A 141,577-nucleotide genomic window follows, 5' to 3' on the forward strand; every position below is an offset into this window, starting at 1 on the left:
TCCCTGAGTCATTGTTTGACGTTACACAATGAGGGAGCTGAGGGGGGCGGGTTACGTGCTTACGCAATGTTTGGTCCACTAGCCCAGCCTACATAACAGTGTTATCCAACACATGGCTCTGTGGCAGAGGCAGCTACTCACACACACTGTGTAACACACTTATAAAACAGTCATTTTATAACAGAGATGTTATGTCTCAATGGTGTGTCAACTGACATGCTACATGTAGCAAAACAACGTGTAATACTGAAGAGTAAAAGTAAAAACATGAAGTTAGAGGCAAAGATATTTTTGCATAGTGACATACGCAGTAGCAAAATGTAGGCTACTCTTAGGGAAACAGTTAAAAACCAGGTTAAAGTAGCTTATTTAGCCAAGGCACATACGCAGCAGAAAATGTTCTGTTAATTAACGTCACTTTGTAACACTTTCTTCAAAAATACAAGTCAATGGTTGTCCTACCTATCATTATGGCTTGGTTGTATTTCTCCAGCGCTGCCTCCAGCCTCCTCTCGGCGTACAGCGCGTTGCCCTCCCGCCGCAGCCGGCCGGCCTGGTGCGGGGTCGGGAACCACTTGGCCAGCAGGTTGCTAAGCACCACGTTGACCCGGTAACTCTGGACCTCCTCTTCCCCGGTGCTGGACCGGCACTCTCTGCAGACCCCCGGCCGCTCCTTCTCCTTCCTCTCCCTCTCCAGACACTTCTTGCAGAAGCAGTGTCCGCACGGCAGAGTCACCGGTTCGAACAGAAAGCTCAGACATATCCGGCAGGAGAACTGTTCGAAACCTGTAGCACCGACTCCCGGGCATCCCGCCTCCGCCCCTGCCTCACCTGCCCTGCTCGGGGTCCTGTGCCCCCCGGCTTGCCTTCTGATATTACTCGCCAGGTAGTCTATGAGGTTGCTCAGGTGAACCGGTCCCAGTCTGTCTGTCTCCGAGGCTTGTCGGTACATATCTAGAGCTTCGGAGAATTTGCCCCCGAAAGCGAGCGCGTCAGCCCGCTTCACCATCAGCTCCTGCCGCCAGCTCCCTGAATCTCTCAGACCCGCTAGTTGGCACTCGTAGATATCTGCAGCTAGGTCGAAGTTTTTCGACTGGAAAGCCTCCGCTGCAAGCTGAAGCATACTCACTCTGTCCTCATGACCAACAGTTTCAGAAGTCCCTAACCAATGTCTGGTCACTCATGTCTGCTGCTGGGAAGTACTAGCTGACTACAGTGCTGGCTCATGATGTAGTCCTGGAAGGTCCATATTATTCTCAATGGAGCGTCACAGGAGGAAAAAAACGGTTACGTAAAATGTGTGTCATGTGACGCCGACCAGCTGTTCTGATTGGACGTTTTGGAAACCGGTTACAAAACAATCTGCAATTAACAGTTTCAGTGTCGGCGGCCGGAGCCTTTCTGACCTGCATGCGGGAATGTATTGAACAGTTGGCGGGTCAGTGTGGGAGTCCGAGGGGGGGGGCATCCATTCCTAGGGCACTGAGCTGGGGGGTTTTCTACTCAATAATTAAGTGTATTGGTGTCACATTTCAGGAAGTTATTCAGTGTAATGCATGTTTAATAATAATATGATATTATTTGTTTCACAAGTTTTGTCTCTGCTGTGCAATGGAATGACCCTTATCTGCACAGGGGACACAGGCCTACTGTAAAAAAGTAAAATTAAATGAGTATAGCAGCCAGCCAGTAATAACTATATTAAATTGTACAATATATATACAGTATATATATATATATTTCACAACATTGTTGTTACAGTCTTAGTTAGTGAGGTACCAGGCAATAATAAAAGTACCCAACTTTACAAAATGTAGATATTTCACATAAGTATTGTTAATGCACAACCGTGTTGGTGTGTGTGTGGTTTTCTACCAGGGACTGAGGTGGTTAATTTAACTGATTAGGAACAAAATGTTTAACCCATGGAATTTTGTCTTTGAGAGGCATTCTCTCTGTTTGTTGCTGGAGTTATGCCTGTTATGTCACCGGCTTCACCCGTCATATAACAGGAACATCAGTTATGTGACAAAGAAATTAAAAGGTGTGACATAAATGCTTAACATAGGTATTTTTCGTTTCATGAAAACCTCGAAATAAAATCATTACTTTTTTTTTTCATAGATCAAGTAGTCAAGTTGTGCTTTTGGACCAATCTGCTGCATTCACCTAGCAACATTTGTTTAGGGTTGCTGGTATTCCTGTTAAGCTATTACACACTCTGTACTGTGACAGGATCATTTTTATCAGAAGAACATGTCCCTTCTTGTCACTGCCCCTCACATCAGTTCCTTGGGTGTCAGACGACATAAGGCGATTATCAAACAGTGACACAACCTATGTTTGATAACTGTGAGGCACTTCCCAGAACTTTAGCCAGTCATTGTTGCATAAAAGTGTTGACCAATGACAAAACGTTAGTGCAAATCTCTACCAGGTGTGTCTTCCTCTGCCTTTCAAAACAAAAAAGAGACTCCCGGCTCCCTTAAAGACACAATGGCAGCAGAGATAACAACAACTGGATGTATTTATCTTGTATTGGCTTTACTTTAGTTGATCATAACATTTTTGGTATATAATTAAACTGCACATGCTTCAGTTCAAAATAAGTCAGAACCTTTCTATGGATTTGAGATTTTAGGCCTGACTTTTTGGCCTGAGGGAATGCTAGAAGTGTCATTATGCAGAAGCAGCTGTTGATCACTTGAGTCTTTTACCGGCCCTTTAGAGTAGTGAGGAGTCATCAATCAATAACGGTATAAAACAATCAAAAACAAAGCTTGACTAAAAAATGTATATAACCACAACAACAAGAGGTCCTTGAGAATACAGTCATACATTTGCACAAAAACTATAAGCTTAGTAGTTTGCAAGATTTGCTGCAGACAGATACTCTACAACTTATGAGTATAATACGTTTGTAAGGGTTTTTTAGTGACTGCATAGAAGTGGCCTAGTGCTTGTAGCATTATTAAGGTCAGAGTTCTTAAGTCCACACTGCATTTGGACACAGTGGCTGCTGATAGAAGTAGGTTCATCTCCAAGTTTAATGACTCTGGTTACAGGATTGTCCTCCAAATTGTTCCGATAATAGCCAACGTTGTATTTTAAGCCAAGCCTGAAGTAGTATATCCTGCAGCCTCAAAATACAACCTGCATGTCTGAGTGGGGATTACAGGCCGGTCAGTCTATCAGTGGCCATGTCCTTAGTGTAGTGTGGTGCAGGAGATGTAGGTCGGCCGGTCTGTGAACTCAATCCTGCACAGACACAAACCGCTGACTGATAATATTCACAGCAGCAGACGAACTGACAAACATGCAAAAACAGACGGACTGACATAACTGAGCTGCAGGCACTGTATAAAACAAAGGTGGAACAGCATCAGAACAGTATTTTCTTTTAAGCATTTTATCTGAATTTTATGCAATTTACAGGAAAGATTAGCCTGTCAGTTTAATTTAGGAATGCAATAGCGACATTATTAAACAAAAATATATGAACACTTTTAACAAAATCTCTAAATAAATGCATTTACTTTTTATTATAAACACTAAAGATTACTGACAGCTTGTTAGGCATGTAAGGGAATGTTTTAATTTTTAAGGGAAATCATGGTTGCACATAACATTTTTAAGAACACATCTGACTTATTTGGATGAAAAAACACTTATATCACCAATATATATCTCCTTATATGTCTTTGACCCATATCTGAAAATCAGGGCATTATGAAACACACACCCATAAGGCATGATCACACATATGAGTGTCCCTTCGCACCTTGTGAACATAAATAGGCCATCAAAGCCACCTCCCACACTTTTATCAAGTGCTGTAAAAAATACTCGTATATACATGTATTATTCTCATCCATTACATACAACATGTCACTTGTTAGATGCTTTTATCCAAAGCGACTTACATACTCAATACTGTGGGCAATCCCCACAGGAGCAATTTGGGGTGAAGTGTCTTGCCCAGGGACACAACGACATGCTGACTGCAGTGGGGTTTGAACCTGTGACCCCCTGATCTGAACACCAACGCACAACACACTGCACCACACGCCTCCCCATACGTCTTACATCACTGTATGACGAAAGGCGTTGTTGATTAGTAGCTTTTGGAACAGTTTCATCATATGATTTGTCAGCTATTCATCTCTTTAACAAGCATTCAGAATCAGAATCCCTTTATTAGTCCCAGAGGGGAAATGTACATTGTTACAGCAGAGCCAAAGACAGCTTAATGTTACTTAGAAGCATGCATACAAAAGTATTAAAGTAAAAAAAATAAAGAAATAGAAAAAAGTTATAATATAATTTTAAAAAAATGAAGTGGGTTTCTTTTAGTGGTTTATGTGTTCTCTAATATCCTCAGTGAGTATGTAGTGTTTTTGTACAGGTGAAAAGTGTTTATCATTCACAAAATGCCATTTTAATTGTTCCCTCTCTGTGACATCATGTTAAAAATGAAGAAATCAGTCTTTGTAGATACAGGAATGGACATATTTTATTAGAGAAAAGTGATTCAAGAGGTAAAAAGTCTTTATGTTATTATGGCAAACAAAAAACAAACATTCAATCTTGCTTTATATATTACAGTTCATTTTGTTCAGTCACGGCATGGTTTGAGTTACACGCATACAAGAAAATGAGTAGAAAAATGCACTGGATGAATCTTTAATTTGCACACCCTCATGTTTCATTAGCATGTGGACAAAATGTTCAGACTCGGATCACATGACTGCGGTTAAAGTGGATACCCAGTAAGAGAGGGTCTCACTTGACTGCATTTGTATTTTGGCACAATGGAGGCTCTGTATCTGTCTCAAATCTCTAGACAACCACTGGATACAACAATGCTAATATGTACAGTTAACAAGAATGCAAGAAAATGATTGATCCAGTCTGATTTGACAGATTTATTTTTAAATCTGTCAGTCTTTTTGTCATGGTTATAAGGTATTCCTGTGGTGCAGTCAGCTGGATAACTATTCCTATCGTTTTACACTCTGGCAGCAGTCAAGCATGTTGGATGCCAACGCGATCAGATCGTAGCGCCATGACAGGCGGATTATTATTATCTTTCATGATATCATAGTAGGTATGATTTAATATGAGTGGTGCTATTTACAGAACTCCACTAAATCTAAAGTAGAAAAGAGAGGTGTATTAAATATCGGGATATCAATCCTGGATTTTGAGGATGTTCCTCTTCTCCAGATCGTTCATCTCCTTGAGAATCAGAGCCACGTTGTAACGGAGCTCCTGGAATTTGGACAATGGCACCTGGACGAGAAAAAAACAAGATGAATCACTGATGAGGTAACAGAGGAACAAAGTGTCCCATTTGAAAACTGCATAGCCAAGGTGGGGGGGATCAGAATCAGAATTTTGTATGACAGTATTTCCATTTTAGAATATAATAAAAAAGGATTAAAATAAATAAATAAACAAAACAATTATATTTTTTATAATTATAAATACTTAGTTAATAAAAATAAAACTGAATTCAAATATTTAAATAAAGGCAAGAAGTGTGAGGATAACATTTGAAATACAAATATAAAATTAAATAAAGATATTTATTCAAAGACAGGAAGGTCAAGTCAAAAGTTCAATAAAATACAAAAATAAAATGGAATAATAATATTTATGTAAACATAAGAAGTAAAATGGTGCACATTGAACGACAACATATAACATGTATACTACGATATATACAGTGGTATCATAGTATAAATAAGAATAAGTAATGTTGCTTTTAATTCAATGTTATTCTTGTTTTATTCAGTTCTGTGTATATTATATGTTGTGGATAATAAGAAGTTTTAATAATTAAAACATTATATTTATCTATTTTTTCATAAACATTTTGTAATCACTAAAGCCTGCTGTGTTACCTTTTGTGTATTCAATGTGTTGTATGAATAACGTTTGATTAATTGATTGATTGAGAATGGAGTGTGGCGTCCCCTGCTGATTCAGCTTTGTACTAACTTGTTGATTATTTTTAGTTTCTCACTTTGTATTATTAGCCTTACGAATCATTTATCGCTGACTGCATTTATTTCAATGAGCACTATTGTATGATTTAAAGTTATTCATGTTATTATTTTATTATTGTTTTTGGGTGACTGCTGTTACAGTTAAACTACAATCCTTTGTTTATTTAAAAAGTCACATTGTTATGACTTTTATTTCTTTCTTTAACTGATAATTGGGTCTTTTCTACTGTAAATTAAACCTAATTTAACTAAAGAAATACTGTCAGAGGTTCTGCTGTAATTCCTCTAGAATTGTTTTAGTTTTTCTCAGAGACAGAACCATTCTAAAGTATCTATCTGTTCTGCTTTGAAGTATATATATTGTGGTATACTAAGTGTACAAACAAACAAACACAACTGTCACAGACTGTATCAGCAACACTTGGCCAAGAATAGGTTCTAGGCCAGGCTCTAGTTATAATAAATGTTACCTCAATTATTCCACTTGGATCCTATTATGTAAAACCGACCTACATTAGCTCGCTGGCTAACAACCAACTCTTTCAAGCCACAGGCTAAAGGTCAATTATAAATACACAGTAGACCTTTATAATGCGTTCTAAAATACATTTAGGTTTGCAAAAAGGGGAATTTGATGTAACTGATGTTTATATTGTACAATGTTTGAGTATAACCAAACATATAGCAACGACATCAACAATTATACACAGGTACTAATCGATTGTTTGTACCTGGCTGTGTTCTTATAGTGATTTATTTTTGGCCTTGTAAATTTAAAGCGCCTGCCAGGTGATCCTAAAAACAATGCAAACCCCACGCCAATCTCCTTAACCCTCCTATTGTCTTCGTTTCCCCCCCCTTACTTTGGTGTTCGCGGTCAAATTTGACCGGTCCTGTTTTAACTGCTATTACATTAACACAAAAACCATTAATCATCACCAAATTTCATTTAACACCCTTTCAAACTGTAAATATTGTATCAGACTACTGGTATACATGAAAAACTGCAGTAAATATACAAAGAATAGACAGTGAACATGTATTGCGTGTGCCAGGTGTGATCCATGTGGGGGGATGGGCACATAAGAGCGGGACATGTGTCAAATTGTTCTGTGTGTTTGTGTGTGCCAGGTGTGATTCACATGGGGGGATGGGCATATAAGGGGGGGGGGACACATCGAGAGTATGTGTGTGTGTGTGGGTGGATGTTTGTGTGTGTGTTTTATCTGATCCGGATGGTTACTAATTCCTTTTCTTTATGGCGGTCATTTTTGACCGGGAACACCATGGGTGTTACAAAGTTGACTAAATCATCCAAAATGCAATGAAAGTTGTGATCAGCAATTTGATATGTTCAAATGTCTACTGTGAAGGATATCATAAAGCCTTAATGCAATCGAATGTAAAACAAAAAAGTTATGATTGATGAAAGTAGTAAATCGGTCAGATTTGACCCGAAGACAAGAGGAGGGTTAAAAGGGCATGAGGTTCCAGGGCTGTGTGCACAATACAAGGAACAAAAATGGAACAAAAATGGGAAAATTAAGTCAAGAACACCCGACTAAAGTCTGAACAGGTTGGACCACCCAATTGTAAACGTAAAGAAATAAAAGTCATTTTAAGTAGCTTCAGTAGTGGATATAAAAGAAACAAAAAAATGATGCATGGGACGCTATAACTCATTGAGTGAGACACCTGATGAATTAAGAATATAAGTGGTATGATTTCTAAAATGGAATGGTTTACAATCAACAACATTTATTATTTATTTTCAACAAGACACTTCGCTTTAAGAAGAAGTGAGAATGCAGAGAATTATTATGCTCACCACGTTTCTTTTGTCGGTTTTAAGGGGGCCTTATTATAAACATTTTCAGGTTCATATTTGTATTCTGTTCATCTACTGTTACATGTACATTCATGTTCAATACTTTCCCCATACTGCCTGTGCTGCAGCATCTCTTTTCACCCTCTGTCTGAAACCAGAGGGTGAAAAGAGATGCTGCTCTGCTCTGTTGTGATTGGTCAACCGCTTAGAGCTGCACCGCCCCTTAGACCCCGTTTACACGAGGACGAAACGGGTTGTATCCGCATACATAGTTTCTCTTGCGTATAGCCCTTTCGTTTACACGAGGCCGTAACAAAACGATAGAAACGGACCCCGCAAACGATAACGGGTCCCAAGGTGGATAGATCTGCAAACGAAACGCTCTGGGGGGTCAAATGGATCCGTCTGTACGCCTCTATATGATCATTTTCTGATAACGATGAAATAGCCCCGCCTCCCTCTCCCCACGTCTCCCTCTCCCCACGTCTCCTGCTCAGAGGTCAGTTGCTGGGCCGTCAGAAGAGGGGGAGGAAAAGAGAGACTCCGTTTTTTATTCTTATATTATTATATGGAGTCGTTATTCATTTGTTTTAAAGCTCAATAAATAACAAAGAAGACCTCTGACCGGCACTTTTCTAATTTTGTACGGAAGATTTCAACTTTAACGGACATGTTGACCGGCGAAAAAAAATGTTAACGGAAACTCTGCCGCATGGTCCCCTCGTCCCTTGGAAGAGGCGGAGAGGTGGGTGTTTTTCATCTGCTGGTGGACTACCGGAGAGATTTACAGGAGGAGCACACGCCGTCTACCGCGGAGAATAAACAGAAGGGCAACCATGGCAACCATGCTCCGGGGTCTTCTTCGCTGCTTTTGGTGTATTTTGTGGCGGCAGCAGCGCCAATTACAGGCCCGGCATATGTACTACAGCGTTTCCAGCGTTTCCAGCGGTCTCGTGTGAACGGACACGTTAAATGAATCGAATGCGTGTGAACGGAAGACTTTTTTGAAAACGCATACGCTGCGTAAACGCAAACGTTCCCGTGTACAATGTGTTGGAGCGTTAGCCAATAAAAGCAAGAGTGTCTATATAACACACTACAGATAACAGTAAACAACCAAAAAAGGATTAAATAATTTAAATTTAAATTCTTTAGTAAATAATGAAGGCCCATTGGTAAGTATATGTATTAATAATCTGGGCACATATTTAAAATGAAAACAGGTTACTTTGTGGTGAATGTAAAACTGCCTGTACTATCAGGGAGAAATCATTAGTTTCAGTACCTCAAAGCGCTGACAGCTCCCGTCTGATAGCTTCATCTGCATCAGAACAGATGGCTGCAGGGCTCGGGCTAAAGAGCTGGGGAGATACAGAAACACACTCAGTTACAATAAAAACAACAAAAACATTAAAAAAGCTTCAGTATTCTGGTTGTATGTTGAAAAGCAAAAACATGTCTTGCCCCTCTGTACTCGATACATTACCTTGTAGAAATGGTAACATCTACTCTCCATTTAAAGTCTTCCATTGTGGGGAGGTGCGGATCATTCTGAGAGGTTGCTGCATCGAGAGCTGCACGTCTGCAAACATAAAACAATGTACATGATGCAACAATAATGTAACCATGAATGGCATTCATAGCCAACCACAATACTGATGAAAACAAGTTTAAGTTAGACTTTGAAAAAGGCATGCTTTCTTCACTATGGCCCAACTCCAGACCCACCCATCCACACTCTCACTCCTTGACAGAGTGAACTCTGACACTCTCAGCTGAATAAGGCTTCTTCATTAAGGTGGAGACTGAAAATAAAGTGGCAATTTTTGGACAAACTCCCATGTTTCTGGCAGGACCGGGAACTGTCGTAATTCTTCTCTTGGACGAAAAATAACAAATAATAAAACTGCAAAAATATATTCTCTTGGTTTTTTAATTACTGTATTAAAATGTCATCTTTCTGTTGCACTTTATGTTAATGCTTTTAATGTTTTTATTTGCACATTTTGCAGTAAAGCACTTTGAATTGCCTTGTGTTGTAATGTGCAATAAAAAAAATAATATATATAAATAAATATATGAAAATGTACCTTTGAAGTTGTTAACATCTGAATGAAAATATTAAAAAGGTCCATCTAATTTTGGGCCGTTTACTAATAAATGTTTGCACGGACATTCTACACAGCATGTTCAAGTGACGGATAGAAACAGCGATGCACCTGGTCAGGTAGGGCAGCTGGTTAAGTCAAGTCCAGCACACTTCCTGTTGGAGGCTTTAATACCTTCCACTCTCCACTAGTGTTTAGGAACAACACCAAATGTGTTGGAAGAACCTCACAAACATGCAAAAAGGGTGGAATTCAGTAAGGGGGAGGATGTAGGGGTTGGTTGGAATTGGGCCTGAGTTTAGACTGTTTCTATGCCTTTATGAGAACACACAAACACAGGTCTAAAAGTTCTAAATGTAGAGACTTTAAATCCAACATACCTGCTTCCAAAGACCACACTGGAGAAATCTGTGATAAAGTCTTCAGGTATCCTAGGTAACAAAACATAATCATTTATCATCTCAGGTTGAGAGTGTGTTGTGTATAAGCCAGCAGAGTGCATGAAAAGATGTGTTAAAATGATGACGAGCCTTGCCTCAGTTCTCTAAGATCTTCTTTGAAGGCCTAAACAGGGACACAAATCAAGTGTTCAATATTCAATTATTAAGATCTTACAATGTGTAAGATGCTTTTGAAGTGGTGGGCAGGGACGTGGGAAGGGGGGGTGCTGAGGGCAGAGTCCTGCACGGGTCTGATTTTCAAGACCCACTCCCGCCCCGCACCTGCGACGTGCAAAACCGAACCCGCCCCGCTACCCGCACATATTGCCAATTAGTTCCGCAACCCGACCCGACCCGTCGGCACAAGATCCGCAACCCGACCCGAACCCGCATATATATGAGCAGTGAAAACGTGCAAATATTAACACACGCAGTTGCATATTTGTCTCAAAAAGCGTGGGATGTTGGTTATTTTCTCCATCTAGGATGACACCAAAAGCCTCCCAGACGTTGGATTTCGCTCTTGAGGAAGTGTTATTGAAAATGCTGTATTCTCCGCTAGAGAGCTTCACCTCAGCCATTTCGAATGTGGCGCGCTCAGCAGCAGATTGATGCGCTGCAGAGGTTATGATTATGCGCGGTCCCGCGGGGGAGAGGTCTGAGGATTTAAACATTAAATCATTAAAAAAACATCTTTGTTTTACCCAGAACCGAACCCGGAAAAAAGCGTTTGAAAAAATACCACCCACGATTCACTCTTTTTGCGGGTACCCGACCCGATGCAGGACTCTGGCTGAGGGGGCTGCAGCATCTGTTGGCGGAGAGTTGTAACTGCAACGCCAACAAGTTCACTAAACAAATCAATAAAAAAGTTTTATTTTGAGTTAGCATTTTAGTGTAAGCAGTCTATAAAACATGGTTGTTTTTTAAATGGTTGATATATAGAAAATATCATTAATAAGTTGCTACTAGTATTGCTACTACTATGTCTCAAAAACGAATATTAGATTTCTTTAATGGCCCCAAAGCCAAACAACCCTATCGACTCGGAGTCCCTGCAGGTGGACACAGACAACTGTCACTCCAGCAACCCGGAGGAGAGAACACCCGCGGCCGCGGCTCTTGTTAACGACGTTGCCCCCCGTCCAGCAGCTAACAACAAGTTGCCCTCGGTGAAGAGCCTTGCCAGCCCAAGGACTTTACATTCCCTGCCATGCGGTTTGGAAAGGAAACATTCACCCGATCCTTCAATTCAGGCTGGTTTAAACAGTGGACATGGCTTCACTATATAAAAGAAAATGATCATGCGGTGTGCTTCTTCTGTTGCTCTGCAATAGAAAATAAGCTTGTCAGTGCAGACAAGAACAGGGATGGGAGTTTTGTTAAAGGAGGGTTTAACAACTGGCGAAAGGCAGGGGAAAAATGTAGGGAGCATGAGAAGTCCCATCAACGGAGGCCGTCAACAAACATTAAAACGAACACCACTTTCTCACAAGTCACAAGCTGTTGCTAAGGAACAAATGACTGCACAGACTGTGACTTATTTCCACCACCCCTGAGCGCAAGACCACCTTCGGTGTTCTGTAGCCTATGCTGTGTGCGCGCGAAGAGAGTCAGAGAGAAGTTCAGAGTTACTCGTTATTAATATTTTCGGATGGTTGCTCTGTGTTCACTTAAATAAAATAAAGAAATACGTTCATTTAGCGCTTTTCTAGCATATCGCACAGCCGAATTCACAAAAATGTGCAATTGTGTAAAATGTGTAAATTGTCACTGTTAGAAACCTATGATTATTCATGTAGGCCTATTCCGTTTTAATCTGTTTAATCTCTGTTAACTCTGCATCTGTTATTGTTATACAATCCGGTGCGCGCTATAAAGTTCAAGTGCGTTGTTATTGCTACCCGGCTGCGTCTCAATCAACAATAAATCGTCTTCTGATTAGAAAAAAACCTGCTGCATTTCATGTGTGAAATCCCCCCGCCCCCCCGCCCCCGCCCCCAGCTCTGACTAACTTCCCGCGTCCCTGGTGGCGGGAACAAGGAAGTGTGTCCTTGGATAACCACAAGAGGTGGAATTCAGCACTAGTACATTTTTAGTATTACAAATATATATTTTTGTACTGTGGCCTGTTAAAATGTCTTCTGTCAGAACAATTTAGGATGTCCATAATCTCTGAAAGTCAATGTATGCAAATGAGAGGAAAAAGGTACTATAAATCATTATAATGAGAAACTGACTTGAAATATTGAATTGGATCTCAAAATAATGTCTTAGTATCCCAAAATAAGGAAATACTATTGAATAAAAATGACAGTTTCTCATAAAACGATACAAAATATTTAAATAACATTTCTCATTATAATGATTTTTTCTTCATCTCATCACGAGATAATTATGTTTTTTTTTGTTTTTTTAAATGTAATTGGCGCTGGCAGTAATGGGCTCCCATAATAGACAGCATACTCAAAGATTTTTGGTGGGAATAATAATAGAGTTTTTGAGTATACAGTCCAATGTCAACAGCATGGAATAAAGACCAATCTCATGTCTTGTAATAGCAAAAAAAGAGCATGTGAATATAACAGTAATGATTGTTTTGTTGGATTTAGGCACATTGGGAAATCATGACCATAAACTGGTTATTATTAATGCTGCTGTAACATGTCAAAATGTGTACTGTGGGAAAGAGCCATCTCTAAAGTGCACACAGACTGAGACTGTGTCAGCATGTTCATAATGTAATTTCCAGTGTTTTACAGCAGCTCACCTCCTGCTTTAGCGACGATGTGGGGATGCGGATGGCCTCAGACAGCACTCTGTACATCCCAGCCACGATGTAACTGAGCCTCTCCTGGGGGATGACGCTGCTCTCTGCTATCGACTTCATCACCTCTCTGTTGTCCTTCCCCTCCAGGGCGCTGACCACAGCTGGACAGAAAAGAGTTCACAGGCATATTTACCTCTGCTATGGATTTACTTCATTTGGACTTGTTCGGGGATATTGGGCACTGTCACGGGTCCCCTGCAGATACCATTCTTTGGGCTGTTTTCATGAACTAAAGCATATTTGAACACTTTTTAAATGTTCCATAAAATACACCTAGCTATTTGTCTTATCGCCAAGTTTGGGCGAAAGATATTTATATTTGTTGTGCAAGTTTAAAAAAATAATATTGACACAATTTATCATCTTTTGTATTTGTGAAATATTCCACATATTTTGGACAGATCTTGATTCTGTCTGTATTATTAGGTTCATGTTAGAACTTTTCATGATTTTTTGGGATTAATAGGCTTTTAGAAATGTGTGGAACTTTTTTCTGGGACACTGACTGATTATGATTATAACATAACTTTTTCGTTTAACGTTATAATGTATGCCCTTCACGGTGATGGTATTAGGTATATTTGTTCTGGTTGTGTTGCTATGGTTTATTTATTTTTGTAAATGATCCTTTTCTCAAAAAAGCAGTTTTTGCTCTACCTATTTATTAAAATCTCACAGTAAAAGTTGTTGGAACCCCGATATCATTACTCAATGTCAATGAACACCTTATAAACCTTTTAAAACGTCCCCATTGTTAGTGGCTTTTACAATGCATTAACAAAATACATATTATACAGACGGCTGACCAGGTCTGTAATGAGTCATAAACTATAGACATTAAAAACAACATTATCTTGCAAACAGCTATTTTACCTTTTAGTATTTTTCTGAACAACTCTTGGTCCACATCCTTCAGGTTTTTCGACATTGACTCGATTTCTGCGGGTATCCTGCCCCCCAAAAAGCTGGAGTCCTTTGTGTGGCTTAAAGACATGACTACCATGCAATCATATGTTGTATTTTGCGATAACAAATAGCAAAATTGTGAAATTTTAAGCACAGAATGCTCTTTTTTAAGCTAGTTTTCTGTTTGTGTGACCACTTCCGCCTCACGTCACATGACAACAGTGTTGGCTCGCGGGAGTCTCGCGGTGACAGCTTAGCTCATCGCTGGAAAAGAAAGGATTTGCAAATGGAGGTGGCAGAAATGATCATTATTTGAACGACAAAAGGTTAGTGTTTTAATGTTTATAGCTTCTTTATAATAACTTTACCAGGTTTATGAAACCTTCAGGTGTGTTATTAATGAAAAATGATTATTTAGAGCTCGTTTTGTGGCTAGGTAAACGCTACCTGCACATTTGAAGGATTAGCAACTAGCTAATGACGTTAGCTTGTGTTGTTTTCCAAACACAGAATGTGCGCCTTGGTGAAAAATAATAGTACCGTATATGGTAATGTTTGAGTTATTAAAGCTAATGTAGCTTCCTTCTTTAATGGTGTATTCTCATTTTGTCTTGGTGTGCTTTGCGTGACTGTCAAGCATCTTATTGTGTTGTTAAGAAAAACAACAATTATGGGAGTTAGAGGCTTAACGTGGATGACATCTAGTATCAAAGATGAACATGAGAAGTGTCTTTAACATGCTTAAAAGCTCATTATTAGTACTTATAATAATGCTAGCTTTGGCCACTAACGTCACTTGTGTTACCAACAAAAGACCCAAATGTAAAGGAGCTCGTATTCCTGAGGTAAGTGCTTGTATTTGGACGAAGTTTTGCTTTCTTGAGTGACTTTGTGCCACATTTTTGTTGTTTCATTTTTTAACTACATTTATTAACAACAATGATTTACACACATGGAACATTTTTACAAGCAACAATGTTGAAGTCCATCAGATCAAGTTAAAACTGAACTAAATACCTTAAATATCACATTTGGTTTTGTTCATTGTGTCTGTATATCAAGGGTTGTCTATTAGATATTCACTTCCACCCCACATAACAGAATGTTTAATATAATTTAAAATACATTAATTTGCATATTAGGACACATATTCTAAAATTACAATTGCACACACTTTCATTTAACTTGATAAATAGTTCATATCTTAATTGTCCTTTTTCTTATTTTTTCCTTTTTGTTACTTGATTTTTGCAATACCTGTTTGTAATTTTAATACAATTGTCAGTCACTGTGTTATGATTTGCACAAGTACAGCAAATAAATTCCTTGAGGGTAAAACTACTTGGCAATACACCATATTGTGGTTCAGCTGTTACTACCCTTTGACAGAAACACTCTCCAAAAGCTTTCTAAGATGTGTCTATATAATTTGGTGTTAATAATTGACACTGTAGCTCTATTGATATGCACCCTATTATGTTTAGTTTGTCTTATCTTTGCCTCTGTTTTTGTAGATCCATCTGGCCATGTCTGAGTCTCTGTATGAGAAGTTTTTGGCACCAGAGGAGCCTTTCCCACTCCTCTCTCAAAGAGCCAACCTCAGTGATGTGGGAACTCTGGACGTCAGTGACTTTGGCTGTCAACTCTCATCTTGTCACAGAACAGACCCTCTGCACCGCTTCAACAGCAACAGGCAAGTAGACCAGTGGTGTGTGCTTGTCTTCACGTGTGTGTCATCACTTTGAGAGGTCAACTGACTTTCAGGATGTTTTTTCAAAAGATTTTATCAAGGAAAAATCCTCATTATTGTTTTGGGAATTAATAAAAAAAGACCAACCTTAATGGTACAGTACTCAAAAGATGGACCCACCATAAGCTGCTGCAACATGTGGCAATGCAGCTATTGGTGGCATAACAAACAAAAAGATTATTTTGTTCAAACTACAAACACATTCTCTACATACAGTTTAAATAAAACAAGACCTTAAACCACAAAGGAGGTTTATTGCAATTTATTCACCTCAAAACACATACTTTTGAGTTCGTACCACTGTAGTAAACAAGATTGATTCAGCCGACTTGTGACTGGTTAGAGACAGTGAAAACACCTCTTACTGAGCTGTGTGTGTCCCCGATGATGTTATAAACAGCAAAAGTTGTGATTTCGGCCATGGCTAATAAAAACATTGTTGGTATCTACAAGGAAATTAGCCCCGCCTCCTTGATGGGACGTCTAGTTTTACTGACGAGCGTTGTTACAAATGATGGCACGGTACACAATAAGCTTCATGTCCTGTGTGACATGTAAGGTCAGGTAGTGTAAGGTGTAACGCACCTTAACACTACCTGACCTTTTTTACTTTGTTTTAAAGGAAGGAGGTTCTATACACTCATTTATAAGCTAAAGTCCATTCTGTTGGCTTTAATAAGGACAATAATAAAGTTCTCCAGACAAAAATGTAAAGATGTCATATAAAATTCACATAAAATGTATAGTTTATTCAGTATTATTCGCATTTCTTAGGTGGCAAGTCTCAGAAAAAAGGTTAATAGTGAAAAAGGTGCCACTGGAAAATAGCTGTGAACAGTATACTCTGTGACTCCTGCATCCATGTTTTTGTTGACATTTTAAAATAATTGACATAGCTGAAATGTACTTCCTTATCTTGCCTGCACCCTCCCCCAGTCTTGAAAAACCATCAGATCAATTTCCATAACTTACTCCTAGAAAGTGCTCTGACGTGCTGTCATTGTTGTCCGCAGGTGGAACCTCACTTCCTGTGGGACGAGCGTGGCCAGCTCAGAGTGCAGCGAGGAGCTCTTCTCCTCCGTGTCTGTGGGGGATCAGGACGACTGCTACTCCCTGCTGGACGACCAGGAACTGACGTCTCTGGACCTGTTTCCAGAGGGCAGTGTCTGCAGCGATGTCTCCTCCTCCATCAGCACATATTGGGACTGGTCCGACAGCAGCGAGTTTGAGTGGCAGGTCGGTGGCATTATCTAACTCGGATGGCATTATTTATTTTTTGCACTCAGCCCATGTAGCTTTTGCAGTGAACAAGCACATTGATGTAATTGGTATGTTAGCTTTGGCAAATTGATAAAAGAGGACACAAGAGATGCTATTAAACCAGGAGACAAATATTATCCCAAAAGAAAGTTACTTAAAGGGGCCCTATAATGTTCTTTTGGGTTTTCTTTTTCCTGTAGAATGTTATATAGGTTTTGGTCTGCAAAGACTAAAATCGCAAAGTTTCTCCAAAGGGAGGTAACACTTGCGCTAGTATTGGCTAAACATCCAACACATTGTACATGATAGGTTAAAGTGCGGACTTCGAACTCCCAACCTTCCGATTGCTGGACGACCACACTTCCTCACAGCCACAATCGTCCAAAAAATGAAGTGATTTGCGCGATGTTGTCCATTCCTTATTTTTTTTGTTACATTCCCCACAGCTGCCAGGAAGTGACATCGCCAGCGGCAGCGACGTCCTCTCTGACATCATCCCCAGCGTTCCCAGTTCACCATGTCTGTTCTCCAAGAGGAAGCCTAAGCCTCACCCCCACCGCAATCTGGACGAGTTACCATGGAGTGCCATGACCAACGATGAACAAGTAAACACACCTCTCTGTATCATAGTGCTTCTAAGTCATTAAGGAGATAATTCAACTGACCAGCTTTCTGACCCAGCTACCAGTATGTTTTAAATATTTCTGCTGGTGAATTGTTTCACGTGAATGTCCGGTAACGATTAGATTATGGCATGGCTTGCATCTCAATACAAAAAGGTTTCCCCGTTTTATTTTGTTGGATTTTGCATGTAATTGTCACTATTTCACCAACTTAAAACATTCTTTTAAAAGCAGCCAGATAGCATAATATGAATTTAGCTACACTACCGTAATCATTGTTTTTTTTGTTTTTTTTCTCCCATATTCCTAGCTGTATCCACATAGATCAAACAGGAAAAACAATACAAATATTAAAACGTGTGTGAATGTATGTACACATTAACACCCACGCATGCTGCTGCTGTTTTTGGAACTTTCTTTTAGCTACTATAGTAATTTCCGGAATACCTCAAATCCCTTCATGTACTTGAGTTGGTAACTTCATGTGCTTTTCTCCCCACATCCTGTGGTATGTCTGAATTCATTTCAATTCCCAACTCCCTTTGTTTGAAGTGTATTATTTTACTCATTATCAGAAATATAAAGCTCTAGCCATTTCCAATCCAGTGATTGTTGCAGTAGTTAGAAACACCCCACTACGTTCAGTGAAACACTTTAAATCAACCTTTAAGTCTTCAGTGTGGGCAGAGATACCTGGAAAAAAAAGCATGAAAACTTCATGTGTGTGTTTCCACTTCCAGGTGGAGTATATCGAGTACCTGAGTCGGAAGGTGAGCACAGAGATGGGCCTGAGGGAGCAGCTGGACATCATCAAGATCATCGACCCCTGCGCTCAGATCTCCCCCACCGACAGCGAGTTCATCATCGAGCTCAACTGCCTCACCGACGAGAAGCTCAAGCAGGTGGGCAGCAGCTGTGAAAACACCGCCAGTCCATTACATTTCAGTTCTGCAGGATGTGAGAAGTAAATAATTGGTACCTGTGTGATGCCTTCAGGTGCGTAACTACATCCGAGAGCACAGCCCGAGGCAGCGGGCCAGCAGGGAGGGCTGGAAGAGGAGCAGCCACAGCAGCGCCAGCACCGGGGGGGTCAGCGCCGCCAGCAGCAGCAACAGCAACGGCAGCATGGTCAGCTCCACCAGCTCCTCCACCGGCTCCACCGCCTCCAACTCTGTGGCAGGTGAGACGCTGCCTTGAAATGGTGTAACGATGGAGCTCAGATATAAAGTGGTGCAAGGAGATGTATTTGTGTGTACTGTCCTGGAAGTTAGCATCGCAGGGGCTCCTTGGAGCAAAAAGCCAATGGGATTTATCTCTTGGATTTTGGAATATTGCAGAAAATATTATCAGTGGCAAACATTTGTTTATGATACCTCAACGTTTTGTTCAGCAGGATAATCTCCACCTATTAACACCACTTCAATGATTTTTGACGTGTAAATGCAATTGCCAGAAGTAAATTATAACTTTTGGCTTTAAAGGAACTAAAGCACTGTCACATGACTTCACGTCACCGTAGTTAAGCTAAAGGCGGCTAATGTTTGCCGTGATGATGTTTAGTAGAGTCATTTCGACACTTGTTAGCAACCGCTGTTCTTATGACTTATGCTTCAGACTTTCACCAGTTGCACATTTACAGATATATTTTATGTCATAGCATAAGTGCTAAAATGCTAAAAACTACTTTTTGGCTATAAAGGAAACACACATGACTACACGTCACCATCGCTAAGCTAAAGGCGGCTATAATTGGCGTGATGACATGTAATAGTTACATTAAGTCACGGTAGCAAGTGTTTAAGACACATAGAAACCTAGGACATTCACCAGCAGGGTAAAAATGTGAACATTTCGTAAGCTTGTGTTAAACACCGACCTTATTTCAAGCATCTAACCAAAAATGACTTCAGAAAAAACATTGACTTAGAGATAACAGAGAAGAAATGTTAAAATGCTCGTTCGTTTTCAGAATCATTCCTGCACAACTCATTAAGATTAAGATCACCTTTATTAATCCAGAGTGTAAATTCACTTTCACTCTGGTGTTATTAATAACAGTGACCGGTCCACTATTTTTGGTCCCATCTGGACTTGTACCGGCGACAAAGTCCTTAAAGACTGAGCTATTGCCGCCGCCAATAGGATTAAACAATGACAGATAGACAATTTTGTTGGTGAAGTAATAAGCAATCACAACATTAAGTAAGATGTTCAGCTCGGTTTAATTCTCTTAAGTCTTCCTGGTTGTAATACATGTTGTTGTGTTGCAGGTGGTCCAGCATCAGCCTGCAGTGGCAGCAGTGTTGCTAACATTAGCAGAGCTCACAGCGATGGCAACCTTTCCAGTGCTGCAGAACGTATACGAGACTCTAAAGTAAGAATGTGTGCGTGTGTGGGTGAAAGTGTAGAAAAACGAGTTTCCTGTTTTTGACAAATACTATTCCTTCTGGATCACTGTGGTGACACATTACACATCTTTGATCAGTTGTGGAATGTTCCTGTAGGGCCAGCCTTGTGTAGCTCACACTGAATGGCAGGAAATCCCGCCGTCTCCTCTGTCTTTAAAGAGGACCTATCATGCAAAATGCACTTTTGTACGTCTTTTATACATGAATATGTGTCCCCGGTGTTCCAGGGAACTCACCAAGTGTCAGAAAACACAACCCTCTCTATTTTCCTCCATACCCAAATCTCTAAAAAAGGGGCTGCAACGGATCTGATAAAAACTGATCCAGATTTGAATACTGTCCTGACGTCAGGACGGTGGCGCTACGGCTATTGGGCCAACTCCACCAATCAGGAGGAGACAGCCACGGCCATTGCCGTTCGAAAGCGCTGGAGACGCTGTAGTACATATGCCAGGCCAGTAGGTGGTGCTGTTCTCACAGAATCAGCTAACATCTTTCAAATTGAGCGAAATGAGGCATGGCTAAAATGCATGATCTGTTTGGTATTTTGAAAAAAAAAAAGTATAAATATGCCTTATATAGGTATGGTCCTACACTATATTATTATAATATAGCATGATAGGTCCACTTTAAAGCATTTGAAAGAGACACAGTGCAGAAAATGGCTGATTACAGGTTAATTTAAAATACATGGATCCATGTAGCGAGATTTCATCAGGGATCCAGCTTCATTGATCCATCCATTGAGTTACATTCACTTTTTTGAGGTGCATGGCAGCATCCAAAATATTTAATATATCCATTTATTGAGTTTATTTTACTTAAAAAGCACTGTCCAAGAAAACAAGTAATATGTGGAGTTTGTTGAATAAAATCCTGGAAATAATAAAGGTTTTTTTGTTTTGTTTATTAGATTTAATAATAGATCAATCAAGGCAATAATCAACAGATTAATATATGAATACAAAAATCCGTTAGCTGCAGGGAAGCATCCTTAGGGTTACATTTCCCTCAAAGCATGTGAGACTTGATTATCCTCATCTTTTCCCTTCTTAAACGTCTCTCTCCTGCCCCGCCATCTCTTCAGAAACGCTCCAAGCAGCGCAAGCTCCAGCAGAAGGCTCTGAGGAAGCGGCAGCTGAAGGAGCAGCGCCAGGCCCGCAAGGAGCACCTGAGCGGACTGTTCTTGAACGAGGAGGTGCTGGCGCTGCGGGTGACGGAGGAGGACGACCGCGGGGACGACCTGGACATACTGATGTGACACCAGTGAACCAATCAGTGCTCCCTCTACGCCTGCTGCCTCAGCTCCACCCAGCCACAGATCACCGCATGCATCCGCTTTCAGTAGGCTTCAATTATGCAGAGTAATGTAATGAGCAGTAATAGTAGCCTAGCTTGATTCCGCTAGTGCTAAAGCTGATAGCCGCTGCAGCAATAATGCTAAAGTACTGCTAATGCTTCGATTAGGCAATTATGACATTAGGCTTTGATGACATTCAGTTTGACTCTACACTTGGTTTGGATTGCTTATAGATGCTTCATCAGGGTATACGCACTGCTACTAATACAGCTACCCCCCACAGAATGACAGATCACGGAAGAGAAGAGTTTGGCTACATTGTGCATTATGCTGCTACGGAAAAACATAACATAACTATGTGCAAGGTGGCAGTATTTGAGCTAATTTGGAAAAAATATGTCCATACTCAACAGTTATCAGCACTGGTAGAGTTTGGTTGATTTCCAATTAACAAGCTTAAACTGGTTTGATTTGATGTAAACTGCCTAAACCGGATTGAGCATTTAGGCACATCACAGCACTAATGCTCGCGTCTCTATATCTAGATTGGTTGCGATATCTTGTATTCTCGTATCAAAACAGACGGGGTAACAACGCGTAGACACTGAAAGAAAAGTAATGTGCGGCTGCTGCGTCAAGTGTGACCCCTAGTGGTCAAATCTGGAATAGCCGTCATATCCGAATATTAGCTAAATGTCCAACTGGTTTGAAAACATTGACATCTGTCCAACCCTAACCAACCTCTGTTGATGTGCAGATCGGGTTTTAACTGCTGAAGGTAATGTTACAGCATGTTTAAGAACCCAAGGGCTTCCGTCAAAGTATTGTGAGTGCGAAGTGTCCGTACCGTCAATATGAAAACACAAAATCTTGAGATTGAAACATTGCATTGGTGAGCATTTTTAAGCAGTCTAAATGACAATTCATTTTCATGGGTGAATCTTCTGTCGTTCTACCTGCTGGGTTTCTACTCTGAAGGCTTAGAGGGAGCACTGAATCTGCATGTCTAACACCGTCACCCACACCCAGCCCCCCCGTGGTCCAACAACGAACCAACCTGCTTCATTATGTGCATACGAACCTGTTTAAAAAATAGCTTAAGTGTTGTAAATAAATGATAAATAACAGCATATTTACCTACTGCTTCTTTGCAGGTTGTTTCTTGGTGATGAATGTTTGATTTCTAGTTTTATTTCCCCTTCCATGTGTGTATATACAGTATAGTATGACACGGTAGAAATTGGTCTCCTAGCTTAAATGCTACTCTGGTTCTTCTCTATGTTTTTGAGTCTTATTTTGAAGCATTTATCCGTTTTGTCACTTGAGTTTGGTCATTGTCTCAGACATCTTCGTTTCTCTGCCAGCACTCCTACTGTATTTCACCTGAGACCGACCTTGATAGTTCTAGATTTGCTATTATTTACTTATCATTTGACCACCACGATAACTTTGAAGCGTTTGAGGATTGAGGTGAAGTCTTACGAGAAGTTTTTACAGATCATGTCTGCCCACGTACTGAATGGCTGGTTTGGTTTCGGCGCTGACCTTGAGCTGGTTTCTTGAGCATGTGCATCTAACGTTAAGCCATTTACTTTCAATACTGAGACTACAAGAAAAGCACTAACACCTCAGATTTCTGTGGAGCTACCCTGCAGTTTCCATATTTGCTAGGAGTAGCAACCAGAGATTGTTTCTTTTGTATGTGTTTCCCCCCCCTTTGTTTACACTCTCCTGCAGAAATTGGCCTAAAAGCCTTCCGTTATTTCTTATACTTTACGTGTACTGAGCTATGGCTCTCGTCTCTGTCTCATGTATAAAGTTATTATTATAGCAATTATGTTAAATGCCGCTTTATGTATTCTGTAGGTATGAATTAGCAAAACTCTATTTTGAAAAATAAGATAATTTTGAAAAAAATGTAAAATAAGCCTGTGTGATGCAACAAAGTTATTTGTGTATATAAGGTACCATGTCATTGCTGATACTGAATGACATTGGACTGATTAAATAATGATTAAAAAAAAGGTTTTGTGCAAAGGAAACTTTTTGTTTTTCCTCAGTGTCATCGTTATGATTTTACATGTTCAGATATGAACCATCAGCTGCAATTAGACTTTTTTTCATGTATTGATTGACTGTAAACTTGACAAATAAACTTACACTGTTGCATCCTACTGTTCTCGTCAGTGATGGTATTTTATTAGTTAGCTATTATTATTATTTTAAGTATGGATGTGTTATTTTATTACATTTACAATAAATCTGAAATATATATATATTCTTCATTTTTATTGATTTATTGATTAGGAAGTTGTTTCACTGCTTACTAATATTGTGCAGGATGTCTTCTATTCACAGGTGGAGTTGATTTACAATAGTTTAATGTTAAATCATTCTACACCTGTCTTGGATGAGAGCAGGTTGTGCTGACTCATCTATTCAAACTATTTGTAATAATCTTGGCAAATTATTTTTAACGGACATTATGACCGTGGAGATTTAAAGCTCACCTATTATGCTATATTTGAACAATATATTATAGGGCCATATCTGTACAAAACAAGTGTTTAGCTCAAAATACCAAACAGATCACCCATTGTAGCATGCCTCATACCCCTATATTGCAGCCCTGTTACTAAAGTGCTGATTCTGGGTCAGTAGCTTAAAATGTAACCCGAGCTGCTGCTGGCCACGCCCCTTTCCGCATGCAAGCAGTGAGCTCTGTGAAGAGAAGGTTGACAACTCCAAATGCTACCGTGATTAAATGCCATATTATGTTCCAAACCACATCAAGGATTATTTCTGAAACAGTATGGAGATCAAATGCTTTTTCTCTTGCAGGAGTACCTTTTTTTATACGGCTTTTTTACACATACTCTCCAGTACAGCATTAGCTCTGAGTGTTAGCGATGCTTGCTAATGTAAACACAGACCGTATTAAAACACGTCACGCATTGTTTCTGATACAGCTACGTTTCTGATAGTGCCGTGGGCGTAAAGCCAGCCCACATTTTCAATATTAATATCGGCAGCAAATCTGGATCAGCTCCGTTGTACCCCCGTTTTTAGAGATGTGGGTAAGGAGGAAAAGAGAGAAGGTTTTGTTTTCTGACACTTTGTGAGTCTCCTTACACACCGGGGACACACATTTATGTATAAAGACATCAAAAAGTGCATTTTACATAATAGGTGACCTTTACATTTGCCGTATTTCTGCAGATTATTCCGGTCTAGTAAATTGCGGCTAATGAGAACTGATAAAAGTGTATGTGGACAAATGGCTTTGTTCCTCTTAATATCTCCCAAATCAATAATATTTGCTGAATATAAGTTAACTTTTAAGGGCTTTGAACATCAATTTTAAATGAGTGGACTCAACAAGACTCTACTAGCTATTAAGAACATAATGCTGAACCTTGCTGAAGTGCTTTGAGTTATGTTTGTTACACCTTTCTGCTGAACCTAAAGTAAAAGTGATTCAAACGTTACAACGGTCCACTGCGGACAAAGAAGCAGAGAAGTCCAATTTGAAATGGCTTGTTTTAAAAGACACTGTAGGCATTCTTAATTTCTCCTATATTCTTAATAAAAATAATGAATCATATTTGCATAACATTTTGCATTTTTATAAAGTTAAGTAACACCACATCAAGATTAGTTGACATAAGGCTGACATATAGTGGCAGAAATACACTTATATATCACTTGTAATAATATAACTTGTATATCTTTGTCTTTTTACTTTTTATTTTTATTTGGGAAGAAACCGGAGCACCCGGAGTAAACCCTGACGTCGGTACACGAAGCGGACAGGAGGATCCCTTTGAACGTCGGAAAAGGGAATTCACTTCACCTTTCCCTCGCTGAGGAATTTGGAGATCTTGTGGTCATCCTGCCTGTTGTCGTGTTGACGTCTTCCAGACAACCTCTGGTCTTTCACAGATATCAGGAGTCAAGAACCTTCGTCATCCATTTTCATATTCGTCTGAGTCTTCCTCGCTGGGGATGCTTCCCGAGTCTTCATTGTTGGTGACTGCAGTGTGGTCTTCTCTCCTGAAGCCAGTTGGGACCTCAATACCATGAAGAGGCTCCTCGGCACCAATATCTGGGCTGTCTGACTCATCAGCGGAGGAGTCTATTGGCTCAAACTCGACGCTGATAGTCTCAGATGGATTTGGTCCGGGACAGCCCGTGTCATTGCTGGAGCTCTCAGTGCTGGAGACTGCATCCCCTGAGTCAATGGACTCCTTGTCAGCTTCAGCTTCACTGTGAGGACGTTCTCTCACTTGACTTGGTTCAGCCACTGACATGTTGTTGCAGGGAGGTTCAGTGTGGTGCTGCTGAGGGGTGGAGTCATAACTGGACCTCTCAGTATTTACATTTTCAGCACCTAAATTCTTGGATGGCTCTCTTGGTAAACCAATCTTGCGAGGTGGTGGTGGAAGGCCAAATATTGGTGCTGTAAGTTGTCCATCATAAACGAAACAACTCGGGTGAAATCAAAAGCACTTAAAGCCCTGCTTGTCCTGCAAGCTGTGTCTGGAGTTTCAGGGTCCCTGAGAGGATTATCACCTGTATCAGCCAGGGTGCAGACAGCCATCAACTCAAAGGCATTCACTGCGTAAGAGTTTAAGTCTATTTCCTCCTCGAGGTTTACCATAGTGATGAAGGGGTGCCTAAGTGCTTGCTTAGGGGTGAATCTTGACCCAGCATCTGGATTGAGCAGCAAATGTATAATGTCTGAAAATGCCATCCTGTCGTGATACGCAACAACGTCTTCGTCATATGAGAAAACCTCTACTGCTCTCTTCAGGTTTTTATAAGGTTCAAAAATCGTGTCTGAAGGCTCAGGTATTTCCCCGGTTGCGGCGCTGTACTCTTCTGGCGTTTTCAGCCTCCATGTCGGACCATTTTTGCCCTGTATCCTGTTAAAATACTTTCTGGTGTACATCGCATTATTAAGGAGATGGTCTCCTGGCTGACCAACTAGATGGCAAAGAGCTTTGATTGTGTTGTAAGTTGAGCCTCCAGGGAAGAGCCAGTTTTGAAAATACATATCCCCTAGAACGCATCCTAGTCCCCACATGTCAACGGCTGCAGAAATGGGGAGGCCCAAGTTCACCTCTGGAGCTCTGAAAGGCACAGGCTGCATCAACATTCCTAATGTTGTCTCTGAGGCTGGCATGGCCAAACCGAAATCTATTAATTTAACCTTGAAGGGCTGATCCTGATGATCGACGAGCATGATGTTGTCTGATTTCAGGTCAGTGTGAATTATACCAATTCCCCTCAGGGCCTCAAAAGCTACAAGTAGCTGCTGAGCGACAGGGCGGATTTTGTTCAGGGAAAATGGCTTTCCTTTTCTCTCCTTTATAAGGTCCCAAAGGCTCCTATCTAGCATTTCAAAGGCAAGGAAGGAGTGGTCTTCAAACATGAATGTCTCTAGATTCTTCTTTTCTGAGTCAAGTTTCTTGATGGCTGTAAGCATGGTCAATTCTCTACTTAGATCTTCGTTGTCATTTAGGACCTTGATGGCCGTTGTCTCAGATGTGTTTAGATTTACACATTTGGCCACTGTCCCAAAACAGCCTTCTCCAACAGATGCAATCACCATGTAGCGTTCAGGCAGGCTGGAGACTATTTGGAAGTCTTGTTCCTGAAATGTTGCAGGCACCAGGTCATCATCTAATATTGTGACAGGCATTTTAATCTGCTTAAAACTTGTCCAAATATTTGTTTTACACAAACGTTCTGCAATGTGTTCAATATGTGGGTTAAATGTATAGTTTTTGACTTGTTCTGTACAGAGATTGCTATGCATTGAATATAATATGAAATGACCATAACATATGTGAGGGGTTGTGGGTTAAATCAGATAATAGGTCCTTTAAGGAAACATTTTGGGAACTATTGTCTTAACCGATAATGTCAACTTGAATTCAAATCTACATTGTCATACATTTGTCTACTTTTGGCCATTGTATTTTATTTCTTAATTATGTAACCTCATTTTACTTTTTTAAACTTTTTTGTTAGTAGCCTATTTGTCTCTCAATTTTTCCTTCTCATTAACTGGATATTAAGCTCTTTTTTTGTTTGTCCAAATAATGACACGAGAGACAGTGTTAAAAGCCATTTTGAGCCTCCTGTGTAGCCTAATCGTTATCCTCATCTTCCGTAATATTTTCAGACATGTTTTCAATACTCAGTTGTGTGCAGGAATAAGATACCCCAAATTATCGTTGCACGTGAACGTATACTCCTCAAGGCCGTCGTCTTCCTCCTCAGCACTGCCTCCGTCTGCCTCGGTCCTGAAAAGAAGAACTTCTTCCCTCTCGTCCTCGTGTTCTTCGATTTTTGAAGATGGGCTTTGTTCAGCTGGGGGCGCTTGCCCCTCCAAATATAAGATGATATAACTGAGTCTAATAGTCATCTTTATAGATTTAATATAGCCTACCAGGGACGGGAGACCACTGCGCCAGACGCTGTTTCGCCTGATTTAACAAAGAGTGAACGTTTTCTTTATAAAGTAACTTATGTTTTCTTGTGACTGTAATGCCGAAGTAAGTTATCGATCTTCCACCACCTTAACAGAAAGGGTGGTATATTCCAACGCAAGTGCCTCACTATTAACAGCCAAGCCAGTTCCCTCTTAAGCAAATTCAGCTCAAACCCTGAAAACCGATTGAATTAGGTGAGTACCGACAGCATGGCAAGCAAAGAAGTAGCTGGATTCAATATGAAAAGTAAGAGATCGTCTGCATAAAGGGACAAAGTGCCATCTCAGTACATCATCCAGCAGCTCCATTACTTTAAAGGGAAACAGACATAAAACCACTGGAATAACAATGTCACTTAATTGGGAGTATACCCTTAAAAGGAACGGAGAACAGTGCTGCTTCCCATTGTTGAATTACTTATGTGACTTAAAGTGCACAACATAAAAGGAACATAAAGTAGTCACTCAGAGAGTAAGCATAAAGTACACCACACACCCTTATTAAGATGTTAATATTTTTGCTGGATTTGAGTGGTGAAGGAATACTTACATGGCCACAGTCCGGCTAACAGTAAACTATCTGCAGCAGCAAGGGCAAACAGCCACAATTGTTTTGTCCGACGGGGAGGTCGTCAATGCATTTCCTCTCTTCAGCTTCGGAACTGAGCCACTTTTTTATCTCGGTTGGAAAGAGTGATGTGGAGCCGTGCAGGGTACAACAGGGATGGCTCCAGACCCCGTTTGTACAGCCCCCACTGTCACAGGTCGCTGGCTTGGGACTTCGGGGCCGTAGTCCCTGCTGGCCGCGTTAGTCGAGCTTCACGGACCAGGAGATTTAGTCTGATAGCGGTGCAGGCGAAGAATGACTGGACGTGGTCTCTGGTTACGCAGCTCGAGGGTTGTGGGCTCTGTCTCACTCCGCCGGTGTCGGGAGCGTTTCTTTTCCAAAGACTTCACTGAGTAGAGCGGAGAAGAACTCTGTAGGGCGCCCAGCTTCGGTAGGCAGACCGAGGAAGCATACGTTTTGACGCCTGCTCCGACCTTCCAGCTCATTGACTTTAGCAGTGAGCTTGGATTTGTTGTCCAGAAGGCTGGAGCAGACATCTTCCACCTCATTAACACGCTGGCTCAGGTCATCAGAAGCGAACTTGATAGATGCTAGACGTTAACCGTGATCCTCAACTGTGAACGGGACTTGGTCAAATTAAGTTTTGAATAGGCTAAAATAAGTTTTGAAATCTGCTGCAAACGCCTCCTGATGCTCGTCCAGTATCAAAGGGATGGCCTCAACTGTTAAAGGGGACCTATCATGCAAAATGCACTTTTGTACGTCTTTTATACATGAATATGTGTCCCCGGTGTTCCAGGGAACTCACCAAGTGTCAGAAAACACAACCCTCTCTATTTTCCTCCATACCCAAATCTCTAAAAAAGGGGCTGCAACGGATCTGATGCAGACTGATCCAGATTTGAACACTGTCCTGACGTCAGGACAGTGGCGCTACGGCTATTGCGCCAACTCCACCAATCAGGAGGAGACAGCCACGGCCATTGCCGTTCGAAAGCGCTGGAGACGCTGTAGTACATATGCCAGGCCTGTAGATGGTGCTGTTCTCACAGAATCAGCCCTTGCAAAAACAGAGCTAACATTTTTCAAATTGAGCGAAATGAGGCATGGCTAAAATGCATGATCTGTTTGGTATTTTGAAAAAAAAAAAAAGTATAAATATGCCTTATATAGGTATGGTCCTACACTATATTATTCAAATATAGCATGATAGGTCCACTTTAAGCTAGCTGCCGCTGCAGTCGTACTTTTTTCCCCGTGTACTGCTCTTTGAAGCCATTTTGAAGCGAATGTTAGTATATTAGCAAAGTCATTTATGAAGTGAAGCAATTTAGTTGTACAATTGAGGGGTTATGGGTGAATATATGAAAAGTAAGCAGGAGCGCCAGCACGTTACTTCTACTCCATACCGTCCCAAACCGGAAGTGTCGAAGAAATACCTTTTAAAATAATTATTTTTGTGTTCATGCTGCAGTTCACAGTTTGGACAGCGGAGGGAAACAACGTGCCCTGCAGCGTGCGAGCTACCCGGAAACAGAAAAAGACGAAGAAGGTGGATGTGGCGTAGTTGTGTTTACACTGTTAACACTCAGAGCATCCTTGGTTGAGTGATAGAGATAATAAAGCGGCAATAGAAGTATTTCTGTTTCACATTTACTGCAGAATTTGGGAGTAGCTGCTGTATTTCCATGGGGAGTCACGGGGGTGTGGGGAACGAGCCCGATACCATTGACTACTCTGTGCACGAAGCCTGGAATGAGGCCACCAATGTTTACCTGCTGGTGATCCTGGTCAGCTTCGGCCTGCTCATGTACGCCAGAAAGTAAGACAGTCTGCACCTGCTTTCAACTATTCCCTGTGTCGCTTGGTTTATAATATGTAGACGAACACTTCATTTGTATAGTTCAGTCAGACTGTTGTCCCTTCGGTTCTTATCTAAAATATTACATTTCAGGCCAGACTCGATTGAACATGTTCGTATTTTGATGTTTTCTTTTTTGCATGAACAGATAAATGGATTTTCTGGCATTGATTTAGCAGTATACGTATATATTTGTGTCATTTGGTTAATTCGGCATGCATAAAACCCTCCAAACTTGATGCATTATAATTTGAAGTCGATTTTTATCAGTGATTAGTTTAACATTAGATTAGTACTGTCAGAAATAAATGGTGATATTATGTGTAAGTCAGAGCAGTCTCCCTTCACGTCTTAAAGGTCCCATGTCATGGCCATTTCTACTGATCATAATTCCATTGTTGAGGTATACTAAAATAGATTTATATTGTGCAATTTTCCAAACTCGCATTGGTTTCTCATACAGCATCTCTGTATAGTATGTGTGTTCACTCACTGTCCTAAACGGCTTGTTGGAGCTACTGCCCCCCCTGTGAGCCCAGTGGCCGTCTGCGAGACAGCGAGACACAGCGAAACCCAGCCCAAAACACACACCCGCAGCCTGGCTGGGAGTTTGTGTGTGTGCTCAGGCTGAGTTCCGCGGTGTCTCGCTGTCTCGCCGACCCCACACCAGTGAGCCAGCTCACACTGTCCGCTCCTCACAGCAGCGAGCCTCGCAACGTCCTGCCGAGTGTGTGTGTGTGAGGAAGTCCACGGCAACGTCCTGCCGAGTGTGTGTGTGTGTGTGATAGGGATGCATATCGTTGACTTTTTTACGATACCGATACCGATACTCAACCGATACATATCGTGATACTTTCATGTTGCATAAGGGAAACATTTTATCATCCCGCAATTACTCCCATGAAGCGCTTTATTATATAGTTAACATGTCAAATGAATATTAAATTCAATTGTGGGACTTGGACCTTTCAGTACTGAACAAACAATGAAAAACACGTTATCTATGAAAAAAACTGATTCTGCAATATCATTTATAACAACCATCAGGCGGGAATAGTACATCTTGTCAATGGAAAAATAAAATAGCACCAGTATAATCAATATTCAACCTGAGATTCGACTGACCAGAGAACACATAAAGGATCATGAGATCTCGGCATTGCACATAAAACAAATAGCATCCTTAAAATCAACATTTGCCTGATGAAAGAAAACAAATCTCATCACAGTTCAGTTTTGTGCATTCATCTTCAAGAAGATGAGCATATCTGCTCTCTCTGGATCCAAACGGGCCCTTTCACAGCGTAGGATATCACCTGCTAAACTGAACACTCTCTCGCTTTGCACGCTGCTTCCCTGAACACAAAGGTACTTGGTAGCCATACGAGACAGCATTGGTTGGAGATTGGATGTGTTGCCACCTTTCCCAGAAATAAACTTCTTGCAGTGGTTACAGACCCCACCATTCAGACTGGCAGTGGTTACAGACCCCACCATTCAGACTGGCAGTGGTTACAGACCCCACCATTCAGACTGGCAGTGGTTACAGACCCCACCATTCAGACTGGCAGTGGTTACAGACCCCACCATTCAGACTGGCAGTGGTTACAGACCCCACCATTCAGACTGGCAGTCATATGCAGCCACACTTTAGATTTTCAAAAGTGACTTGGTTGCGGAGTTTCACTGCGAAATTGACATCGTAATTCCGACGGTTTGGGCACAAGTTTAAGGATATTATGCCTCACTTTTATAAAAAAAAAAAAAAAAAGTATTGAAAACCGGATCTGATTTCGGTACGGTATACCGTAGCCACCAGTAACCGGTATTTCGGTAATACCGGGAACCGGTATGCACCCCTAGTGTGTGAGGAAGTCCACGGATTGGTCCAAACGTAACGGCTCTGCGGTTACGTTACGTTACGTCACTATACCCGAAATACGTCACTATACCCAAGAAGTAAACAATGGAAAAAGAGAAATCTCCAACGAGGCGTTCTGGGGCAGCATAGACAGGTCTTTTCTGTGTTAGAGTTTTACTCGCTACAGGGTGTACTTTGAGGGTTTACATGCAGAAAAAGCTACATAACACACAAGGGGATGGGTAATAACCAGAAAAGCATGACATGGGACCTTTAAATTAAAATGTTAAAATGTACACCAGACTCCATTGAGCATTAGAAAATAAATGGTTTGATTATAAGTCACAGAGTGCTCCGTTTGCATCTTATATCTCAAAATATTAAAATGTACACCGTTGACCGTTTTGGTAATTTAATGTAATTCCTTGGTAACATTTAAATAAACTTGCATTATGTGACATAGCTTAGTAGCCTACTGCAAATATTTACTGCTGTCTTCTGGTGAATTCGGCTTTCATATAATTTTCCAAACATAATGTTTTTTAATTCAATTTCAACTTCTGTCAGAAAAGAAATAATGTTAATCTGGATAAGCATTATGCATTCTCATGCTTTCTCACTGACACTCAGAAACAAGAGGAAGATCATGCGTATCTTCGCCCTGCCTCCCACCGTTGGCAGCAGCCCGGAGCCAAACTTCTACGACAGCCTGCAGAAGGTCCGCCTGCGGCAGCAACTGGAGATGTACTCTCTGGGTAAGCATCAGGGTAGATCTGCAGGACAAAATCCATAACAGATAAGGATTTCAACCCATTTGTTATCGGTTCATGTGTCAATGCGGTCCTGTTAACACCCTATTACTGACTTTTCTGAGGTTTAATTGGATCATGTTGACATTTTGGTTTATCTGGAGGTTCATTTAAATGTTTTCTGTCTTGTCTTTTAGCTAGAAAATTCGATCAGCAGCAAGGCCAGACGGACAGTGTGCAGCTCTCCATGGAATGATATCAGGAAGAGACTCATCGCTTTCTGTCAGAGTAAACACTCCTGCGTCTGAGAGCCCTCGGGGGCATTAATAGGAAAGGATTTCGATGACTGACATGATCAGAGATGGCAGAAAAGCGGCTGCTACTGCCATTCTGATGGCTTCTGGTTTTCTCCTTGTCCTCAAGTGTCTTCGTTCCCCTTCTGTTGTCTCCTTTTCATGTGTTAGGCATTGAGAAGGCACATCTGGGTTTATGAAGAAGCAGCAGAGACTCTAACCTTGATTGAGGAATGATGAACCTGTAACTGAAGCAGATTTAATAAAGATACTTTCTGTATCGCATGAGATTTATAAAAAAAAATAAGGTTTCTTTTGCACATTAGAGATTATTTTAAACTAACATAGGTTGTAGTTGGTTTCCATTGTTTTTTGTTACTTTTATTAAATGTTTTGTATCAACTGAATAGTAAAGTAAACATTTTAAAATGTGAAAATAAAATGGCACACAAAATAAAAGCAGCTGAGTCAGCAAATGCTTTGATTAACACACTTGAGTTCACATTAAAGGAAAATGTGTTCTCTTATCATGATTATTTTTACTATGTAAGATTTTGGTTTAAAGTTAAAGGGTTATTCCTGTAGTAAGTAATGAAGCTTTTTGTGCATGTAAATGGTCTGCAAAGGCAAACATCCCTGTGTTCCCTCCAGAGGGAGTTTCTCTACCACAAGCCCCCCCCATCCCCGCCTGAAACACCTCCATTCGACTCCCTTTTTTACTTCCTTAACATAGTGACATCGCTATGAAACACTCACACACGCTTCTTTTGGCTAGCGCTCCAACAAATTGTACGTGATAGGCTTAGGGGCGGGGCATCTCTAACCGGTTGACCACAACAGAACCAGCCAGCTAACCAATCAGAGCAGACTGGACTCTGGTTTCAGGCAGAGGGTGAAAAGAGGTGCTGCAGCACAGGCAGTATGAGAACAATAAAGAGCTTTTTGAACATTAAAGCATGGAAACATGTCACAGTAGTGGCACTAAATACAAAGATGAACCTGAAAATGAGCATACTGTGTCCTCTTTAAGTACAGTGTCTCATGGCTCTACACTCAGTTAATTAATCACAACCATATCTGTGGATAATCTTGAATGACCAGATCATTATTTCTGGAAGGAGACATTGCGTTTTTCAAACAAAGTCTGCACTTTTGGCACCACAAGCAGATTTCCATCTAGTTCCATTATATTCAAGAAAGCATAGTGAAGCTCTCCAATTCCAATCAAGAAGGTTTTATTTAGACTGAAACATCTAGTAAGCTGCTGAGTCAGGAACACAAACAGGATTTGAAGCGTAATACAATGACCCTGGTGATGAAGTAAACAGGCATTTTCAACAGACCAGAAAAAGCGTCAAAAGAACTAAGAATGCTCTCTTATTTAAGTAAATTATTTTCCGTTTGGTTCTACATATTCAAACTAAACTTTTTGTTAGTTATGAATGAAAAATTCAGTATTTACAAATTAAGGCTTACACACAATCATTAACAGCTCATAGCTCAAACAGCGTTAACATGGCCGTTTTTGTATGCATCTCTATATATCATAGGATTACTAAAGCTTGGCACCCGCATTTTAAGAAGGAAAATATACAGAATGCTCCAGGCATGAAATAAAGTGTACAAAGCTAGTTCCCTTGTGCCTTGAGAAAACCATCAGAGCAATATACAAAATAACACGTCTTCAAATATAAAAAAATGCAACTATATACAAAAATTAGGCAGCAAGTTGCGAAATAAAATAAGAGTTCATTCCCGCGGTACAGCAAGAGGATTCTTCATAAAGTTCAAGCAGCAGGAGCAGGCGAGATGCTCTTTAAGATGCGATGTGCTTTATTAGAGGACACAGCGTCAGTGCCGGCAGACGTCCAGGTCGTCCACATAGAGAGAGCGGGCGTAGTCTGACAGCCAGTCTCTGAGGAACAGCTCCTCCGCCTGCGCCTGCAGCGTCTCCTGACCCTCCTTCACCTCGGAGCCCGTCTGGTTAACCACCAGGCCGACCCCCGCCGTCTGCGTGAAGTAGTCCTCCGACCAGTTAGAGGTGCCTGGGGACACAAACAGACACGTCAGTAAGCATGGCGGTCACAGGAACTACTAACACTTATTTGTTCCCAGCTTGGGTTCTGTAAAATAAATAAAATCATATTTAAAAGTATAATTTTTTGGGAGAGAAGCATTGAAAACAGGTTAAAATGAACCTACAATACTGGAAATACTTCAAAAATAAAAGTTAAATGACTTGGTATGAGTTAGGGTTTTTCTTTCTGAACCAAGGTTATAATAGTTTTTCATTTTAAATGACAGTTTTATACTTTTGTAATTTCTGTTTGTTTTAGTTTAGTTAAAATGTTCTAAGAAGGATTTCATTTTTATTCAACTAGTGTATGTTGTTTACTGTCTGTATCAGCATTCATTTTTATATTTCTAACTTTTAAGTTGAGTTTAAGACATTTTTTTTCACTGCTTGATTCCGTTTGCAACAATAACCCTGCTCTGATCCAAGCATCATGTTTTAGAAGCAAATTATATATTTATTTGAATGAAATATTGTCTGTGAAATAAGTTATTATTTTCATACAATTAAGGTGGAGTAGAAGTATAAAGTAACATTAAGTGAAACCACCTTAAACATCTTAAAACTACAGAAAAAAGAAAGAATTCACAGCATCTCCTATATACTATGCCATATTTCTCCTGTGAGCTTGACACAGTTGCTATCATTGTTTTAAGGGTGAGAGTACTAGTAAAAACACAGTAAGTGTTAACATCGTACCTATGTACACCACTCTGTCAGTAACCATGTACTTGGCGTGATTGACTCGTGCGAAGGGGATCTTCATCTGCTTCGCTGTAGAAGGCACTGTGAAGATTTTCTGCACGGAAACCAAACAGCAGAAGTTTAACATCACGTTCTGTTAAGGGCTGCGTCATTATGTAGGACAACTCAACTCACCACGTCAACGTTGCATTTGAGTGGGGGCCTGTTGAGCAGCAGCAGGGACTGCAGGAAGGGGAACATGGCGGAGGGGGAGTGCTTCCAGCAGCTGACCAGCAGGCGGACCTGCACGCCTCTGGTGCACGCCGCCGAGCGCAGCGCCGAGTCGATGGCCGGCCAATACCTGAGAGAGGGAGGACAACACACACTTTGATAAACACTGTCGATATCAAACAGTCTGTGGTGCTAGTGGGCTACACCCAAGGAGAGGAAATGGTCTCATTGTACCTGTATAATGACAATAAAGGATTCTATTCTATTCTATAATGCCTTTGAACTAGAAGGCATTATTTTTTTATTCAACCTTTATTTAACCAGATAAAAAGCATTGAGATAAAATCTCATTTACAATGCTGACCTGGCCAAGAAGGCAGCAACGTTACACATGTTTACACATAACACAGACATATAAAATACAGAGAACACAACTAAGTAAATAAAAAAAAACAAAAAGCAGTCACTACTACTAAATCAGCAGCTGAACATCATTTTACTCCCAGTAGCTGCTTCGTCAGCCAATCAGGGTCCAGTGTTGTGACTGTTGATTCATTAAATACTCTTAACTAATCTATTTACGAAGTTTCATGTATTGCATTCTTTGTTACTGTCATACCTGAATCTTTAATTAAGTAACTCAACATATAGAGTGGTGCAGTGATGTCTTTTTTAAAGGACGAACAGGAAGTTAGCATCGCAGGGGCTTCTTCGGCAAGAAGTCAATGGGAATTTTCCATTGGATTTTAGTTCATAGCAAAAAGAAATACTGTAAATCTGTGGCTAACACCACTTTTATAGAAGTTGAAGCCTAAATGCTAATGCTAGAAGTCAAAAGCTAACGTTAGGCTAAAAACAAACTACACAACAACACCACTAAGCTAAAGGCGGATAATGATTGGCCTGATGACGTTTAGTTGTCTCATTTAGCCACTTATTAGCAACCGTTTTTATGACACACAAAGACTTTGGACATTGACAGTGGAGTATTTACTAACTTATTTTATGTTATAGAACAAAACGTGAAACTTGATTAGGTGTCCACAAGTGTTAAAATGCTAACTCATTTTTGGGTTTTAGGACTCATTCCTGCACCAATTATTGAGATGGAGATTTACTAGATCTAGGAATCTATTGGTGTCCTGTCTGGGAATGTTGAGTTGAGGGTAACGTCACCTGAGTGGCTCTGAGAACTGGGACAGAGGAAGGTAGTCCATGACGGAGATGTGAATGAATGTGTGGGCATCGTCGATGACGGACAGGATGGTGGAGAGATCGTCTGAGCGGCCGCGCGCTGAGATCTGCGGGGGGGCGCTCTGCAGTAAACAGATAGAACAGAGCAGGTGAGAATCATTGGAGCAACCAGCGAGAGGACGGTCACTACTGGGGAAACAAAGACCCTTGTAACAAGTTTCACTGAATAAAGTCTGTGTATAACTGACTGCTGCTTATATTTACTCCGGCCTGTTTATTCGATAACTTAAGATCCGGATTGACAATATGTTTTGTTTCAATGTTATTATATAGTTCAAAATGATTCAAAAACTGAAAAAAAATTGTATTTATTTCCCATTCTGACAAATGGATGCTTAAAAAGGGGATACCACGACATACAGGCGAACAAAAAAAAAGCACCTTAACTTTGATTAAAATTACAGATTTGATTGGGTTTGAAAATTGTCGTCAACACGTTAGAATAAAACTCATCAAAAATGAAATGGGACATTAATTTGGGTATACAGTATTTTGCTCTATAAAAAACATATTAATCCTTGTAAATTAAACTAAAACCCAAAAGTATGATTTCAGTTTTTTCCCTCTCTTCAGGAGGCCTCTGAACTTACAGACAGGTAGACCTGAGCTGGCACGCCATTGAACATGAGGTGCAGGGGGTTCTGGGAGCTGGACAGGGCGGAGAAACGAGCGGGCCAGTAGGGCGGCAGGGAGCCGTTGTTCAACCCTCCGATGCTCCGGTACACCCCGAAGATCCTGAAGGCGTCCTGAGCCAGGCAGCTGCAGTCCTCCACCCACAGCCCCACCTCCTTCACCTGCCCAACAGGAAACAGTCACTCTGTCACTCACATACTACTGCTGTGGATGAACCTCAAACAAACACTAACATGTAGAATGAACAATAGTGTTGATAATCCAGATTATTTTACCAGCAACTACACTACTGTGATTTACCTGACTCAGAGAGCGCCAGTCCATGTTGGCGCTGCCCAGGTAGAAATGCTTCTGATCCACCACCAGCAGCTTGGTGTGGACGATGCCCCCGGTCACAGCCTTCAGGTCCACCTCTCTCACTTCTGCACCTGAACACAAAACAAACCATACACATGATCACTAATCCCTGCAGAAAAAAACGAATTATTCCTTTTAATTATTCTTTTTTTAACAACATGTTTGATGAGTTTTAAACCAGAAATCCAGTATAATATTTATTTATTAATGTTTTAATTTAATTGTATATTTTATTCGATCTTAATTAATATCTTATTTTAATATAAATGCATTTATTTTTGTATCTTTTCACTGCACCTTCTTACTCTCACTTCTTATGTTCATTTGAATAGTTTAATTCCATTTTATTTGATCTTCTATTTGACATTTTACTCTGATTCTGAATTAGATAAAGAAATAGTGTACATGTATACATTTTGCAAACAAAATGAAAGTGATTTAAAATAAATAGAATGATCCCCCATTACACAAATGGTGAAATCATTATATTAAAAAATGACAAAGTTATGACAAAGAACTGATGTGTCCTGTCCAGCTGTGGTTCATGGTGCAACACAATGATCTCCATGTTGTTGGGGGTGATGTACCTGTAGCAGCTAACTCTGCCGTATCCTTAGTGGAGGTCTGTGGGGCGTTGACGGCCACCTGAAGCTTCACACCTTTGGATTCAAGTTGTTTCAGTTTCTCAAACACCATTCTCCCCTGCAAAATATGTGGAAATGATGTTACACACATTAGAGGGTGAAATAAATACAGCAACATTCATTAGGGGCGTGGCGCTGAACCCACCTGAGAGTCAGTGGCGTCTGGGTCCTCGCTGCCTCGCAGGCTGAAGTAGAACGCAGCGATATCGACCGAGCTGTTAGCTTTGTCCAGCAGGTGCAGCCAGCTGTCTGCGATGCTCCGCCTGGACGGGGGGGAGTACGGGTAGAGACCCTCAGGGATGCTCTCAACCAGCCGCACCCTGAACACGGGGGAAAGAAATTGTCTTAAGCTAGTAGAGATGCTAAACTTTAAAGTTTGACAGGTTTATAATGATTTAGCTATGGCCCAAAGGTCAGCTTCCAAACAGCAAAATGGACAGTCATTGTGTACGGAAGCCCTGAGAGGCCAGTAGGAAAAACGTTATTGTGGTGATCCATTTTTTACTTGTGATCTAAATGGATTCCTCTGCTGTGTTTATGTCTGAATAACAGATTGATAAAAAACATGTTTGACAATAAAAACAAGTAGCATAAAAGAAGTTGGTCTACACCGAAATAATCTACAACTATTTTGACTATTGATTAATTTCCAAAGTAATGTTTTTGGGCAAAATTGACCCAAAAGGCTTTCTTAAATATGTAAACGTTTATGCTTTGTTTAATATCATTAAAGTATATATATTTCATTAGCTGCAGCCCTACTTTGAAACAAGTATGTGAACAATTTATTAAAAAAAAAGGATGATTTTTCGAATTTACTCTTTTGTCAGGTGATTTTTTTTGTTTTGTTTGTTAGCCTCCTTAATATGTTGCTGCTGTTATACTCTTTCAACTGTTCCTAAGTACTAAACAATTGAGATCATATTTGAAAAAATAAAATGGGTCTCCAAAATCTTTTCTCTCTCACTTGCCTCTCAAGGCTTCCGTAGAGTGGTGCATACATACGCAGATATCTTGGTAAATAAAAGGGGAACAATCACAAAGATTTCTCTTTTGGGATAAGTGTGTCTTGAGGTTTCAAAAGGATACATTTTACAAATTCAACACTACTTTTGTCAAAGTGGGTGGCTCATTTTCGGTGATAGACGAACAATTAGCCTGATTGTGTCTTACCGACAGTCAGTGCTGCAGGACTCTGGAACCAGCAAGCCCTCCATCCAGTGTAGCTCCATCTGAGCCGTGAGCTGGGCCACGGACAAGGGGAGCCCGTAGTGCCACACATGCTGACCCAGCCCCCCGACAAGCAGCAAGAGGGTGGGCAGGAAGCAGAAGAGGGCAAAACTGCAGCGTCCTGAGCTCTACAAAACAAGACGGGCAACATTGTGAATGTTACGTGCAAAGTTATGATCACAGCTTTTGTCACGAGACTGGAAAACAGCTGAGGGCTGCGTTGCATACCACAGCTGTTACTGCAGGGTGCGGTGAAATTCCGTTTTGTGTGACTAAGACCACCGAGACAACAGTGTGACTGATGCGAGAGGAATCTTTTCTACCCACCTTAGTCGACTTGGTAGATGCCGCAGGTTTCTCTGGTGCTGCAGGAGAGGTCGCTTCATCAACGTTGAAGCTTTTCTCTGTATGACCTAAAAACTCAGACTTGGTTATAAGAGGTTCATAATGTTCCTTCATTTCCACTTCATCATCATGGTCCTCTGACTTTTCCTCTGCTAAATCATCCTCACATTCAGCTTCTGATGAAGATTTACTGTCCTTGAATTCGAGCGGGTTCTTCAGTTGTATTTCCCACGGCGGTTGTTCGTCCATGATCGCCGCCACATCGCTGACCTTGGTTGTGTGAAGTTCGTCTTCAGACTGCTTGGTGTCTCCATAGGCAGTGAGGGTGATCCAGCTTTCAACCGCTACGTCATACTTTTCTTTAGTGTCTCCCAAAGGCTTTTGTCCAATGGGGCCCTGGTCTGGCAGCTGAGAATCGGGGGCATCTAGTACGTTATCGGCTCCTTTTTCAAGCGTTTGGCTCTGGTCTTCCTCTGGTAGATGTTGCTCCGAGCCTTGCTGCAGTCTGAGGGCAGGCCTGGGGCTCACAATCATGGAAGAGTATTGCCCAGACTCATAGAGACTCTTGGGAGTGGTAATAACAGGACTATGGGCAAATGTGGTGGAAGGTTCCGCTTCAAAGCTGATCTTGGGGGTCTGCACTGACGGTAAAGGGAGCGCTTTTTCTCTGATTTCGGTTAGCTTGGACTTCAAGGCCTCTGCGCCCCCGCTCCCAGATTTCTCCAGAGGCTGAGCTACGTGGACAGGGGGATCTTTTTTGGGAAGATGCAGCTCCGGGGTTGGGATTGCGCCGCTGGGTCGTTTTTGGAAAGTGGGGATCCGGGAGACGAGTTTCCCACCTTTTCGGTTCATGTCTTCTCTCTCTTCAAGCTCTCCACTTGCCTTGTCCTCAGCCCCAATACGATCTAGCACGACGCTACAATACTTCAATTCCTGTGGAAGACATCACTAAATTAGAAAAAACATCATGTGTGCAGCTAATTTGAAAAACTAACATCTACAACACCTCTTACACACAAGTGAAATGACTTTAAACCCATTTCGACACCCTAAGTAGCACTGAACATTCGAAACGGCTTTCTAAAAGCTAGCAGCTAAACAGTCATTTGCAAACTCCTTGTTATTGTTCAACAACAATACCATAACACTGTGTTACCTGCAGAGGCTCCGAAGCACTGTGATAGCCACTCCTATTCAAATGAGCTCTCCTGTCTGATGCACCACAGACTGTTTATCATTTCTACATATTTGTTTATGAATGACACATGGGTATCACCATGGCTACAACATATTTGAACTTTACATTCTGATGAACATTCAATTTGCTTTGAGTTTAATTCAATCATTTGTATACACTAATATCCAATGGCAACGTCCTTCCAAAGTAGATTCCAAAGTGATTGAAATTAGTTTTAGGGAATTAGGAAAATGTACACATATGTGTAGAAAAAACAAGAAAATAAAGGTTATTTAGTTCCTAAGAGGAAAATAAGAAGCATTTTAAAAATAACATACATATGAACTAGGGTTGGGCTATCAATAAAAAAGAATTAAAAAAAAAAGAATCATAACTTTAACAGGATACATTTCTGTAGCTGCTGCTTTCATTTTACAACTTTTGTAGTCCTTACATTAAATAATAATACTAATGCCTTTTAATTATATATTTTTGATTTCAGTCCCTTCCTCTCCAATGTTTGTATTTTGTACTTGTTTTTTTCTGGAATGCCACAGAAGACATTTTTACATGTCACGTTGTGAAACCCCAGGTGTAAATGATTAATGGTGGATTCCATTGAGTTCATGCTGGCTCGGTGTCACAGCTTAGAGCTGAGCCATTGTTAGTGTTATCAGTAACACCTGTGCTTTCCCTACTATGGCAACATGTCTGCAGATAAAGACCAACTCTTCTAGCCCAACGACGTATACAGGATTTGAGGCAAATATCAAAATATGCCAATAGTCATTCTTTTTTTTATTATCCTTCAGATTAGATTTTTATACGATCACCAAATGGGACATTTTTTTCAACTACTGAAAGAGCAATCAATGCAATTTAAACATTGGTTTTAGGTTACCTCAAACTAATTTTTGCTTTTATAAGTGTACTGAATAATCTGCCTGCCTGTTCACTGATACAGATATATCTGTAGTGCGTTAATATCATATATGTAATTTTAGCTCTTTATGATAACTACTCCTGAAAGTGTCTTTATAAAAATATACACTTAAAGCCTGACTGTTTTAATGACAGGCCGTGATTGTAAGAAACAGCATATTTGTTGGCATACAAGCAAAACATCTGGGTTTCTACACATTTTGGCAAATGGACATCCATTAATATTCTATGACTTTCTCATTACTTTAGCTACATTTTTAATGATAAATCAATCTGTGAAGTTATGATAAATATAGTGGTAGGTATAAATAAGTGTTTAAAAAATATATAATTTAAAACAGCTAGCAGTCAGACATTGACAATGTAACCAATATTTATACTTAAAGGAAAATATCGTGACGTACATATACTGTATTCCTGTTAAAATTTAAATTTAAAAAATGGCTGCAAAAGTGTAATTGTTTTTAAGTGTTATTCCAAACTGGAAATAACTCATTTCAAACTGAAATAAATTCAAATTTCAGGGATTCTTTAAATGTAAATGTATACAAAAATTAAGACAATAAACCCCAAAATAATTAACTGTACAAAATCATCTAGTCCATGTTTATCCATTGAGTATTTATTTCTTTGCCTTCTTTGTATTGTTTTGAAGGCTGACTTTGTATGTAGACGTTTTATCTACATTTTATTGGTGCTTAATATATATTTACCTTTTTGTTGACATATTAGTCATGTCTATATGGGTTCCCAAATAGCAAACACATAGGCTACATATATAAATGAACTTTGCTGCTGTACCGACGGCTAAATGAGATTAGGACACTTCCCCACTAGCCTGCCAATATATCCTGTTGAAGATTACATGCAGCTGCACACACTAGCTTTTCCGGCCTTTAGAAAACATCTAACAGCGAGAGGCGCGTTTGTTTGGGTTTTTTTGTGAGGTGAATTATAGACTACCGTTAGATGGGCTTCCTCAGCAGTTTCCTCCTCCAGCTCTGCAGGGGTACTTTGAAGTGTCTCCTCCATCCTTATGATCTGGACAGACTCAGAGTCTGACTCATCTGACTCCTGATGGGACAAGAAGACACATTACATTCACAGTAAACAAAAAGGAAGCAATGTTATAAAGCATATACACAATGGACAGAGGTGGAAGACGTTTTCATATCTTGTACTCGAGTAAAAGTAGAAGTACCAGAGTGTAGGAATACTCTGTTAAATGTAAAAGTCCTGCATTCAAAATGTTACTGAAGTAAAAGTTCAAAAGTATTAGCATCAAAATATACTTAAAGTACTCATTAAGCAGATTGGCCCATTTTCTCATAATATTATTTATATGTTTGATTATAATTATTGATCATTAAAGTGTTATCAAAGCTGGTAAAGGTGCAGCTAGTTTTAATGACTTTGTATACTGCAGGGTAGCTTGTGAATTTACTCCAGGTGGAACCAATTACATTTAATGTCTGATGTGTTGGTTATATATTTCACATCATTAACCCAAATCTGCAAAGTAACTTAAGTAAACGATTAACCTTCAAATTGTAGTGGGATAGAAGTACAAAGTATTATAATAATTACAGTACTAGTATCTTCAAAATGTACTTAAGTAGTGTACTTGAAAAGTAAAGTTACTTTACAGCACAGACAATGGAAAATGTAAAGAAATATGAAGCTGTTGTTTATCAATATTCAAGAGTAAGAAAGTAATATAAGGACCAACATTTCGTCATTTTCTTTAAATAAAACCACCGTCATCAGCATAGAGAAAACAACTCACCATGATGCAGTGATTTAAAGCAGGGCGCAGTGGTTCACACTCACGGTGCAGTTATTAGCTCCCGACAGTAATGCTAACCGGCTAAGCAAACATTACATACGTTAAAGTGTTAGAAGCAGTAAATGTACGTCACTTTAAGGTAGTCTTCTGTCTATATTCTCCTTCCTGTACTGTTTCTCTCGGGTTAGCTAACGCTGCAGCTGCAGTTGACGTTAGCGAGGAGCTACGTGGCTGAAGTGTTCAACAGCAGCAGCAGCAGCAGCAGCGGAGGAAGAAGAGGAGGCGGAAAAGCTGAGTAATAAAAAATACCCACCTCGTACGTAGTGCTCCCGTGCGGGCGGGCCGACTTTCTCCGAGTTACCGGGGCTGTGTCCTGGGACTCTTCCTCACTCTCCTCTTCCTCACTCACCTTAGTGGGGGCGAGGGATTTCCGTGCCCGCAGCACCATTGGCATCTTTGTTAATAATACAACACCTTCGTGACACGGGATTAACGGTAATGCGTCTGTTGAGAGCCCACTTTAGTAAATATAGAGGTATTGTAAATAAAAGTTGCATGGGACACCTTATAGTGCTAAATAAACATATTTATCAGTCACTTATAATCACTCTTACCGTTTAATGAGATATTAATGCCCCGTGCTTCTTGAGATAAGTAGTACACAACAACTTAAAGAAACCGCGATTTCCTGTCACTGCTGATTGGCGGTTGGGGGTTGGATTCAAAATACTGGCTCCACCCATCTGACGTCACGCAGAGCACACAACACGGAAGCGAGGGATTACCGTCGTCCGCTGCTGACCCTTCTCCCGTCAAAAAGGTCTGTTGTTTTTGTTAAATGAGTACTGACAGCCTATACATATGGTGTGTTTGTTTGGGATAAAGCAAAGAATAGTTGAGCGACGGTATGAAATAGTTGACATTCATTCTGACGTTAGTTAAGTTAGTTTCAGTTAGCTTAGCCGCTGTTGTCTAGCAGCCCAGGCGGAGCAGCAGGAGCAGTTATTTATCTTATTAAGAGATTTTTTCTCTGGGTAACTGAGTCTCAAAGGTCACTGAAAACTACACAGGGGACAGGACAATCTGTACATTATCAGGACATCCAATAGTGCCACAAATATGACATAACTAGAGTTTGAAATGTTGATAAATATGTCGAACATTAGAGAGAATCTTTGGGCTTTCTGTATCTGACATGTTAAATGAATGTTGATATAAAAGTGTATATATTCCTGTCCTGTAAGAGGTGAGATCAACAGCCACCATAATGTGACTGTTGTATTGTTATTTAAAAGGTGTTTAAATCAATGTACTGTGAAGGCTGACACGGCTGGAACAAATATGTATCATGGGATTGTTGTTACAAGTGTTGTGAACACTTCTAGTGTACTAAATAAGTATGATATTGAAAGTTACCCATACTACGATTTATATCAATATTGGAGAAAGGATTTATGTATATTGCAGAATCAGATATCATCATATTTGACTTAATTGTCAGATATGGATATTTGTTTTGTTGCAGTATTTTCTGAATGACTGCTGGTCCAGTAGAAGGGTTACATGATTGGGGCCTAAATGATAACCGGAATAATTTTGATCAATATCAAGATCACAATTATTTATCTTGATTGTTCATTGACTACGTTGATTTTAGGGAAACACAATTTTTACTGTACTTTAAATCAACATATTATTGCTTTCACTTCCATTATGTGCTTTCCAAATATTGTACAAGTCTTTGCATCAAAACAACACCAGTCCTTATTCACAGTGCATCCCTTATAAGGGAAATATCATTCAAATCATACTGAAGCTTTTGACCCAAAATCAATCAACAGAGCACTGCTTTCTTTTCATAATGTGCTACACCCCTGCCCAATCCATGCATCAAATAAGACTGAAATAAGGTTAACTTCACCTTAATTAAATGGCAATGTTGAAATAAATCACAATATTAGATATACATCATTTTATGACTATAGCACATTTTGGAAAATTATTTTCAATAAAAACAAAGTAAAAAAAAAAAAGTAGTAACAGTTAACACACATTAAAAGACCAAATAGCAAGGGAATACAATTGTCTTGTTTATGTTTGTATATCAATTTAGTTATGAATTGGTTATTTTTCGTGAGAATCATAAAGAAATACAGTGTAAATTGTGAAGTTATTCTCAAAAACTAAAACATTGCCCTCAAAATAATATGGCCTCATGTTGTATATCGTCCAATCATAGTGTTATCAAGTTCTCGTTTTCCCTCCGTCTGTCGCTCAGTGTTCTGCTCTTGCTGACCTCTGGGGATCTTCTTCCAGGTCTCCCATGTGCACCGATGTGTCTGACAGGGGAAGGTTTGCCACTTTTTCTGTGACGATGATGAACACTTAGTTAGTCCTATCAGTACTCCAATGGAAGCTCCAGTCACAGCTCCGCCCCCCTCTAACTCCTCCACCCAGCCCGCCCCCATCCCCCTGCGCCCGGCCGTGGCCCCGTCAGTGCAGCTGGGCTTCACCATCCTCTACACCTCTCTGTACGCCGGACTCTTCCTGGTGGTGTACGCCCAGCTGTGGCGCCTCTACCTGTACAGACACAAGAGATGGAGCTACCAGAGCGTCTTCCTGTTCCTCTGCCTGCTGTGGGCGGCCCTCCGCACCACCCTCTTCTCCTTCTACTTCTGTAACGCTCTGGAGGCCAACCACCTGCCTGCGGCCGCGTACTGGCTGCTCTACTGCTCCCCCGTCTGCCTGCAGTTCTTCACCCTCAGCCTCATCAACCTGTACTTCACTCAGGTAAGAAAAGCTACGATACACCAGGGAAACACTGATGGACTGGAACCTATAGAAAATAGTTGTAAAGCATTTTTAAAAGTACTGTTTTTGTTCAACCAGCAATCGAGAAAATTAAAGGTATTCACTTTATTGTGAAAAAAAAAAAAAGTTGTTTTTTTAAACTAGAATTGTTCTGATTAATAGATCCCAAAACATTTGTTCAAACACCAAATATGTCCCCGATTCTGTTTTGTAATTGTTTTAGCTCTTATTTAACGTCATTGTGAACTGAGTTTATTTTTCCTGTGGACTAATAGTTAGACCAAACAAGACCAAACTCTCTTAGCTCACAGAAATGTATAATACAATTGTAAAAATCATGGTTTGACACAACCATTACATTTTAAATACTTTTTATGATGAGTAAATAGGTGAAAGTAAAAGAGTTTCAAGGTCTAACATGCTAAGATAATTAATTTCTCTTACAGTATTGTGTGGGCCTTTTTCGGGGCGGGGTCAACATCATTTAAGTGGTGACACATGTAGATTTTCGAAATCACGGATGTTGACTCACATTTGTTTTTATTCCTTAGTGTGAAGGATTCGACTATCAGTATTTTGCTGACAGTGCCACTTCCTGTTTTATAAGAGTTTTTTACGTGTCCTAATCTCTCAAAACCGAGAGAAAACTGTACATAAACGATGTATGGCAGGTGGCATTGTAACAAATAGTTAACGTTGATTTTTTTTGTTTACTTATTGTTGCTTTTTTCTCTCTTGTACCACAGGTGTTACTCAAAGTGAGAGAGACTTACAGCTCAGACGTGGACAGAGGAATGTAAGTTTCCCCCTGCATTAGAAAGTCAAAAGCCCTTTTCCTTTCGAATACTAAATAAGTACTAATCTGTTCCCTGTCGTCCTCAGATGGCTGGCGCGCTGCATGTACGGTGCGATGAGCGCTCTCTTCTTCTGCGTGAACGTGGTCTGTGCGGCTCTCAGGGACGGGGGGGATGGAGGGTCTGGGGAGCGGACCTGGAATCTGGTCCTGGTTCGAGTCCTGGTCAACGACTCGCTCTTCATCCTGGACGCGGTGCTGCTGGCCGCTCTGCTGATGCTGCTGGCCCGCCACTCACACTCCACCAACCCCTACCTGATCAGCAAGGTGTGCTAACGGCATGCTTTGGAAAAGATACCGGATCCAAAAATGATTTCTGTTAGAAATTTAGAAAATGCTAGAATAGAAAGTTAAAGGGGCACTCCACTTGTTTTGATTGGTACAGGCAAATACACTATTGTACACAATATTGGAGAACTAATAACAACAAAATAGGTTCTCAAAATAAAAATAAGGGATGAGAAAAACAATGCAATGAGAGGTAAATTAAACATCTAAATTAGTTCATAATTCAATAAATAATATACAAAAATAATTTAACAAATCTTACAGAAAAATAAATCCGTAGGATGCTGCTTTTAAACACATTTGTACCAGTAAAAATACATTTATGAATTATATATTAAAACAATTCAAAGAAAGAAAAAAAAAATCATTTTTATTAATTAAAAAAATGTATAACACAGTACAATTTTAATCACTGGATGCCGCTTTTAAACATAATTATACTTTTTATGTTGAAATCAAAATTCCACATTAAGTACCACAAATAGGGTCCTACCTGGTGTGTTTCTCCCCCCCCAGGGCACCACGGTGTGTCGTACAGCTGCACTGGGAGCAGCGGTGATCTTATTGTTCTCCAGTCGAGCCTGCTACAACCTGACGGTGCTCATCCTGTCTCAGAGCCAGCGGGTGGAGTCCTTCAACTTCGACTGGTACAATGTCTCCGACCAGGTGAGCATCTAAACATTAGAGGCAGAGCCAGTACACAGTAATGTTTGTCAATGCTGTAAGAATGGCCTGCAAACACTGCTCGATGTGTGTGTGTGTGTGTGTGTAGGCTGACCTGCGCAGTGAGCTGGGCGACGCAGGCTACCTGGCCTTCGGTGCCATCCTCTTCATCTGGGAGCTGCTCCCCACCGGCCTCCTCATCCTCATCCTCAGAGTGCGCCGGCCCGCTCAAGAGGTAGAGAGCACATCGGACAGAAACTGAACTTTATGTCAACTAAATAAAGACATTTCCGTGCTGAAGCGTTGTAAATGATCTCAATATGTGTTTTTTTCTGTTTTCACAGAGCAGCAGCATGGCCGTCAACAACAGGGTCTTACCTCGACCGTATTTCTTTGACGACCCTCAAGGTAGCGACGAGGATGCTCCGATGCCATGGGCACGCACCTCCCACCCACACGCAAGGTACTGTCAACACACAGGTAGAGGTAGAAGTCAATATACAGAGAGTTATACCTACCTATATCTCTACTTTTGATATGTACGTTATGAATTAAATGTATGCCTACCATTCAGAATTTAAATCCTTTAGAGTCTTCTAAATCTAAATGCTAGGGTGATTTTATTTTTTCCAGTCATGTGTATGTCAGTGATAAGCATCAACATGTTTTGATGCTGCTGCTTTTTAGGAAAAGACCATGCCTCATAGGGCAAACATGAGAAAATAGTAGTAACTACATTTCTGAATCCAGGGCTAACTAAGGTACTGCTATTTTCAAAAGCTAAAAAGACACCAGAGACCACTTTGGATATTGTTACTGCGCAAGGAAAAGTACTTGAAGTGGTTGCCTGTTATAAATACCTTGGTATCTGGCTTGATGATTGCCTCTCTTTTAAACTTAGGTCAATAATCTGCTTAGAAAGCTGAGGGTGAAGCTAGGTTTCTTTTTCAAAACAAGTCCTGTTTCTCGCTTGAGGCCAGGAAAAGGCTCTGTGACCTTTTTACCTGTGCTGGACTATGGGGATCTGATCTATATGAATGCACCTGCCCATTACCTGATCAAGTTAGATGCCGCCTATCACAGTGCACTGAGATGTGTTACTAACTGTAAAGTACTTACACATCACTGTACACTGTATACCAAGGCAGGTCTGCCTTCACTAACTGTTCGGAGGCTCAGTCACTGGTACATTTTCATCTATAAAGCCATGTTGGGTAAACTCCCATCTTACATCTGCTCTCTGATCTCACAGAGAGTTGCAGGTAGCTATTGCCTGAGATCACATGATGTGGTTTTGTTACATGTGCCAAGTGCAAGGACTGACTTGGGTATGAAAGCTTTTATGTGCGCAGCTCCTCTTGCTTGGAACAGTCTTCAAAAACATTTGAAACTGAGCCAATTGGTTCCACCGCATGTTTTTAAAGCTCGGATAGGTGCAATGATACTTGATACTGTTGGTACTTGTCAATGTTGCTAGGTATGTACATTTAGCCCTGTAAATATGATGTCCTTTATTGTTTTCTGTTGTTTCATGTTGTAACCTACTTGCTGCCATGTTGGGCAGGTCTGCCTTGAAAAAGAGATCGATGACCACCTGGTTAAATACAGGTTTGAATGAAAAAGGGCTATAGATGGAAAGCCTGACAGAATACAATGCAGGAATTTGTGCTGTGATGGACATGGGATAAAAAATGGTGGTTTCAGTGAGTTTCAATCATGGTTGTATAAAGAGAACTGGATACAGCGTTGGGGGCGGGGCACCGTTCAGGCGCATTAAGGCAAAAACGGAGCGACTGTAGATTAAAAAAGTACACGGATTGGCAGACACTTGGGCCAATAGAGTATGCACAATGGAGTTTTCCTTTAAGCCCCGCCTCCTATCTCCCTCTCGGCTCAGTCAGATGAATGGAGAGAGGAAAAAACTCTGGATTCGGCTTTTAGTGATTTTTTTAACTTTTAGAACATATTGATTTCAATAAGGGCTATAAACTGGGTGGTCGATTTAGCTAAAGAAAATGATATGCAGATTTACAGAGATCTCCTTCCAAATGTAAGTCAATGGGGAAAAGTGTTGTGATGGATTGACACAGAAGTCGTTGTACCATCAGTTGGCCGCTACGAAAATTAGCTTCAACGGCCCGCACACTTCCTGGGAGCTTGGTTTCAACGAGGACATTTCTGTCGTTGAGAATCCCTACTTCTATCTCACACTTGTAAAACAAAAGTTGTATTATACGAGCTCAGGTTGAGTTTCCAAAATATGAGAAGGACCCCTCAAATCATGCCCGAGCTAATAGTGTAACCAGTTTGTGCGTTTATGTGACTTGTGTTTCTTCTCACTATTTCCAGCTGGTACGGATCAGAGAGCGCTCCTCTCCTGTTCGCCAGCAAACCTCCAGACCAGAGCCACCAGCACCATTCCTTCTACTCCACCCCCCAGAACTGACCCCCACCCCCCCAGAACTGACCCCCACCTCCAGAACCTACCCAGACTCCTCTCCACCATCCGGGTCAGCGTGTCCTCCAGCACAGGCCACACACAGCCAGCACCCCCCCCCCCCCCCCCCCCTCTGTGAACTCCTCTTGCACTGAGATCCTCAGGAACTCATCCGACAAACAGAGAAAAAGCACCTTGTAGATTTTGAACAGAGAATATATTGACATTCTTTCTCGGCTCAAAGGGAACAAACTGGGTGGGAGACGCCATGACCGACAGATATTGTGCTCAGTGATCTCCTTTTTTAAAGGGTAACGTGTGGTTTACAATGTGTTCGCTTATATATGATACGTTCTTGTTCGATTGTTTATGTAACTAGCTAGTAAAATTGCACATTTAGCTTCTATAGCATTCCTTAAAATGAATGCACATAAAGTAGTTTATAAGCTTGGTGACAACCACTGAAAATAATTATAAATGTCCTTTGACAATGTTTCATTATGATTCCACATCAGCAGGTTGACTCATAACTCGTTTGCTATTTAGTTTTTTTATGTACATTTAGCAATTATTTTTAATTTTTTTAAAGTTAATTTGTATTTGTATTCCTTCTCTGTATGATTGTATATTAGTTTGAAAGTTTAAGTTATTTTATATCTGCACTTCAATCAAATGTTATTTTACTTACTGTTTACTGGAAAGAGGCTTCCTCATAGCGAGTCACTGTCATGTGATTACCGCATGATTGATATTTGACTGTGTAAACAACAGACCAATAAAGAGACTTTAAAGAGTTTGTTCAGCCTTTTGTTAAGCACAAAACATACATGGAGAAAAGTACTGGTTACATTTTTTACCTTATTTAATAAATTAAAAAATGTGTCGTGCAATTTGTTTTTGAAGTTGTATCCATTGCCGAACTTTAAAATAAAGTGTCTACAGTGTAAAGACAAAATGAAGTTCGGCAGTGGATAAAAATGTAAATTACAAAAACAATCAGGCATGTCTTGACAAACTATATTTTGAAATAAATAACTCTTTATTTACAGTTCTATCATTTCTGCATAATTTCCTAATTTCCCCTAAAAGAAGGATTTCATTTGGTAATAAATAAAAAGGAAAAATAATTAGTTTGTTACACAAGCCAGCTGAAAATAAAACATTTAACTATTTATTCTTCAATGATCAATGAATACTGAATTAAATTTAGTTTGGTTTTCCAAGGACATTTTTATCTCCCCTTCTTGGAACTTCCTGGGACATGACTTACAGATTTGTAAGCATGGAAGCCGTACTTTAAGGGTTAGTTCAGATGTTCTGAGCCGGGCGGGGTTGTATGAGGTACTTAATATTCATGTATATCCTACAGCAGATGATGGTCGGCATGCCCCACGTTTGGAGAAACAGAACTAACAGCAGGAAGCTGAGCAAAGTACTGCTCTGGATGGTGGCAGCACATTTTAACCACCTAAATGGAGGACCACCTAAAAAATCCATTAAAGGTGGGGTAGGTAATTTTGGAGAAACCAGCTCGAGTGCGCTAGAATTTGAAAATATACAACCGGAAAAAATCTGCGACTTCCTTACAGAGCCCCTCCTCCAACACACACGAACGCGCACATGACCAATGAGGGCACGAGATAAGTTTGTGCACAGATGGAAGGCTGACAGGCAGGTAGGCCATCCAGTTATTTTAGCCGGGCCGGCTCAGATGATTGGTCGTGCTTTTTACAGCGCCACAGCTTCCACAGATGAAATTTGTTTATGGATTTATTGTCAAAGCATTTAATATATTCATTGCTATCGGGATGTTAAGAGCATTCCATGGAATATAACAAAAAGTGTTTCTGAAATAAATTACATACCCCACCTTTAAGTGTTTGCTTTATTTAGATTATATCACCACTTTACTTTGTTGTAAGACAACCCTTTCAGATGCAAAGCCGTGCAGTCGTTATCTGTGCTCTCTTCAAACCCACCAGACTCCATTAACAGACATTTTACTGGTATCATTGGACCTCGTAAAACACAGGAGTTGCTTATCTACCTCATGTGAGACTTTGGTGTTTAAAAGGGTTAGTTCATATTTACCAAAATCACACACTAGCGGGAACTAACTAATCAATCGAGGCGACAGTAGACCAGCAACTCCAGTGTCTGTCGGGTTTGAAGAGAGCATAGATAACGGCTTACGTTCCCTGTCTGAAAGCAAGGTAGCGCAATAAAGAAATTGTAGATAAACCCTTCACTTTAAAAGGAGCCCTATGATGTTTATTATCAGGTTCATATTTGTATTGTGTGTCTCTCCTGTGACATGTTTCCATGCTTTAATGTTTAAAAAGCTCCTTATTTTTCTCATACTGCCTGTGCTGCAGCACCTCTTTTCACCCTCTGTCTGAAACCAGAGCCTGCAGAGTCTGCTCTGATTGGTCAGCAGGTCGGCTCTGTTGTGTTGGGTCAACTCGATGTCCTGGCCCTTAGCCTATCACGTACAATGTGTTGGAGTGCTAGCCAATAGAAGCGTTATGTTAAGGAAGTAAACAGAGGAGTCCAATGGAGGCGTTTCAGACAGCGGGGGAACTATGGGATTTTACCCTTTGCAGACCATTTACATGCACCAAACCCTATAACACACTACAGGGAAGGGAAAACTACAAAAAGCATAATAAGGCCTCTTTACCAGATTTTTTTGTTTAATGTTTTGCCGTTGCCCCCGTCAATTGCAGTGCATTCCTTAGCTTCTTGCTGGTAAGTCTTATTTGGCTTTTCTGAAAGGAAAACATTACCTTTTTATCCTAGAAACTAACTTAAAAGAAGCTTTGTACATACGAATGATAAAAAGATTACATTTTACAGCCCAATCTTTAATTCAAAGGCAACATTTAAGCTCTGACACACAAAGTGCTCACTGTCTACGAGCTTCACTTCAACACATTCCACCTCTGCTGCATCCCTCTGAACACACACTCCCACATACGTGCCGCGCCTCTTCAGTCAAACAGTTTATTCTGCATTATGTACAGATCATCCTATTAAAACTCTTTATACAGTATGTACACATTCAAATAAATCAGTATGTTACAGCGACCGCAGCGGCAACAGAAGCGGGATGATGATGATGTTAAAATGAAAACAATGAAAAATGAAGCCAAAGCAGTTTGAACTACTTCCCCTTTGATTTGAATTCACTGGATCTGGATCCAGGTGTAACATGTCGATGAATGGGAATTAAGAAAAAGAAAAATCAAAGTGCAGGCGAGGACCTCACCGACAGTAAAACTACCAAACACAAATCCGAACACCGTCTCTCTCACATTGACCAAATAAAGGTTTGAAATTCCTCTCCCGCCTGATTAAACTCTCAAACACCTGCAGTGTTATTGCAGTGGTCATTCTAGGTTTCCTTAAAAAGGTGGTGCTATTGCTTTTCCGACGCAGAAACACTCCAGAAAGGCGGCACCGATCATCGCGTCCTGAGTCCGGGTCGACACAGTTCCAAAACCTGAGCCTGTGGGAGGCCGCGAGGAAGAAAGGACCACGGCGGCGATGGATCAGAGTTCCTGTCGGTCCACGGCGAAATGTCAGAGTCAGAGCGCGGGGATCAGTTGTCCGGAGGCGGGGAGGAGGACGGCGACGACGTCTCCAGCTTACGGAGGCGGCGGCGCCTCAGCTCTGAGGTGTTGGGCTCTGCGTCCTCCTCTCCATCCCCCCCTGCCGCTCCATCCTCCGTCTCCTCTCTTGTGTCCATGTCCGAGGCGATGGATGTAGAGTCGGCCGCCTGAGAAGAAGCTGCTTCCGCCTGCTCAGCTACAAAAAAAGAGGGAAAAAAACATATTTAAAAGGGGACCTATTATGCAAAATCCACTTGTTCATGTCTTTTCTACATCAACATGTGTCCCCTCTGTGGAAAGAGATTCTGAAAGTTTCAGGAAAAAAGATTCGCTCACTTTTTGTCGTGATCTATTTATATAAAAAACCTGTCTGAAAATCAGCTGATCAGATTTTTAGCAACTTTATGATGTCATAACACCTGAATCTCCTCCTGGAGCACCTTTGTGTTCTTTTTAACCAAATATCTCCCCTCTGAGAGATATTTGGTGGTCTTTCTGTTTGGTGGGAAAGGTCAGTGTACTTACAGCTGCTGGAGTCCTTCTCCTGGCTGTCTGTGCTGGTGCTGGCTGCGGGGGGTTCAGCGGAAGCAGAGGGGGGGGTGGTGTTTGTCCCGCTGGCCTCTGCAGTGCTGGCCTCAGCCCGGGGAGGACTGCGGGGAACAGAGACAGAAATATGCTGAGTCGTTCAACTGAAAACTGCAATTTAAATCCAACATGAAGGGGGGGGGGGGGGTTACCTGAGTGTGGCCACGGTGCTGAGGTAGTGGTGGATGTTGAGCATGGCGGCGTCCAGCAGCGTGTGGATGTTCTGCAGACACTGCAGCCGAGCCTCCAGACCCTGACGACCGTCTGCCTCCAGCTGCCTCAGCTCATCCTCTGACAGCTGGGACAGGGAGGGGGGAGGGGGGGGCATCGAAGACACTGCAGGTGGGGGAGAGGAGGGGGGAGAGGAGGAGGAGAGGAGAATGTATGTTTTTGAGTAAAACAAGACATTGTAGGAAGTGTGCTTTAAGAAACACTCATGAGCATGTGTCACCATTATGTGACATGGATTAATAATCAAGACAATGATCATTAAAAGCAGCACTAGCACAATGCTTTCACTGTTTCTTGTATTTATTTCACTTTAAAACTACATTTGCAGAAGCTCAGACTACTTTCAGTTTTCCAAAATCTAATGAAAACAATAAAAACACCCTTCAGTGAGAGAGTGGAGAGGCCTCCACTCTTGATCACTTTGAAAAGACTTTTGAAGGTTAAAAAAAAATGTAGTAAATGTATCTGGAAATGCCAGGGACTTTCACAGTGTGACGGGATAGTACGTTGCTATGGTAACGCTCAGCACTTCCTTAAACAAAGGCTTTACAAAGAAGTAAGACAAAAATATCATCCGCATGACTCATTTGCATTCTTTTAGAGGAGTAACACGACACAGATTGTATTTATTTCAGTCTAACAGTGCAGAGTGTGTGTTCTCACCGAAGGGGGGAGGTGGAGGCATGGACATCCACGGTGCAGAGGGGAAGGGGGGGGGGGGGGAAGGAGAAGGGGAAGCCTGGGATGGCTGATCCTGGGGCAGCTGCACCTGCCGCGGCGTCTGCAGTCGACGAACCGGCCGCGCTCCCTGAAGACACAAACACATTTTGATTTAGATGACAAACCATAAAAAACATTATGATGTTTATCTTGTTTTTTTATTACTGCACATATTTTATTCAATTCTATTTTTAGGAATACCATATTCAATGTAAATACTGCTATTTTTTTACTATATTTTTTTATGTTATTATAGTTTTCTTCAAATAGTTTTCTATCTGTGTTTGTTTTATTTGATGTATGCATCACAACACCAAGTCAAAGTCCTCGTATGTGTTCACCTACCTGGTGATAATCCTGATTCTGATAACACCAGAGCTTTTGACTTTGTACTTCTTATTTTAGGTAGGAGTGATCCTTACCGGCTGCCTGTGTGGCCTCTGTGCTGCTCTGAGGAGCGTTGGTGTTCCCGGGGGCTGCGGCAGCTGCAGCAGGGGGGTGCACTGCAGGGAAGGGACCCCAGAAGGGGAAGACGCCGGGGGGGAAGCCAGGTAACATGCCTGGGGCCACTGTAGACGAAACAGGGACAAAAGAGATCCTTAACAACCCTGGAGAAGGCTCTGAAAATGTTTATGTTTTGTTTTCATTATTAACTTTGCAAAGTCTGGGAAAAGTTCACATCATGATTTGTGGACTGGTTTCTCAAAACTTAAGCCACTATGTGTGAATAAAAATGCAGGATAGTCAACATTTTTTACAAACATTTACTGCCTATTCTTAGCCCGGGGTATCCCTTAGCTTGACGCTAATTACATTTCTTCTTTAGGCCGTTTAACTTTTAGGCCGAAGTCGGGGTGTCGGGGTAAGCCCACTTGGAATGTGTGTAGTGGGAAAGCCCTTAGTGACTTATATCAATGGAAAAGGTTTTTAGCATGTGTTAGAGGGAAGAGGTAACGGTACTCTTAGGTATTGGAATGTGCAGAACAGAGTGGTGCAGTGATGATGTGTTTCTGTAGGCCGACCTGGACGTTAGCTTTAAGGGCTCCCTGGACAAAAAGCCAAGGGCATTTTCTATTGGATTTTGTAATATTGCTAAAAAGCTCTGTGGCAAACACACGTTTGTATTACTTGCACGTTTTGTTAAGCAGGATAATCTCCACATATTAGAACCGTTTTTATAATAGTCAAAGCGTACATGCAACCGCCAGAAGTAAAAAGCTAACGTTACGCTAACAACAAACTACACGAGGGTTGAATGGTGTCACCACAACTAAGACACAACACGTTTTGAATACAGATAGAAGCTACAGGCGTTCACAAGCGGGCTGTTTACTGGCTTTTTTAATGTTTTTTTAACAAAACGTGTAATTCTCGTAAAAAGGCATCGAACCAAAAAGTTAAAAAAAGGTTGATTTCAGACGGGGAGAGTGTTAAAATGCTAACTTATCTCCAGGTTTAGGACTCATTCCTGCATCACTCTATTGCAGAAGTTGTTTTTAAAGACTGCTTTAGTCTTAAGCAGCCACATGACGTGCGTCAATTATTTGGGCGTAGCTAGGCGTCATGTGTTCATGATGTGACTCTTACCATTGGGGGGCGGGGCTGCGGGGGCGTTGGCGGGGGCTGCAGGAGCAGGGGGCGGAGCCTGGGCGGGGGCTGGAGTCTGATTGTTAGTGGTCGCACGCAGGACGTCCATACGACAGGTCGGGCAGGTCTGCTGTCTCTGGAACCAGGAGCGGAGGCAGCTGTGGGGAGGGGGAGGGGGGGGGGGGGGGGGACAAACAAACATTTAAACACAATGTGAAACCAGAGCTTCTTGTTTTAGGTCATGTTTATCTGTTAGCCGACTACAGTTTAAATACAGGAACTGTGAGTGTCAACAGTAACTGTAGATGCTGACTGTCTCACATCTGCGTTTGCGGCCTAAAATATTTCTCCCCGAGTCAGAGGGTCGACCACGGGACTCACCTGGAGTGGAAAATGTGATTACAAGGCAGTTTCTTGGCTCCAGTGACCATTTCCTCCCGGCAGATGATGCAGACGTTGTCAGAGGCCAGCAGGTCTTCAGGAGTAGCATCAGGGTATCTGAACAGGAAACAGTGAGAAGGGAAATTAACAGCAGAGAAAGAATATTATAGAAAAACTTTTTTTTTTTTTTTTTTGCAACTCTCCAAAGGCCTTGTAAAAAAGAAAGAAATTAAGCTTTGTATTCTATGAAACCATAAAAAGGACATTTACATTATTTTGTCAATGTAAATTGCCCCTCTGTGGGAAGAATAAAGGTATTCTGATTATTTGTATTGCTTGTATTCTTATTTACCTAAGTTCATTTTGTCTTGTTATTGTTTGCCTCCTGTTATATTTTCTTCTGAGTATCCTGCTTTATCTTTGTCGAAGATTTTTGTAAAACAACTTTTAAAAAAGGAGCTTTCTAAAAGGAATGATTTGTTTTACTCACAGTGTATTCATGTTGCGGATTGCTCTCCGAGACATTATAGCGTCTGTTACAGCTTTCTTGAACTGCCTGAGAGAAGAGAGAAAACAAAACCAAACTCAAAACATGGCTTACACATGCATTCTAAATATATAAAGTGACTAAAAATCATAATGTAACAATATATATGAAATATCATCATGGAGATTTAGATATGGCCAAACTCCTATTCATTTGAAGAATATTTAAAGCTGTGAGAGAACTCAATGAGGCGTCACTCTGCTCACCTCATAGCCAGATACATGGGCCGGATGGCAAACAGAGGGAAGGTGTGGACCTTGATCATGATGGTCATGAAGGCGATGTACAGCAGCACTTTGATGAAACCTGGAATAAACTCTAATGTCAGTATGGCTGCCACCACCTTCGTCTTGATTCACACGCACTGTTTAAAAGAACATTTCAAAGCTCCGCTGGCTGCGTACCTGTGAAGAGCTCGGTGTAGAGCATGTAGACGGCCTTGTTGTCCCAGGGGTTCTCACTCTGCAGGTCCACGGTGTGCAGGAGGTACTTAATGAAGGTGGTCAGCACCATGGTCATCAGGATGGCGTACTGAGGAGAGTTAGTGGGAGGGGTTATGTGTGTGGGGATGAAGAACTTAGTACGTAAAGGATAAAAGTATGAGGTTGTGGTGAAGCATTGTGGGGTGTTATTATCATCATGTCTCAACGTGACATCTGCTTTTAAACTTTTTAATATTGTTGGGTATTTGTTGGAATATAAAGATGTCAAAGTGGCAAAAGTGTTTTTCCTTAACTTATGATTGTGGAGTAATTGTTGATTAGTCAATGTAATGACTAGACATATATATTTATCATAACTCTTTTTAGTTTGGTTCCTATAAGACTTCATAATTCTGTCTGTCACCGGGTTGAATCTCCAGCAAAAAAATCAAGTCTCAATTAACGGGACAAAGTAATTACGGCGACCTTTGGTAAACAAAAACATGAAGAGGATAGCCCTTTTGTTTTCCCTGGTAGCGGTCAGTAGCTTTCAACATTTACCAAAGATTATTAATGTAAGTTATTTGCAGTTACTGTCTCCAGTAGTGGATATGGCGGATGGTGCATCAACTGAGGAAACCATGAAAAGATAATGTGGTGTGTCCCATCCAGTGTTGGCAACTCTTTTCTAAAGAAAGTAACTAGCACTATCTCCAAAGACGGAAAGTCAGCAGACGATAGCATGTGCTCATTAGCACATTGCAAAATGAGTGGCAGTGATGTATTGCCTGTTTAAATGACCAAATAAGTCTTTAACAGCAAAAACACAAAACTCAAATTCAGCGTCAAAGTATGACCAACCTCAAATCCAAAAACGAGCTGGACTGAGGCTCCTCTGGTGATGATGCTGTGGCAGGCGTGGTTAACAAACAGGAAGTCCAGGATAGCCAGCAGTCCCATGAGAGCTGCAGGAGATAAACAACATGGAATAAAACTTCTACACATCCAACGAAATGCCTACGAGTTATTTTTTCAGCAGTGTTTAGAATGTTGTTTTTAATATTTAAATTGCTGTGCGTTGATGTGTCCATTAATCTGCGGTGCACCTGGCCTCATGTGCTAGCAGCAATGATTTGCATACAGTTTCATTTAGCTTAAAGAAGTGTTTCATAAGTAGATTCAATAAAACAAATGAGGTGAGGACAGAAGTCAAAGATTAAACACAGAGCAGGGCGGATGGAAGGATTTCTGACGTGGCTGATAATGATAACTTACATAACACTCGGAAGTGAAAAATCCAGGATATGTTCGGACTCCGTTCCATCTGAAAGAAGGATTATTACATGTCACTGTAAGAGATTAAGCCACAGCCATATTGTATTTTATTAAAGATAAAGATGAAGTCACTCACAAAGTCCACCCTGTCCTCAGCCAGCCAGTGGAAGCACTTGAGGAAGAGCAGGAGGGTGAAGAGGGCGACGAAGCGCGGGGAGAAGTCGTCCCTGAACACGGTGAAGGCCAGGCACGTCTCGGTCACGGCGTACCAGGAGCGCTCGATGAGATGCTGGTGATGGAGCGGAAATAATGCACATTAACAAAGAGGCGGTTTACATACAGTGTTGTCTACTGGGACAATGTATTGCATAATAAACTCAGTGTTTCCCCTATATACCAATATATTTGTATATAGGGGAAATATGCACGCCGCTGCTAGGGGGCGCCAGCCAGGTTTTTTTTACTTTGTTTTTTTTTAATTAAAATAATAATAAGTGGCGACCCTTTTTCATTTTTGATTGTTTGTTATGTGGATTTGTAGTATTTGTGTTACTGTATGTTCAATAAAGGTGTATTTTTGGCATAGGCGCCAGATCTGGGGGGCGCTGCGCTGGTAGCTCTGGAAGGGGAAAAAACATTTTTGACCGTTGGCGCTCATCCTAATCTTCGGCATTGATGTAACAACATTCATAATTAAGTAAATGTAACACCCTTTTCACCCCGGTTACACTTTTCATTTGCCCTGTACGATGGGCGCTGTAAGTGATGAAAGTGGGGGATGTTGGCTTATCAGGCGCCCGCAGCTCACAGACAAAGTGCGAGCGTGGGAGCGAGAGAGCGAGCGAGAGAGGGAGCGAGGGAGAGAGAGAGAGAGAGAGGGCGCACCGGTACCGGCGCTGTTGTTATTAGAATCTGGTGCTAGCTGCGCTAACGGATATAAGAAGTAGATGTTTCTACAACCAGGGTGGAGGAGAGCTCTCCTGTCAGACTGAGAGGCTCAGTGAGGTAACGGACTCTGAGTGTTTAGATAGTTAATTTTAGTCTAAGTTATCTCAGTGGGTCTCAAACGAATATGTGTTTACAAATTATGTAAACACATATTTCCAAGGCACTCCTTTATAATTATTAGGATAAATAAAAACAGGTTTGAAATCATTCCAATGTATACTATAGGACAGTAAACCAAAAATATTGTTTAAAATTAGAGAGATACAAAAATATGCATAAATAAATAAATGTTAACTAGGTAAAATAAGATATGAATGAACAACAAAAATAAAATAAGTTACATTTATTTGTTACTGGCTATGGTAGGTTATTGGTTATGTTCATATACTTATTTGATTATTAAAATGTAAACCGATCTTTGTCATATGGGTGTTTTAGAGTTGTACCCCCTAGATCAGGTCTCTAGTAATTGTGTGCTCAAAGTGCACCAGATTGAAGCTTTTTACTTTAAAATGTTCAAACATATCTTCCCGGGGGGGCATACCCCCGGACCCCCCTAGAGGATGTGACGTCCACCCCCCAATTCAAACATGTTCATACAATACTGAATACATTTGAAGCCATTTTGACGTATATTACCTATGTCAATAAATTTCTGTTTTTGTAGTGTATTTGTCTTTTGTAGAGATTTTTCATTTATTCTTTATATATAAAATCTCGCCTAGGGCAGCAAATTGGCTAGAACCGGCCCTGGTACTAGGCCTCAAGAGCCTTTCTTGTGCTGGCAGACACATAGAAACAAATTGGCGGGGCGCACTTCGCACATACTAAAAAATTCCACGCGCTCCGCGCTCACATTATGCTGGGCCCACGTGCCTTAGCACCGCTGCTATGACTCCATACTAGGGGAAACACTGAAACTGTAACGATTATGAGTCATATTTAAAAGACTTTACCTCCATTTCCGCAGCCCTTAGCTGTCCGAAGAAGACCTTCCTCATGAACTTTCCCAGCAGAAACACCAACACAAAGGCCTGGATGTACAACACCTGGAACCAGAAACAAAAGTGGAACAGAAAGATGAGTCATTACAAAGTCGCTGTAAGGGATTTGGAGAAACTATTGTCATATTTAAATGTTATTAATAAGGGAGGCACCGCTGCATTGGCCATACATCAGCAAACAGCAAATAAGGTGACATGCAACAACCAAATAATGTTGGTAAAGGATGTGTGTGCTATCATTGTTCTTAAATAATGAAAGACAAAATTAGAAAACTGTGTGTCTTCATATGCCGGTGGATGGGAGGGGGGGGGGAATTAAAATAAATACATTGGTATCAGCCAAGTTATAAATCTAACCATCGATATTGGTATTGGCTGAGTAATTTGCAATCTGTGCATCCCTAGTTAAAATATTTGAATATGCCAAACGTCACTCAGGATTTGACTTCACATTAGCGCTGCTCTTACCGCCATGCTGGGGCTGCTCTTGGTGAGGTAGACCACGGTCGGGTAGAACTGGTTTTTGAGGAGGTAAGCGTGTGCCACCACGGCCCCGGTCAGAGCCAGGCTGGTGGCGGTCACCAAGGCTGCTCGCACCATTTTGGATTCGGCTACAGATACTGTGGAGGGGAAACAGAGGGAGGGAGAAGAGGTTGATGCAAGTGAAAGCTGACTGATGTAGCAGAGCAGCATGCAAATCATTTCTCAGGCAGTACAGCAAAATGACTTTATGTTTGAATTCTCTGCCAATATATATAGCCTTTCATAATGATCTCCTTTGTAAACTATGTTATCATTAAAATGTTAAGGACACCATCATGCGTGTACCCTCTCTCTCTGGTTAAAAACATCCCAACAGCAAACCTTTAAAGAGGTTAAAACAATCAATAATTTATGATTGTGATATTTGAGGGTTAATGAGGCAATAAGATGCAGCCGCACTGAAGAGTGTCTGTTTGCTGTGACGTGTTTTCCTCACAATTGTGTGCAGACAACAAACACTTTAACTGTAAAATACATTTTCAGGGTTATTATGATATGTTCAGCAGCTAAACAGCTTATGATTTTATTTTTTGTTCCAATGTATGTCACTACTTTCTGAAGAGTAAGTATTGCATTAACTCTGTTAACAGCAAAACTCTCAAGAACAGTGTTGACCCCTCCTCAGGGCCTGTTCCAGAAATACTGTCAAATATAGGCACCAGACAAACCTGTACCTACAGATTCCAATTACCAGCTATTTATGTTGTAATCAGGAAGACATCTTCTGTGCCAATACTGCTCAAAATAATGATTACAACAATTTACAACTACAACATCCAAGAACTCCGATAATGAAGCGTAGTCCATGTTTAGATCATTTGTTATATCTCAGATGACACAGATGACTGCTCATGTGGAAATCTCAGTAATGCAAAGTAGCATTTTCAAAACTGAAGTGATTGGCTACAGTGGAAGCAGTTTAATTCAAAAAGGATGATGTGTTTATAACTGATTGGGTTAACATTATTTCAGGAAGATCCAAGAAAAATGTTGAAGTATTTACCCAGGGGTTGGATATGAATCACACCTACTCTTAAGTGTTAACTACACATGGTCAAGATTTGTTTGGGTACGATTTAGCGAGTAAACACACTAGCTGTCAACCCGCCAAACAAGTATGTGTTAACAAATCCTTATATAAAATAATTCCTTACAAAATGAGCAATCTGATGAACACATTGTATTTATTAATAGGACATTAAGGTATATTTTAACTTTGTAGAATATTATGTTCCCACTTTTGTTAAAACACCTGTTGTATGAAAAGCTACAAACTGATATAGCATTATTTTACAATAAATCTACAGTCATAGCTCGAGTGTAAGGTGGTGTTTTGTACATATGTTTTATCAGGCCACACAGCATAACTAAATACCATACGTGTTCAAAATCAAAACATTGATGCTTGATTTCTTTTTGCTCCTGTACAAATGCTAAGCAGTGTACTTTGTTAGCATTGTGTACACACTCCCACTGTTGCAGGTATTGAATTCGCCCTGCATATGCTACATTCCTCATGTTGCATGCAACACAAAAAAACTAATATGACTCTTATTTCTGTTTATATGAAAGTAGCTAAACCCAACATGAACCATCCCAGAGAATAAATAGCTCTTTTAGCTAACTTAGCTCGCTAACGTTTAAGCTAACATTTTAAATTGAAGCCTAAAACACCTCCAACCTTGTAACCGCTTTTGCAAGATAAAATAAACATTTACTTTAGCTAATGAGCTATTTATATGCTTCTCAGAAAGCTGAATGTATACCCATTTGTTGGAGTAATGTTACTTTGCTCCAGAGACCTCCTAGTTAACTGTCAAAGATAGGTAATTATGATAGTTAGCTAGGGTTAGCTAACGTAAGCTAGCTAGCAGGTAACGTTACAGCTGTCAGTTCTCTGCGGGACTCACCGACTCGATGTCTGCGGAAGACTTGCTTCTTTGTTAATTTGAAAAAGTCTCCTTGCCTGCTAAAATCTCTGTATTGTTAGCTCCTACTCCATTTCGATCTTTTCACGGTAGCCCCTCTATAATATGTATTATCCTCGCCCCTGTTCGTCTGGCTACGTGTTTATCTTTGGCTTGCTCCTTAGGAGCCACATCACATCCGGCTGCTGAGGTAATATGACGCAAGAGCAATTTCACACTGCACCTTTCCGTCAGTTACTCGGTTTAAGAGCATTTAGGAAGAGAATATTTGCCTTAGATATTCATTTCACGTGTCATTTATATAAAATCACGCATTTTCTTAGATGTATTTGTAGATTTATGTGTTTTGTATTTGGTATAGTTGAGGGACCCGTCTTTTAGGAGATTTACGGTAGAAAACCAACGTGGACCAATAGGAAGTTGTCAGGTTACATGCAGGTTTCATGTATGCTGCCATAATGTGGGAATACTGCACACACAGGACGTTAGGACTTATACAATAGGCTAATATAGGCCCAAATCAGTCTACAAATGTGGCTGAATTATGCTTTATATCCCTTTATTCAAAAACTCTTGCTCTAAGAACTCTTTGATTTAAGAAAAATATCAACGGGAAGCAAGATTTGGATTATGGAGATAAACGTGTCTCTGAATTTTATATCCGCTTTCCACCATAAAGTGTTTTTCATCAATAATGTAAATCAAAGGATATTTCCCAAGGGCCAAGGTTATTCATTAAACAAAAAGCGCATGGAAGGTTGTGTTTTATTCATTTTAATCTGTAAATGTAAAGGGTTAAGGTCTTTGAGTACCATGATATTCTCTATAAAAGGGCACCTGGACTTGCTTCAGATTCTTGAAAGTATTTAAACCTTTTATCTAAAGACTTCTTTAATACTTCAATTGATATAGCATAGCTAACCCTAACCCTAAATGTGGCTTTCTGATTCTATAATTGGATTCACTTATTTTCCTTTTCCATCTTTCCAAGTATTACTAAAAGTATAAAAGAACAGACAGAGATAAAATACACAAATCATTGTTACCAAATAACCTGTTTATTTCATTGAGATAATGAATTCAATTATCAACATAATGCCTTGGTACCCACGCCACAAATATGCCTCCACAAAATCCACGAGTGCACAATATTGTTAATACGGTGAGTATATAAAATACGGTCACTCTTACTTGAACTCGAGAGTACAAACAAGAATCTAACTTGACGTCCATTGTCTGAATATATCATAAATGACAACTTCTATAGCGATAGATGTAACATTCACAATGTTGTTAGCTTATGGCATGTTAAAACTTGTTCAGTGATTGATTTCCCATATCGAAAACTATCAGGTCGGCATACTTGTTAAAAAGGGCGGTAGCTCAGTGTTCATTTCTAGCAGTAGAGACTATAAAAAGAAAGCACTTGTTATATCTGAGCCTAATGGTAAACATTATCGTGTCTATATCTTCAAATTGTAAATATCGGAGACGACGATGTAAGAAAAGTTTTCGGCAAAATTCCAATTTGTCTGTCGGACATAAGGCAGAGTAGTGACACAGTTCTGCTACATTAAAAACTACACATACAGAGGAATAAAAACGTTTAAGAAAACAATAAAAACTTGCAAAAACAATTAACATTGAACAGATTCAAGCTTGACAATGGAGCCCTGGATTCTTGCAGGTGTTGTAGCATTGTCAAGCAGCAGTGTGTCCATGTCGTTACTGCTCTTTATTCCTCTTTCTCCACTCGTAAACCTGTTTCAACAATTCATTCCGGCTGTTTGCTGTTGTCGAATCTCCAGCCAAAGTTCAATATCCCTTCCCAAAGTTAAGTGTAAACAGTTCAGCCATTAAGACCACCTTCAATTATAAATCACTAAGGGGGGAGAAAAGAAAAGTAAAAAAAAGAAACGTAGAAAGGATTCTCCCGAGCTCCCACAAGTCCATCATTAGGACACGGAGGAGATGGGGTTGAGAGGCGAGCCCATCTGTGTGAGCACCTTGTCGAGCCACTGGAGGGGCCCGTGCAGGTGCACCTCGATCCAGCAGGGGGTGCTGGTGACGTCCTGTCGGTGATACTCGGCCCCCCAGCCCTGAGGGGAGGCAGAGGAAATTAAAGAAAGGGTTCATATAAAGTAATATTCAAGCTCTTTCAAGGCGCATAAACCAAGAATGACTGGACTTCATTACATTAAATTGTTACTATTAATTTAATTAAGTCTTCAGATAATGATTATTTTCAAATGGCAATAATTCTTTCTTAACAATATCCATAAGCAGTTTTGCCTCATAAATGTCAGATATTTGAAAAAAAAAGTCTTCCAATTTTTTCTGGAAGAAATCAGGAAAAAAAATCATTAAAGAAAGCTTGAATGAAAACATTTAAAACATGTTTTCCTTAAAAAATGCATTACTACAACTAATGAAGCTCAGCGTAAGTTCAACCAGGAAGATTCACTATTCCTACGTAACTACTCTCTCCTCTCAATAAGTGATCGGCTTAACCAATCACTTCGCTCTATTCCCAAGAGCCTATCATAGCGCTCTGCCAAACCTTTTAAGTCTGCTCTCCCCCCTCTGACAGCTGTCATTTCAGATGACTCTACGCAACCCTCCTCCACCCCTTTTCACCTCCCGTCCCTCTGAATCCAGGGTCAAGCTAAACCACTCCTCTTCAGACCGAACCCAACCATCTATTCACCACCACCAGTGTCTAGACCCCAGGGGGGTTTCATCGGATCGGTTCTACCCTCCCAAATGATACTTCCTGCACAACGGGGCCTAATCGCCAAAATCACCATTACATTCATTTGTGTATCTTTGCAATAAATATGTATTCTTACATCAAAACCGTCTCTCCTGATTGAAATTGATTCATCTTTGCAGTGCTCAACGCAATTGCAAAAACATTGACATAATTCCTTTAATACCTGCAACAATCAAACTGTTTTACCTAGTTCACATTATCAGCTGTTCATATTAACTTTGATTTGGTGATAGAAGGCAGGAGACAAAACAATTCAACAGGACTGTTTCAATTCAAATAAAAAAAACATATTTAAGTTTATATAAGAAATACTACATTATGATAAAAATCAACTATTTGAACAAGGAGTAAATATATCAAAATCTAGCCTATTTTTTACAATTTAAACACAATGGTTAAAATAAGACATTTTCCAAAATGTGGAAACTTTGAGTGAAGCTTTTTAACAACAGTGCCACCGATAATCACGATGTTTGTCGCAACATGATATTTGATGTTTGTGAGGAAGTTTGCTAGAAAAAAAACCTGTGCCTCCCTGAGTTCCTGAGGGCCTCACCTTGACGAAGCTCATTCTAATGGTACACATCTTGGTTAGCTCGTAGACGGCCTCGAAGCCGTGGTTGACCGACTGGGCCAGCAGCTGAGCGAACTCCTGGTTGTTGAAGATCTTGAGGCTGCATCCACTGGGGATCTTGCAGACGGTGGTGGGGTGGAAGCCGTGGTGGTAGTTACAGTTACGGCTCTGGACAAAGATGCTGGTGTCGCTGAGGCACTCTGCGTACACTTCCCCGCCCACGTAGTACAGGTGAACCCCTGGATAACAGAGACAGACATAAGAGGGGTCAGGATATTCACACAGTTTCTCTTCTGTTGAACCAGAACCCAGTTTGTGTTGGGGGGGAAAGACACCCTCTTCACATTTAAGATTAGGCTTAAGACTTTCCTTTTTGATAAAGCTTATAGGGCTGGTTCAAGGTAAGCCTGAGCAAGCCCCTAGTCCTGCTGCTTTAGACTGAAGACTGTCGGTGGACCCTTACCTATCACTTTTCACCACTTTTCTCCTACTTCTCATTCTCTTGAGCTGTATGCATTCTTGTCTCATTCATTTTTTTTTCAGCTGCACCTTAAGATTTTTGACATCCTCCTGAATATTTTCATATACTTTAATGTTATAATTGTTGCCACATGAATTGTTTATATTGTCATTTTATTATCTTTTTTTAATCCATAGAACAACATCTCTAGCACGTGCTTTTGTTATATCAGGCTATTTAAATGAAATTTGATCTAATGAACACTTGATCAACTGGCTCCGTAGCCGTTAGTCGATATTCGTACCTTTGCCGATGTGCCTGCGGGTGTTCTCGATGGTGGAGTTGCGGTTGACGTTGGACAGCAGTCCGAGGCAGAAGCGGTTCTTGTTGTTTGAAGGGTCAGTGAAGCCGTCCACCAGCACGCTGGTCGACGAGGCGTGATAAGCCTCACCCACTCGATTGTTGAGTTCGTAATAGACGATAGAGCACCAGTGGCTCGGCTCCTCGTACTCCACCGGCTGCACGTCTGGGACAGGTGAGATAAGAACAGGAGAGTCAAAAACTTGGCTGAGGACATCGTCACACAGATATCTACTAGAAGGTATTAGACATGAGATGTATATCTTACAGAAAAAAGTAATAGATAGAGGATGAATTGTGGCAGCGTGGGACTTTGAACTGTCACTATGGGTCTATTATTACCACAAGGCTCCTACCTTAAAGGGGACCTATCATGCAAAATGCACTTTTGTACGTCTTTTATACATGAATATGTGTCCCCGGTGTTCCAGGGAACTCACCAAGTGTCAGAAAACACAACCCTCTCTATTTTCCTCCATACCCAAATCTCTAAAAAAGGGGCTGCAACGGATCTGATACAGACTGATCCAGATTTGAACACTTCTATGACGTCACAGAAGTGGCGCTACGGCTATTGGGCCAACTCTCCACCTATCAGGGGAATGTGGGGTTGGGCCACGGCCGGCCATTGCTGCTCGAAAGCGCTGGAGACGCTGTAGTACATATGCCAGGCCTGTAAGTGGCGCTGTAGTCTGCCACAAAAGCAGCGAAGAAGACTTCCCGCCCATAGTTACCATGGTTACCCTTCTGTTTATTCTCCGCTGTGGCTTTTTTTCTCCCTCCCCGAGGCAAGCGTTTGCTCCCGCTGCTTTAATTCAATGCAATCCCTCCCCGTCGAGGCAAGCACTGTAATTCTCTCCGGTTAGTCCACCAGCAGATGACAAACACCCACCTCTCCGCCTCTTCCAAGGAACGAGGGGACCGTGCGGCAGAGTTTCAGTTTCAGTTTCTTTCGCCGGTCAAGATGTCCGTTAAAGTTTAAATCTTCCGAACAAAATTTGAAAAGTGCCGGTCAAAGGTCTTCTTTGTTATTTATTGAGCTTTAAAACAAATGAATAACGACTCTATATAATAAAACACGGAGGACGGAGATCTCTTTTTCTCCCCCTCTTCTGACAGCCCAGCAGCTGATCTGAGCACGTCTCCCCTCTCCTGCAGGGGGGCGTGGTCAGCAGAATCAGACCCGTAGACAGCAAACAGCACATAGAGTGAAATGAGGCATGGCTAAAATGCATGATCTGTTTGGTATTTTGAAAACAGAAACGTATAAATATACCTTATATAGGTATGGCCCTACAATATATCATTTAAATATAGCATGATAGGTCCACTTTAAGACGTACTAAAGCTCATCAAGACTATTTGAACGGGATTCATTAATTAACAACGGATTAACGTAGTACACGGCAACTATTGTGACCGGAAGTATATAATTCAGTGCAAAAAAACTATTTAATTGGAGATGATGAAATCCTCAAATAATTTTTGTACAAAATTAGAAATTGTATTGTCAATTTTTCAGTTGTACAGCACTGTGACCTGAATGCTTTTGCAGAAGAATAGGGCAGTTCAAAACAAAAGTCTGGCTTAATTTTTACAGGAATGCATCATCATGAATAGTGTCTGGAATTCAGATGCACTAACAAATATGCTGAGACTAAGGGGAACATTTTTACAGCAATTTTCCAGCGCAGTCAAGTCGTGCCTTCAGTAAGTGGTCTTTGACTTCCATAAACCTTCAAAATGTACTTCCTGGTTGGTATTTCACCCGCAGTAATATTATCACTGTAGTGCCATTGTCTCATAATGCGTTTGTCCTTACCTCCTCTGGGCATGTTAGGGGCCACCAGGGGGCTGCTCGTCTCCATGGACTGGCTCTCCTGGCCCAGCTGCTCGTCGGGGGGCATGTAGGCGGGGGGTGGGGTGTCAGCTGAGACATTAAGAGACCAGTTAGCGAGGATGAGACCAGTTGTTGCAGCTGGCACACACACACACACACTCACACACTCAGAAACACACATTTCCCCAGACTTGGACAATCATCACAGGATATGTACCCCGGATATGGTGTCACATTTCACATCGCCCTCACTTGTTAAGCCACATGCTAACCCATTCCCAACAGAGATGCAACACGAGCTTCCAGAGCCAATATTCAGGCCCAAAGGAAATAACAATACAGTAAACCTCCACTTAGATTACAAGTGGGGAAATGTCACTGATTTAGATGATTAATACACATCAGGGGATTTAAGGCGAGACCCTACATTTGAATAGTGTAATTTTTTTTAACTTAAAGATATCAGCTAGACATTTATCCAGTTAATTACTTACATTAAGACAATTGTTTTTTGTATTACAAGTTTTATGAAATAGCATGTTTAAATATGCAAATGAGCCATAATCTCATTAAATATGCACATATTTTAATACATTTCAGGAACACAATTCTGAACATTGGATAAAGCCAGGTTCAAAATTCTTATTTCATTTTGTAGTCATATTAGAATATAAAGTTTTTACAGAAGGGATTTTGGATATCTCTTTTTATCAAATCAGAAAATACTGTCAACAGCCCTAAAATATCAATTTTCGCCATGTTTTTAGGTATAAAATGTTATATAATTCAGGCTATGAATGATGTATGAACAAACCCTTCTGTAAAAACCTTCAGAATATTGATAGGAATAAAACTGGAAGGTTTGGTGTATGCAAGTCAGGGGTGGGGACTTTTTTCCTCTCAAGGGCCATTTCAATTTTTTCAACATCCTCCGAGGGCCGTACAAATTATTGACCTCTGCTTAAAAATACTAAAATCACAGCCCAAAATCTTAAATTGTTCTAAAAACATTTTCAGCACATCTGATTGAAGCCACCGGATGTGATAGCAGATCTGGACTAAAGCAGAATAAAGCGCTATTCACCAGACAAAGAGCAACATCCACACCCTTAAACCTCAACTACAATTCTAATAAAGTGGTGCAGGAATGAGTCTCGAACCTGAATACGAGTTGGCATTTTGCACTTCCGGGTTCCCTTGTCTCGAAATCAATAGTTTTTGAATTGATTTTTGGTTAGATTTCCGAAATAAGGTCAGTGGTTAACACAAGCTGACAAAATATTCATGTCAGTGGATGCCCCACAGGTTAACATCTGACGCTTTTACTCATCTTCAAAAAGGCGGTTGCTAATAAGTGACTAAATAAGACTATTGAACATCATAACGCCAAACATTAGCCGCCTTTCGCTTAGCAGTGGTGATGTGAAGTTAACAATTTTTAAAGTGGGGTCAATATGTGGAGATTATCCTCCTGAACAAAACGTGTAAGAATTAAAAACGTACGTTAGCCATAGAGCTTATTTTTTTGCAATATTTCAAAATCGAATTGGCTTTTTGTTGAGGTAGCCCTTGAAATGCTAACTTCCGTGTCGGCCTACAAAAATACAATAGTCAAAAAGTATTACTCCAATCAATCAAGACTACTGAACATGACAGAGAGGAGTGTCTCAGTGAAGCGATATTTCTTCATGCTAGACGTGTCTGTTCTGTCTCCGGTCAGTGACATGAAACAGAGGAGGCCTGCTCCGCTGAGTTAGCGCCTTGACAGCAGCCAGCAGCCCTGGCTCTGCTGAACAATGCTTAGCTGGCATTTCCTTTGTTCTGATTCAGGGTTCAGCTTTATTTGGATTAATAAAATAACTTGACCCGGTAAAACTTTTTCGCCTACTGATAAAGTTATCATGCATGGGTTTAAACTAGGGCTGTACCAAAATGTTTGAGGCTTCATTTGATACAGTTCAAAGCTGGTATGTCTGCAGAGTTGCAGATATTTCACTTATGCGATTAACACTGGTATATGGTTTGTGGTATTCCAGGAGTGACTGCATAGGATTGTTTTCATTCAAAAATAAACTCCAAGCAAAATAACTCCAAAGTTAAGATGAATTGATTGATCTAATAACATTTTCAGAATGCAGATGATATTATTTAACCAAAATTCTGCTTCAATTCATATTAGTTGTCATTGAGCCATTCAAAAACAACTCTCACTGGGATCAGAAAAACGGTACGCTCTCCTGGTTGCAACCCAAAGAGAAGCACGCACTGAGTTATATTATAAAACACAAACAAGTGACCTTCTCAATCAGTGCGATTCATCACTTCATTTCAAGTGAGGATTAATAGGGGACATCCTAAAATAAGACGGCAGACATTCAAAGCGTCACTAGAAAAACCAGAACAGGAGCTTTGACGGTAAGAAAAGTGACATTGGGTAAAGCCCTTTTTACAGCTATTTGTAATTCAAAATGGAATTGTCTGACATTGTAGTACACAATGAAAATGACACTTCAATGTACTGCATTGTATTTAGAAAATTAAATGCATGTCAAAAATGATTTTAATCTGGTTTTCTGATCCAATTCGATTGTGACCAACACTGTCATTTTTCCCTTTACATTAAACACCTTAACAAATGTAAATAAAACCAGACACTCTTGTTTTTTAACAGTTCTTGAGGGACACTTGACAGCAACAATCCAGAAAAACAACACAACAGTTTGGCCCCTCACCCAGGGCCAGGTACATAGAGAGTGTGTGTGTCGTACCTGGGAGCTGGAATGGACTGGAGGGCCCCGAGCTGGCCGGAGAGTTTGGATAAGTACCGCTGCTGGCTGGGGACGAGGGATACGGAGAGTTGGGCGAGATTGGAAAAGAACCACCTCCACCGCCTCCCCCCACACCTCCGCCCCCGCTGCTGCTGCCGCCCCCGCTGTGGGGCTGCTGGAAGGACTCTGGAAAGGTGGCGTTCAGGGGCATGTGCGGCTCGTTGTGGGTGAGGTTACGGAACTGTACCAGCAGGCTGTGCTGCGGGTTGAACTCGCTGTGCCGCGGTACCAGGACCGGAGGGAGCACTGATGGAGGAACAGGGGGGGGGGGGGGGGGGAGGACATGAGTTTGGCGTAAGAAATTAATGAAGCCCAGACAACTGGAACAACTGTGTCACAAAACCCAATTTCCCCCCAGATAAATAACGTTTTCTGATTGAATCTCAACCCGTTTTGAAGCCGTTTGACATAAATTACATAACATGACCAAACAGCAACAACTCTGAATTCCTCAAAAGCCACTTTAGACCTTGGTAAAGATACAACAGAGGTCATTCACATTTATTTCCATTCTCGACTTCATGTAGCGGATAGAGTGCTTCTTGATTATCATCTCCTAAGTGACTTTAAACATCACGACTCCAAGGCTGTCCCTCCAAAAGCTACCCAATGAGCTTTGCTTTTCAGCCTCTCCTGACTGACATGTGATCCATATCATCGGACTGGTCAATACAGAGCTGGCAGTCCCAGAGCAGTGTAATGTCAGAGCGGCTGTCCCCTCAGGGTCACCCGTTAGTGTGTGTGAGGGACTGGGAGAGAAGGAGGAAGAGAAGGGCTAGTGATGAGAAAGTGCTAGAAGTTTGGTCTGAGTGCTTTATGCATTTAGTGATCCACTCTCCGATGCCACACCCCATCTGGAGTGCCTGAGGCATATAATCTAATAAGATCCTAAAAGAGCTAGTGATATTGATTTTCTGTGAAATGTACGGGGGCGGGTGGAACGGCCCGTGTGATGACAGCCTCCTGACCTCTGTGGATTTGTTTACCGGCTACAGTTTGCTCAGAGATATAACGCAGGGATGTGCACAGCTCTACGCTGGTCTAATCTGTCACATATGTTACGTCTAATATGTTTGGAAATGGAAATGACTGAAATATTGAATACACTTTTTGTGTTAAACATTAGTGTCCAGCACAAAAAAGTTAAAGACAAGTTGATATCTGTAGTCCACTATCAGTAGTAAAGTATGAGTACATACCAGGACTCTCCACTCTCTTGTAGTGGTACGGGTTGATGCAGACCTCCTTCTGCTTGGAGCCAAACGGGTACTCGCACACCTCCAGGGGCTTAAGCTCGTGGTGCGACTGCAGGTCGGGCCAGCGCCACACTCGGCAGTAGATAACGTGTGGCAGGCCTTTCCTGTGGGACACCTGCAGGCGGCCGTCCAGCGATCTGGGAATGGTGACGCACTTGCTGGTCTGCCCGGGACAACTCAGAGCCTTCTCCAGGTCCTCCATGGCGCCCTTCTTCTTTTTCAGCTTTTTCACCAGCGCGTCCACCGCCTTCTCTGCCCATTTCTCCTCCTCGTCGCCCTGCTTCCAGCCGAGCAGGCGTTTGACAGCTGGGCTCGTGAAGGAGAAGAGACTGGACATGGAGGTCATAATGGATGATGCAGTGTAGGTAGAAAAAAGGGGGAGGACCAATGGGGAGTCTAGGAGTCCCCTGTTGATGTTCTCCGATTAGCGTTTGTAGCCTAAAACGTGTGTTTAACAAGAGAAACCACTTCAGTGTGTGTGACAGGCCAGCAGAGCTGAGGGGTGGGGTAGGGGAGAGGAGGCTGTAGCCTTGTCTGACCAAGGACAGGAAGCAGGGGAGGGAGGGGAGTCAGCAAGCAGGACGCAGCTGCTGCTGCTCAGGAAGGGCCCTGCAGCAAGCGGTCCGAAGTTGGGTCACCACCACTGATGGAGGGGGGGGGGGGGGGGGGGGGGGGGTGCAGCCTGCAGGGGCTCAGATCAGGACCTCTGTCCAACTGAAAAGCAGGTCTCACCGGTGCAAGACGACTGGCTGAGAAATGAGGAAGACGCTGCTTATTAACAACAACTCTCTGCTCCTCTTCAGTCCAGATTGACTTCTCCAACCAGTCCACAAGCCTTCTGCAAAAGAGAAAAGAGACACATGTAATGCTTGGCGACTCACTCAATTATTTGCCATTACATCAACACTGTAGATAAACAAGCCCATTTTCCTGACTTTTGTAAATATATAAATCACAATACAATTTTTTTTTTAAATCCAACTATGAATAAAGTCTGAACCTCAGCTGAACAGTAGGATGATCAAAAAGCACTCAGATAAATGTGTCATCTCAAATTCCAGCAGGACTGATAGGTGTTAAGTGTCGCATGCCGAACTTGTCATGTATATGAAAAGACAGTCTTACAACTAAACAAATGGCCCCCCATCAGCATGTAAATGCTGGTAAGTATGCCCACCATACAGCACGTAATATCATGAAAGATAAGAATCAGAATCCATCATTTTCCTCAGCATACAAATATTTGTAACCACGTTTAAGAGCTAGTTAAACAATGCTTAAAGTGTGGGCTAAGATATTTATTTAGTATAGATCCACATGAAATAAATCACACCATAATCGTTTTAATACATGTTATTTGTTCAAGTTTTGCAAACGCTTAGTACTCAGACATTAAAATACATTACAAATTCAAAAAGGTGTTAGAAACAAATAAAGCCCCTTTCTTTTTCTATAGCTTAATATTATTATTATTACAGCATGATCGTTATCTCTTTTATCCATTTCTACATTGCAGAACCACATGTGAAAGAATGAACGATGAGTGAATAATAACCGTAAAAATGTATGTAGTATTGCTTTAGGATGATTGCCACAAAGTTAACACCAACTGATGTAGGGACATGAAATGTTTCAAACCATCTTCCTGATGCATAACTGCGCTAAATGAAATGCTGTGATATCTGACACTCCTGTCCATATCATGCAGCACAGACAGCAGACAATCAAACACATGTAGCCTGCAGCAGCTGTTTGGGGGCTTGTGAAAATGGCCTTAGTCAAAAAGGATGTGACCACAAAGAGCTGCTTCCTCCCTCAGCCCATCTCTGCCCGATCCCTCCCTTCCAGCACACAGCTGTCCAACACCACTGCACCCACTTCCACTGCTCATTGTTCCACAGGCACATGAAAGTGGAGGGAAACCTCCTAAAGACTCATGTTGGCACAAATAATGACCAGCCTGTGCGCTTTTCAGACATTCATCAGATAATGTTCCAGCAGCTGTTTCCACACATCCTGATCAGTCAGAGATCTGGATGCAGTCAGGCCTCTTTTAGATCAGCAGTGATTCATCAGTTCATTGTATAAGGGTGAGCAATGCCAAATAATAGATTTCAACATAAGAACGTGTCCTATCTTCCTGAAACGAGCAGGAACATATTGTTTGGTGAACAGGTCATAGATCTTACCTGCCTGAGTTGACGCTGTATAAAGGCTGATTTGCATCTAAATGACTAATCCTTCAGATAAAGCTTTTACAAACTGATAATCACACTGATAGCTCTTTGTGTGTCCGCCATCAATGACATCAAAAGGCTGAAATGAACACACTTTCACATTTTGAAAGAGAATTTGGGGGGGAAACTGTAACCCAGGATTTACAGATGAAAGATGGTTTATGATCCTTATCTTCAGAATGACTGAGAATATGGGTTATATAAATGTGTATCTAAGAAAAGATACCTACATATTTTTGATATGACTGTTTTCTAAAAGAGAGGCAATTGTTTTCCTACTATCGATGGCCAATGTTCATATATATTTTAACAGATGGCACAGTATACTCTCAGTAGAAGATAACATGCCTTAAAAACATTTTAGAAAACCATGTGATATCATTCATACTTTAGAATCAATACTCATCTGAAGCTCTTTCCAAAAACCAGAACTACTCCATAAAAAGTGAAAAAAACAAGTCAACTGTAAATTGTAAACAACAAAATCTCTGTTAAAAATGGCCTGCGTATGAAGCTGTTTATCACAGTCTTTTCCCATGTAAGTTAAAGTAACGCTTTAATTCTCGCCTACAGAACACGTAACATTGGGAAGAATTTCCCACACAATCATAACTGTGTGTGTGAGATCTGCCTGAAATGCTTGACATGTATGAAGTACAGGACACAGACAATATGGAAGAACGATCCGGTGAGTAGTGAGCACCCCCCACCCAGAGAAAGGGAGAAAGAGATTCAGAAACATCTAGCGTTACACAAATCCCCAAACAGCAGTAAAAATAGCTTTTAGTGCTGCTCTGATTTAAATGTAGCACAAAAGTAAGCACAGTCATAACATAATACATTATTCCAGTGCTGTTAGCTTACCCTGGTATGTAGCAAGCTAATGCAAGTAATTTGCTAACTAGCTTAGCTAACAGTACACAACTTGTTTAGCTTACATTTACAGTCAGACACCTCTAATAACAACTGACAACTTTAACTATCTAGTTTACCACTTTAGGACGCTGTTTCCTCTTTAAAACAAGACTTTTGGAGCCATAGTTTTTTTACCTCGTAACGGTTAGCCGAAGTTACTTCACCCTTCCTCCTCTTCCTCCATTCCAGAAACTTTTTTGAACTCCTCACAACTGAGGCTAATGCTAAGCTAGCTGTTAGCCCAGCCCTCCTCTGCCCAGCGTATCCTGCTGATGCAGCTCACTGGAGTTCACTTTTAATGAAACAATTGGCTTAGTAACATACCTCTCAACAGAACCCCATGAGAGCCATGGCAAAGCGTTTTCGTGTCACGTTAAGAGTGCAGTTGCTACTCGCTTAAATATTTCCTCTCGTTTTCCAGCGTTTCTTCTCTCCGTCTCCCCGTGCCATGTCCTCCAGATCCTGGACACAAGTAGAATGGTGAGGCGGAGTGCATATCACTCCGCTTTACTGATAAACTAGGGCTCGCTTTAGCGTTACAGCTGAGGAGATTTCGGTTCCAAATTGTATCAAACAAACCACCATAATATAAACCATAACTAATATATAATATTGGTTTCCAAAAATAGGTTAACGGCTAACTGTTCGTAACACGTTTTCATTGCACAGAGATTAAGTGAATGTGAACAAACTTGTTCCGCCTTTGCCAGATAATTATGGTCATAAGCGTCCAATATAATACCAGCAGCACACCCTAAAACTGCAACACAATAACGTGTTTAAAAAAAAAATACGTTAATGATGTTAAAGTTGTAGTTCTTACAGTGGTCGTGCTGCGGCTCTGGGACGTCTCACAAGTTGCTGGCTCCACTCAGTCTGGAGCACTGCGGTTTGTTGTGTATTGTAGTCCTTTGTAGTCACTTGTTCCAACCTTTTACAGTCCTCGCGCCATAGACTAATATAACTTTATTTAAAAATAATAATAATCCCCATTGCACACTAATATATGTGGACCAGCAGCCTCTACTCTCTCTGCAGGATAATGTTGGGAGTGCGGATTCCTCATTCAGTCTTCAGGTCAAAATGAAAGGCGATGTACGTGTTCAACCACTAGTGGGCGACCTACACCAGGATCTGGGTTGTTCAAGGTGTATTTCATAGACTTTATGAAGGTATTTTACCAAAACAGACTTCCGTTCAATTTACACAACTTTATCAGTGGTGTAAAAGTACTAATAACACACTGTAAAAATACTTAGTTAATTGAAGTTAAAGTACTGAAACCATATTTTAAAGCAAAAGCAGTACATCTTCACATTTAAGAAGCTAGGTGAAATATTTTCGAACAAAAAACTTCTTGGCAAAATTGCTGCCAATCAATTTTCTGCAGTGGAGTAAAAATTACAAAATTTTCTTCCAAAATGTAGTAGGGTAAAAGTATCAAATGAAAATACTCAGGTAAAGTACAAGTTCCTCAAATGTGTACTTAAGTGTTAATAATAATTCATTAGATTTATTTTTGCGATTTTCCAAGTGCTCAAAGCGCTTTTACATTACAAATGACAAATATCAGACATGTAATACATCAATACTAAGAACCTCACTTGAGTAAATGTACTTAGTTCATTTCCACCACTGCAGTTAAGCCACCTATTGTTTCTGCTTTGACAATCTTAGTTGTCATTTAAATTGATTTTAAAGGTATATTATTGCCACAAGTTTTATTAAAGAAAAATACAAACGTATTACCAGAAGCAATATATTTCGTGAAATATAAACCACCCATAAAATACTGTCATCCAATAATTTATGTTTACTGTAACAGTCAACATTTTCTACTTGTCCATCCATGCAATTTACAAAATGTCAAACCTGGAAACTAAATTGAGTTTTATTCTGATAATGCCTCCCTTGCCTTCTGAAATGTTCATCATCCAAATATAATATTGAAGACCGTTATCGCCTATATGATGAGGGGGGGAGTATGTGAGAGAGAAACTCCCTCCGGAGGGAACAAAGGGATTTTGCAGGCCATTTACACAGAAACCTTTGTCTCTATAGGGCAACTACACATCGGCGTTGACAAATATGACATGTGGGGTTCCTCAAGGCTCCATCTTAGGACCACTGCTTTTTAATATGTATATGCTACCACTGGCTCAAATAATGAAAAACAACGACCTTAGTTATCATATCTATGCGGATGACACACAAGTTTATATAAAAATGTCACCAGGAGACTATTCTCCGATTACAACATTGAGTAAGTGCATTGAGCACATCAATGACTGGATGAGTAGGAACTTTCTCAAATTGAACAAAAAGACAACTGAGATTAGGGCTGCACGATATATCGTGTTGTGACGATAATCGCGATATTCACAGGACGTGCGATTTAATAAAAAAAATAATTTTTTTTTTTTTTTTTTTTTAGGACTTGCGATATTAAGTAGGCAAATTAACTCAAACACGTCATGTTACAATTATTTTGCTGCTTGCTACAAAAGGAAAACTTGCGCGACTCTCATGTCAGGGGTACTTGAGTGAGTGGCATGCAGGCTCTGCATGCACAGCAAACCACCAATCACAATCAAATCTCCAAAGCAAACGGACCCTGTGATTAAAGGTAAAAACACTGAATAAAGTAGTTTCATGTGTTTCTCCAGGGCAGTTCGGCGCTGCTAACCGAGCTAGCTCAGCTTGATGCTCTAATAACTTAAGATCCAGACGTCCGTGACTAAAATCCTTCATCCGGTTAAATATAGTTAAAAAAATACCAATTGTATAGCATTAAAGTTCAAGAAAGGATGGTTTGCGGGGGAAAAAACGGCCTTTTCTTCAATTCCTGTATGTTTTCATATCGCAATATATATCGCAGGGGGGACAAAATCGCAATGTCAGTTTTTTCCAATATCGTGCAGCCCTAACTGAGATTATTGTTTTTGGAGCAAAGGAGGAACGATTAAAAGTAATCGCAGAGCTTCAGTCGGCAGACTTCAAAACAACGAATAAAGCAAGAAATCTCGGTGTAGTGATGGACTCCGACATGAATTTTAACAGTCACATTACAACAGTTATTAAGTCTGCATACTATCACTTTAAGAACATATCTAGGATTAAAAGACTAATGTCACAACAGGATTTAGAAAAGCTTGTCCATGCTTTTATCTTCAGCAGACTCGACTACTGCAATGGTGTCTTCACAGGTATCACAAAAAAATCTATTAGAAATCTGCAGCTGATTCAGAACGCTGCTGCTCGAGTCCTCACTAACACTAAAAAAGTGGATCACATCACTCCTGTTCTGAAGTCTTTACACTGGCTTCCAGTCTGCCAAAGAATTGATTTTAAAGTACTATTGCTGGTTTTTAAAGCACTGAATGGTTTAGGACCAAATTATATTTACGATCTCCTGCAGAAGTACAGTATGAACCGTCCAGGAGTCTCAGGTCTTCTGGGACGGGGCTGCTGTCTGTTACAAGAGTCAGAACTAAACATGGAGAAGCAGCGTTTAGTTTCTATGCCCCGACAATCTGGAACAAACTCCCTGAATCCTGCAGGTCCGCTGCAACTGTTGATACTTTTAAATCCAGACTAAAAACGTATCTTTTTGACGCTGCATTTGAGTGAGTTGTTCATATTCACACTGCAGTATGGCTTTTATTCATGTGTTTTATATCTGTTGTTTATTTTTATTATCTTTGCTTTTTAAATGCCATTTTATAATGTGCTTCTACTGTATTTATTCTTAAATGTCTTTTATTTTATTTTGTAAAGCACTTTGAATTGCCGTGTGCTGAAAGGTGCTATATAAATAAACTTGCCTTCTAACACAAAGGAAAGGGAAAACACCAAAGAGCATAATACGGACCTTTTGTGAATCATACAAATGAGCTGAAACCGTGAATAAAGATACTATAACCAACTTTAATAAAACATGATAAGCTGTACAGAGTAAATAGGCTTTGGTGCATGATCTTACAGTGTTTCATCAGTATAGATTTCTTTAAAGGGATTTGGACCCTTGAAAATGTTCAGAGATGAAACAAAACACAAAGTAACACAGTGGAATATAAATGAAAGACAGCCCCATATTTTTTTTAACATGTATTGTAGATTATTTAATGTGTATTCTGATGAACTTGTACATATTTTTGCGATGCTTTTTGAAGTTCTCTAAAATCGCCTTTAACTTTGGTTTGTCACTCTTGAGTTTTGTACTTTGTCCTTTTTAAGGCGATATTTCACACTGGCTAAAAGTTAGAATTAGCTGTGCTTCATCTCAAATTGTATTTGGTCATTACACTGTAGGTGTTGCAAGATGCATTTTTTCTATATTTGATTTCAGGCTCAGTGTGACAAGGAATGTAAACGTACAGAAAAGTTACAGTGATTAATCAGAAATAATGTTATCACACCAAAAGTCAATGTGTTCAACATTTCTTAAATGACACACTCAAATAAAAAAAAATAAAAATCAACTTGGTCTTGTCTACACACTTCAAACAGCAGTGCCCATTCCTCGGATCAGTTTTCTCCTCACACACACACACAATACAAATCATTTCAGTGAAAGTTTTCTAAGAGATAACACCAAAATCAAAAATCAGAGTGCAATCAGTGAACTACCTTTGATTCAAACAGGTTAAATAATCAACGTGAAGCACAAACGTCTGCGAAGGTCTAAGCACAGGAAGTAGATTCATGTATACAGCAGATTCCTCGGGAGAGCAGCATTATATCTATTCATATTATTATTACGTCACATTTTGAATGTTTCCTGACCTCTATCTTTTCACATTATCTCCACAAAATATTGCTTTAATTATAAACGATAAATGATTTCATATCAAATTAAATAATTTGAACACATTTTGAACAACTAATGCCAGAAACCAATCAGAAATCAACAGCAATTGTTCTAAGCTGGTACATTTGTTCCACATGTGTTGTACATTCTGCAGCTATTCCTCTGTATATCAGAATAATTATCCACAATAACAAAAAGATACAGTTGAAGAGAATTACTGGAATTAAGATGAGATGTAAAAAAGGCCAGTTTAGATATTTATTTATTTCTGAAATAGGGAATTTATGCATATATGTAGAAGCATAAAAACACTGTCCTTAATAATCCATAATATATTATGTGTTGTGGCAATGATGTCGCTGTTCTGTGCTATTGTCTTTTAACTAAAAGAAAATGGTATAAAATGTTTTTTTGTTGGCAGATGTTATAAGAAATATGTATATTTAAAAACATAAAACCACTGTGCTTTTGACTGAAAATGGACAGTGAGAGTGTTTCTTTATTCTTGTGTACGCTGACCTGAATATTGCTAAATTTAATCAAATATGAAAGCCTTTGAATTTGAATGGGTGTCTCATACATTACGTACCATATTTGTTGATCTTCTACAGTTATCAGTTACGCAGTCTTACATTTGACGGGCCCCATATTGGCAATAATCCTCTGACTTTGTGACATCACAAACCCCAGGACTTATTTTAGTGGCTGCTTCTTTATGACATGCTCTGGCTTACCACCTTCAATTAAACAGTAACAAATTAAACAAAAAGTATAAATGTTGTGCAATAAATCAACAATTTAGTGATGATAATAACAAAACACCACCCCGAGCGACTGCAGAAACAATCTTGGGTACAGGCTTGAAATGTGGAAACAGTGGCTGTGCTATTACACTGCATCATCAACAGGATGCTGTAGTTTGTTGATGCTTTTTGTTTGTGTGTTTTTTTTACAAACCAAAAGTCAGGATAGTCTGCTGCTGCTAGCTCGTAGGGACGTAAACAACATGTTTTGTATTGGTAAGATATATAAACTTTTCCTAAAAACATATTTGCTGATATCACAATTTTCCATTCAGTTTAGGGGTCTGCATTCGATATGGGACAATATCATATACCTGTTTACCACAGTCAGTTTCTATTTACAATTGTGTGAATGGGCTCTTTTATGAAAATCTGATTTTTTATTTATTTAAAAAAACAAGGGCTTGTCTTATATGTATTAATGTTTTCACTTTGCGTGGATGATAACAGATCATTAAACACTGAATGATCCAGATCAATGTTTTGTTAGAGCCCTACTAAACAGTTAGGATAGTTCAAATGCAGAGACATGCTCATGCTGGGCTTTAAAAAAGAACAGGAATAACTTACATCAAGTGAAATGTGTAGTTTCCGTCAGTGATTAAAACACACAGCGTTTTTTATTCCTCGAGTATGTTGGAGTATTTTCTGTATTATTGCCTGGGCACTGTCATGTGCATTTTAAATAATAATCAGGGTTTGTTTTATCAAAGCGCGTTGAAAAAACGTTGGTGCATCTCTTTGTTGTCGTCAATTAAAACGTTTTTGCTTGCTACTTTCACCTTGTGTTGTGTGCCGTAAACTCCTCGGGTTGAAATCATTTCCAATGCTGGATTATCGAAACTGTACCCCACTGTAGCTAAAATAATCTAACTTTAAACCGCCTTGAGGTAAATTTGTGTGGCACTTGAGATTTCAGATAAGTCGTTTCTTTTTATTTTAACTGTATAATTAACTATGTGTTTAAGGATCAAGGTTTCTGTTGAGCTGCATTCACTTGATACACAATTTTCTCTTTGCTCAACACGAGGTTCGGGCGCAGAGCCTTGCTGTGAAAACAGCGAGTTTAGATTAGTTACTTATGATACCTCCCTGCTAGCTTGCACCGCTAAGCCGTTTTACCACGAATCATGTGAATGCAGCTTTAAGCTAACGTTAGCTGCCAGTTGCCTAGAATTTCTTTTTCACACAATGTCTCAAATTGTAATGGATGGTAACTGATCTGTTTAATTTACAATGCATATATGGTCGGCTAATATGGCAAATGAAGGCACTGAAAAAATGAGTATTTGATAAAGACATCACTACAGCGAACTGTAGTGAGTAGCGTGACGTATTCCTGCAGCGTCAGAGTCCAGAAATATGAAGAGTTTCCATTCGATGAGGCAGACGCTGGTGAGCTTGGACATAGAGAGGACAGAACAAACATCTCCTTTGGTGCTGAACACTATCTGTCCTGGAGGTCCAACTTGAGGCCGCGGTCCAACGCGTCCTCGGTGGGAGTGTCTAGGACGGGATTGACGAACCCTTCGAATTCAGTGTCTAAGCTGTCCTCTGGGAGCGTACTCACAAAATCGTTCTCCCACTCCAGTGCGTTGGAGTCCTCCGAGGTAGAGGTGGGCCCGCTGGTCACCTGCTTGCCCCCGGGCTTCAGGGCGGCGCGCAGGATGTCCTCCTCCGTCCGGGACCTCTCCCAGGCTGGAAGAGCACGATTGATTCCTGCAAAGAAAGGACGGCAGCTTTTCATTCTGACAGCAGAAGTCACTGAAGTCCAAAAATGGCAGCAGGCAGTAATCTGTTCCAACCTTTATATATATATATATATATACAGTCTATGGTTCCAACTCAACACTGTCCAAACCGAATTTGAAACTTAACCTTAGGTGCTGCAGAGAAGTACCAGCCAACCAACAAACTGTATTTTACAGATTTAATTAAAAAAAAAACTTGCTTGGTACAGTTAGTAAAAATCATAGAAATTGTAAAATAAAATGTTCAAACCACGGTCATTTGAATATATCTTTCAATGATAATGTGAATGATGTTTCAAAAATGATCATTCCCTCTCATATAACTTAGAGGCCATTTATGTACAGTATGTACGGGCTGTAGTGGATGCAACTACACTTCAATCAATTGATTTGTTGATGGGGGGAAATCTGCACCTTTTCCATGGTTACACAATGCACTACATTAATTCACGAGTTATTAAACAATATAAAAAGCTATTTGCAGCAAATTAAATGATTTTTAACCTTATTGAGTTACTGTGTTTTGTGATATTTGAACGATAACAGACTCAAAGCCAACCTGCCCAAATGATCATGATTTCAGAATATATACCAATAATATATACACATGTAATTTTTAATTAAAGAGCTTTTCAAGAAACTCAAAGACACTTAGAGTGTAAAAAACAAAAATTCCACCAATGCAAATTCTGGTTGTTTTTTTTAAACAGGGGGCACATGTTTTAATATAATGTGTATTTGAATAGGAAAAATGAACTATAAAATAAAAATAAATATTGTTTAAACATTTGCTCATTCATATGTATATAATATGATTATATATTTACATACATTTATAACTTTTGGACCACCTGACATATCAGGAGTGTATCAAGATGATTAGAAGAAACATAGTGGTGACCAAGAACAGCACAACACACTAAAACCCTGATGCTTGTATTCAATACTGTTTGTTTGCACTGAGCACAAACAGCTGCTCTGCCTCTCCCCCCCCCACTTTGCTGCAGTGTCATTGAAAACAGAATTGATCTCGGCTGAGAAATGACCAGAGCCCGGGTCTGGAGGCCGGGAGCGTTCTGTGATTGAACATCAGTCAAGATGTCACCAGAACCTTTGATGGATTAGTGATTTGCGACAGATGAAATGAATCCCTCACCTTCCTCGTCTTCCCACTCTAGATCCAGCGAGGTGCCGTCGTCGTTGGTGGAGCGCGTCTTGGTGGTGAAGTCCCAGCTATACTCAGTGTTGGGGGTCACTACGTTCGTGTCCGACGGCAGTCCTGGAAACAAAGAGTCAATTATTACAACAGGGAGTAATTCTGTCTTTCATAGGAACTAACAAACACCTTGTATTATATGAGCTAATATTACCAAGGCCAGGTGGGGCACTTACTGTTGCTCCTGAAGGCGTCCGACTGGGCCTTCACATGATGGAGGTAGACGTCAAAATCCCCAGGAGCCCTGGAATTGGCCATGACAACAATCAACACTTTATAACACAGCTTAATTGATAATTGATTCTAATTGGTCAATTTGGACATTCAGCGGTCTGCTCTTTCTGTACTTTCTGTTGAAGGACTATGTCGAACCCGGGTCCTCTACCAGGGGTTCCCAAACTTTTCAGCCCGCGACCTCCAAAATAACAGTGCCAGAGTGGCGACCCCTGTCAACGAGGGGGGGGGGGGTGCTAGTGAATAAATTAATTTATATACGTTTTCCGCACTTTCGCGGGAATATCTCCGCAATGGAGCGAGCTTAAGTTTCACTTTCGATTACATGATATAGCCCAGCGCAACACCTTCGTCACCATTTTTATTTTGTAATCATCTCGCGACCCCCACTCGGGGTCTCGCGACCCCCACTTTGGGAACCCCTAGACCCCCTGGAATACTTTTTGAGTTTTTTCATTTTTATATTTGTGGAGGGCAAAAAACTCTGGATTCATTATGGCTAAACAGACAGGAAGTAAACACTAACAGGAACACAGCAGTGGATCTGGCAGTATTTAAAGACTGGTTAATGGAAAAGAAAAATGACTTTTGACAGAGCAGAAAACCTTGATCAGTTTCAACTGTTGCTACGCAGTAAAAAGGCCCTTTTCTCTTAGCGGGAGCAACATGACATTTTTAAATCAATAAAATCCCATTTAAATTAATATGGTGTGTCAAATTATTGATTTCTTTAGTAAGTAGCTACACAAAAATGACGGGCTAGCTGCGTTTTAATCCTTACTTACTGTATAGTGCTTTAACTGGAGAAACAAATGACATGATTCAAAATAGATTTTCTGCTGAGATCTTAAAAAATAAATAGGTAAGACCCCTGTCTGCCAAACATCAACACAAATATCATACATCTAAAGCAGTGCTTCTCAATGTGTGGTCCGCGGACCACTGGTGGTCCGTGAGCGCCCCCTAGTGTTCTGTGAGTATATTGGTAACATTTCACATTTGAAATAAATAAATACATTTAGGTTTTCCACACTCTCGCGGGAATATCTCCGCAATGGAGCGAGCTTACGTTTGACTTTCGATTGCATGATATAGCCCAGTGCAACACCTTCGTCACACATGTTGCCACCTGTTTGTACCATTTTCAGGCGATTTGTAATCTGTTCAAGAAAAACAATGTGTTTTTGGATATTTGTGGAGTTAGGTGGTCCGCGAGTGTTTTTTTATTGGTTAAGTGGTCCTTGGTATGAAAAAGTTTGAGAAACACTGATCTAAAGGTTTGGATAAATGGTTAATTCCATTTTTCTATCCGATTGATTTGTCAGATGCTGGAAGTGCTAATTCTTCCCTCATCAGCAGTCACATCAGCAATGAAACGTATTGCCCCTTCAACTACATCCAGCGTTACTAATTATATCTACTTGAGTGCGCCTACTTAAGCCTTAGCAGAGCCTCATGACCGCAGCGTGTCCTCAGCCACACAGCCGTCCTGTTGTCTGATGAACTTTAGTGACTCACTTTCTTTGTTGCGTTTCTCCGCCGGAGCCATCTGCTTTCCCCCGTGTCCTCTGGGCAGGCAGCTGCTAACAAAAAAAAAAACACAGATCGAGTAAAAAGATTCTTCTCAGAACGAAAATACTGACTTAAATTTGAAGAAAAAACACATTATTTGGTGCCATTAAGGAAACATGTTAGCAAACAACAGAAACAAAGCGACAGCAGAGAAGCAGTTGAATGAGGCGTGAAAAGCAAAGAAAGTCCCATACTCATTATTTCACTTTCAATGAACGCTATATCCCCTGGAGCATGTCCCTGAAATAGTATAGGAAATATACAGCCATAATATTTGTCTTGCTGCAATACTATTACATTCCAATGGGTCACATTTCTCTATTTGTGATGCGAGGACTGTAATGGAAAAAATAGCAAGGCAAAAATAATGGTATTATTTGCAGCACTGGCCTTGTATTTTCTCATTTTACTGCTTGTAAAGGAGGGTAATAGCAGGTTTTATGTCTGTTTGCACTTTAGACCTTGCTGTATATTGTACATCATCTACTGGTTAATATATATGTACTGTAAGAGAGCTTTCTTGCCGTTCTACTAGAAAACTTTTTTTTGTTCTTTTACTAGAAAATATATATATCTTTTTACAATAAGACATGTTTTCGGTGTGCAGTATTTCATTTTAAATTATTTTATTTAAAGGTGCCCTATTATGCTAATGTTCAGGACAGGTTTCATATTTGTATTTTGTGTCTCTACTGTGACATGTTTCCATGCTCTTATGTTCAAAAAGCTCATTATTCTTCTCTTTTCACCCTCTGTCTGAAACCAGAGCCCAGTCTGCTCTGATTGGTAAGCTGGTCAGCTGTTTTATGATTGGTCAACGGATTAGAGATCTCCCAATGCAAATGCAGAAAACCCTACTACAGGGAAGGGAAACCCCTAAAAAGTATAATAGGGCCTCTTTAATTTGACATGTACACAGTCTACTTATTCCTGCATTTTTACTTGCACTATTTAGGTATTTTTCTTGTATGTCTTAAGTATATTGTATAGTGCACTTTTGGAAGAGCCTCAGACTTTTTGGAAAGTTTAGCATTGGCCAATAAAACCTTTCAATCTTGAGTCTTTGAAATGACTGAACTACTGATAGTTAGCTTTGTTCCTCTATGATAATTAAGAATGCTAACAAGTTGTAAATTAAGCAACAAGACATACAACGACAAGGACAAAAGGGCAACAGAAGACTGAACAGAGAAATGTCCCTTAAAGATAAAGCTGAGGACTTGAAATGCTGGAAGGCTGTGCACAGGGCCAGCGGGTTAGAGGAGTTAGTTTGTTTTAGTCAAAGTGGCAGAAGGGAGCGCTCAGTGCTGCCTCACCTCCTTCAACTTTCGTTCACGCGCCAACCTGGCGGCCTCGCGCTGGGCGGCATTTCTAGCCTCCTCTTCTAGCCTCAACTTCTCCTCTTGTGCCTCTAACTGGGCAGACATAACAAAAATAAAAAACAAACAGAAAAAACACAGAACAGAAAATTACCAAACAGAAAAAACAATGCAGCAAATGAAAAATAAAGCCAAATTATGACGCTGTGTTAAGGCCATTGTAGGTAAACAATAAATACCCTACAAAGTGAGGGGAGGGGGGAAATATCTTGTTAAAAATACCTCAAAATAAAAATGTGTACACTGAAACACTTAACTTCAGTTTGCAAGGTTGGATCAACCCTATCGTACCTCCACTGGATTACAAGACCTATACAAATTATACTTTGCAATATGATTTAGCAATAAGACAATATTTGTGAGTCCAGAATCTCTTCTTTTGATCCCGACTTCAAAGAGACATTTGAATTCGGCCATTGGAGAAGAAAACAACTAAATTATTTGGGCGAGGAAGGCTTTCGCCATGTTCTATACGTTGCACCTCCTCACTAACATGCTGTTTTCCCTGTCCTTTAAACTGGGATAGCAACCTTGCAAAGGGAAGTGAAGTGGTTCATATCAAACACTATGTTTCCAAATGTATTTCTTTTAAATGTGTAAAAATTCAGATTTCTTTCTCACAATTCATACATTTATAATCTATAGAATATATATTTTTTCTCTAAATGTACCCTTTTAATTAAGTAAATATTCAAGTTGTTATCTCTTTAATTACTAACTTAAACTTGGAAATCTTTACTTTTTACCCAGAATGTTTCATAGATCTCTCAAACTACAGCTTCTTTGTTTCTTCTTTACCTACAATGGACTTGATACGACGTTGTAAAAAATAGGTCTAAAACATGAAAATAAATAAAAGACAGTGTGTCTCACCTCCGCTTGCAGCTTCTGGTCGATCAGGATCTGTTGATCTTGGAGCGCGGCGTAGCGGTGCTCCTTGAGGTTCTTGATCTCCTCTTCATTGATGGGCCTAATAAAATACATTTATAAAAAAAGTAAAGGTCAAGCGTTATTTTGTCAGAGAATATTTATGATTATTGTTTTGTATTCACACCAGATCTCTTACCTCGGGCAGGGCTGTGGGCTCTCAGCCTGCAATGCAACAAACACAACAGTTTATCATTACAGTAATAGTTATCAGTGTCAGATCCTCTTCCCTGCTGCAGGGTTTGACTCGAGTGCAACTAGTCTGGGACTCTAGAGACAGTAATCGAGTTACAGTGATGCACAGTGGCTGCACCCATCATGTTCTATCCATCACTGGAGGAAGGCTAACAAAGTAAAGGGTATCCGGGGACTACCAGCAAAATCAGTCTAATAAAATATGTATTTGCATGTATTGTACTTACAAATTGAACTTTGCACAAATTGTACTCACACTACCTGAAGGGATCTAATTTAAATGTTTATCTAAATTAAAAAAAAACGTATGTATAAAGGACCCTATGTATACTCTGTTCCTAGAGTAGATTGGTCCATTATAGAGTATTCTAATTAATTCTGTATATTTTATATTGTGTGTTCTTTAGATACTCTCTTGAGAGTTGTCTTTTCTACTGTGGATGTATATTTGCTCTTTTTGTTTATTTGATTCAATTTTTGAAATATTTGTAATGAATGTGCAATGCTAACAATGCTGCTGTCTATTTATGTATCTGTCGGTCTGTCACAACAGTTGACAGAACAATATTTTCCTTATACTGATGTAAAGCTGTTATTTATGAAAACGTCATCATTACATGAACAAACTTACCTCATCACTCTCTACCAGATTTTCAAACTGCAAAATGAAAAGAGACACATATATAATATGTAACATTATACGGAAGAGTCATCTTTAATACCAGAACATAACGCTAGTAAATGCACGACTCACACCTCTATTGTATAATGTTCCCCTGTGGTGGTGCTCCGGAAGTATTTGGACCTGTAGGAATAATTGAGAGTTTAAACATACTGGCAATCATCTTAAAAATGGGATGATGGCTTAAAGATGGAATTTAAAAAGTGGCAATTTGAAATGACAGAGCAGTATGAGGGTTACATTGTGAATAACTGCCAATAAAGAAGACAAAGCAGCTTCTGTGTTCCTAGTAGATGAGTATCAGCAGCTCTGGCACTTTATGCCAACATTAAGACCTTTTTTTGGTGCGGATGTGATGCCAGATTTTACAGATTTCGCTCACTGATAGTGCTGTGACAGAAATACAAATATATCATGTGTAATAAATGCGTCTTCTGTAATAGATACAACCAAGAATCATCTTCAGCAGCTTTACACAATAAAGCAGTAAGTAACACAACGTTTGTAACACAGTACACAACAAGTATACAAACATCAATTATAAATGCAAAATTCATAGATAAGCTTGGAATCATAACAATCTGTTCTCTTAGTTTATTTAATGTCCTGAAAGGTTTATATGCAATGGCATTTTATTGTGTTGCCAAGTCATGGAAAAATATGGTTCTCTTGGAGTTAACAGTTAATGGATTATTAGACACTGTCCATTTAACGGGGCAAATATCTGCTTCTGTCACAGCAAATAAGCACAGGTGTAACTTATAATATTAAAAATGGTTCAGTTCCATTTAAGTGACAGAGTAAGGGATCAGGGCCCTTTAACAGACTCCTACAAATCCATTGCAGCATTAATTAGCATTATTGATCACACCTGTGTTTGAGTGCTATGACATGTCAGCAGTGCAATAGGTCAATTGCTCTCTTTTGGCTGATGTCCTTGATTAAGTTAAGATGTATTTAAGCTTAAGGATGTCCATTTTGGGTTTATATTCTTCCTTTTATTTGACTTTGTTGTGTGTTGCACAGAACCTGGCCCTTCATGTTTTTAATCCTGATTTCAAAGACCTGATTTCTGTTTTCTTTAGACCTAGTAAGAGCACTTAAAGTGGACGTTTACAAAATGTTAATGCAGGTTTCCAAATGTCCAACCAAACACTGCTACCTATACGTGTATCTGTCAGCTCCAACATGTTAACATATGGATACATAGTATACCTAAGTGTGAAAAAACAAGCTGCTAGAAGAGAGGAAGCCTTCTGTATTTTAAACAAAGAACAGTCAGACCAAAACACATGAATTATTAACTCAAATTTGGTGACATAACTGCGTGCAAATAACGCATAGAAACAGAAAATTGATTCCCAGCATATTTTCAAAAATACATTAAACTACAATGTCCAAATATAAGTCTACACTCATTGTGAAAGACTTATAGAACAACCGTAGGTCAGTGTTTTTTATGCTAGTGCTAATTTAATTAGACCTAGCTAAACTACATGACCACTGTTGACAATAGGGGTGGGGTCTGAACTGTTGGACTGTCCGGCTGCAGGTTAGACCCCACACAGACCCAAGCCTCACCACTAGATAACCCTTATCTCAGGGTAACAACATCCCCACCAGGTTCACATATACAGCTGTCAATAAGTCTTAAGTGGAGCCACTTATCGACAAACTAACTTTGAGCTAACGTTAGCTGTAACCGGATGCCGCTGCTTCACAGATGCTTTCATGCTAGTTAGCACAGCTAGCTAATGTCATGTTTCACTCACCCGCCTCCTCTCTGGATCCTGTTAGCTTCTCTCCTGAAGAACCCAGCACAGTATGCCCAGCAGTTACCCATCGCATTTTAAAAATATTACTATTATCTAGCAGCCTACTAGCTAGTAAAGTCCTGACAGATGCTGGTGCATTGGTGTGGGAAGCTACATCTCCAGTCCTGCTCCAGCAGCCACTTCCTCATCCTCCTTCCTCTCCCGATGATGACACAAGTGTTCGATACCACCACCTGCTGACGATTTTTTACGTTTTTTCACAACTTCAAAACCGTTATTGATAGAAATGGCCATTTTGGCAGGCAAGAAGCTACACAAATTGGACCCCCCCCTCTATTTGTTACTGTTAATAATTAGTAAAACTAACACAAGTAGGCCTACTGATATAAGTAACTATTTCTACAGCAAAAGGAACAGTAGGAATGGCGTCTCCCTTTTACATGTGCTTTCCCAAAACAAGCATGACATTTATCAGTCAGCCACACATTTGTCTCAAGATCTTTGGTTATCTCTAACAAATGTGTATTTTGTAAAAATGAAGGAGAAACAACTAAACATCTAAGTTAAGACACATTAAGTTGTGAAGAAAAAAGAGAATGTGTTTAAGTCTCAAACAAATCATTGAATTAAGCTGTAAGAATGTTATATTATACCATGACAACAACAAAAAGTTTAGTAAACTGTCCGTTTTTTTATTTTATAGGGAAAATGTAACATCCTAAATTGTCTTACAAATGTGTCGAGATTGAATTTAGGAAGTGACAAAGTCTTTCCTATAAAGTCAGTAACAGATTTGTAGTAGGAAAGCATGCTTTATAAATGATTATGTATATGGTTTAAATTATCTAAAATGTTCTATTTCACAACAGTTATACAACCAGGCACTCATTGCAATCAGACTTATTATGCTGTGTTCACACCGGACGCGATGCGACGTTTGGGGGCGGCGCGATTACATGTAAAGTCAATGCAGAGACGTGGACAGACGCGAATTCGCTCCGACGGCGCGCATGAAGCGGTGGACGCGGCGCGAATCACACGATTGAGGCGATTGAACGGTGCCGCGTTAAACGCGAGAGTTCAATTTTTTCAACTCGAGCGTCAAATTCACATGACGCGTTCTCGCGGAAGCCAATCAGCGGTGAGGATCTCAGCCGCCGTCACTGACGTTCAACCACACAACATCAGCCGTTAGCTGTTAGCAGTTAGCACACAGAGCTCACAGCTCCTCATATCCGTTCAGAAACTGGACAAAAGTTAAACAAGTACAAACCACAGACTGTCTGTGTCATGGTGAATACAGTCGCTGCTTATTTATGTCTGTAGGCCGTTGTTGTGAGTGTGGAATGAGCATATACAACGTTAGCTTAGCCTGGTTGACCCGATCTTCATTCAGAAAACAAGCATTTTAAAAGGTGTTTTGCCTGCCGTCTTGTCTGCAGACTTGTCAAAGCATTAATTCATGGTTGTTACTAACCGGTATCAGTATGTTGTTACTTCGGCATCATTTAGAAACGTGTATTACAATTTAATCACGGTAAAATATGTTCATTTGTTGTAGTTGTAGCTCCCGAGCCAGCGCGTCTTGTTTGAATGATGCGAGTAAACACAGCTGACAGCCGCGGTGAACCTCCAGCGTTTAGAGCGATGCGATAGGAGCGATTAGAGCGAAGCGAATAGTCGCATCGCGTCCGGTGTGAACGCAGCATTATTCTTTACATGATTCTCTTACACATAAACTTCATTGCTCGAGTCACACTATAATGCATGATAATGTTGTGTTAACATTTCAGCTAATGATTAATGAAATCTATCTGGTTTTATGTCATGATGTGGTGTAGGCAAGTAATTATGATTATATTGTGAAATATTTTCACTCCTCAACTGTTGTGTTGGATGGATTATAGCTTAGATTTGTTTCCTCGAGTCTAGTCTATGTCATCGGGGCTGAAGAGGTAGGCATACAGCTCGTCTTCAGCAGGCGTGTTGTCCACATTGCTGACTCTGACTTTCTGGGCAACAGGTTTGCATCTGGGCACGAGCTTTCTCCCAGTCTGAAAGAAATAATTGCATTGGTCCTGTTTTTTATTTATTCTTTTTTTTTTACAGTTTCTCACTTAAAAGTGGGTAATTGTATGAGGTGGAGCCTCTGTTAATCTTCAAAAACATTAAAAGCTAATAAAATGTTTTTAAAATAATGTAAACACAAGTTAATCTTTGTCTTTTTGTAATGAGCTGTCATTTATGTCCACAAAATTCATCCATATCTTACCCAGTGCAACACATTTATTTTAAATGCAGGAAATGACTTACTATTTTCTTGGAGTCAGCCAGAGATCTCTCCAGGTACCTCCTCATCCTCTCCTGCTGTTTCTCTCTCTGCTCTCTCAGCTTTTCTTCACGCTGCCTGCAACATGATGAAGGATGACATGAAGTAACAGGCACGTTTTTTTAATACAACAAGCTATTGTATTTTTTAAATTACATTTGGAATTAAAGTGCTGAAACGGGTTTCTACGGCAAAGATTAAAATAATTAAAGCGAACATACTATGCTCATTTTCTGATTTATATTTGTATTTTGTGTAAATAAAAAGGAGGATTTAAGAAAGGAGTTTAATGGAGGAGTTTCAGGCAGGGGGGTGTGGGGGAGAAACTCCCTCTGGAGGGATCACAGAGATTTTAGCCTTTGCAAACCATTTACATGCACAAAAACTTATATATAAAATAACAAAAACCTTTCAGAATGAATTCAAGACCAACTTTACAAGAACCAAATCTGAAGAAAACAACTATTGTCAGTTCTACCCTTCTGATCTGCATGATGTTAATCAGAAAGGCATTCTGCAAATGATATAAGAAAATAGATGGTATGTCAGAAAAAAAAAATTACTTGCCATTGTTTAGATTTTTTAAGAATTCAAAAAGATTTATTCTAGATGTTTCAATATTGAAGTTGAAGAAATAACTATTTTCGATGGTTCCACTATCACTAAATTGATCTGATCTTACATTTCAATAACAGAAAAAAAGATACTTGCCATGTCTTAGATTTTCTAGACTTTACATAGATTGATTTACCACAGTTTGATACCGATAAGTCTTTTTATTTGAATGATTCCTATATCTTTTAAGAGTATTTTAAGAATCTGTATTAACCCTGATTAAAGGAAAAACATGCAATAGTAGTCGACATTAGAAGCAGAAATGAAGTTGTTGCTCAATCAACTTTTTCTTGCAGGCAAGAGTAAGTAATACTTGTATATCTCCATGAGGCATACCTGCTCCTTCTCTCACTGCCCTTGATCTTCTTCATCATCTCTAAGCTGTCCTCAGGGATGCTCTCGAGGCTCTGCAGCAGTAAAGCTATGCGGTACTCGATATTGGCCAGCTTCTCCAAGGTGCTAAGGTTGGTGATTCTGTCGTCCACGCAGCAGCGATGGACCTCGTCCACCTTGTCCCCCAGATCATCCAACACGACGTCCTGCAATCAAGAGTGGAAAGGAACAAGGGAAAAAATGACTTCCTGGGTGTCATCACTAAGTCCTTAAATTAGAGAGGCTGCTTCCTCACCTGGTCTTCTGTCTTCAGAATCACATGGAGCTCAACCTTCTGTCCGAGCTTGGCGCCTCTTTCCTTCTCTACATCGATTCTCTGTTTCATGTCGTTGATCTGCAGGGTCAGCTGCTCTTTGTCCTTTTCACTTCAGTCAGAAGGGTTTCAGCATTCAATGGATTGTGAAACATTTTCCAGACCCAAGTTTAAAAATGGTGTGGATATAAAAAAATGTGTAAGGAAACTAAAACTGGTACTTCCTTTTATATGGAATTATCAAAACACTTTACCTGTTGCCTTTTTTTGTTGTTGAATAAAACAAACAATGTCTTAACAATGAATATATGGCTCAGATAATTGATGAACTTCACCTCACGTGAACCTATCTTCTCATTAAAGACTATTTAATACATTTTTTCAGGAAATATGGAAACCTTAATTCCCTCATCTCACAGAAGGATGGGGTGTGGGGAGTGTGAAGCTAGTAATGGGTTGGAGGTCTTCTATTTCTCTCTTATATGAAGGAACATTAAATAAATATGACTATTTTTATTGTTGATATTTTCATTTTATTTATTATTTTATTTATAATTAAATAGTTATTACTATTATTATTCTTTAGTTTATTCATTTTTTATTTATTCTTAAGTGTGTTTTTGTATGTCTTTTAACATTGTTTGTTTATATGAAGGGAAACATGGCAATACCACGATTTATAATCGTTGAAAATTATGTTTCATAATAAAACATTTCTAATAGGATGTGGGAAAGTTGACGGGATAAGGAAATAAATAATGTGCAAATAAGAATAGAGGTAATAATATATATGTGATTCCAAGTAAAAAGTGAGGCCCCTGCAGAGCTCAGGACGGCAATACCTCTGCTTATTTTAAAGCAACACAACTTCAACCCCAGAGCTTTGACCTTTGACCCATGATGCTTACATCTTCTTGCTGGTCGTGTCCATGGACTGCTTGAGTTTTTCCAGAGTCTCCTCCACCCTCGTAGAGTTCTGAATCAGAGACAAGATCTGCTCCGTCAGCTCCGTCACCAGATTCATCAGCTGCTGGGGGTCAGAGAAGTACAGCTCCGGATCCTCCTGCAGAGATAATACACAAGGTGGGCAAAAAAGTACTGCAATAATACTGCAAGATAAAAATATGTTAAATATTTTAGATTTGGAAAACTGACCTCAAATTCTGAGTGGCCACTATCCAGTTTGGAAATTGTGATCCTGGAAGAAGTAAGAAGGAGTTTTGGAGTCAGGAGAAAGTGTTTGCAGTAGCATGTAAACAGGATTTAAAATGAATTTATGGTAAGGTATTCAAAATGATACAAGCATTCTGAAAATGACTTGAAATCATGTTTAATGGTCTTAAGTCATTAAGACAGAAGACATTTTTTCAAGCATACTATCGAAAAAAATAAATAAAGTAAAATGGATCACACTCAAAAGTCTGCCACTTTGCCTTTAAGTGCTTCCGAACATAGGTATTCAATAGGTACAAATTATTTTAAAGCTATTTCTATTATGAATATAGGAGATTATTATTTTGCGCGTTTACTCTTATTTATTGCTGCATCATTGTGTATAAAGAATAAATAATAAAAGCAAAACAGCCATCAATGTTGTGATGTGATGTGTTTGTGTTCCCTCACACTGCGTCGCTGTTGGCTGAGGACATCCCGGTCTCTGTGATGGACGCCAGCTCTCGGCCTGGACCGTACACCTCCATCTCCAAACCTGTGTGTTAGAAAAATCAAAATACGCTATTATCACACTACAATACTAGTCATCCATACTTACTTAAACAAAGGGCTTCTTGGACCACTTATCACTGATTTTATATTTGAATATTTTCTTATACGGTTTTATGAAATATTTGTTTGTGTTATTTCTTAATTATAAGAAAATAGCATTTTTTTTTTTTTTATTAAATATTTCATACACATATTGTTCACTGTAAAGCGTGTTCCTTTAAAAACAAAATGGATACTAGTATGTGCATGAAAACGCAAATTGTAATAATTTAATTTTTCTATTTTACTTTTAAATAACTTAAACATATAGAAAATTATTATTATTTTGAGGAATGACAATTTTATTATAATAAAGTCTGCAATGGGCTTCCATACCCTGGTGTTTGAGTGTGATGTTGATTCACTTGGTTTACTTGCCCTTCCTAACAGCTGACTCCTCAAACTCCCTGTCCTTCTCCTGAGCTTCTCCTTCAGACAGATCCTTGTTTTTCAGAGCTTTGGTCTTCTGGGCCTCCTGCCACTCTGGAGGAGACAACTCAAACAGCAGCTCCTTGTACCTCTTGTAGTCTATCAGGATATCTTCAAACTTGGCAATCTCACTGTAATAGAAAAATATTATACTCACTTACTTTAAAAATATCATTGTGTGATTCGTATTTGCTAATGTTTATCTATATTTACTACTTCTCACACTTCTTAGCTAAGCTTGGGAAAATTCCTTATTAAGAAGATTTGTTGCAATGTTGTTAGTTACACTCCATGTGCACCAACAGTATGACCTTCAACTCAGGTGAACTGAGAACATCCTGATATGGCCTCCCTAACTCCCTAACTTCCAGAATGCTCCTTTCAGTATCACCAAGCTCAACCCCTCCCTTTCTCCTCTCTCTGTGTTTAAACATGCAACCCAAACTCTATCCTTCGTCTTTCACTCTGCAGACTGTATGCTCTCTGTATGACTGACTGAACTGTCTTGCAAGAAATAAAATACGACAAAGACAGCTGAATGGTTTGATTCTCTATCCACATTTGATAAATACATTCCCACCACACTCACTATGACAACGAAAGATTGACAATTATTCAACCGCCATTGCACATTAGGTTTATTGGCGAAATAAACAATGTCTCAGCTGTTTGCCATAAACAAATTCAACAAGAACTGTTTAAGTAGTTAAAAGAAACTAATATTACAAGGGTTTTTATACAAATCCAACAGAAAAAATGCTACTTTCAATGACTACTGCAGTCTCAAAGTTATTCAACCCCTTCATGACTAGCATCTTCAGAACTTAGTAGAGCACCATTTTTCTGTTGTGACCTGCTCTAACATGATGCATAGCCAGACCCCAGCTTCTGACAGCCTTCCTGCGGAATCTTAGCCCATTCCTCATGGACATTGCCTCGAGTTCAGTAATATTCTTGGGTGTGCGTTTTGCAACCGCCTTCATTTCAGCATATGCTTCATTCTTTTTCCTCCAGACATACCGCTGGTCCATAGGCCCGAAAAGTTTCAGTTTCGTTTCATCGCTCCACAAAACAGAATTCCAAAACTTCTGTGGCATGTGTATAGTCTTGAGCATATTGGAGCCGACATTTCTTGTGCTTTTGGGTCAGTAGTGGTGTACGTCTTGGAGTCCGGGCATGGAGCCTGGCGCCTAACTGTGCAAACTGAAACCTCAGTGCCTGCTGCCACCAAGTCTTGCTGCAGGTGTTTTGCAGTCACTCAAGGGTTTTTGACCACTTGCCTCCTCAGGAATCTGGTGGCAGCCGCTGATAGCCTCCTCTTTCTGCCACGTGCAGGTAGTGAAGCCACTGTTCCTTTAACTTTTAACTTGCGAACTATGCTTCCAACTGTATCTTTAGGAACATTCAGTGCATTTGCTGTGTTTTTGTATCATTTTCCTTGTTTGCGCAAGGCAAGGATCACTTCTCTGAACTTTTTGGACAATTCTTTTGACTTAGCCATATTTTGTTTTGAATTTGGATAAAAACCCTTGTAATATTAGTTTCACTGAACTACTTAAACAGTTCTTGTGTCATTTGTTTATTGCAAAAATAGTATATTTTGCCAATAAACCTAATGTGGAATGGGGGTTGAATAATTTAAATTGCAACTGTATGTAATTATACAACATAATCATACCTTGTTACGGTTCCTATTCCAGCAGTCAGTTTCTTGATCTCAGCATTCTTCTCCTGTTTGGCCTTTGCCTCCTGTTCAAAGCTGGCAACAGAGACAAGACAATCATTTACAACGTGACTCTTTATAACGTGCAACAAGCATCCAGCTTAAAACACATCTCCTCACAATGTTCTGGCCTCCACAGACTTCTTCTCGTTCTCCCTGAGGAACTCCTCAAATTTCAGGTTGTCTCTCTCGATGTTCTCTGCCAGCTGCCTCAGCTGTCTGTCTTCCTTTGCAATGATTTTGTCCATCTTCAAAATCTCTGACCTTTTCATCACCAGAGACAGCTGGGGAGGGGAGAATAAAGGGTTCAATTGTTCCTCATGGGTGTGTTGGCAGGGATTATCAGGGCTGCACACATTTGTTACTGTAATTGATAAACACATAACCACAAACTGCGATATTTCGCTGCACTTTGCACTTTGCACTTTAATGGTATATTTTGTGTCCACTTCAATGTTCAATTTGTTCATTAAAAGAAAGTCAGGTAAGTTATTTCCTGTTTTCTTTTTATTAAACAAGCTATTTGTTTAACTTAAGCAGTTTTATTGAAAGTAGCAAAAGACTACACTTACAGTTAAAGAAGACGTATGTATTTTTATCGCAAGATATTCAACAACGTTATTGCATATTTTCCTCATATCAGGAGACCTTGAAGCTAAAGCAGACAATTTTCAAACTTGAAGTCTTCAGCTCGTATTGCCTTAAAGGTCACCTATTAGCAAAATCCACTTTTTCATGTCTTTTATATATCAACATGTGTCCCCTCTGTGTTAAGAGATTCTGAAAATGTCAGGAAAATAGATTCTCTCTCTTTTTGTCCTGAACCATTTACATAAAAACCTGTCTGAAAATGAGCTGATCAGATTTCAGCATCTTTGTGATGTCACAATTGTGGATTGTGCAACCATTAGCCACAGACACAGATTCAGCACTTTTTGAAAAATGTTATCGTCCATCTGTTCTGATATCTTCTTTCTGGATATTCTTCACTTTCTGCGTTACTGCTTCCTCATAGCGGCTGGGATATTACCGTTGTGTCACTGTAGCAGCATTTTCTACTAATAAACAGTATATTTGTGATATCACAACCATGATGATAGCTTGTTTAAAGGCCTGATTTCTGAACACGGGCTATCATCGTTTCTAGATCGCTCGTTTTGATTGATTTACAGTATTACAGCAATTAGAACTACTTTGTAATTTAATGTCAATCTGGAAATCTAACTTCTTACAATATGGGACATTTAGGAACTTTTGTATTTACCTCCAATACTGCTTTCTGCCGTTCCATGGAGATCAAGTCATGTTTGCTGTCTTTTGCAATGTTTTCTGGAAATGGAGGAGAGACAACGGTCAGCATTTACGTTAGCAAGTAATCCACGGTGTGCACTCCCCTCTGTCTCCGCTCACCTCGTTTCATCATGGCCATCTTCAGCTCATGTCTGGTGGATGTCTGTTGAGGGAAAACTGTCTTACTCCTGTTTTGTTTGAGACTCTTTATCTTCTCCCTTTCTTCTTCTCCCTCCTCCTCTTCCTCCTCCTCCTCCTCCACTTGTTCTTGCAGCTCTTTCCTCAACTTGGCCATCATTCGAGCAGTGTGGGTGGTCTTCTCATTAATTGGCAAAGCCAGGAATTTACGCATCTCCTGAGCATGCATGGGAACAGGAGCAGGACTTTAATATGGTCATATATTTCATTTTGTTCCCATATGAGTATCACACACTGTATGTAAAATAACTTTATTAGTACACACACCAACCTCTTTTCGGTTCGCTTTTTCATTAACACTCAGCAGGAACATGCTATTGCTGTCCGGCAATTTGAATGGGCTCGGTCGAGTGTCTCTCTTTTTCATGTCTGCACACAATAAAACATATCAATCATCTCATTGTTTTGGCTTTCTATTTTACAGATTTGTCACTGGCTACTACTGTACCTGGTTTGCGTGATTTGGCAGCACTGAGAGTCTCTGAAACAACAACGCTGCCTGGAGAAATCTCCAGTGCTTCTGTTGATAACATGATTAATCACTGACTGCAGGGACACTAGGTCTTATGTGTGACGCATGGTATTATAATAAATATGTACCGGGATTAAGTGATGACATCTCTGAGGTGACTTCTTCCATCTGGCAACACGCTGGCTCAGCGTTTTGTGTGCCTGCAAACAAAACAGGCACATATTTTTAACAGAAATAAAAGATTAAACTGTTTTTGCAGAAGACAAACAGCATGAACGTGTAAATGTAAAGCAGAGCTGGGCAAATCCACATAACATAATACAACTGTCCAAGCGCAAAACTTCTTATCTATACTTTTAACTCAACACATATGTATTCATTTATTTGAATATTACACATTTTTACAAAATTACAAAATGTTTTACAAATGTAATAGCTTATTATATAATAGGTTTTCACCTTTTACACTACCTTGTAGAGGGACCTAGAGTCAGTCTTAAAATACATATTATTTCAATTAATATTGTGCTTAAAGGTGGGGTAGGTAAGTTTGAGAAACCGGCTCAAGATACACTTTTTGTTATATTCCATGGAATGCTCTTAACATCCCGATAGCAATGAATATCTTAAGTGCTTTGATAAAAAATCCATAAAAGAATTCCATCTGTGCACAAATTTATCTCGTGCCCTCATTGGTCATGTGCGCGTTCGTGTGTGTTGGAGGAGGGGCTCTATAAGGAAGTGGCAGATTTTCTCCGGTTGTGTATTTTCAAATTCTAGCGATCTCGAGCCGGTTTCTCAAACTTACCTACCCCACCTTTAAATGATGCAAAAAACCTTTCACCTTTCAATGGTGATCATACCCATGGCCTTAATTGTTAACGTATTGCAATATTGATATACTTGCAGTATTACAAATTGGGTGTCAGTGGCTATGCACACGTCGGAAACTGGAATAAAACTGGAAGCTAATTTATCAACAGGTCACCAAATTGCTAAACTTTAAAAGAGATTCTTAATTAACCAGGAATTAAATCTTAAGGATTGCTATTTACATTTATACAAAATGTATAACACACATCAATCCCAGGGACCAGGACTAAAGCTGCCATAGTATACTAATTTGCTGTTTTAAATATGTATTTATCTTTGACAAAAGACAGCTAGTTATAATAAGGCCTACCATCAGTTAAGATAAACAATGTTACTAAATATTCTCTTCATGGGCATTCAAATTAGTTTCTGTGTACTTTAGCAACATATCACGTTTGGATTGTTTTCACATTTTATCCCGGAAGTGATTAGCTGAATTAGGCTAATCTGTTTACTTGCTAAACTAACGTAAAGTTAGCCCAGTTTGTCTGATAACCAAACGGAATGTTGCTTTTAATTTGTGCGGGTTAGCATGAAGCTAACTGTTTACACACGTCTTTAATTTGATGTTTAAAATGTATTCCACCTACCGCCTGATAATGTTGCTGTTGCTGTTGCTGCATCACACATCTCCAGACTGGGCTCTTTGTTTGTGTACTGTTGCCTTGGTAACAGTTGCCTTCACGGTCTCCTATTAACTCCCTTCCAATTGGATAAAGCTTGTTTGCATTGTATCCATCAATGTCTGGAGCTGTATTATAATTCACATATTTTTTAGATGATTAATGGATTTAAAAAAGAATGATACTTATTAATTAAATAAAAACATTAATCGTTTATTTTATTTTTAGTTTCATGGCCAAACCATTTTTATTTAATTAAAAACGGCTCGATAGGCTATATCGAGCCTATAGGCTAGCAGTTTAATTCAATAAAAAACAAAAACATAATGGAGATTCAGTATAGAAATATTATTTAAATAAACCAATAACAAAGAAGCCAGGATTATACCACACTAGACAAGGTTGGCCTTATTGTTAGTTTAAATAGGAAGAAGCAGTGGTGTAAAGTAACTAAGTACATTTACTCAACAATTTTGAGGTACTGTACTTTAATTTTTGCTACTTTGTACTTCAACTCCACTACAATTCAGAGGTAAATAGTGTACTTTTACTCCACTACATTTATTAAATATCTTTAGTTACTTTGCAAATTTGGATTTATGATGTGAAATATAGTCAACTCTTAAATCAGACTTAAATTACACCTGGAGTAAATTCACAAGCTACCCTGCAGTATACAAAGTAATTCAAACTAGCTGCACCTTTACCAGCTTTGATAACATTTTAATGATCAATCATTATAATCAAAACGTATTATGTATATTATTCTGAAATGGACCAATCTCCAATGACTACTTTTACTTTTGTTACTTTAAGTATATTTTGATGCATATACTTTTGTACTTTTACTTGAGTAACATTTTGAATTTTTTGACTTTTAGTTGTAACCATAGACTGTATGGTTGTAACAGAGTATTTTTTACACTCTTTCTACTTTTACTCAACTACCATATCTGAGTACTTTTTCCACCTCTGGTAAGACGTTTCAAAAGGTCAGTATCCTTCAGGAAAACAACAAACTAATGTTTTAGTTAGAACAGTTGTATTTATGAATAAAACAGATTATCAAAATTATTATCAAATGTGTCCTAAAAATACATTTATCTCCTTTTCATGGGTTTTTGAAGAAACCAAACATGACATTTTCTATACCAACGACAAATCTGCACAGCTTTTGTAAGAATTTCTTGCTGTGAAAACAATACCAAATACTGTTGGTGTCAAATTGCTTCTGAATTACATATTTATTCCAAAAAAGTCTCTTTTTAAAATGAGTATTTGGGGGATGTTTTGTTTATATGTTTTCCTACTGGGGAGAACATTTGGCAAAGTCAATTCTGTGTGCCAGTCATATTAATCCTCCACTAGATGGCAGAGACAGATCATACAGTCTGTGTCAAAGAAGCAACTCAATACTTCAGGTGCTTTCTTAAGTAGAGAAACATAACTTAAAATACATAGAAATATATTGACATGAAATGTAGTGAAAAGTGCAACCAAGAGAATAGTTAACAAGCAGAATACATGTAACAAGATTTTTTTATTCAGTAGCTGGACCCATATGTTTAAAAAATAACAATGACGGTGAGCAATATCTACTGAATGATGTGTTCAAGTAAAACCGAGCATTCCCTCTTGCTCAAATTTGATTTGATTTGTAAGTGGTTGATTGTGAATTTGCCCAATGAAAGGCAGTTGTTTTTTTCTTAGAAAATAAGAAAACACTCAGCAGAAGACATAATGTTTTTTACATGTACTTGTAACGGAATACACTCCTAAAGTTACCCTCCCGACCCTAATACCGTCTTCCTAAATGAAGTGGACTTAGATGCCGACACTTGTTTCAGTTTACCGTGTGTTCCAGTGAATATACTTAGAAGCTGATACTGTACATTCCCTTCCACGCATCCACACATGACCCTGCACATCTCAGCTCCACAGAGCAGCCCACACACTCTACACACACTTGCTTGTAGGAAATCCCAGTGTCAGATTGTCAGGCTAAAGTAAAATGCAAACACATGGGGGAGTGTTGGCACTCGCTGAAGAAAGGGCACTTTGTGTAAAGGTGTTTTATTCAGATATGAAGGAGACAGTTTCATGCTCGTAAGGGATGGAGAGGAAACATAAAGCAAACACGTTAAGTGCTTTATAATCAAGTATAATAATAATAATTGTAAAAATAAATTGTACTCACCAGAATGAATGGGCAGGGGTGGGGAAAAATATATTCATGTAGGAATCGAGTCTCCTATCTTCCAAGTTTCTACATTTGAAGCTTAGTAATGCTACTGATAGACAGTCATCCTGCACAGCAAGTCATATTTGTGTCAAGAATTATTGTTTTATTTTCTTCATAAAAACTCTGTATGAAAAAAAGATAATTTTGACTAAATTCATATTTAGTATTTTGTTTGAAAAATACAAATTTGTGTCAAGCGTTTTTTTTTAGATATATTGGAAAATGTACATAACTAAAAAAAAGTAAAAAAAAAAAAGAATAAATAGATAAAAATACATTTGATTTCAAGTGCTTTAAAGGGTATTATTTATACTAGTAATACTTGTAAAATAATAATTATAATAATTATAATAATCATATACTTTACTGCACAACATTTGTGGTGCAACACTTCTTAAAGTGGACCTATCATGCTATATTTGAATAATATATTGTAGGGCCATACCTATATAAAACATGTCTGTGAAGTTTTTTTTTTCAAAATACCAAACAGATCATGCATTTTAGCCATGCCTCATTTCGCTCTATTTGCTCTTTTCCATCCCTGTTTTTGCAGGGGCTGATTCTGTGAGAAGTCTTCTTCGCTGCTTTTGTAGCAGACTACAGCGCCACTTACAGGCCTGGCATATGTACTACAGCGTCTCCAGCGCTTTCGAGCGGCAATGGCCGTGGCCGTGGCCCAACCCCCCATTCCCCTGATAGGTGGAGAGTTGCCCATATAGGCGGAGCTCCCTGTTTCTGACGTCAGAACAATTTCAAATCTGTATCAGCTCCGTTGCAGCCCCGTTTTTAAAGATTTGGGTATGGAGGAAAAGAGAGAGGGTTGTGTTTTCTGACACTTGGTGAGTTCCCTGACACACCGGGGACACATATTCATGTATAAAAGACGTACAAAAGTGCATTTTGCATGATAGGTGTAATTTATCTTAAAGGGGACCTATCATGCAAAATGCACTTTTGTACGTCTTTTATACATGAATATGTGTCCCCGGTGTTCCAGGGAACTCACCAAGTGTCAGAAAACACAACCCTCTCTATTTTCCTCCATACCCAAATCTCTAAAAAAGGGGCTGCAACGGATCTGATAAAAACTGATCCAGATTTGAACACTTTCCTGACAGTGGCGCTACGGCATGGGCCAACTCCACCAATCAGGAGGAGACAACCACGGCATTGCCGTTCAAAAGCGCTGGAGACGTTATAGTACATATGCCAGGCCTCTAGATGGTGCTGTTGCTCACAGAATCAACCCTTGCTAAAACAGATCTAAAAAATGTCAAATTGAGCAAAATGAGGCATGGCTAAAATGCATGATCTGTTTGGTATTTTGAAAAAAAAAAAAGTATAAATATGCCTTATATAGGTATGGTCCTACACTATATTATTCAAATATAGCATGATAGGTCCACTTTAATGTATTGACACAGCTTCCGGTCTTCCAAGACCCGACCGGACAAAAAGACGTGGTGCAGGCACGAAACACACTACCAATAGAAATACATTGCTTTTAAAATCGTTCTGTGTGACACGAAAAAAAGGGGAAAATCGTGTTGGTGAACACGAATCAATAGATTAAATGTTGTGACTATAACAAGAAATGCCGTGAGACTGGGTTGGAAGAGCAGCTGCCTTCTTGCAGTAGTGCATGGGTTTCTTGAGCATTACATATTGCCTCTGCCTCCTCCGCTTTGTAGCCCAAAGACAGAGGATATTTGGTATTATATAAGAGGTGAGCATTCAGCCTGCTGTGCATAATGACAGCTTTTCTTTAAACATAATTAACACCGCCACCTCCAATGTATACACTGTCAAGATAGGAAAACTGCACATCAATAATTAAGCACATAAATGTATACCCACAGAAAACAAAATTAAGAACAGAAGGCATTTCCTGAGCAACATTTTCATCTAACTTCACTAAATGATATTCCGCTCAAAGCAATCTTGAAGCAATTAGCATTAGGGGTGAGGGAAATATCTATTCATGAAAGAATCCAGACATATGTTATGAGATTCTGAATCAATTCACAAAATACGAAAAAAAAAATGTAAACATGTTTTGTTTTTACAAAAGAAGCTATACAGTACTTCTACTGATGGACAGTAACATCCACCAACAATAAATTGCATGTAGAGTTATTATATATATAAAAAAGTTTAAGCAAATGGTTTATGGAAAATATACTTCTATATGAAGGTTTCAGAGGTCAGTGCCTCAGAAGTGAACTATATAATGGTGACTTTTCTTCAAAAGCCAGTTAAATTAATTAGTTTAGCTGCTGACAGGCAATTCATCCAATCTTCAGGTTCATATTTGTATTGTGTGCCTCTACTGGGACATGTCTCCATGCTATAATGTTCTAAAAGCTTTGTTTTTCTCATACTGCCTGTACTGCAGCACCTCTTTTCACCCTGTCTGAAACCAGAGCCCAGTCTGCTCTGATTGGTTAGCTGGCCGACTCTGTTGTGATTGGTCAAACGCTTAGAGATGTCCCGCCCCCCTATCACGTACAATGTGTTGAAGCGCTAGCGAATAGAAGCGCAGGTGTTACGTAGGGATGTCACTATGTTATGGAACTCAGGCAGGGGGAGTATGTGGGAGAGAAACTCCCTCTGGAGGGAACACAGGGATTTTAGCCTTTGCAGACCATTTACATGCACACAAACCAATAAACCACAGGAAAGGGAAACCCCCAAAAAGCATAATAAGGCCTCTTTAAAAGTTCAATTGTAATTTTTTTTAATTTGTTAACAGAATTATTATATGAGGACTAAGTCATTATTAACCTATGTCCCTGTCCTAATCTTTATGTCAACATATTACCAAACGAATATGTGAAAATGGAATTATGTGTGACACTTCTTACAATTTCTCCACACAGCCATGCAGAGGCACTTTTTTTCCTATGAGCATATTTGATTGTTATTAGCAATGCAACAAATCTAAAACATGTAACATCCACTTAGCAGCTTATATTGTGTGGTCACTAACTTTGACCTGGTACCAAAGAACTGCAGCTCAGAGTCGACCATTTGTGTCATCGCAGCTGGAAGAGTCTTTACGTTCTGACGTATACATGTATTTCTGTCAAGTATTTCACACAATAATTATGTCAGTTATAAATATTAAATGAATATCGGAGGGCTGTGATTGTCAAAGCCTCGAAATGTAATGAATATGCTCAATTGATTATATTTGGTATTATAATCATCCAATGTACTCGAAGAAAATCTGTTTAATTTAATTAATTATTACACAGTGAATTGGAAATTGGAAATATAGGACACTCAGAAGCATGTCTAATGCCAGTTTACACTGAATCATTATTTACTGGGAAATTAGTGGATCCTCAGCCTGGCATAAAGCACAAAAATTGAGACATTATTCAAATCTTCCAAATGTCCGTCTATCAACAGAGCCTCACTTGGTTTCATGCAAAGAAGGTCCTGTTAAAGGTCTGAGAGTATTCACATTTTTTATTTCCCTGTACTTCAACAAATATTTAAGGAGTCTTCAGAGAGAACATACTGTAGTCTACATTTTAAATCAATATGAGTTAAAACACATGCTCAATGCACTGAACATGGATGGGAAAATAAACTGAAATCACTTCCTCTCATTGGGCAGCATTTGGAAAAAAACTGCCTTGTTTCCTTAACAGATACTTAGCAAATTAGAGTGATAGTTTGGTTGTTTTAAAGTGGGTTGTATAGGGTACAATATCAGTTTAGATATACAGTATATTTAAAATATTTCCACCTCTTTACCTTGCTTACATACGGAGACCTGAGTCTTGTATACGTTCTCTGCAAAGCGCAACCAGACTCCTTTGAGAAAAACTTAAATGTGACCAACTGCGGAGTTGTCGGTCTGCTGCTGCCCTTGTATTATTTGTGACTTTGGTTAGTTCATATGCAAAAAAAATAACGAAAAACAAGCAGATTGAGGCAGCGGTAGGCTAGCAACTTCCATGCTACTATTAGCTAGCTGTTGATGGTGAGTTGCTTGCTTGTTGAACCACAGTGTCTTTTTGTTTCTACTTTACTCTGCTCTAAAATGTTGCTTGTAGGTTGAGTCTTTGGATTTGTTGAAAGGCTCTTCTGACGGAGCTCGGCTTGGTAATGAACATATTGTAATGTGTAATGTTACCAATTATATTTTCAATGAAGAGTGATATATAATCAATCTTTCATTTAAAGCTCCCATGTCATGCTTTTCCGGTTATTACCCGTCCCCTTGTGTGTTATGAAGGTTTTTATGCATGTAAACGGTGTGCAGAGTCAAAACCCTCAAAGTACACCCTGTAGCGAGTAAAACTCTAACACAGAAAATACCTCCCCAAAACGCCTCGTTGGAGATACGTCACTGCCCATTTAGATTCTTCCGGGTACCGCATGATGTCATGCGGTACCCGGAACGAAATGGACCAATCCCGAAGAGCTATGGCCACACCCAGCGGCGCTGGCCGCACCCTCTGCCAGCCTAACATTTACTGTTGGAAGCTCTGGTTCAGTTCACAATCGATCCAGTCATGCCACTGCCAAGGACCTGTTTCCTGAAATGTGAGGAAGAACCACGACGAAGTCAGTGGTTGAAATTTCTTTTTAACACTGTTCCTTCAGAGGTTCGAAGAACCGGCATTTCACAGACGAAAGCTTCCAAAACATTGCCCAGTTTGAGGCCGGATATGCACAGCATTTGAAACTGAAGGACGATGCTATTCCTAGTTTGTTTGGACCGTTTGGAGCAGGGGAAGATTCGGGTACACAACCTGTAAGTTTGCATTGTTATTTGTGTATTTATCAAACAAGACTGTTTAAATGTGTAAACTGTGTGGGACTGCTAAGCCATTGACACAGTGCTAACTGTGCTAACTAAGTTGCTAGCGTTTCCATATATCAACTCTAATATCAGCAGATGGCCTTGCATACATGTATCTCATAGCAGGAGAATGTCTGCATTCACACACAAAATACCTATTGACAGTATACTCCCGGTGATTTGCCGTGCGGTCAGTCGCGAAACGTAATTACATTATAGCTGGCGTAGCGTGTATGCTACCGATCTAACCAACGGAGCTAGACATAGGTTTGCTCGGAAAAACATTTCTGTTATGCTACGTTGCTAGCGTTGAAATATATCAACTACAATGTCAGCAGATGGCCTTACATGTTTGTCATGGCAGGAGAATGTCTGCAGTCACACACACCGGGTGATTTACCGTACATTGTGACAGTACATGTACATACTGCATGTATAGCTAACGAGGCTAGCTATACATGCTAGCGCAAAACAATGTATTCATGCAAGTTACAATGTATGACCGAACGTAGCAGAATACCCGTATAAGATTGCAATTATAAACACGTTATTGCTAGCCTAATATGAACCACTAGCTTTTGTTCATAGTAGTTTTATTACGCTACATTATAGTTGCCGTTCCTCCGAGCTAGCGTTCATATCGTGTTAGCTACCAAAGTAAACAAGAAAGCTAGGTTAGCATATTAGCTGGCAAGCTGTTCATTAGATGGATTAGATAGATCCACACTCCTACCACAACTACTACTAACGAATCTAAAACAACTAAGTTTCTCTAATATTTTGTGATTTGCATTTGATTTCGTCCAGCCAGATCCTGGCGGACAATACATGACGGGGACCGAACTACCACACTGAGGCCTCGTCCTAAAAAGCACCGGCTGCGCCCAGGCAAGATGCGGGGAGGAATGGATGATATACCGTGTGTATATATATGTATATTTATGTTCATTTTGTACATTTCTAAAAATAAAGTTTAATGGAAATACTTAGTAGGCCTATCCTTTCTTCCCTGAATTATTTGCTCCTATAACATATCATTCATATATATTTCTCATCAAACAGTAGTAGTTTATTACAGGTAAAAATAACTTACTCTTTGTTATGACCGGCTCGTAGGCCACAACGGAAAGACAAGGAGACATACACGAGTTTACAAAACCACGACACATTTATTGTGGTAAATGCAGAGATAGGTGGTCAAGAGGATCGCCGAGCCGCTTTGGAGAGAGACGGGCCGCCGTGTGACTCCGGGCAGCTGGGCTTAATAGCACCTCGGCTCCGGAGGTGTCCGTGATCGCGCTGATTAGCCTCTTCAGCTCCACCCCATCGTAAGACCTGCAACACACCTGCACAAAGGCCCTGGGGCCGTCACACTCTTCTATAACAACAGTTGTAGGTACAGTTCGGTTAGTTAGCGTATAAAATATACGGCTGTACCAACGCCATTATAAGACTGATGTTCGGCTGAGAGCGAGCCGAAAAAAGCGGGCTGAGCCTCTCTGGTGGTTGACTAATCAGAACAGAGTGGCCGAGCTGACCAATCGGAGCACACTAGGCTCACAGGGAGGGGGGGGGCAAGAGCTCCAACGAGTCGTTTAGTGGAGAGAGTGAATACTGCTGAATACACATACTTGACAGAGATGCTGTATGCGAAACCAATGTGAGTTTGGAAAATTGCACAGTATAAATCTATTTTAGTATACCTCAACAATGTAATTATGATCAGTGGAAATGGCCATGACATGGGCCCTTTAACTTGCCCAACACTGGTCATAACCGCTGTATAAGATTACAATATGTCAGGGGTGTATGTCTGTCAGCTTGTTTTAGGGTCCTTCTGCCTCCTAGTGGCAAAAGAATCAACGTATGCAACCTTAAACAACAACAAAAAACACCTCCTTTTCTGTGTCTTTCTGGAGACGTGTAGAAAAGTAAAAGCTTTGATGAACTGGCTGTGGGTTGAATCAATATGAGTCATATTACTCAGAGAGTAGTCACATATTCTCTTTGATATGCTGCCAAAGACATACCACACCTTTAACTTATTTTAGTGCATCTATGAATTTTGCATTTCTTGGTAGTACTGTAAGTGAATTAATTAACACTCTTCCATTTGGAAGTTGAGGTACTTATGAGCCATGTGTTCTTCTTGCTGCCGGAATGTACAACTGCATATTTGGGGGATCCGTCTTTGTTTGTCGGCTCTGATCGTAGGAGAATTAATCCACATATAATAAAAAATGTGTTGACAAAGAGACGCATGGTCTTATTTAGAGAAGACGTGGTCTGGGTTAGGAAGCTCGGGTGAATTTTTGGCAGCAACCGGAAGTCCTAAGTGAAAATGATTTACTTTTGAAAAAAGACTCACAACAGTAAATATTGGATCAATTTCTTACAAGCCACATATCTTCTGTACATTCTGACATTAAAATCGTATTTTCTGACGGAAAAACAAAGTGAATGTGCACTTTCTCTACAAATCATCCAGAAACTCTCGCGAAATGTCACTACGACAAGCTAACCACAACTATCATGTGTGACTGCCTACTACTACTACTTTTCATAATGCCAAATATGTATGTTAGCTGTGTTAATATACAGTGTTAGCTAAATAAAGTATTAACTACATTAGAACACACCCACTTAGAAGACGTGTATACCAGTTCATCCCATTGGTGCCAATTGTAATGTAATTGTAATAATCATCTTTTGTTATAAAGCCTTTTTGATCGTACCACAGGAAAGGCAATTGCCATCGAGACTGCTGAGAATTATGGGATCCGCCTCTTAGACTAAACCATTAATTGCGAAGGATAATGATTTATTTCACCTTGGCCCAGAAATATACATCGTTTAAACCAGTAATTGTCCCAGATGTGAATTAAATTACCCCGGTAGGAAAACAATAGTTTTTAATGTATTCTTCAACACTGATATTTGTTTTATTTCCGTTGGAATTCACTTATTTTACCACCCACTAACTCCATTGCTCGTTTGAGTTACTGTAAGTTCTCTCACCACAGGAAAGGAAAACGGTCCTGTGGCTTAGGGAAGCAATTGGAGGTTCAGTTTTTTACTCAAATAAGTATTTTCATGCAAAGCTGTGTCTCAAACCACTAGCCCAATAATAATGACTGACCCAATCTACCACTGAAGTTGAAGCCAACCCCCAATTTCAGTGTCAAAGAAGTAACTTCCTGTTTGTAATGGCCGAATGTTTCACAAGCTTCTATGATTACATCAGGTGGAACTACTTAGCTAAAGTTCTATAAGGAAGATCGTCTCATAACGAGGTGTTAAAATAGATTAGAATGTAATCAGTAAACAATTGCATGCAAATCAGTTTCCCTTGAAATGCTCTGCCACTCAAGGGACGCAAAATGAAGGAGATTTGGTTAGATTCCTTTCGGCAGCCATTTTATTCCTTTGAGACTCTCCTGTGTTTTTCTTTCTCCGCCTATGTCTCCTTCTGCCAGCATAACACCATGCCCCTGCAAGAGCTCTTCATTATTGAAAAAAAGTATTATTTGGCAAACGCAGCATCACAGCATAATTTAGTACAGTCGGTGGACATTTCAACTTAATGGCTGTCGAGACGAAAGTCAGTATAAAAAGGGAAAAAATAATATCTGATGAAAACGGATGGACAAATAAAAATGTGTATGTATTTTCATTTAGATTATTGTATTATAGGTGTTCAATACCAAGAGGGGGTATTCGTTTTTATTTTGAATAGCGTAGGCTACTTTTTTATCAATGAGAAGCGAGCTGTCATTAAAAGGAATTAATGCCGCTTCCGGTATCACGGTACAAAAGGGGCCGGAGTTTATGATGACCGGTCTCTTGTTCCCAAAGCCACGGAGGGAGAAGTTGGCGAAAGTGTGTGTGAGGCTCCAGAGACGCCGTTGGTATGTTTCTCCGGTGTTTATTGTGTTTATGTACTCCATCTGTTGCCTTGTTTGTGAGAGTGCTGTTGCGCAATCGACGGCTTTTTACGCAGCGTGGTCTGCCTGCGCTCCGTTTTGTTTGATGTGTATTTTAGACAGCGCAGGTGGTGTTCAGTTGAGGTTTTCTCTGGTGCTTGTTTCCAAGTAGAGAAAAACACTCTCTCTAATTCATTTAAGTTAAGATGTGGTTGTAAAATAACTCACAATTTATCCTTTTAATTAAAATACCCTAAAAAAGCAGGAATGAGACGATGTGACTGAGTTGTTGTTATTATGGAGAAAAATACAATGAGGCATGCAAAATGTTTGTGTTTGCATGTGAGCTAACATTTGTTTGTCCTTTGTGTTTTGAAGGTTTTCAACCTGATGAAAATTCTTGGAGTTGTCCAAGCGTCCTCTGTTGCCCTCCAGCCTCTCAAGTTCGGGCTAAATCACTGTGTACATGTCAAAACCCTGAAGGACTTGACAATGGCCGTCCACCAGTATCATACTCTGCTATGTGTTACTGGACCATAATAAATGACTCTGACATAATGATCAGTCTCCATGCCATAATCTAACAGTGGCAACAATACTGGTGCCAATATGCCATAAGAACTCACAGCAGATGTGGTCACACCCTGTCAGTGTCTCATCACATTTTGACTCATGTACAGTATCTTTCTAAGATAGTGCTATATTGTGTGAAATACTGGAAACATGACCATATTTAGCTATTTCCTGACCCATTTGTTTAAACATTCTTTACAGTCAAAAATATATATAAAGCCAACCTGGCAGTAAATTAGATATCCTGTTCTGGAAATAGTGACTTAAGGACCTTGTTTGGGCTGACTTTTTCAACTATCCATAAAAAGTCAACAATTTATTTTATTTTGATAATCGATCTAATGACTGTGTAATAAAAAATATGTCACTCTTTCCCTCATTCCTACAGAGCGCTTAGTGCCTTTTAGCTCAATTGGTTTTAAAACCCGCAACATTTTATTCTTCTTCAGCGCCCGCATTCAGCAGCAGAACTCAGAATTGTCTATAGTGAGAAAGACTTCAATTTTCGTTAATTTCCCACATTAATGACTCTAGTTACTTATAACACATAACATTCCCTCAGATGTAGGTGGAGAACAAAAGAGAGCTAAAAGGCGAGTGAATATTAGACTCAATGACTCAAAATGTATGGGATTTTTTCTCTGTTTTGGCTGGGCAACTGTTTGCTAACTGGTTTGTCATTTATCCAACCCGGTATCACGGCAAGACGTGAACATGTGACGATCTACCATGCTGGGAGACGTGAATATGTCACGGTTTCGTCCCTTCAAACGTGACAGTTACGGAGCGTCCACACAGCAGCGTTAAACAAATCTTGGAGGTGGGCGTATCTGAAGCAAGCAAGTAAACTGGATATAAACTCCCCCAAACAGGCGAAAACCTACCACTGTCTCTGCCACCTCCCTCCATGCCTCCAGGTTTGTATCCCAGTAGGAAAATAGGGACTGGTCATAAAGCACCGGGTGATTCCCTACCGCTATAATTAATTTCTCCTCCATTTTTCGGAATATGTGGAAATGAACTGCGGTATGTCACTCCCAGCTTACACGCGGTTTGATTGGCTAGCGCTTGAACTGTCAGATTTGCATAAACGGGATTTGATTGGCTGACGCTTCCACCTCAGCTTCAAAAGTTGAACATTGCTCAACTTTTGAATCCTGAGATGCCTGGAAATCTCCGCTCTGCTTCCCACAATGCAGTTCGGTGAAAAGTGAGGCAAAGTGACGTCACCCCATTCAAAGTGAATGGGCAGAAGCGTTGGAAGAACGCTGCTGTGTGGACGGGCCGTTACACGGTATTGTTAACATGGCCCAACCAGTGGAGAAATACCCGGAATAACCAAGCAAATGGTCTACCGCGCCTATTGGTCGGTTTTTATTGTCAAAATTAGATGTTTTTAATTAATTTTTTTAATCGTCACACTCTATTTCGCCGATTTTCTTGTTGCCCTAGCTGGTCGACACCTCTTTTAGCAGAAACAAAGGCTACATTAATGTATTAAATCGATGTTAATCCATGTGTGTGGAGGTGTGGATGTGGAATTAACGGACGTGACGTTGTGGCAACGCAATTTACAAACTCTTCAACTACAACCCTAATTATATTTAAAAACATTTTAGAAGGCCTCACGAAATACTTTAATGTAAATTAAAATGTAAATGTGAAGGGATGTGTGTAATGTGGTGATTGACATTATTCACCCATGGATCTATGGGTTGGGGTTATTGTTCCACACGGACATTTTAGTTAACCGGACTCCTGTTGATGTGAAATCTGAAAACATTTAAAAAAAAAAAAAATAATACTTTATTCCGAGTTTGCTTGCTTTTCTCTTTGGAGGTCATCACATAACGGCATTGTAATACACGGTTCGGCTGCATTAAATATGACATATCTGCCGTAGTTCTGTATTTATAGAGCCCTGATGAGAAGACTTCTGGACAAACAGGAAGCACTGCCGCCAAAACTGAAAACGTGACGTGGATCATAAATATATCAGCAATTAAACAACATCTTACATTTCTTTTCCCACAATACGTCTCCTTGCAGTATCAATACTAATTCGGCTGACTTGTATATTTGATCCAATTGGTAGATAGGCTGTATTTACACCATAACGGTGCACAGCTGATAGAAAGGCACATCTAGTCAACCCGGTATCACGGCAAGACGTGAACATGTGACGATCTACAATGCTGGGAGACGTGAATATGTCACGGTTTCGTCCCTTCAAACGTGACAGTTACACAGTATTGTTAACATGGCCCAACCAGTGGAGAAATACCGGAAGTGCCAAGCAAATGGTCTACCGCGCCTATTGGTCGGTTTTTATTGTCAAAATGAGATGTTTTTAATTTATTTTTTAATCGTCACACTCTATTTCGCCGATTTTCTTGTTGCCCTAGCTGGTCGACACCTCTTTTAGCAGAAACAAAGGCTACATTAATGTATTAAATCAATGTTAATCCATGTGTGTGGATCATAGACTGGTGTGGATGTGGAATTAACGGACGTGACATTGTGCGATTGCGTTGCTGTCACAGTTCTGCTTTCTCACTCACCTATTGTCCTTAGTCACCTGGTAGCCACACCCTGTCTCTCTCTCTCACTCTGTTACACCCATCAGCTCCATTAGTATATAGGCCCACTTTGCCTACTATCTGCCTTTTCGTCTCCTACCAGTTTATTGCCTTTAATAAAGCTGGTTACCGACTATCCCTGGTTTCCCGTGTGTTGCATTTTGGTCCTCAGCTCGTTTGTGACAGAACAATCTGGCCAGAAATGGACCAAGCAAACACCGGGTCTCCTAGAGACCGCTTTGAGAGGGTTGAGGAAGCCATCCAAAGACAGGAGGTCACGATAGCTACCTTAGCTACCGAGACCCACCAGGAAACCTCAACCCAGGGACAAACGCTGGCTTACCTGACCTCCCAGATGCAGCAGATGGCCGCTACCGTACAACAGCTAGCCGCTAGCATGGCTGCTACCGTCCCTCCGCCCGCAGCTCCGATGTTCACTCCAGCCTCTGGACCGACTGGATACGCTCCGGAGCCTCGTGTGGGAACTCCGGAACGCTACGCTGGTGAGCCTGAGGGATGCAGTCCTTTTCTCACAAACTGTTCCATATTGTTTTCACTGCAGCCACACACCTTTGCCTCCGAGGCGGCTCGCGTAGCTTTCACCGTTAATCATTTGACGGGGAAAGCCCGTTTATGGGGTACTGCAGAGTGGGAGCAGCAGACTCCAGCCTGCGCCTCTTTTGTTGCATTTTCCGCGGAGATGCGGAAGGTGTTCGGTTCCGTTCGTCTGGGTCCCGATGCTGCCGGAGGTCTGCTGAGTTTGAGCACGGTGGTGAATTACGCTATTGACTTCCGCACCAGCAGCCGCCGCAGTAGCTGGAACGAGCCGGCGCAATGTGACGCATATCTGAGAGGATTAGCGGATTATATGAGAGATGAGCTGGTTTCCTATGATCTCCCTGCTTCCTTGGATGGGTTGATCGAGCTCACCTCTCGGATTGACAGACGAATTCAGACACGGAGAGGAGAGCAACAGACGCGAGCGGCGGGCCGCTGCTCGCGACAACAACTTCCGGTTTCCGGGAGATTTCGACTTCCGGTTTCGGCGGAGAATTCCCACCCCTACTCTGACTCACGGTACGGGGAGGTCGAGCCATGCAAGTGGGTCGTACCAGTCTTAGCTCTGAGGAGAAGGAATTACGTCGAAGAGGTAATTTATGCCTTTACTGTGGTCAGGCTGGACATTTTGTTTCCCGTTGTCCGGGAAAAGGCAGAGCCCATCAGTAATGGGGAGTATACTGGTGGGCCGAACCTCTGAGCTGATCCCCAATGGAAGACCTTTGTGCCATGCTCGACTTCTCCTGACAGGCAAATCTCAGGCTCTGGCTGTTTTTATCGACTCCGGATCAGATGTCAGCATCATTGACGAGGAGCTCGCACTACAGCTGGGCATTCAACAGGTTCAGTTGCCCCAGCCGGTACCGGCTAATGCTTTGGATGGTCACCTGCTGGGAACGGTGACACACCAGACGACACCGGTCCATATGCTCATGTCGGGGAACCACCATGAGACAATCCAGTTTCATGTGCTACGGTCCCCCAAGATTCCTCTGATTTTGGGTTATCCATGGCTCCACCGCCACAACCCGAACATTGACTGGTCAACTGGGTCCATCCTAGGTTGGAGTTCTTCCTGTCATCAGGTTTGCCTCAAGCAGGCCGCCGCACCTCAACTATCTGTGGATATGAACCTGGTTCCGGATGTCACAGGGGTTCCGGTGGAGTATTTGGACTTTAAGGAGGTTTTTAGCAAGACTAAGGCGACATCTCTCCCACCTCATCGGCCCTATGACTGTGCCATTGAGCTACATCCAGGCGCAGTCCCACCCAAGGGTCGGTTGTACTCGCTTTCGGCACCGGAGAGGAAATCCATGGAGACTTACGTCAATGACTCTCTGGCTGCGGGAATTATTCGTCCTTCCACATCACCCGCAGGAGCAGGGGGTTTTTTTGTGGCGAAGAAGGATAAGACCCTGAGACCCTGCATTGACTATCGGGGTCTGAACGACGTCACGGTGAAGAATCAATATCCCCTGCCACTCATCTCGTCAGCGTTCGAGTTACTACAGGGGGCTACAATCTTCACTAAGCTGGATCTACGAAACGCATATCACCTGGTACGAATCCGTGAGGGTGATGAATGGAAGACCGCCTTCAACACCTCTTCGGGACATTACGAGTACCTGGTGATGCCATTTGGACTTACCAACGCCCCTGCAGTTTTCCAAGCGTTGGTGAACGACGTACTCCGGGACATGTTGGATCGTTATGTTTTTGTTTATCTGGACGACATTTTGATTTCTTCAAAGACCCTCAAGGAACACATCCACCACGTCCAGACAGTCCTCCAGAGACTTCTGGAGAACTCGCTTTTCGTCAAGACGGAGAAGTGCGAGTTTCACACTTCTTCGGTCGCCTTTCTTGGCTACATCGTGGGTCAAGGAAGTGTGGAGATGGATCCCTCCAAAGTTTCAGCGGTTACCTCGTGGCGGGTTCCTGATTCCCGGAAGGAGCTGCAGCATTTCCTAGGATTCGCTAACTTTTACAGACGGTTCATCCGTGGCTACAGTACCGTGGCCGCCCCGCTCACCGCCTTGACCTCGTCCAAGGTAACGTTCAGATGGTCCCATGCAGCCGAGGAGGCTTTTCAGGACCTCAAGCGCCGGTTTACGTCGGCTCCTATCCTGCAGGTACCAGACCCTGCTGGTCAGTTGGTGGTGGAGGTGGATGCTTCTGACGTAGGTGTGGGGGCCATCCTGTCGCAACGTTCTGGTGAGAACCAGAAGCTCCACCCCTGTGCTTTCTTTTCGAGGAGATTGAGTTCGGCGCAGAAAAACTACGACGTGGGGAACCAGGAGCTTCTAGCAGTCAAGTTGGCGTTGGAGGAGTGGCGACTCTGGCTTGAGGGGACAGAACAACCATTTCAGGTTTGGACCGACCATAAGAACCTGGAATATATCAGGTGGGCACAGAGACTGAATTCCTGGCAAGCCAGGTGGTCGTTATTTTTCACCCGGTTTAATTTTTTTCTCTCCTACCGCCCGGGCTCCCGCAACGTGAAGGCCGACGCTCTGTCCCGGCAGTTCGGGAGGGAGGGAGACACCTGCGGTATCCCGGACACTATTCTTCCTGCTCCTCGAGTGATCGGCGTCCTCGCTTGGGAGATTGAGGAGAGGGTTAAGACCGCTTTGGTGGACCAACCCGGTCCTAGTTCTTGTCCTCTTAACCGTTTGTTTGTGCCTCAGGTTTTGAGGGCTGAGGTGCTTCAGTGGGCTCACAGCTCCAGACTTTCCTGCCACCCTGGGATTCAACGTACCAGAGGGATGGTCCTGCAACGGTTCTGATGGGCTACGCTGGAGGCTGACACCCGGGAGTTTGTGAACGCCTGTCCTGTGTGCAATCGGCACAAACCCTCTCACCAAGCGCCAGCTGGCCTCCTTCATCCATTACCGGTCCCATGTCGCCCATGGTCACATATTTCTTTGGACTTTGTGACTGGTCTTCCACCGTCCCACAGACATACTGCCATCTTGACGGTGGTGGATCGGTTCAGCAAGATGGCTCATTTCGTACCCCTGCCTAAGATCCCATCAGCTAAGGAGACGGCAGAACGTATTCTTCTCCACGTTTTCCGCCTTCACGGACTGGCGACTGATGTGGTTTCCGACCGGGGGCCCCAGTTCACCTCTGTGTTTTGGAGGGAGTTTTGCGAACTGATCGGGGCGACGGTCAGTCTCACCTCCGGTTTCCATCCACAGGCCAATGGTCAGACCGAACGGAAGAATCAGGAGACCACTCTCCGCTGCAAAATTCAGGGAAAGGTGATTGTCAAGTGCCAACAATCAGGAGAGATATTTGATAGTTGCTGCTTGAGAAGACTAAACATTTATCTGCAGATCTCTATAAAGTATATTCATTACTCGTTATTCTCTACTAATAGTTAATTAAAGACTGTATATAATGGCTATTTTGCATATCCCTTTCAAGATTTCAAGATTTTCTAAGGTTCATTGACATATCATACACAACTAATTCAATAATGTGCTTTAACCACTAGGCGGTGCACACAAGGTACACACAGCCATAATAACTTTGTATTATTAGTGTAGGACACTTGTGTATGTATAACATCTGAAGATGTGTAGTTTTATTCATGTTTTCACATAATTGTACAGGATATTATATTATATATATATATTATATGTATAGCCTAACTGGATGGTCCTCACTTACTATGCGTAGGATGCAGCACTGGTTTTTATTAATGTATAAAGCCATTTTAGGTAAGCTTCCACTCTACATATGTGTCAGATTTGCCCCAGTTTGTGACTCTTACAAACTCAGATCCAGTGCCTGGATACGGTTCCAGGTACCTACTGTACGGACTGAGGCTGGAAAAAGGAGTCTTTCTTATTATGGTCCTTGGTCTTGGAATGACCTTCAATCACGCCTTAAACTGAGGGCATTTGTCTCTATTTCATGTTTTAAATTGAAGTTGTCTGAAGTCCTCACCACCAGCTGCTCTTGCAGTAACAAGTAGTGTACTTTTTTTATTGTCCTAATGTGCACAATGTAGTGACTGCTTTTTCGTCTTTTGTTTTCTTTATGTTCTCTGTATTTTATATGTTTGTGTTATGTGTTATGTGTAACGTTGCTGCCTTCTTGGCCAGGTCAGCATTGAAAATGAGATTTTATCTCAATGTTTTTTATCTGGTTAAATAAAGGTTAAATAAAAAAAAAAAAAATATTGCTATATTATTTCACATGTTTTACTTCTAATATCTGATTTGTAAAACATCACAGACAGAAAGGTATATCCGTCATTTAACAGTAAGCTATTGAAATTCTGAATCCATAGTGTCTCCCATCACCCAAATCCCCTGACTATTCTCTCAACTCAGTATTTACATTCTTATATTCAAAGAAAATCAGTAATATCTTTAAAAACGACAAGTCCTTTTATATCAGCTGTGCACCGTTATGGTGTAAATAACCTATCTACCAATTGGATCAAATATAAAAGTCAGCCGAAATAGTATTGATACTGCAAGGAGACGTATTGTGTGAAGAGAAATGTAAGATGTTGTTTAATTGCTGATATATTTATGATCCACGTCACGTTTTCAGTTTTGGCGGCAGTGCTTCCTGTTTTTCCAGAAGTCTTCTCATCAGGGCTCTATACATACAGAACTACGGCAGATATGTAATATTTAATGCAGCCGAATCGTGTATTACAATGCCGTTATGTGATGACCTCCGAAGAGAAAAGCAAGCAAACTCGGAATAAAGTATTATTTTATTTTTAAATTTTCTTTCGGATTTCACATCAACAGTAATGGCGCGTTTCCACTACACGGCCTCGCTCGGCCCCGCTCGGTATGGCTGGGCCTCGTTAGGACTGGCTCACTTTATGGCGCATTTCCATTACAGTTTAGGAACTGGGGCAGTATCTATAGTAACGCAGTGTAGGCGGAGCCGTGACGTGATCTTCAGAGGACCCCAGAAACACAACACAGCCGTTAGCTGTTAGCACTCAGAGCTCACAGCTCCTGAAGTAAAAAGATATGATTCTACACTGTATTGAAGTAAACATGTATTGTTTGAACTGTTTTAGGTAATCACAAACGGGTTTTGATAAGTCACTTAGAATAGGAATGTTATTCTTACTTCCAAACTCACTGATCCAGAGATTCTGTGTTTCATACACCAACCTTGCCTGGGTTTCACCCCTAAAAGCAGATGTCGTCATTAAGGTCGTTAAAGACAAACATTACATCCTTCTTATCATTCCTAAGAGCCAGATGCTGTTTTTAAGTCGTTAAAGACACATCGTTAAATAGGTGAAGAAGAGCATGGGAAGAGAATGTGGTGGAGATAGGGTGAAGATAAACGTTGACTTTTGACCTGGGGTAACTTAGGACATGCTCACATGCTGGGCAGACCTCTGATTGAACCCGGCCAGAAGCGAATCCAGCCAATCAGGACACTTGGGGGAGGTTAGCAGTTTAAACAGCTCCTCCCCAGGGGTTCTCTGATTCGCTTGGGAGAAAAGTGGGAAGGAAGAATTCAACACATCTCCGCCCCAAAATAGGGATATGTATACGGTTGGTTTTGTATGTAAAAATGCTTCTGGTCTGTTGAAAGCTGGTGCTAGAAGACGGTAAACCGCATCACAAACCTGGAGTCCATACTTCTCGTTTTCTGAAAGCTGGTCTGTCTACCTGTAAAACCGCGTCACAGGCCTGAAGCCCGTAGTGCTCGAGTACTCTGTATAACTTGTATATGTGTTTGGTTTCCTACTAGAAGTAAACTCAGATAATTTGTTATAACTTTGATTCCGGTGTTTTCAATTCCTTTCTTAATTTAATAGAGATCCAGCCTCATCCAACGAACGGCGCGTAGCAGAGGTATTCTACTCCAACACTCCTCATATATGTTCAGAAACTAGACAAAAGTTAAACAAGTACAAACCACAGACTGCCTGTGTCATGGTGAATACAGTCGCTGCTTTATTTATGTCTAGGTTTATGTATAGGCCGTTGTTGTGAGTGTGGACGGTCGGAGCATATACTGCGTTAGCTTAGCCAATCTCCATTTAGAAAACAAGCATTTTAAAAGGTTTTTCCCCTGCCGTCTGTCTGCAGACTTGACAAAGCATTAATTCATGGTTTTTACTAACCGGTATCAGTATGTTGTTACTTCGGCATCATTTTGAAACGTGTATTACAATTAAATCACGGTCAAATATGTCCATCTTGTTGTAGTTGTAGCCCCCTTGCCAGCGACGCTCTCTCTAGTTTAGCATACTCAGCCCGACTCAGCCTCGTTGTCTCTGGCCCTGGACCCACGATTTTATGAGGCCAGAAAAACTGTGAATTAGGACCCGCCGGCCGGTACTAGGCCAAGTGGAAACGCAACCAAAGACGGGCCGCTGACGTCACAGCCCTCTTAAACCGGGCTGCGCGCTGTAGTGGAAACGCGCCATAAGTCCGGTTAACTAAAATGTCAGTGCGGAACAATACCCCCAACCCATAGATCCGTGGGTGAATAATGTCAATCACCACATACATTACACACATCCCTTCACATTTACATTTGAATTTACATTAAAGTATTTCGTGAGGCCTTCTAAAATGTTTTTAAATATAATTAGGGTTGTAGTTGAAGAGTTTGTAAATTGCGTTGCCACAACGTCACGTCCGTTAATTCCACATCCACACCTCCACACACATGGATTAACATCGATTTAATACATTAATGTAGCCTTTGTTTCTGCTAAAAGAGGTGTCGACCAGCTAGGGCAACAAGAAAATCGGCTAAATCGAGTGTGACGATTAAAAAATAAATTAAAAACATCTCATTTTGACAATAAAAACCGACCAATAGGCGCGGTAGACCATTTGCTTGGCACTTCCGGGTATTTCTCCACTGGTTGGGCCATGTTTACAATACCGTGTAACTGTCACGTTTGAAGAGACGAAACCGTGACATATTCACGTCTCCCAGCATGGTAGATCGTCACATGTTCACGTCTTGCCGTGATACCGGGTTGGGCCACACACAGCTCCAACACCATCGTGAAGTTTGCTGATGACACGACCGTCATCGGCCAGATCACAGACGATGACGAGACGGCGTACAGAGAGGAGGTCGAAAACCTGACATCTTGGTGCCAGGATAACAACCTCCATCTCAACATCAGCAAAACAAAGGAGCTGATTGTGGATTACAGGAAGCAGCAGGGAGAGGGACACGCCCCCATCGCCATCAATGGGACTACGGTGGAGAGAGTCAGCAGCTTCAGGTTCCTTGGGGTCCACATCACTGAGGACCTGACATGGACTCTTCACACCACCACCATCACCAAGAAAGCTCGACAGCGGCTCTTCTTCCTCCGCAGGCTGAGGAGGTTCAAAATGGATTCCAGGATACTCTGCAACTTCTACAGGTGCACGATAGAGAGTATCCTCACTGGCAGCATGACGGCCTGGTACGGCAGCTGCACTGACCTCAATCGGAAGGCTTTACAGAGGGTGGTGAAAACTGCACAGCACATCACCAGGACGGAGCTGCCATCCATGGAGGACCTTTACTCCCAGCGGCTCAGGAAGAAATCACTACGGATTATCAAAGACCCCCATCACCCCAGCCACAAACTGTTCTTTCTGTTGCCGTCTGGCAGACGTTACCGCAGCATCCTGGCAAAGACAAGAAGATTCGGAGACAGTTGCTTCCCGTGGGCAGTGAGACTGTTAAACAATTGAACCGCTGAAACAACTTCAAAAACATTCATCTGCTACTCAGTAATATGTATCTAATATCTAATATATATCATTCCAATAACTTGTATATAGACTCGTACTGCACTATTCCACATGCTCACTTTATTTTATAACTATTTTTCTTTTTGTATTGCTCTTGCTATCTGTATTGTTATTATGTTGCATTGTTGGAGAAGCCTGTGACATAAGATTTTCAACAACATAATTACTCTGTAGCTATGTCAGTTTGACAATAAAGAACCTTGAACCTTGAAGACCATAATAACAAGAGTGGTAACGGCCGGAAGACCCGTAAATGGTATGATCGATTGGATGCTCTGCTCGGCGACAGACCCTCATTCTCCGGCACTTCAGTGGCCTGTGAATTGTCCAACGACGACTATTACGAAGGTAAAATAAACTACATGCACTGCACTGTTTTAATCTGCACAATATTGGTCTCAGATGTACTTTTATTTGCTCAGTAGATCGAGCTAGCCATGCTAGCCAGAACTGGCTAACACTGCTAGCCAGTTCAGCCTAGCATGGCTAATAACATCATTCTCGGCCGCTATGAAAATGTTTTTGACTTGTGTGTAATGTTTTCTGTAATTTGCTTCACTAACTCATGGCACTAATCGTGTGTTTCAGGCGAGGCAGGACAACTCTCTGGATTGGAAACAAGTGAGCTTTCCCCTCCGGATCACAACAGCAGCACTTTCTCGTCTCCTTTTCAACCATCCAAACGCAAAAGTACGTACAAACACACTGTAACTACTCTGGTCTTGAAAGAACGTTACGCATCGAACTGATGTCCACTAATCACGTTTATTTCCTTCTTGGTACAATTATGAAACACCGTGAAAATACATCGTTTACACTTTTAGCGCCCTTTTCACTCTCATAAACATCCGGGCTAGAGGTCACATGACTGCCGGTAAGAAAACTTATCATTTTTGGACAAAGTTCAAGCGTACATTAAGCACTCTAAACAAATATAAAACAATAAATAAGGGCACTTTGAGCGTCAGCTATTTGATGCTATCTTATCTTCTACTTTACACCTGCGTTTTGTACACTGTCCCTGTCTGCACCATGTCCAATGTTGTCTCTGTTGACAATCTACTAGGCGATTAAACTGATCTTGTATCTTGCTTATTTCTCCTTAGGAAAGCGGGCACGGGATGACAGCTTCCTTGACACCATCATGGCGATGGACCGCCGTGCCATGGTCAGCTAGGAGAATGAGGACCTGCGTGCCAAGGAGATGCACGACGAATGGCTGCTGCATTCACACAAGGCCCAGGAATCGGACGACCAGCTGCTCATGGTGATGCCGCGCCATGCTGACTCGGCGGCGTGCCAGGTGGAGGTGTCGGCGCGCCAGGTGGAGCAACAAAATAAGGTGTGTCTGCACTATTGTAATTTTGTCTGTTGACTGTGGTAAATAAAAGAGAGAACCAAATGCACTGTATAAAAGATCAGCTTTATTGTCAATTTACAATTTCCATGCTGTTCAGATGCCTCATAAGGGCTGTGCGCGTGTCTTGCCCCCCGGCGATTTTTTAGGCACGGGTACACACTCCCGGTAGTTGGTGTTGCGTCTCCCCAACGTTGCTTCCAGGCGAATACAGAGGAGTTGAAAAGAGCCCTTGGACATTCGGAAATCTTTGATCCACTGCACATTGGTGTACGTTGGCACCACCTTCTCCCACCAGGCCGATGTTCTATTGTTCACCCAGAGAGAGCGCGGGACACGACGCGTTCCGTAGTATTCGCATATCTGGAACACATACAAAGACACAAATTAGCCCTACATAACTCCATAAATCCTACATTAGATAGTATTAATGTGATTTACTGAACGTACCATTGCTGTTCTTTGGGCGTGATAACGGTCATCATCCTCAGCTGTCCTACGGCGAAACATGTCCATAGCGTGTGCTTTCCGTCGTCCAATCCTTTTGTTAAGGCTTCTTAACCGCCTTCGCCTCCGACTCAGCATTTCTATTGCATTTGAATGGTCGATCTGTATTTGTATTTGTGGCTGAGTTATTGGCTTAAATAACTCAGTTACGAAGCTGTATTGTTACGATCTGTCTGTGTTGGGTTTTTTCTTGTCTTTTTCTGTCTTTTGTTTCCTGTTTTGTTTTGAAAAGTGTTCACCCCTGTCCTGCCTGATTGCCCGATTGTGTTCACCTGGTGCCCCTGTGTTTTCTCCTCCCTCCTCACCTGTGTCTTGTTTGTGTGATTGGTCTTGTGTGTATTTTAGTTCTGGTTTTTCTGTCTGTCATGGTTGGTTCATTGTTTGTAGTTGACTGTGTGTCACAGGGTAGTGTTCTGTGTTTCTACTTTGTACCTTGAAATAAAGGAATATTCTTGGAAATCTGCATTTGGGTCCTGCCTGCTACTCAACCCTGACAGAATGAACCAACCAGAAATGGGCCCAGCAGATCCATTTGAGGTGGAATTACAACATTTTACCTTTTCTTTGGCTTGCTGCTATAGTAGGTGGAGGGGAGCGTCCAGTGTTCAGCAGAGAGAGGCTGCTCTGGCAGAGGCTCACCAGGTGGCAACAGTGGATCCATCTCTAGTTAAGTTCTTACCTGACTGAATTTTGGATTTCCTCTCGACGTGTGATTCCCGGCCTGCTAGCCCCAGGCATGCTAGCCCCCTGCCTCCCAACTCCCAACCTAACACCATACATCTCGGTGTGTTCCGTCTGAAGTCAACCCCTGCTTCTTCCCCATTTCCTGCTCCTGTCCAGGAGCCGTTCGCGGGCACTCGTCTGGCTTTTGGAGGTCCACGGAGCCTCCAAAAGGCTCCTAGGAGAAGGAGTCGCAAGTCCAGGCTAGCAGCCCGACCCCCAGAAGCCATGCTTTGGGCTCCAGTACAGGCCCCAGCAGCCATGGTTCCGTCTCCAGAACCGGCCCACACAGCCATGGTTCCAGCCCCAGTTCTGGCCCCAACAGCCATGGTTCCGGCTCCAGAACCGGCCCATGCAGCCATGGTTCCAGCCCCAGTTCTGGCCCCGGCAGCCATGGTTCCGCCCTCTGTTCCGTTCCAGCACGCCATTTCTCAGGAACATGAGCAGGCGTGGCGAGACTTTGAGGAAAGCCAGCGGTCCTTGGCTCTATGCTTCCCGGGCCTCGCTGCTCGGGTCTCGACATTGACGTCTTCTGCTGCATTTCCTGCCTCCTCCAGTCCACCTGTGGATTCCACTCCAGCCCCTCGTGTCCTGTCGGTGGTCCGGCCGACTCCAGCACCTCGTGTCCTGTCGGTGGTCCGGCCGACTCCAGCACCCCGTGTCCTGTCGGTGGTCCGGCCGACTCCAGCCCCTCGTGTCCTGTCGGTGGTCCGGCCGACTCCAGCACCTCGTGTCCTGTCGGTGGTCCGGCCGACTCCAGCATCTCGTGTCCTGTCGGTGGTCCGGCCGACTCCAGCACCCCGTCTCCTGTCGGTGGTCCGGCCGACTCCAGCACCTCGTCTCCTGTTGGTGGTCCGGCCGACTCCAGCACCCCGTCTCCTGTCGGTGGTCCGGCCGACTCCAGCACCCCGTCTCCTGTCGGTGGTCCGGCCGACTCCAGCACCTCGTCTCCTGTCGGTGGTCCGGCCGACTCCAGCACCCCGTCTCCTGTCGGTGGTCCGGCCGACTCCAGCACCCCGTGTCCTGTCGGTGGTCCGGCCGACTCCCGCACCCCGTGTTTTGTCAGTGGTTCGGCCCACTCCAGCCCCTCGTGTCCCGTCGGTGGTCCGGCCGACTCCAGCACCCCGTCTCCGGTTGGCTCTACGGCCGACGCCTACCCCATGTCCTGTACCGTTGGAGGTCCCGCCGACTACTCTTCTGCCGGGGGTCTTGCCAATCCTATGTCCTGTGATGTTGGAGGTCCCGCCGACTACTCTCCTGCCGGGGGTCCTGCCAACCCTATGTCCTGTGCTGTTGGAGGTCCCGCCGACTACTCTCCTGCCGGGGGTCTTGCCAACTCCATGTCCTGTCCCGTTGGGGGTCCCGCCGACAACTCTCCTGCCGGGGGTCCTGCCAACCCTATGTCCTGTGCTGTTGGAGGTCCCGCCGACTACTCTCCTGCCGGGGGTCTTGCCAACTCCATGTCCTGTCCCGCCGACTGCTCTTCTGCCGGGGGTCCTGCCAGTCCTGTGTCCGGTGCCGTTGGAGGTCCCGCCGACTACTCTTCTGCCGGGGGTCTTGCCAACCCTATGTCCAGTGCTGTTGGAGGTCCCGCCGACTACTCTCCTGCCGGGGGTCTTGCCAACTCCGTGTCCTGTCCCATTGGGGGTCCCGCCGACTACTCTTCTGCCGGGGGTCTTGCCAATCCTATGTCCTGTCCCGTTGGGGGTCCCGCAGACAACTCTTCTGCCGGGGGTCTGGCCAACCCTATGTCCTGTGATGTTGGAGGTCCCGCCGACTACTCTCCTGCCGGGGGTCCTGCCAACCCTATGTCCTGTGCTGTTGGAGGTCCCGCCGACTACTCTCCTGCCGGGGGTCTTGCCAACTCCATGTCCTGTCCCGTTGGGGGTCCCGCCGACAACTCTCCTGCCGAGGGTCCTGCCAACTCCACGTCCAGTATCGTTGGAGATCCTGCCAACACCTGTTCCGCTGTGGGCCCTGCCAACCCCAGATTCTGTCCTGTTGGGGGTCCCGCCGACTGCTGCTCCGCCGGGTTTCCTGTCGACACCTGTTCCGCTGTGGGTCCTGCCAACCCCATGTCCTGTCCTGTTGGGGGTCCCGCCGACACCTGTCCCGCCGGGGGTCCTGCCAACTCTGTGTCCTGTTCCGTTGGGGGTCCAGTCGACACCAGCCCTTGCTCCATCCGGGGTCCCATTGACACCAGCCCTTGTCATGTTCAGGATCCCGTCTACGCCTGTCCCGTCGGCTCCGGTTCCTGTCCGGCCGATACTGGGTCTTGCCCGGCCTCCGGAGCTGTCCCGTCGGCGCCTTCCTGCCCGGCCTCCGGAGCTGTCCCGTCGGCGCCTTCCTGCCCATCCTCCGGAGCTGTCCCGTCGGCGCCTTCCTGCTCGTCCTCTGGAGCTGTCCCGTCGGCGCCTTCCTGCCCGGCCTCCGGAGCTGTCCCGTCCGCGCCTTCCTGCCCGGCCTCCGGAGTTGTCCCGTCGGCACCTTCCTGCCCGGCCTCCGGAGCTGTCCCGTCAGCGCCTTCCTGCCCGTCCTCCGGAGCTGTCCCGTAGACGCCTTCTTGTTCGCCCTCGAGCCCGGCCCCCTGAGTGCCGCGGTCTTCGCCCTCGAGCCCGGCCTCCTGAGTTCCCCAGCCGTGGTCTTCGCCCTCGAGCCCGGCCCCCTGACTCTTCCAGCCGCTGCCTTCGCCCTCGAGCCCGGCCCCTTGAGTTCCCCAGCCGTGGTCTTCGCCCTCGAGCCCGGCCCCCTGACTCTCCCAACCACTGCCTTTGCTCTCATGCCTGGGTCCCCGAGTTCGCCCGCTGTGGCCTTCGCCCCTTTTTGGACTCTGCCTTGCTCCCGGGCCGTCCGCCCGGGACCCCTTCCGGGCCCGTCCTCCGGACCCCCTCCACCCACCCTGTTGGTCCTGGTTGTGCGTCCCTCCTCCAGACCCCCTCCGCCCACCCTGTTGGTCCTGGTTGTGCGTCCCTCCTCCAGACCCCCTCCACCCACCCTGTTGGTCTTGTTTGTGCGTCCCTCCTCCAGACCCCCTCCACCCACCCTGCTGGAATGTTTTGGACTTTTTGGGACTTTTTGGGACGTCTGGGATCCGTCCCTTGAGGGGGGGGGTACTGTTACGATCTGTCTGTGTTGGGTTTTTTCTTGTCTTTTTCTGTCTTTTGTTTCCTGTTTTGTTTTGAAAAGTGTTCACCCCTGTCCTGCCTGATTGCCCGATTGTGTTCACCTGGTGCCCCTGTGTTTTCTCCTCCCTCCTCACCTGTGTCTTGTTTGTGTGATTGGTCTTGTGTGTATTTTAGTTCTGGTTTTTCTGTCTGTCATGGTTGGTTCATTGTTTGTAGTTGACTGTGTGTCACAGGGTAGTGTTCTGTGTTTCTACTTTGTACCTTGAAATAAAGGAATATTCTTGGAAATCTGCATTTGGGTCCTGCCTGCTACTCAACCCTGACATGTATAACACGAGCACCAAAACGTCAACTCCATACCGTGTCTGAGGTCCGAAGGTAAACAGAAGCATACAGCGGAAGCAGAAGTTTTTTTTCTTCTTCTCTCGGTTTTTTGGCGGATTGCAACTTTAAGGTGCATATCGCCACCTACTGTACTCGCCATGAAGTTGTTTGCGGCCTGCCAGTAAACCCAAAGCAGAAGAAGAAGTGACGTCAGCGGTTCATTTGCCTAATCCACCCCCAGGAACTCATTTTGGTGTGAACGCGATCTACTTTAGTTCATCAGAACTAAAAGAGCTCTCATGAACTAAAGTTCTCATGAACTATTGTGGGAAAAGTACTTGGTGTGAACGTGCCTATTGTCTCCCTCTTTCAGCACAAGAACCCCAGGGGGATTCAATGGAGCCTGAAGACCTGCAATGAGACCCTCACCCTGCACCTGAGTCTTAACTCCCAGAGTTTTGCAAGCCTCTCCCTGTTCCTTATTTTTATTAAACAGACATTAAGCTTCCCAATGGTGTGGTCTTCGTTTTGTGAAAAATATGATTACCTCACATATTTTGTTGCGGTTGTCTGTTTTGATTGTTAAATTGCTCCTGCTGACTTGAGCTAGCAATTTTTTCCTCCTCTCTGTGTTAGTGGGGAAGCCGTACATTCTGATTCTTACTCCTTTCTCTGAGCGATTGGAGCATCCCCAGGCAGCACAGCAAACCATGGTGGAGACTATATGCCAGGACAACACGGAGGAAAAGGCACAGACAAACTGCATGACATGCTATTCAATGTTTATTGAATTCCATGTATTTACAATGGATGTTCCTAAAACAACACATTTAACGTCATAATCATGCTGCTGCTAGTCCTTTGATAGTCACCTGTTGGTCTCCTGTCCTTTCTGAAAGTCATAAAGATTACATTAGTCATTTAGATTACTTATGTCCTCAAGTACCATGGGATTACTGAAACCACCATGAATTAAAAAAATGGTAGAAATTAATCTAATCTAAATTTTGAAGCATTCCTTGCCATCCCCTCCCTCTAAATATATCAATAAACATTAGGAAGTGATGCTCCTGACTACCATACCTGTTTAAGAAGATAATATTTGTTTTAAATAATTCAAAGCAATACACAACAGCAACAGGCTCTTTAACCAAGGCAACGTTAGCCTAACATGTATATGTTAACAAGTAAACTAGCTGTTCACACTATTCCTAATATTACCCATAAATATTAGCAGATTCTATTTTATTTTTAAAACATATTGATGTAAATACATACACATATCGGTATGTTGTATAAATATTGCAAATCAAAACCTTTATTCACTACTTATTACCAAAAATCGTAGTTCTATCTCCGGTAATCATGCATTCATATGTTCCGCCACGAACTTCCGGGGAACTATTGATTCTCCCTGAACCACGTGACGATCAAGCATTTTGGACTTCCGTTGTCATAACTCTCTCTCTATATGGCGCTGGGTTGGGGGTATTGTTCCGCACGGACATTTTAGTTAACCGGACTCCTGTTGATGTGAAATCCGAAAACATTTAAAAAAAAAAAAAATAATACTTTATTCCGAGTTTGCTTGCTTTTCTCTTTGGAGGTCATCACATAACGGCATTGTAATACACGGTTCGGCTGCCTTAAATATGACATATCTGCCGTAGTTCTGTATTTATAGAGCCCTGATGAGAAGACTTCTGGACAAACAGGAAGCACTGCCGCCAAAACTGAAAACGTGACGTGGATCATAAATATATCAGCAATTAAACAACATCTTACATTTCTTTTCACACAATACGTCTCCTTGCAGTATCAATACTAATTCGGCTGACTTTTATATTTGATCCAATTGGTAGATAGGTTATATTTACATCATAACGGTGCACAGCTGATATAAAAGGACTTGTCGTTTTTAAAGATATTACTGATTTTCTTTGAATATAAGAATGTAAATACTGAGTTGAGAGAATAGTCAGGGGATTTGGGTGATGGGAGACACATCTATGGATTCAGAATTTCAATAGCTTACTGTTAAATGACGGATATACCTTTCTGTCTGTGATGTTTTACAAATCAGATATTAGAAGTAAAACATGTGAAATAATATAGCAATAGTCGGCGAAATCGAGTGTGACGATTAAAAAATAAATTAAAAACATCTCATTTTGACAATAAAAACCGACCAATAGGCGCGGTAGACCATTTGCTTGGCACTTCCGGGTATTTCTCCACTGGTTGGGCCATGTTAACAATACCGTGTAACTGTCACGTTTGAAGGGACGAAACCGTGACATATTCACGTCTCCCAGCATGGTAGATCGTCACATGTTCACGTCTTGCCGTGATACCGGGTTGTATTTACCACATGATAAAATGATAATAACTTGTTGTTGATGTTGTGTTTTGCTCCTGGAAGTGGCCAAAAAAAGCTGCTGCTTTCAATTGTAATTGTTTTAAACAGACTGAACACTATTTGGTCTGTGTGCATACTTTGAGATGTATTTACTACACCAAAGTAATATTCAACTTACGTTTTAAAAGATATAAAATCTCTTGATTATTTAACAGAGAACAATTCAGTAACGATTGGATATGTTTCCCAGGCTGAATCATAAATAAACACATCAAAAGTTCACAAGTTATACCCGGGGGTTTCATCCATCAGATATCTGACAGATACTGTGAGATCAACGTTCATTAGCGCCTCGTGAGGAACATGGGAGTCTTTGGGGAAACATGTCCGTTCATGTACAACATAATTGCAAAAATGATTTAAAACAGGGATGGAGAAGAGCAAGAAAACAGACTTGCACACACTCATGGTACAGGGATAATGAGGCGTAGAAGCCTAAATGGAGAGCAAATGGGTAAATGTTTGTGGCTGCAGGAGGAAAGATTATTTTTGAAACAAATTCGGTGAATGCGTTTCCTGTATGACTGAAAACTTCAAAGTGTTGTTTTTCTTAAATCGAGAAGGGATTCCACAACACATAAAAACAATCCAGATGTCTGTAATGTGCGACCTATATCTCAGTGTTGGAAATCTGGCTGTTGGTCCTCTCCTGAGAGGCTCCTCTGAGAGTGAGGGTCTATTTCCAGTGTGACTATTTATACAGCGCCTACCTCAATAGAGAGGCGAAATGAAGCAAGATCTTCCCAGCAATCAGGCCAGGGAACCGAGGGCTTCCATGGATCAAAATCCCATTTTCACTGCAAGATATGTGAATGTATTCCACCATTGCAACAGCGTCCAGAATCTATACAACCATTTCAAAATGGCAGGTTTTGTATGGAAGTGTATGGTGGACAAAAAAAATGTTTGCATCAGATTGCAGGTGGAATTATATGAAGTGACAGCAGTCCACATTTTAGTCCACATTTTATCTGGTGAAGGTATATGTTTACTATGAAGCCTTTTCATTGTAACCAATGACAGACAAATACTGTGATAAATCTGAATTAAAAAAGGTTGCACATATTTTTCTAAAGGCACACACTCTCTTTTGGCCCAAATATTTTGCAAGAAATACACTTGGGGGGCAGAAATAAGAAAACGAAAGTGTAAAAAAACCTTTTAAAAGTGACATACATGAAGTGGGATACAAAGAAATGTCCTATTATTTTTGTTTGTTTTTCTTTTGTTAGTATCCATTGATACCAATCTTTGTTACATTTTTGAGAAAAAACATACATTTTTAAAGCAGACAGATTGTTTTTCCAACTGTAAAATATTATTTGAGTTCTCTTATTTTTTCTTTTAACATAAAAACATCAATAATTAATTAAATATAATCAAATATAAAAAATCAGGCCGAGTTAAATAAAGAAAATGTTTAACTGTCTTGCAATTCATGTTTTGACAAATAAAATGAACCCCAAGACTAACAGTAGTGTGAACAAGGTAAAACAATAATGCAGATTTTGTTTGGTTATGTGGGTTATTACAAATATCATATTGAGTCTAAAAATTAAATAATAATTTCTTTTAAAACACGTTTTTATTTGAGAACAGAGACATGTACACATTTGCTTTTTCTATATTTTCAATATGCATGCAAATACACACCACAAGCATAATGTATTATTATGTGAACCTCAGAGTCAAGTGAATATAAATCACCTACAATACATTTGAAAACAGTTGCCTTAAAAATCTCTAATTCAGGAAATGTCTCCTGTCACGCAAATTATTATAATAACCATAACATAACAATGACAAGTGGTTCTCATCCCCTTAATAAGGAAAACATCAGAGAAACAGGTGCTGGCTTAAGGTTGAAATGTGCACATTAGAGGATAGATCCCTCCCTTCACAGAAACTGAATTCATTACCCTAATCTTCTGTTTTTTCCCTGCTGAAGTCTCTAACGGCTGGATAATAAGTGCGCTGCAGGCTACTGCTGCTAAAACGCCTGCAGACACTGAAACAGTCTGCTTTGTGTTTCTAATCGCCAGATCTGCTCAGGTATAAATGTCCTTTTAAAGCTTTCTGCAAGGACATATTGCATTCTGTATACATTGCTTTTGGACTTTAGAAGAGCCCATCATTTCATTATCAAGCGAAACACGCTCCATAAATTGGCATCCAAACTGGATCCCATGACTTCATGTTGCCTGCAGAGATTAAAATGATGACACAGTTTCCATACAACATGCCAAGTCTGTCCTTGTGTGTGCGCATGTTGTGCGTCAATGATACCGAGGTTATGGTGTCACCCTGCTTCTGTCGCTATTGTCATGGCTCAGCAGAATCGGCTCAGTAAAGTGTTGTGGCTACATCTGCTGCTGCCGGCGGGGGGGCGCGGGCTGCTGTGGAGAAGAGTGGGGAAGCAGAGAAGAAGCAAACTGGGATCTTGATTCCCAAATGTTCATTTTTGGCTGCATTGAGCCTTATGACATTAAACGGAATCAAACCAATAGTAAGGCATTTGATATTAAAGAGGCCCTATTGTGATTTGTAGGGCTTTCCCCTTCCTGTAGAGTGTGATTTAGGTTTTGGTGCATGTAAATGGTCTGCAAAGGCTAAAATCTCTGTGTTCCCCCTACAGGGAGTTTCTCTCCCCCCCTGCCTGAAACGCCTCCATTGGACTGTTATTACTTCCATAACAAAGTGACATCACTATATCACTTGCGCTTCTATTGGCTAGCGGTCCAACACATTGTACGTGATATACTAAGGGGTGGGACATCTCTAAGCGGTTGACCAATCATAACAGTGCCGGCCAGCTAACCAATCAGAGCAGACTGGGCTCTGGTTTCAGACAGAGGGAGAACATGCCTTTTTGAACATTAAAGCATGTAAACATGTCACAGTAGAGGAACAAAATACAAATATTAGCCTGAAAATTAGCATAATATGTGCTCTTTAAAAATAGAAATACAAAAACACATGATTTCCGTAGTTTACCTTGACTTGTTGAACTATAATCTTCATTGGTAAACTTCATTGGCTGTTGTATCTTCTCACTCACACCATTTGCTGCAGGGCAAACATTCTCCCACCAGCATTTACGCCTTTTCTTGCATCTCCCATCGGCCACATCCCCTACAGGCGGTTTCAAATCATCACCAGAGATGATCTATAAATGTGTGAACGCCTCATTTCCCGCCTGTGTTTAAGAAAAAAAGGAAAGCTCACCGCCTACAACAGCTGTGCTCCTCTGCATGCTGGCTACTGTTTACGAGCCTGTTTTGTTGCAAATATTAAGTTGGTGAGTTAATTTCAGAAAAGTTTGATTGGGCATATAACATATTAAAAAAACATTAAAGCATTTTTTGAGCATTTCCTCTACCCTTGATCCAAATACATAACTAAATAAGAGTTCTTCCATATTACGATTTATAAAACATGAAAATGTGCATTTATTGTAATCGACCATCAGAACAATGGGCAGCATGAAGGCACAATTGTGTTGTTGGTAGGGATGTGTTAGACCTCAATAACTGTCAGAGACCAAGCAGTGAGGCAACAAGGAAACAGAAGTTGTTTAAAGAAATTTGGTTTTTATTTACCCCAAATAGGGAAAAAAATAATAAAACAAGATGTTAACTGAACAAACCAACCTATGATATAAAGTGGTTTTGCCAAACCACATAGCAAACAAGGGGAACTGACTACAAAGGAGACTCATGGCGCATTTCCACTACAGCGCGGAGCGCGTTTTAAGCGTGCCGTGCCTGGCCCGTTTTTGGTTGCGTTTCCACTAGGCGTAGTTCCGGCTAGCGGGTACTTTTTCACAGTTTTCTGGCTCTCCAAAATCGAGGTTCTTTCCGGGCCAACAACCGGGCTGAGTATGCTAAACTAGTGAGAGAATCGCTGGCAACTACAACAAAATGAACATATTTTACCGTGATTGAATTGTAATACACGTTTCTAAATGATGCCGAAGTAACAACATACTGATACCGGTTAGTAAAAACCATGAATTAATGCTTTGACAAGTCTGCAGACAGACGGCAGGCGAAAAACCTTTTAAAATGCGTGTTTTCTGAATGGAGATCGGCTAAGCTAACGCAGTATATGCTCCGACCGTCCACACTCACAACAACGGCCTATACAGACATAAATAATAAGATACTACCCCAGTTCCTAAACTGTAATGGAAACGCAGCATAAAGTGAGCCTGGCCTAACAAGGCCTAACTATACCGTACTAAGCCGAGTGAGGCCCTGTAGTGGAAAGGCGCCATTAGAGCCCAAATCCCACCTTGACATTAAAGCAAATGGTTTGGCCCAATTGACTGCATCAGTATTTAGGAGTCCTCACCCCTCAGCCACACCTTTTGTCCAACCAGGAAGGAACCTCCCCAAGGACCACTAACTCAAGGACAAAGTCAATATAAACAAAGACCTGTGTTGTAGTGATGTGTCGGTCGCGAACGAGCCAGCTCAAAGAGCCGGCTCTTTTAAGTGAACGACGGGAGCCGGCTCGCGCCCGCGAACGAGCCGTTTTTTTTTGTTATTTTGTTGTTGTTAAGTAATACAAGACAGAATGATATGATGATCTCCGCGCTACAGCTGCTCCGTGCATGCATGCAGTGACATGTAATATCCAAGGATTAGAGACTGTTGGATGCTGCTGTTTTGAGCATTGCAATACATTTATTTTTATTATGTTTTTTTATGATTAGAGACGGTTGGATGCTGCTGTACTGAGCATTGCAATATATTTATTTTCACTATGTTATTTATTTATGATTATCCTTGGGCTCGGCAAAGATTTGATGTCAGCTGTTGCTGTCTTTTTTTCTATAGTTAATACTGAAATAGAGCCCTGCTGTTTAGTCAGGGCCTTTTCTTTAAATATAATTTTAAAATGTCGATAGAGTAGCCCATTTTTTAAAATGTCTATGCTTAAGTTTTTATCTCAATCTCAATCTTTATTTATTTATATAGCACATTTAAAACAACCTTCAGTTGACCAAAGTGCTGTACAGGCAATACATATTAAATAACACAATGGGAGTACAATAATAAAACAATAATTAAAAACATGATAAAAAGCACAATAACTAGAAAAATATTTTTTAAAAAACACATACAAATGTAAAAATGTAATGTTCAACTAGTATTAAAAGCCAGTGCAAAGAGGTGAGTTTTTAGCTGAGATTTAAAAAGTTCAATAGACTCAGCAGTCCGGATATGTACTGGGAGGCTGTTCCACAGTCTAGGAGCTGCAACACTGAAAGCCCTGTCAACTCGGGTTTTGTTATAGGTGTTGCTATCTGCTTTGTGTAGCGTGGTTCGACAAGCAAGTCTGTGCATTCATTGGGTGGTATCAGAGAGATACAAGGGTCTGTAAATGCAATGAAAACAATTGGCCACAGCAAATAATTGATATTAAACATGTCATTTTTACTTTTGAATACTTCCGTACAAAGGATGTATTGAATAATTTAAGTGATATGTGTACACATATAAATCATTAGTCAAAACAAGGCTACATTTGATTGAATTATAAAAGGTATAATATGTGGTAAACTGAAGAGCCGTTTGGGAGCCGAAAGAGCCGGCTCTTCTTGGTGAGCCCAGCCAAATGAT

General features: G+C 41.1%; 11 protein-coding genes across 19 annotated transcripts in view; 3 read left to right on the forward strand and 8 right to left on the reverse strand.

Moving 5' to 3' along the window:
* The window catches only part of LOC117475020 (LON peptidase N-terminal domain and RING finger protein 3-like), an 11,106-nt gene extending 9,623 nt beyond the window's left edge, over positions 1–1,483 (reverse strand). The window contains exon 1 of the mRNA XM_034121070.1: positions 463–1,483. Coding sequence (XP_033976961.1) covers positions 463–1,123 — 661 coding nt within the window. The 5' untranslated portion in view covers positions 1,124–1,483. The remainder of the gene's footprint in view (positions 1–462) is intronic.
* Positions 1,484–4,495: 3,012 nt separating this feature from the next.
* Positions 4,496–14,337, reverse strand: commd5 (COMM domain containing 5). The gene is made up of 7 exons (XM_034121072.1): positions 14,091–14,337; positions 13,158–13,318; positions 10,483–10,511; positions 10,328–10,378; positions 9,326–9,421; positions 9,125–9,200; positions 4,496–5,292 (listed from the first exon to the last, which is right to left on the reverse strand). Exons 1-7 carry the CDS (start codon positions 14,218–14,220, stop codon positions 5,191–5,193), a joined length of 645 nt encoding a protein of 214 aa, XP_033976963.1. The 5' UTR covers positions 14,221–14,337; the 3' UTR covers positions 4,496–5,190.
* fam199x (family with sequence similarity 199, X-linked) lies at positions 14,331–23,638 on the forward strand. Its single transcript, XM_034121071.1, has 8 exons — positions 14,331–14,449; positions 15,638–15,816; positions 16,887–17,109; positions 17,580–17,738; positions 18,497–18,658; positions 18,753–18,936; positions 20,027–20,130; positions 21,252–23,638. Exons 2-8 carry the CDS (start codon positions 15,650–15,652, stop codon positions 21,423–21,425), a joined length of 1,173 nt encoding a protein of 390 aa, XP_033976962.1. The 5' UTR covers positions 14,331–14,449; positions 15,638–15,649; the 3' UTR covers positions 21,426–23,638.
* Positions 23,639–25,429: 1,791 nt separating this feature from the next.
* On the reverse strand, positions 25,430–27,168 carry LOC117474985 (homeodomain-interacting protein kinase 2-like). The gene is made up of 2 exons (XM_034121032.1): positions 26,037–27,168; positions 25,430–25,923 (listed from the first exon to the last, which is right to left on the reverse strand). Exons 1-2 carry the CDS (start codon positions 27,166–27,168, stop codon positions 25,430–25,432), a joined length of 1,626 nt encoding a protein of 541 aa, XP_033976923.1.
* A 2,860-nt stretch (positions 27,169–30,028) lies between these two features.
* On the forward strand, positions 30,029–33,754 carry smim19 (small integral membrane protein 19). The gene is made up of 3 exons (XM_034121191.1): positions 30,029–30,353; positions 32,884–33,008; positions 33,200–33,754. The coding sequence occupies exons 1-3, from the start codon at positions 30,220–30,222 to the stop codon at positions 33,256–33,258; spliced, it is 318 nt and encodes a 105-aa protein (XP_033977082.1). The 5' UTR covers positions 30,029–30,219; the 3' UTR covers positions 33,259–33,754.
* A 759-nt stretch (positions 33,755–34,513) lies between these two features.
* On the reverse strand, positions 34,514–45,352 carry pld7 (phospholipase D family, member 7). Of its 5 annotated transcripts, XM_034121188.1 has the most exons (14): positions 45,267–45,352; positions 44,966–45,156; positions 43,830–43,940; positions 40,915–41,680; positions 40,730–40,815; positions 40,346–40,530; positions 39,318–39,492; positions 39,116–39,230; positions 38,472–38,599; positions 38,129–38,332; positions 37,461–37,600; positions 36,249–36,414; positions 36,069–36,168; positions 34,514–35,340 (listed from the first exon to the last, which is right to left on the reverse strand). In XM_034121188.1, the coding sequence occupies exons 2-14, from the start codon at positions 45,104–45,106 to the stop codon at positions 35,147–35,149; spliced, it is 2,511 nt and encodes an 836-aa protein (XP_033977079.1). In that variant the 5' UTR covers positions 45,107–45,156; positions 45,267–45,352; the 3' UTR covers positions 34,514–35,146. The 5 variants fall into 5 exon arrangements, with proteins under 5 accessions (XP_033977079.1, XP_033977076.1, XP_033977078.1 ...); XM_034121185.1 differs by having other exon boundaries at positions 40,730–41,680; XM_034121187.1 differs by having other exon boundaries at positions 40,730–41,680; positions 44,966–45,126; positions 45,267–45,335.
* A 42-nt stretch (positions 45,353–45,394) lies between these two features.
* gpr137 (G protein-coupled receptor 137) lies at positions 45,395–52,500 on the forward strand. The gene is made up of 8 exons (XM_034121190.1): positions 45,395–45,472; positions 46,969–47,442; positions 48,210–48,259; positions 48,346–48,583; positions 49,121–49,270; positions 49,377–49,502; positions 49,612–49,730; positions 51,617–52,500. Exons 2-8 carry the CDS (start codon positions 47,062–47,064, stop codon positions 51,711–51,713), a joined length of 1,161 nt encoding a protein of 386 aa, XP_033977081.1. The 5' UTR covers positions 45,395–45,472; positions 46,969–47,061; the 3' UTR covers positions 51,714–52,500.
* A 2,047-nt stretch (positions 52,501–54,547) lies between these two features.
* On the reverse strand, positions 54,548–65,666 carry syvn1 (synovial apoptosis inhibitor 1, synoviolin). The gene is given in 17 exon segments (XM_034121316.1): positions 54,548–55,511; positions 55,841–55,965; positions 56,053–56,236; positions 56,795–56,849; positions 56,851–56,939; positions 57,274–57,420; positions 58,439–58,596; positions 58,820–58,936; positions 59,310–59,375; positions 59,573–59,672; positions 59,771–59,897; positions 60,650–60,753; positions 61,064–61,112; positions 61,200–61,352; positions 62,968–63,060; positions 63,484–63,635; positions 65,469–65,666. Coding segments are annotated over 16 exon segments (1,905 nt in total). The 5' UTR covers positions 63,616–63,635; positions 65,469–65,666; the 3' UTR covers positions 54,548–55,305.
* Positions 65,667–66,522: 856 nt separating this feature from the next.
* Positions 66,523–79,700, reverse strand: smad5 (SMAD family member 5). 3 transcript variants are annotated; one of them, XM_034121261.1, is made up of 8 exons: positions 79,553–79,700; positions 79,054–79,191; positions 75,521–76,415; positions 74,262–74,567; positions 71,476–71,583; positions 69,598–69,819; positions 68,816–69,072; positions 66,523–67,585 (listed from the first exon to the last, which is right to left on the reverse strand). In XM_034121261.1, the coding sequence occupies exons 3-8, from the start codon at positions 75,921–75,923 to the stop codon at positions 67,442–67,444; spliced, it is 1,440 nt and encodes a 479-aa protein (XP_033977152.1). In that variant the 5' UTR covers positions 75,924–76,415; positions 79,054–79,191; positions 79,553–79,700; the 3' UTR covers positions 66,523–67,441. The 3 variants fall into 3 exon arrangements, with proteins under 3 accessions (XP_033977152.1, XP_033977153.1, XP_033977154.1); XM_034121262.1 differs by having other exon boundaries at positions 78,865–79,191; positions 79,553–79,699; XM_034121263.1 differs by lacking the exon at positions 79,054–79,191 and having other exon boundaries at positions 79,553–79,699.
* A 2,936-nt stretch (positions 79,701–82,636) lies between these two features.
* ap1ar (adaptor related protein complex 1 associated regulatory protein) lies at positions 82,637–94,271 on the reverse strand. Of its 2 annotated transcripts, none has more exons than XM_034121201.1 (10): positions 94,071–94,271; positions 92,373–92,421; positions 92,248–92,274; positions 91,561–91,586; positions 91,368–91,464; positions 90,432–90,530; positions 89,062–89,123; positions 87,486–87,553; positions 87,250–87,372; positions 82,637–86,061 (listed from the first exon to the last, which is right to left on the reverse strand). In XM_034121201.1, the coding sequence occupies exons 1-10, from the start codon at positions 94,139–94,141 to the stop codon at positions 85,790–85,792; spliced, it is 894 nt and encodes a 297-aa protein (XP_033977092.1). In that variant the 5' UTR covers positions 94,142–94,271; the 3' UTR covers positions 82,637–85,789. The 2 variants fall into 2 exon arrangements, with proteins under 2 accessions (XP_033977092.1, XP_033977091.1); XM_034121200.1 differs by having other exon boundaries at positions 89,062–89,126.
* A 494-nt stretch (positions 94,272–94,765) lies between these two features.
* LOC117475098 (cilia- and flagella-associated protein 100-like) lies at positions 94,766–105,030 on the reverse strand. 2 transcript variants are annotated; one of them, XR_004555140.1, is made up of 17 exons: positions 105,003–105,030; positions 103,668–103,739; positions 103,516–103,587; positions 103,339–103,436; positions 102,990–103,224; positions 102,844–102,908; positions 101,700–101,863; positions 101,535–101,615; positions 99,806–99,987; positions 99,287–99,371; positions 98,819–98,861; positions 98,572–98,726; positions 97,646–97,775; positions 97,354–97,556; positions 96,387–96,480; positions 95,786–96,127; positions 94,766–94,980 (listed from the first exon to the last, which is right to left on the reverse strand). XR_004555140.1 is itself a non-coding variant. In XM_034121202.1 (16 exons), exons 2-16 carry the CDS (start codon positions 103,705–103,707, stop codon positions 96,002–96,004), a joined length of 1,773 nt encoding a protein of 590 aa, XP_033977093.1. In that variant the 5' UTR covers positions 103,708–103,739; positions 105,003–105,030; the 3' UTR covers positions 95,783–96,001. The 2 variants fall into 2 exon arrangements, 1 of the variants encoding a protein (XP_033977093.1); XM_034121202.1 differs by lacking the exon at positions 94,766–94,980 and having other exon boundaries at positions 95,783–96,127.
* Positions 105,031–141,577: the final 36,547 nt, after the last annotated feature.

This window comes from Trematomus bernacchii, unplaced genomic scaffold, assembly GCF_902827165.1.
Source record: "Trematomus bernacchii unplaced genomic scaffold, fTreBer1.1, whole genome shotgun sequence".
Classification (NCBI taxonomy): Eukaryota; Metazoa; Chordata; class Actinopteri; order Perciformes; family Nototheniidae; genus Trematomus; species Trematomus bernacchii.

Bases quoted from the DNA above. Each gene is read 5' to 3' on its own strand.
- gpr137 (XM_034121190.1), top strand. From the start codon at position 47,062: ATGGAAGCTCCAGTCACAGCTCCGCCCCCCTCTAACTCCTCCACCCAG. The intron at 48,260-48,345 runs GTAAGTTTCCCC...TGTCGTCCTCAG, and splicing joins TCAGACGTGGACAGAGGAAT to ATGGCTGGCGCGCTGCATGT. The intron at 49,503-49,611 runs GTAGAGAGCACA...CTGTTTTCACAG, and splicing joins TGCGCCGGCCCGCTCAAGAG to AGCAGCAGCATGGCCGTCAA.
- commd5 (XM_034121072.1), bottom strand. From the start codon at position 14,220: ATGGTAGTCATGTCTTTAAGCCACACAAAGGACTCCAGCTTTTTGGGG. The intron at 9,422-10,327 runs GTATGTTGGATT...TTATGTTTGCAG, and splicing joins AGTGTGGTCTTTGGAAGCAG to ACGTGCAGCTCTCGATGCAG. The intron at 9,201-9,325 runs GTAATGTATCGA...GTATCTCCCCAG, and splicing joins GATGTTACCATTTCTACAAG to CTCTTTAGCCCGAGCCCTGC.
- LOC117474985 (XM_034121032.1), bottom strand. From the start codon at position 27,168: ATGCCTGTCACAATATTAGATGATGACCTGGTGCCTGCAACATTTCAG. The intron at 25,924-26,036 runs GTGATAATCCTC...GACAACTTACAG, and splicing joins CTGCACCCTGGCTGATACAG to CACCAATATTTGGCCTTCCA.
- smim19 (XM_034121191.1), top strand. From the start codon at position 30,220: ATGGGGAGTCACGGGGGTGTGGGGAACGAGCCCGATACCATTGACTAC. The intron at 30,354-32,883 runs GTAAGACAGTCT...ACTGACACTCAG, and splicing joins CTGCTCATGTACGCCAGAAA to AAACAAGAGGAAGATCATGC. The intron at 33,009-33,199 runs GTAAGCATCAGG...CTTGTCTTTTAG, and splicing joins ACTGGAGATGTACTCTCTGG to CTAGAAAATTCGATCAGCAG.
- fam199x (XM_034121071.1), top strand. From the start codon at position 15,650: ATGTCTGAGTCTCTGTATGAGAAGTTTTTGGCACCAGAGGAGCCTTTC. The intron at 15,817-16,886 runs GCAAGTAGACCA...TGTTGTCCGCAG, and splicing joins CACCGCTTCAACAGCAACAG to GTGGAACCTCACTTCCTGTG. The intron at 18,937-20,026 runs GTGAGACGCTGC...GTTGTGTTGCAG, and splicing joins CGCCTCCAACTCTGTGGCAG to GTGGTCCAGCATCAGCCTGC.
- ap1ar (XM_034121200.1), bottom strand. From the start codon at position 94,141: ATGGGTAACTGCTGGGCATACTGTGCTGGGTTCTTCAGGAGAGAAGCT. The intron at 91,587-92,247 runs GTAAGTTTGTTC...GTTGCATTGCAG, and splicing joins ATCTGGTAGAGAGTGATGAG to GCTGAGAGCCCACAGCCCTG. The intron at 87,554-89,061 runs GTGAGTCACTAA...GGCCAATTCCAG, and splicing joins GGAGAAACGCAACAAAGAAA to GGCTCCTGGGGATTTTGACG.
- LOC117475098 (XM_034121202.1), bottom strand. From the start codon at position 103,707: ATGGAAGAAGTCACCTCAGAGATGTCATCACTTAATCCCG. The intron at 101,616-101,699 runs GTGAGGAGATGT...CTCTGTTGCCAG, and splicing joins TCTGTGGAGGCCAGAACATT to CTTTGAACAGGAGGCAAAGG. The intron at 96,481-97,353 runs GTATGCCTCATG...ATCATGTTGCAG, and splicing joins GGCAGTGAGAGAAGGAGCAG to GCAGCGTGAAGAAAAGCTGA.
- pld7 (XM_034121185.1), bottom strand. From the start codon at position 45,106: ATGCCAATGGTGCTGCGGGCACGGAAATCCCTCGCCCCCACTAAGGTG. The intron at 38,333-38,471 runs GTAAATCACAGT...CCTGTTGGGCAG, and splicing joins ACTGGCGCTCTCTGAGTCAG to GTGAAGGAGGTGGGGCTGTG. The intron at 37,601-38,128 runs GTAAGTTCAGAG...TGTTTACTGCAG, and splicing joins CAGCTCAGGTCTACCTGTCT to AGCGCCCCCCCGCAGATCTC.
- smad5 (XM_034121261.1), bottom strand. From the start codon at position 75,923: ATGACCTCCATGTCCAGTCTCTTCTCCTTCACGAGCCCAGCTGTCAAA. The intron at 74,568-75,520 runs GTATGTACTCAT...TTCCTCCATCAG, and splicing joins CAAGAGAGTGGAGAGTCCTG to TGCTCCCTCCGGTCCTGGTA. The intron at 67,586-68,815 runs GTGAGGCCCTCA...GCCTCCCCTCAG, and splicing joins TTAGAATGAGCTTCGTCAAG to GGCTGGGGGGCCGAGTATCA.